Raw genomic sequence first — 144,179 nt, forward strand, 5'->3', positions numbered from 1 at the left:
GGCAGCAGAAACCCAAGAAAGAGGAGGGAGACGAGGAACCATCATGGAAGGACAGGCCCCTGCACGGTATGTACCACCGGCAGATAGAGGAGGTGGCTGATATCCAGAAATCCTACCAGTGGCTGGACAAAGCTGGACTGAAAGACAGCACAGAGGCACTAATCATGGCAGCACAAGCTCTGAGTACAAGATCCATAGAGGCTGGGGTCTATCACACTAGGCAAGACCCCAGGTGCAGGCTGTGTAAAGATGCCCCAGAGACAATCCAGCACATAACAGCAGGGTGCAAGATGCTAGCAGGCAAGGCATACATGGAACGCCATAACCAAGTGGCCGGCATAGTGTACAGGAACATCTGTGCCGAGTATAACCTGGAAGTCCCGAGGTCAAAATGGGAGACGCCCCCAAGGGTGGTGGAGAATGACCGAGCTAAGATCCTGTGGGACTTCCAGATACAGACGGACAAAATGGTGGTGGCTAACCAACCGGACATAGTGGTGGTAGACAAACAGAAGAAGACGGCCGTAGTGATCGATGCAGCGGTTCCGAATGACAGCAATATCAGGAAGAAGGAACACGAGAAGCTGGAGAAATGTTGGGTGGGTGTTTTATATATACATATATATAATATATATAACATATATATATGTTATATATATATATGTTAAATCTTTTTATTTCCCTTTTTATCAGCCTGCCATTCAGATAATTGGAGGACATTCGTATCACACCTTAACTACATCACATTGTAATTGTAACATTGTAACAATTTTTTATCACATCAATGTGTTACAAATTGTTATTTAATGCATTAACATCATTTAACAAAAGGACAGCTGTATAATCTTCAGGACTTGTGTCTATTAAAAAAGACAACAACAAAAATGAGGAACACAGCACCGGTGCACAAAACAAGAGCTGTGACTGGCACATTAGAGGCAAATTACAAACAGTATTACTGTAACAAACAGATACAAGGACACAGAAAAATGCAGAGGTTTTAAAGCAGCGTTAACATTTTCACATTATCAGTGGATTACATGAGTATGCGCTTTGTGAAAATGCTGTACACTTTGTGGAGCCTCGCCATCATTCTTTTTAAAATTGCCCTGATGATTTGAACTATAAAGTAAATACAAGGACTTTTTTAAAAACAGATAAAGAAACTGAATGCTACCGGCTCAGCACCAGACAGCAGCAATGTTAGCACTTAAATGGTGAGCATAGTAATGATAATCATGTCCTCTATCTTACAACAACCTCCCAACATTCCCCTGCTCGGCAAACAAGTGTTTTACAATAGGCACAGCGAGATCCATTAATCAAATGTCACTTGTAAGCCAGCAGTGGCCCTCGCCTATCAAACACTTAGACTTATTGAAAAGCACAAGTTCTGACTCCATTGATAAAGGGACTAGAGGCTTTTCAGTGAGTCACTGAGGCGAACAAACACCAAAAAGATTTTCCGTGTCAGCCCACAGCATGAGCCATAAGATGAGACCTGAGCATGTAAAATAGACCACCCCTCCTTTTCCATCCATAACTTAAGCAGAGATCAGTGGCTAACACTCTTAATCCCAAGGGGGTGCTTTCTGAGCTGTAATTTAAAAATAGCGTTTTAATAACACACCACTGCTACAGTACATTAATCTCAGAATTAATTATCTACCCCACCCCCAGCCTATTTGCTTGAAAGAGGCTCTTTGCTGCATTTCTTGTGTTTTAGTTCTATTTATTCCACGAATGAGTGGATAAAGAGATGCATGTGGAGTGTCTTGTGTGGAGTGCAGTAATTACGCAGTTGCTAGTATATTACCAGCATGTATATGAAAACCAGCAAGCGAATTAGAGGTTGTCATCGGCATAAATGGTCAGCAAGGTGAGTTGCTCTTAAGTGGCTGAGTCTAGTTTGTGCAACATAAACAAAAAAAAAACAGCCCAATTAAAAAGTGCTTTAAATAAAGACGTGGGCGTAATCTAAAGATATTGTAGCAAACAGCTGCAGCGTGGAGACTAACTTCATGTTCGTTTTACATTTTTATGCGAGAAAATGTTTTTAATCACACGTCACTCCGAGCAACAGAAAGTCAATTCCAAAGAGAAATTAAGGAACATAATGTGACTGCAAGGCAGGCCAAAAGGCAGCGCAAATATTCAAAAACAATATTAAACCGCAATAAATAAAATATGAACCTTCTTTGGCAATATAGCGCTCAAGTATCAGGGGACGTGGGCACTTAATGCAAGTTAATGAAACACAAGAATCGCTTTTAAAGGCTCGGCAATCGCTGAGCGTTTGTCGAAAGGTGATGATCGTGCTGCTGAGCCCTCTGGCAGAAGTTGCCAGCTGACAAGAGATCAAGTTGAACACTGACAGTAATTATTAGGATATAAGCTTAAGAAGGTCTCGTGGAGAGAGAGAGAGAGAGAAAAGGACAAATCATTTTTCTCTGTTCCTGATTGACTGGCTGACTGACCTCTATTGTCAGAGCTCCACAGCTGACAGTGATCTGCACACATACATCACTTTGTATGTTCGCCGCCGAAATGTGCGCATACTCTGCATGAGGCAGGTGCCCCCGGGTCTGTGTATCACAGATAACCTTTACAGGAGGTGCAGTTCACGCCTCCCGGCCCCCGCACCTTCCTGCTATCACATCAAAGGATCTGGATGTGGTTAAATTCAGACACTGGAGAGACGGTCGGGGCTTGGCATGCATGATTGATGTCGAGTTTGTAACATTAGCTATCATAAAGTGTAACACAGAAGATAGTGTGAAGTGTAAGATAGCGTAAGAGCATGCTGAAGGAAATGGGAAACTGTTTGACAGCTTTTGCTGTTTTATGGTTTCCTGTTGGTCTCTCTTTGCTCTGGACTAAAGCTATTAAAAAGTAGGACCTGCAGTAATTTGCGTTATGCAATGTGGCAGGTCTCAGTGCCCTTATAGAAACTCCTCACACATGCACAGAATCCCTTTCAGACTCTAATGTTTCAATTAATGCTGAACGAGCTATGAAATATACAAGACTTGGAACCAAACTATGAAAAAAAAAAATGACACACATTTTGGTTGTTTGTGACATGACTCTACTCAGATTTCTGTGTCTCCAACATGACATCCTATTAATTTTGTTTATATTGAGGCAGGTGGTTGTCAGTAAAAGTCATTTCGTCAATCAATTTTTTTTTCGAACTGACTATTTTTCAAATGAAAAAATAAGTTGCTAATTTTGTCAGTGCTCTTTCTAGACACTGCAGGTTTAATTGCTAATTGTTAACTGGGAATGAATGCATTTACATATTAATTAGTTAGCCCATTTGCATTTTTAATTTGCTGCCTTCAAAGGGGGTGAGATAAAAGGTCGCACAATTCTGAATAATTTAAATAATTTATGCTCCATTGGTGAAAAGAAGCTGAACAGAAGTGTTCTGCGGATATTAACCCCTGAGAGCTTTTACCGAATAAAGCACTCCAAAAATTGTTTTAACAAATCTAATTAAACGGAAAAAGGTCTGAACACACAACCACCCAGAGCACCAGGAGCTAGAGTGTGTCCTCGGGAACAAAAAACGCTCAGGAGAGAGTGATGGAGGGTGTATGGCTATGGAGGACGAGACTTCCAACCCTCCATCCGGATATGAAGGCCTCTCGTAGTCTTTTCATCATTCAGATTGATCAAATACCCCTACAGGAATGCTGATGGAGCCAGTGCTTGGTAATAGGAATTCTCTATGAAGTTAAGCTGCTCTTTGCAACATGACATGCTCCATAAGCAATCAAAGAGATGCATGTACTGTGGCGGATCCTTGAAAGTTAGCCGAGTGCGTGTCCAAGTTGTCATTTTAATGAATGGACAGCACCGGCACGAGTACCTTTATCAGATCATCGCAACAAAGTACTAACAAATAGACAGCGCCTATAACTTTAACTTTAACTTCCGTCTCCTCTTCTAACTACTCAAGTGTCCATTATAAAAATAAAAAAAAACTTCTTTTCCATTTTTGGTGCAAGGAGATGATATTTTCACTCCCTCGTCTTCAACCAGGTCCCGACTGCATTGTGAAACTGTCTCCTCGCCTTTGTCCCAGTGATCTTAATTACAGGCCCTGGGCCCTGTGCAGAGAAGCCCATTTAAATCAGAACACATCCAGCTTCCATTATGGGCTTGGCATTTGGTCTTTGTGCCCATGCTTTTAAATTACATGCTGCCAATCCTAGTGGGCACGGGCAAGATGAGGAGCGGAGGATGGGTGAGAGATGAGGTGAAAGGGGGATGAGAGAAAAGAGAGAGGGGGCCACAGGCTGCACTTGTAGACAGAAAGCTCACCCCTCCCTCTCTTCTTCTGCCCTCTTTATCACCAGATAACTTATGTAAAGTAGCAGATGAAACCCATTCCCATTCACGTCGGCCTGATTGTCAGAATAAGCTTGCATTCCTTTGAAAAGTGATTGACCGTCTGAAAGGGTACAAATTAGGGGCCTGTTCGTCTTTTCTTCTCTGGTCGTGGGGTTTATTTGCGGCAGATTCACCCAGGCCCAAAATTAAGTGAACTCAGGCAGGGATGAATGGGAGTGCTCTGATTGAATAATTGATTTCCTTTGTGCGGCCTGTGTTTAAGAGGGATAACTAGACATCCTTTGGAGTGTAATGATTGTAATTACTGCGATGACTGGTCATGTCAAATATGACACAGGAAAGGACTGTTATTAACCTTTATTCTCCACTTAGAAAAAAAAAAACTAACCCAATATCCTCTTGTCTCTTCAGTCTGCATATGGGTTTCACCTCTGGTATAGGCATGGCTGCTGTAGGTTGAATGCATGGATGAACTCATTCCCTGTCTTCCACTCCTGTCCCATGAAAGGTAGATGGGTAATTGACTGTGCAGTCAGAGTCACTGGTGTGTCAATGACTCACACGGCTAGTGAGCCTTGGGGTAACTCTCAAAGTACAATGCATTATGGCTCCAGAATTTAAGTGCAAAAGATAGGAGTTATTGCCATGTTCATGATATCTGTCAGATTCCCATATGCCTTGACCTCTCAAGCAGCGCAGCCTGAAATGGGCTTTAGTGCACTTGACGCATTTGAGGACCTCAGTGAAACAGACATTCATCTCGTAGTCATCAGACACAGTCTGCTGAAGTTACTGGACATGTGGTCAATTCGAGCTACCGTGTAGCCAAAACAGTGAAGCTTAAAGCCCCAGCTTTAAAGCTACACATGCAGGCTTAACTGATGGTTGCAGTCAAGTCTGCACATGCAGCTGTCTCCGTGCAAAGGTCAGACATAAATTCTCTCTGACTTGTCCGATGTACAACTCAATTTTACACACAGAGACTCTCAAAGTTCTTTTTTTTCAAGAAACTATGCTTCATTCATTGAATATTTCAAAAGTCTTTCATTTTTTAAATGTTATTTTGGTTACTTACAAATAAAATGTCAAGTTGTAAAGGCAAAGAATTGGCCCCTCAGAAGTTTTGCCTCCAGGGTTTCCACATCCAGCACACCTAGAGCAGGGTTAGCATTCTTTTGTCTTCATGTTTCCAGCACCTTTTTGCTAATAGCCAGTCAGGATACAGAGTTTTTTTATAAAAACTTTAACCACGCAAACTGCAGTTGTTTTTTTTTTAAAGGTTCATGAGAACTAAACCAAAATATGTTAAATGAGGTGTATGAGGCTCTCTCATGCCTCATGCAATGAAACATTTATAACTGCATTTAATTTCTGGCATTAAAGTATTCACCTTTAAATTGAGTTTAAAATTTTAAATGAAACAGTAGACATACAATATTTTATTAATATTATATCAAATGGTAATTCTGCTTGAATATATAGAGACAACAGTTTAAAAAAGACTACAGTCAAAGTCTTTGAAGTGTCATTAAATCGAAAGTTAAAGAAGCATAAGAAAACCATAGCCTCTATAAAAAGGTGTTCTCAACTTGGCAACTTGGTTTCTTTATTTTATTATTATTATTATTACTTTCCCACCGCCATGTTGGGCTTTTTAGAGACAGAAGTGACCATACATAGGTAAGCACATAAAATAATGAGTCATCAGCTAATGCTAATAAAGCACCAAATTAGACCACACCCTTAGCTCGAGGCTTTAACAAAATCCAAACATGTCAGTTATTAGAAATGAGTTAGTTAACTGTTTTTGTTGGTTTAGTCGATGTTTTTCTAGACAGATGCTCCCCGTGAAGACCAGCTTTTTGTGCTAAACACTCGTGTGGTTAATCCAGAAAGGGCAGTTTCTGTCCCTTCTGAATTGACTTCATTCTCGGCCCCAGAGGACACGGCGTGGGAAAAACCTGAACTAGTAAGGCAGTCTGTTTGATCATGTAAATGGGCAGCAATTAACTTGTTTGCCCCCATGACATTTATCAGTCCAGGGTAATAAAGTTGGTAAACAGTGAATGAAAACACTGAAATTTAAAGCTAAAAGTCATATAAATAAATAAACACCATCAGCTATCTGTGGGATTTGAACATAAAGTCTCTTAAGTGTATGTTAACATGAGCGATGAGCCAGCTCATGCTGTTTTTGTAGCACTGTGAAACAGCAAGGAGCTTACAATACTACTGTTTTGTAGAATTGGATAAGAATTTTCAATATCATGATTTTCTCACTTAATGCTCTCAGGGAATATTTGTGTGTATGTGCTCACACACATCCGCACAATCCAAAAATGGGAGATCTTTGTGTCCATAAACATAGAAAGAACAATAGACTCAATATTGGATGTATTTTGACAAAGTGACATGAGACTGCGTTTGTGTTAACAGATGGAAATCAGCTAAAGTTCAAAGACTCAAGAAATGCAGGGCCAGAGGAAAACCTTATAGTAGCCGTTGGATATTTAAATAGTTTTGTGTAACTGTGTCGCATTTCAACAGCTGGCCCAGAGGCTATAACTGACAAGAGCTAACTTTTACCACTTTTCTGTCACGCACAGCCCATCTATCTCCAGGCAAATCATGAAAGAGGCCCAACCTCCAGGTGAAAATGTCCAGACATAGTAACACCTGTTCAAATTTTCAGTTTATCCAATATTTTGGTTTGTTATTAAATTTCTACAAAACCAAACTACTCTGCAGAGTAGGATGCTTGAATAGCTTTCAAAGAAGATTTTTTTTTGCACTAAAAATCTTGCAGATGGATGACCAAAAAGAAACAGTGTAACATTTTTCAGTTCTGTGTTTCATGTTTCACGGTGACCTTTCAAAAAACAAGGAAAACAAATATTGAATTTAATTGGAACTTTTTTTAAAAAAATCTTTTTTTAGCAATTTGGTAATGATCTGAAAGTGAGATTTAATAAAGAGCCCAAAGCTGATGAGACAGTCTGAATTTCAAATGTAAATATGATCAATAATGAATTGAGAAAAAAGTCTTTTTCCCCCCACGCTCATAAGTCTGCAAATGAAGACACAAATTTAGTCTGGAGTTGGTTGCGACTGTGCCATCCTGCTATTTGTGTTCCTTAATGACTTTCTAATTCCTTATCAGTGGGTAGCTAGCCTCCACAGCAGGCAGACAGCGAGCAATGGCAGGGTGCCATCCAGGAACAGGTGCTCTTCCATGTTGTGCTTATGGTGTCCGTAGGCCTCAATTACATCCTTCAGGTTGCTTTTGAATTGAGAGAATCCCAGTGGGTTCAGCGCCTTGCTCTGAGCTTAACTTTTTCTCCTTACACATTTCAGAGCTTGACATTGACTTCAGTTACCACTTTGTTGCCCTGCTGGAAACTTGGCTATAGGGTTTGTTTTAATTTGGCGGAATCGTTATCCCATTGCAGAACCAAAAGAGGTGCCATTAACTCAACTGAACTCCGGTGGACGTACCTGACAGCTTTACATTTATTTATGATGTTTTTTTATGACCGCCATCACATTTGAGCTTCATTCTACTGGAAATCTTTATAAGCGTGGTTGCTTTGAAAAGGTACAATTATTTTGTTTCAGCTTTGCTTAAACATGGTCATTTGAACCAATTACAGTTACAGGTTTAAACACCAACCAGTGTTTCTAGACTTGTGCTGTGAAAAGGTGTAAACGCAGAATTTTAAACAGGTGGCAACACATTGTCATCCCGGAACGTCCAATGAGACAAAAGTACAAGGTGTCTCTTGGCTTTGGTGTGTAACCAACACCAGGCTGTGGTTCGTGTCACGTTTGCACCTGTGACTCCTGAGCCTTTTTTGAGTGTGGTAGGTATTTTCCCTTTCACTTGCTGGTTAGGTTTAGCCATTGAGAAATATTTGGAAAGGTTACCAAAAACTACTAGTTTAGGTTGAGGGAAAGATGGTAGTTTGTGTTAAAACACGCTGCTTCCCAAGATTAAACACACACATCAGAAAATGGTGTTTAACAAGTGCCTTTAAATGAAGGACTGAGTTGGGAGTGACAGACCCACCTCATTACTCATTTTTTTCTCCTTTATTTTATTCTTTTTAGCGTTTTCAACCTTCATTAGAAAGAGCAGTCATACAGTAGCACTCCTATAACTGCATATCTATATTTGAGACTACTGTTTCTACTGAAATGTGTTTGATGTTCTGTCAATAAGAAAAGTTCATTTACAAAAGGTTTACATCAGGGGTGTCAAACATAAGGCTTGGGGTCCAGAATCAGCCCTGCAAAGACTCCAGTCTGGCCCACTGGACAGCTTTAAAAAATGTGGTGAAGTGCACAGATTTACATTGTGGGCTTTCTGTGGCACACAGTTAAGCTTGAATCAAACAAAGCACCCTCCTGCCCTCTGGGAGGCGCTGTAGGATCTCACTGATCTCGACTGCACTACTGTAAATGCTGTATTCATACTGTACAATACAATAATTATAGTTTTAGAACTGTTTATTAATACTCGCAATTCTATATCTATGATCTGCTGTAGCTTTTTGTATTTATAACCATACATGTAACATGTTCATAGCTTGTACATACTTATAGTATATTCATAACATACCTTCATACTGTGTACATTGTATCTATAATAGATCTATATTCTGTAATATATCTATATCACGGCTAAAGCACTTTCTGGATGAATGCAAACTGCATTTCGTTGCCTTGTACCTGTGATGTGTACAATGACAATGAAGTTGAATTCAATTCTAATTATATTCTATTCCATTGTGTTTAGTGCCAGGGTTCCTCTTTGATACTGGTACAGTAATTGCTGAAATCATTTACATGATATTAAATAATATTAATTAAAGTCATTGGCACGTGTCGATCAAAACTAAGCCACCTTTTAAACCAGGATATTTACATTAAGTCTTACGCTGCACTCATTTACATGTGGCTGAAAAGTGTTTAGAGGAGCATATGAAAGTTGTTTATTGTCAACAGTAATAAGTAGACTTCAGAAAGAGGTCTGAATGGAGCTTTGTATCAGACTTTTTGACTTCACCTGTTGTCAAGAATTTTGCTTGACACAAGTTCACAGGCTGTGACTAATTTAAAAGATCGTTATTCGTCCCGATGTATACGTCAGCCTTTGCTGCAAAGCAGACACTGAGCGTTTTCTTTGCTTTTTAGGACAGTTTTCCAATTCCATAATTTCCAGACGACTGTCAGAATAATTTAGATACATCCTGATATTAGTCTATTATTAACACTCTTGTTTTCATTTGTGGAGCATAAGCAGGTCACACTTTACAAACAGACAATATTTTGACTGTCAGAATCACTAAGCTGATATCTACTCTCATTAATGCAGAAATTACAATCCATAAACACAAACAGCCAAATGCTTTTATTTCTCTTTCACTGTTTTTGAGCTTTAATCTATCCAAGTTTCCTATTTTGTCCTATAATTTCCTTACTTGGGGACATTTAGAGGACAGACATGAATGTTTCTTATAAAAAAGACTCAGACTCATATAAATTAGAGGCACGCTGTGACCAGCACCTGGAAAGCAAAGATTAGCATCAATTTAGAATATATGTTATTGATATCGGTGTGTTTTATGGGCTCATTTTCTTCTTGTAAAGCATATTGAGACTTTGGGGAGTTCACATTTAAATAAAGTATTAATTACTTCATTAATTTACTTTCTTTGGTGCTGAAAATGTGGATTTGGTCCAAACTTTAATGGGCTTCCAAAAGGCATTACATTTACACTTTGTGTATTTTCTGAATCCTTGCTATCATGAAGTCTTCTGAAGGTAACCGTTTAAATGCTGCAACACAGAACAAAACCAAAAAACTACATTGTTTAAAACTAGAAAGCTTTCCATGTGTAAAGATTTTTTGCTTATTTAGGTTTGTTTGCTGAGGTGTCAGGCATTCCAGTATATGTGCACAAATTCAATAGGTGCAGGTGTGGAATTAAGCAGCAACCAGGTGTTCGAGAGTTTGTGGATTTGTATGCTTTTACAGGTAACTGCTGCTAAAGTGGATCTGACAGTTCCTGGTGGTGGGGGTGGGCTGTGACAAGGAGGGATTGACCCTCTTATCAGTGATCACTTTCAAAGAAATAATATGCACACAACCCCACCTCTTGACTGACAGCTTCAGTTAACTGAGCAAACACAAATATAAAGTCATTTTTCTGCCACTTTGTAACTCAGCATAACTCAGTTAACCGGAGCTGTCAGTCAGGAAGGTTGTGTGTGTGCCGTTGCTGTTAGAGTGACCATCAAAAGGCCAGTTCCTCCCTTGGTTTCCGGCCCGTAACTGTCAAAAGTCAGTCAGTCAATTAGCACAAGCAGCACTTCAGTTTCTAAAGCAGAAGCTCTTGCATGCTTGTGGGGCTGATTTATGTGCTTACATGCTTTTTTCTTCTACATGCAGCGATGCATGTGTGTATAGCACTATAGTTTCAGTACAATATAGGCTTAACACACACAAAAATCAGGCAAATAAAGGAGATGGAGTATTTTATTTTTATGTATTTATTTTGCAAGCAGAAAGCAATCCAACCGGTGGCAATTAAGTGGTCTGCCTGTAAGAGAAACAGGCAGAACTAAGTTAGCGGTCAAGCTTGTAACACCTGCAACACCTGCAGAACAATCCTGCACAAGTACAACAGATATCATAAAGATTTAACAAATAACTCGTGGAGTTTGATTTGTCTTGTACACAAAGTAAAGACTAAAATGTGTGTAACAGATTAAAAATCTTCATTATTGGTATCAACTGTGTTATCTTCCCCAGAAATGTCAGTTTCCAGAAATTAAAAGTAATTTATAGCCCGAAAAAGTGATTAACAACAAACTCAAGCCAAGATTTCTTTTTTTTTTAAAGAGAGCAAAAAAGAAAAAGAATCCGATGCCTATTCCGAAGTATTACCCTGGATCCTGTCAGGGAAAAACTGACACAGGCACATTTCACAGTGAATGGCACTTCTCTTCCACCACACTGGTCAGATCACTCAGAGCAACATAACAGTACACATCTACCAGGCCTCCTCTGATCTCTCCCAGGAAGGAGACAACACTTTCATATCAATACCCTGTCATCTCACAATGTGGCATCTTCCCCTTTGAAGGTACAGTAGCGTTGTTACTGTTGCTCAGATGTGAAACTCTTTCTTAGCTTTTATCATCCTGTTTTTTGGGCAAGGAGGAGAGTAGTGGGAGATGAAGGAAACAATTTCTTTTTAACTTGGACCCACCAAAGTGGAAAGAAACAGCGTGTTGACAGGTGTGTGAAAGGAGTGCTGCTGGGTCAACTGGGGAACTTCAGAGACCAGTTTAGAAGGCTTAACAAAAGTCTCTCAAAAGAGTGGGCTAGTCTTTCTGGCAGAAGAGCAACTACACTCATGTACCAATCAGAAGTTAGCACTGAAGGCTAGTTTCTAAGAATAGCTGATTTATTTATTTATTTATTTTTTACCAAAGATTACTATTTGAGAAAAAAAAACATGCTGGTGCCAGAAGAGACAGAAGCCGGAGAGATTTACTCCTTGTCCTGAATTACCAGCCAGCTGTAAACTACAAGTCCCATTCCACAGCAGGAGGATCACTCCTCCCATTAGCCTTGGCAAAGAGCCGACCACAAATGTGGGAGCCGTGGTCGTTGGGAGGCCCGGTTAGGACGAGACCCTCTGTCACTCACTGCGACACTTGTCATAAAATCATTGTATTGCCATCAATCCGGGGACCTAACCACCACCACAGCAGATGGAGGCCCAGCAGGAAGACAGGGGGCCGTGCCCTGAGCCTCAGCCCCACACAGAGTGCACACGGCAGGAGTAAGCAGGGCCACAACTACAGGGGAGCCCCAGACCTTAAATTGGACCTCCCGTGGATACACCTCTGGATTGAGTCCTAATGTTGTCCTTGATTAATTACAGACAAATGCAAGTGAGGGAAAAACAGGCTCGCTTTTAACTTCAGTCAGATCAGACACCTATTTAAAAACATATCAGATCATCAGCGATTAGTCTGGATCACAATTGTAGATATTAGGAAATACATCAAGGTCTAAACAGTGGCCACACAGAGCCCTCACAAATTTTAACACGAAAACAGTGATAAACGCGGTGAGCAAAGAATAAACATGCCTTGCCTCCCCTGAATAAGGATATGTAATGATATTCATAAAGAGACCACCTACTGAGAGTGCAGAAAAAACTGTTCCTTAGCAACAACATACACACTCTTACAAGCCATATCTTGGGAAATTTTGACCGGATTGGGATGCAAACAACAGAAAACCTTTAACTAGGCCATGTTATGAGACAGCTCCCTATGGATGAGTATCTCAGTGTCTCGCCTGGCACAAATCTTCCCCCAAAATGATACATATTGCATATCAACAAAAGACAGTAAAGAGAAAAGAGCCAGCTCGTGGTATTTTTGCAAAATCAAAATCTCGGCCCGTTTTTAGTCCCGTTCAATTTTTACTTGAGCGATTACAAATCATACCATTAACGTTCCAACATCCATTATGACTAAATGTCAAAAAGAACAAAAGTACCTTTTTGAGCTAGCTTTAAAAGAAAAAAAAATCACACATGATAATTTTACAAGTTGTCACACAACGGATACTTTGTGCTCTCAAATGGTCACAAAGTGGTCAGCCACACTTTTTAAGCCCTGTTCTCCCTCAATCACTCGGAATCAGTTTCATATCATCAGCTGAACGCCGCAAATGTCGCATTTGGTGTAGAAATGAGAGAGGAAATCTATTCAATGCAAGTGAAAGTACGAAACTCCAAAGCCTATGAGGAATTGAAAGCTTCTTTTTGTTTTGTTTTTTCCCACTTTTTTCTTTTTCTGGCAATACTAAATTCTTAAGCATAGTTCTATTAGCCTCTTTATCCAAATATATTACAGCCCAATAATAAGTGATGTTTGTTTGTCCCCGTCATTAATTGCAGTTAATCAAAGACAGCAGATGACTTAAAAGCACCACTTAGCAAAGAGCTGGAAGAGGTCAACAGACAAAACACTTTCCTCTGGGAGCAGGGCTTCCAGGAAAAAAGAAAAAAGAAACGATAAATTATTTTTAAATGCACAACATAATAGATCACCACCCCCAATGTATTAATTAGCACCTCACTACTATTATCTGGTCTCCAAATCAACACACTAAAGTGAAAAATGCAAGCATTCGGATTCTTTAATTTCCTTCCTCAAAGTGAAGAATATTCGCAGAGATAACTGAATCCAAAGCTGCTCCCATAACTCTAATCTGCAGCATTTTTTTTCTTTATCAGCCACTGACTGGCGTCTGAAAAGTTGATCTGTGCACACATTGCTTCACTGCAGTTGAGTAGAAAGGCTTCATTGCCCTCTTGTGGTAAAGAGATGAAATTCATCTTGTAAGTGTCGCTTTCAACAGGACTTCCATGAACCTCACAAAAGCTGCTATGTTATGTGATTTTTGGCACATGGAAGACATGAACTGGGGGAAACTAGGGAGAGGTTTCTGTTCATTCGTGTTCTTCTGTACCTGGGGGCTGTAAGGCTGACGGCGGGTTTTGCAAATGCAGAAGGTCCAGCGACGTGGCCACCTGAAGGGACGTTGTGAGGCTGGTCGACGGGCAGACTCTGAGAGACAAGGAACAGACTTATTCACAGCATATTAATATCTCCTGACAGTCTAAGAAAACTGATAACAGTCTGATGTCTTTATGTTAAGGTAGGGGTGTCAAACATAGGGCCCGGGGGCCAGTATCAGCCCTTCAAAGACTCCAATGAGGCCCAGTATTTTGTAACAGTATTTTCATAACCTTTAAAGCTTTTCCTATTGATAAAGATCCTCACCCCCTGCCATCCACGCCACACCAAAGTACAAGAATATTTTCTCTGAATTAATTAAAACTTCATAGTCTCAATTACAGGATACTAACTTACTAAGCAGTGATTTACCAAAACCTTTAAATGTTTTTCATGTAGTTTCACCGGTCAGGCCAACTTGCTTAAGTCAGTTTGACACTCCTGGGTTAAGGTAATGTACAATACTACTACAGATTCTAGTAAGTGACATGGCTGAGTGTCTAATCCACCTTAAAACCAATTTTTTTTTGACTTTTTTACCACTTAAGAAAGCAAAACAAAAAAAGAAAACCAATCTAACATCCAAGACAAGCAATTTGGATGGATGATTGAGCAAACCTTGTCATCTTTGAATTTTTTGGATGGTGTCTCAGATCTATGGAGTAGTTTTCTCTTTGTCGTGCCCTGTTTGTCAGCGCTGACAGGTGAGACGAGACGAGGCGGCTCAGTTTCAGAGGTTTGGAGAGCTTTCTGCTGTGGCTCATAAATGAGGTCTTCCCTCCTTAGGCATGCGACTGATAAGGACATCCCTTCATCATATATGTTAGAGCTCCTGGCCAGGCTGTTGACTGCAACAAAATAAAAACACATTTTATAATTTCAGGAATTACTTTTTTCTAATTTAAAAAAAAGAAAAACTTACTGATATTAGTGAAAGTTTTGAAGCTGCGCTCTAGATTTTTTTTACATCTTTCAGAGTATTTCACATTTAAGACAAGTCCAATGAGCCACATTGTGCTCTGTCCATCTCTAAACCAGACAGAAAAACAGGCACGAGTTAGCAAAGACAACGCTACTCGTAAACACGGTTTAAACGTAACCAGAACATCGCTTGTGTTTACTTTTTATTCGCTGTTCTGAGCCCAGGAAAGGCGTGTGGGTGAACATGGGCCAAGGAGACCGGCTCATTTCTCTCCAAAGCTGACACCAGTAATCTGATTTTCGACTCCACGAGGCCAATCCTGCCAGAGCGAACAACACAGAGTTTTCAGAAAGAGGACAGCGCTACAGCAGTCGGGAATGAAATATTAAACAGTTTTCAGCCTTTAAGAGAAGTGCTGGAACACATAAGAAGGATTCATACCCAAAGTCATGAGATGTTCCAGTTTTGCTTTGCACTATGTACTCACCATTCGAGACGCTTCTCTTCTGTAGTATAAGATGCTTCCAACACAGCGTAGTGCCTTGAAACATGAGACAGAACAATGGCGATAGGCTCCACACATGCTGGAATCGTACATTAATCATGCTTCCTGTTTTTGAAGCTGATTGACTGTCTAATCAATATTTAAAGCAAGTCAGGCAGTGTAACAGGACAGTGGGTAACAACGCTGTACACATAACAGAGAGAATACTGACGCACTGATGATTTCCCCTTTACTGCACTCGGTGTAGGCCTTGCAACAAACAAGCAAAACCACACTTTAAAGCAACAGCTGATGATTACACCATTAACCTTTTATTTGCCATTTTATTAAGTAACCCAGAAGATCAGAACACACGGTGAATTTATTCAGACAGGACGATGTAAGTGCAGCAGAAATGATAGAAGCTACAGATTCCACAAGAGTTTAGAGAAAGCATTAAAGAATCAGAGAATATCAGGAGCTCAAAAATGACTCAAACCGTCCAACAGCTCATATAGTGATGAATAAATGAGAAACTACTACAAATACCCCAACAGGTTTCAGTTTATATTTGAATCATGGACAGAAAACAGCAAAATCTGTTCAACAAACCCACCATTATGCAAATGTATGTCTGAAGCAGCATACCAAGAGTTTAGAAAGCAAACAAATAATTTAAAATCCCCACAAAAACTGACAGACGATCCGCTTCCTACAAATTACTCAAACAGACTTCACTGAACGCGTTTCAATTCATGACAGCAAACAGCCAAACTTGTCCAACCACAGTTCAGTAAAGTCAGGTACAAAAGTAAATTCGTCACAGTATCAGGCAAAAGCTGATCCACTTTTTACATTTAACCAATCAGGTTTCCTGTATATAAATTGAATAACAGCAGTGCATTTTCTGTACAATCATCGTACAGTCGGCATCCCAGACATTTTCAAAAAAGAATAACATAAGACAGCCCGGCTTAACCACCCACTTTAAATTTACACAATACATAGAGTAAGATTACAATGTGTGCACAAAACATTCTTATTTTGCCCTTTATATACAGTAAAGATACTAAAATGTAAATAGCTGTTAATTTCCATCCATTCGCTTATCCTTTTCAGGGTCGTGGGGGGCGCTGGAGCCTATCCCAGCTGTCATAGGGCGAAAGGCGGGGTACACCCAGGACAGGTCGCCAGTCTGTCGCAGGGCTAACACACAGGGACAGACAACCATTCATACTCACATTCACACCTAGTGGCAATTTGGATTATTCAATTAACCTATCTTTGGACGGTGGGAGGAAGCCGGAGTACCCGGAGAGAACATGCAAACTCCACACAGAAAGACCCCGGCCTGATGGTGGAATTGAACTCAGGACCTTCTTGCTGTGCGACAACAGTGCTAACCACCGTGCCACCGTGCTGCCCTTAGCTGTTAATTTCATTTAATTTATTAATATTACAATTTAAAAAGTCAAACATCATCAAATACAACGCTCTTTTCTTTGTCAAAGTACAAATGAACAATCAGAAGACACGAGTGCAAAACATCGATGTGTGGTAAAATATAAGGAAATTGGGGAAGACAGTTGTGTTCTGTGTGTGGCAATGTCGATTTTCATCTTTACATGTCTTAATACATACTGGTACTTTTTGAAAAAGTCAGTTGGTTCAAAGAGTTCAGACCACTTTGCTTTTTTCTGCTCTATTTCCAGGCAGATGGCGTGACCTGTGGATGAGGAAGGAAATAGAAGTGGTTAGAGTCCAGGTATAATTAAACCCCCTCGCTTTGCTTACAGAAGAACATCCCCGATGTTGTGAGTGAAACAGTCTGAACAGTTCAACTCAACTCAGTGAACAGTTTCTTCACATTGGAGCAAACAGAAAGGTTCAAAGACTGTTAAATTACGCTTGTATTTATGGCGCTTATAATCTCTAACCTCGATGAATCTCCTCATTCAAGATGGCAAACGTGGACCGAGAAACACTGACTGAGGTGTTCTGCTGCGGGTACGCTGGGGTGATGATGGGCATTAGGTGATAGCGGTCACATCGATTGACCTGGAAATGCAGAAGCATGTTTTACTTGTGCTTTTTGAAAATGTTCATTTATTAAACGTCTGGTGGTGGTGACTCCACCAGATTTTTTTTTTAGCTGGGCATACCTTGGTATCCCAAAAAGGAAGGTTGTAGGTGCATTTTTCTACTTCTATCAAGCGGATTGGGATCGGCCACACCCTGAGACAAAACATATGAGAGTTTCACGGCAGCTGATCCTTGTTTGCATTGGGTGTTGACACTTTTTTTTTTCATCAATGAAATGAGGAAAAAGTGAGACAACTCACCACATGGAGAAGATCTTGAAGAATTTTATCACCAGGGTAGAAGCGGTAGCATTTGGGTACACCTGACAAATCCTGGCTACCATTATGGCCCACGATACACCGCCCAAGAAGCCCAGCTTGTTGGAGTAAATGTTACGCTCTGAAGGGAAACAACAGAGAACATTAGACTTCAGCATCTATATTATTATCTCAAAGCACCTTTTAGGTATTTGATAAGACTTTTATAGTTTGCATTGCTGCTGCTTCCTAATTCTCCTGCTAATTCCTAATACTCAAATTGGTACTTGGACAGGTACTAGTCACTGTGTCACTAAACAATAAATCATGACTTATTTTTCGGCCTGTGGACAGAAGACTATGTCAAAATACTAACAGATGTGTCAGGAGGTAAACTACTCAAGGTCTACATTTTTTATTTCAGAATGTAAGGCGCGTGCTCGAATGAAATGCCAACATGGCTTAACAATATGAATATAAATGTGTAATTATCTTGCAAGTTGAAAGTTCGACTCACGTTTGGCCCATAGTTTGATGGCTCTCAAAGCAACCCTAAAGTTGAGAACATTGGGTACCAGCCTGAGAATCTCTTCTGTAACTCTGTAGCCTACAGACAAGAAATAAAAGTAGAATTTTGTTTTATTTATTTATTTTTTAAGGGGGGAGGCCAAGAAGATCTGTCAGGTGCTAATTAGCAATTTAATTACCAAATTTTAATCTGACACTTACCGTTGAAACTTCTGACACAGCGTGCATCTACGACATTCTTCACTATGCTGTTATTGAGGAGGTCAAGGTTATCAGGAACGCTCCTCTGAGGCAGCAGAGCAAAGACTAAGTCAATCTTTTAAGTAAGACAAACACAAAAACATGATTAAGACAGATACAAAAACACTGAATCATCCTGCATTATTAAAAAATTTGCTCTCTAAACAAATTACCTGTATCCCTTCCCAGGACAGTGTGATGACCGGGACGTAAGCCTCTTCGATGGCCTGAGGACAATGATACCGTCAGCTTGCACAAAATAGCAAAATGTCATTCAACTTTTGTACAGTGACTCAGTGATGTGACTGACCTGTATGTCTTTGACCTCCTTCTGAGCTTTCAGCTTTGCAAAGAAGGAGGTGAAGAAGGCTTTTCTCTCAAGGAATCCAGGTCCAACACACAGAGCATCAATATCAGCACCTGTCAAAATGCCACTATTTCAGATAAAAGCAAAGCCAGGGAAAGAGCTAACTACTGTCCTTTCACCATGTTCTTACAGAAAGTTAGCACTGAAAGATGCCGTATAATCACAAAGACGTGCAATGTTTAATTGCACAACAACATTAAATAATGTCTGGGTAATTACCCTTTGAGTGAACTCCCAGATGATACGAGCCAAATGGGAAGATCTTGCCTCCAACTTTTTCTGTAACCACTTTAGGTACATTCTAAAAATCAAATGACATTACCTATCAAAATCAACCCTGTGCAACTCTCTTTGTTTTTCAGATTTGGAGATTCTTTTTAAAAAAAATGCTAGATAAATTCTTACCATTTCTATGCACATTTCTTTGAGCCAATCCCTAAAGAGGGACTCCAGTCTTTTAACAACCCTTTCTCTGCAGATGAAACAGAGCATTTTTAAATTTCTCCGAAGTGAGGGGTGCTATGCAGTCAACTGCTTGCACTGACTCTTTCTCAAGGTGATGCAACATTAAACAGGGCTGGAAAAACTATGTATAATACCTGTTCTCCAACTCTAAGTTGTTTTCATATACATTGTAGGACTTCATAGTGTCTAACAGTTTTCTGGTCTGGATCAAGTTTTCCTCTTCAGGTAGATCCTCGCTGATTGGACCAGTGAGCCCATAGGTCCTTGGCATGTCTGACCACGTGGGAGCTTGGCCCCTGTTTGGAGTAAAAGGAAAAAGCTAGTGTACTAATGGGAAACCTTAAAAATAAATAACATTATGAAAAAACTAACAATATGCATAAAATGTACTTGCGCCAACTATTTTGTTTCGAAATTTTAAATATGATTCCTTTTAATCCCATAACAAATCCGTAACCATAACAAAGACCGGATAGCAGTGATATATGTGTTTTAGCTAGCTAAATTGCTGAAAAAGCAGCAAAAAAAAGGGGGACGCAAGTACTTACAGAAACATTGTTGCACTTGTTTCTTTAGTTGAGTCAGGTATATCTTGCTTGCTTGCTTTCTCAAATCAAAACAGCGCTAATAATAACACGCTCCTTGAACATTCCATGTTCAGCAATGAAGGTGAGCCGCAGAAGAACAGTGACACGTGACGTGAGCCCCAGGTATGTATGCTTTTAAAGCTGCATTAAAGTGCACACGAAACACGACAAGTATCAAGGGTAATTTACACAAAAAACACTGTAATAGATAAACAGTAATAATTTAACTCTGTCCGTGAAGCTGGATTTAAGAAATAAGCGTACAAACCTAAAGTTTTTTGAACAGGTTTAGCGCCCTCTTGTGTCAGTACAGAAAGTGACCTCACTGGGTTGGTTGCTGCTTATGGAGTAACATTAGTTATTAGCTAAGCTAACTAATAACAGAACCGTTACTGAGTGGAAAAGAAGGCTGTTATAAATAAAAACAGCCTAAGAGAATCCATTTTATTACCCCTGGCTGCAACAATTTTTTTTGTTAAAAAATAAATAAATAAATAAACAAATAAACAATTAAAGGATCAATATAAAATGTTTGAATTTGATATTTAAATATAAGCAAAATATTTGTCTATTACCTGTGGTATTACATAAAAATATTACTTTATTTCAAACGAAGCTCGTTGCTTTGAATACCATTAAGTGTTTAACTATGCATATAACTTATGCAATAAGTCTGAATTAATGAATTAATTGTTAGTTAGTGTGCTTCATTATTATAAGGTTGCTCTAAAAAGCCCCAAAAGCCTCCCGGTAGTACAAAACACTACAGCGAGAGCTCTGACAGGGACAAGAAAGACATATTTCTCCTATACTGACTTCTCTCCATTTGCTCCCTGTTAAATCCAAAATTAAATTTAAAATTTCTTCTCCTTACCTACAAAATCCTAATTAGACCCCATCATATATTAATAAGCACTATTCAGACTTTTTGTAGCTCCCCCCCCCCACACACACACACACACACATATGAGGTAAGGAGGTGGTGACCATTAACCCCAGGTCTGCTTTGTAGAACAGGCCTTTCAGGTTTGAGATATTCTGGGTGCATAATGTCACTGCAATGCTACAGCCAAATAATGCGTGAGACCTTTAAATAAAGTAAGCCTACACTAAGATTACGTTTCTTTATTGCGCTGTTTCATAAGGAAAAGAACAACAAGGTTGGTAACTTTAATTGCTGTTTTTTTTTTAAGATAAATCTACTTATATTTTGATTATATTTTTGCATGTCCACTGTAATAAGCAGACCAAATGCACAGAATGACTTTAAAACGTTTCGCCTGCAATTTGTTAGGCTAAGACACAAGGAAATTTCCAGGCAGTGTCAGTTCTCCAGAGAACCCTGAACGCAGCATACAGAGCTATGAATTGAGGGTTGAGAAGGACGGTGAAACAAAAATGGACATCGATCGAAAATAGGCTGGTAAAATTGACATTTTATATTTTCACATAAAGACGCTGATGCAGATTAGGTGTCGAGGTAGTGTGTGGACCAAAAACGTAGAATAATTAAAAAAAAAACAGATTCCTTCAGAGCAATGACTGCTAGTTCCGTTGCTAAGTTAGCCTCCGTAGCTTAGAAAGGTATGCTAGCTGTGTGGAACATTAAAGGAAGGACACTGGCTATTAGCTGTGTAATCGATTTTAGCTAGCGGTTGCTAATTTGCCTTAAATCATGTGAAATCTTTTTATGAACCGACTGTAATGCTTGCAGCCGTTAGTTCACTCCCCCTTTTTACGCTGCCCTCGATTTCTCGGTCAGCTGTTGTTGTTATTGCTTGTTGTTGATACACTGAAACGTTATTTCATCTTGTTGGAGAGACTTTCACTCGCGTTTTTGTTAATGATAAGGAAACAGTAAGCAACCAATGTACAGCAATGGCTACACGTATAAAGCTTGTAATTGTAGAAAATGTTTTGTGTTGTTGGTTGTGGCCATCGTTGTAGTTTCTGTAATGGCCTCGAGATGTCGCTGTTTAGTCTTACAATCAAAAACTAGTATTATGGTATATTACATCTGTATAAAATTCTTTGTTTATTATGTTTTTGAGAAATACGTTACATATACATAAAACCCCTGTTGTAGCCGGTTATACCTCCTTTCCCTTTTATGTTTTTGCCCAGTGTTAACATATTTTTGTAATCCTAATTTCATGACAGGTGATCTGTGTCAGAACTCTGACGGGCACTTCACAGAAAAGAAAAGTGAAAGAGTCCAGAGTTCAGAGCCATGGAGGCTCGCTTTGGGAATATTGTGTTTAGCTCCAAGTTTGACTCAGGGAACCTGGCACGTGTGGAGAAGGTGGAGAAGGGCAACTCCAGCCTTTCTTCTGACACACCTTCTAGTGGAAGCTCCTCCTCTGGGTCAAGCCTCACCCCTGATTATGAGTTCAATGTGTGGACGCAGCCAGACTGTGCCGGCACAGAGCACGAGAACGGAAACAGGTAACCAAAATTTAATTTTTCGTGCCACACCAACTTTACCACATTAGATGACTTAAAGTATCCCGTATCATGTTGTGGTTTTTCAGATCATGGTTTTACTTCAGTGTGAAGGGGGCAGCACCTGGGAAGTTACTGAAGATCAATGTGATGAACATGAACAATCAGAGGAAACTCTACAGCCAAGGCATGGCTCCTCTCGTACGCACTTTACCAGGCAAAATCCGCTGGGAAAGGATACGAGACAGACCAACATCTGAGGTAGATATTCACTCTCTGAGCCTGTCAGAGAGGATGTGGGCAACAGGACTCTGTGAGGCAGAGTACTGCCTGTCAGGCTATTATTATCCATCTATAAATATCATTCTTCTTCTTTTCTTCTGCTGCTTTTCAGATTGTAGATAACCAGTTCATCCTTTCATTCACTCACCGGCTATTGGAGGTGAGAGGGGCTACCACCTATTTCTCCTTCTGCTACCCATTCTCTTACACAGAGTGCCAGGAGATGCTGCAGCAGTTGGATCAGAGCTACCCCAGGGCTGCTCAGCTCAGTCCGACCAGGTAAAGCGCACAAAAGACACAACTATGTACACACAAATTTGGAATCTTTTCTTTGTCAAAGTACCTTAAATGTGTACAGTTCTCTAACATTTTTTTTCCTTAAACTCTTTCCTGCACTGCTCCCACTGCTTAGTACTCCAGGCACTGTGTATTATCATAGGGAGTTGCTATGCCACTCTCTAGATGGCAATAGGGTGGACCTTCTCACTGTGACCAACTGCAGCGGGATGCAGGATGAACGGGAAGCCCGTCTGCCCAAGCTGTTTCCTGACACCAACACTCCAAGACCACACCGCTTCCCTGGCAAAAGGGTATCATTTAATCATACACAAAAACAAAACAATCACTATTCTGTAAAGGTCCCCTATTATGAAAGTTAGTTTTAGACCATTATGAGATTTTTTTTAAATACATTCCCGTGTGTAAAGTATGATCTGTGAAGCAAAGTCACAATGCACATTCTTCCGAAACCGGGCACCTAGACCACCTCCAAGCAGTTAGCCTCCCCCCATGAAGAAAAGAGTAAACTAGTACATTCGCACATAATCAACCCATAGCTGCTTGTTTCTTCCTCGGTGAGTCTGATGTAGCGAGTTATAGCATGCTGCTAATATAGATGCTAAATGTAATAATGTGGATTGTCAGCAGCAATTTTCCCACCTTAGAAAGGACTGTTTTACCACAAGTAAAGAAATGATCATTTTAATTTAAACTTAACTGGCTTTTTGTTAAGCTGCATCCACACTGGAAGTGAGTTGCTCATTGTGCATTAATTTTAAGCTGAAGACTGTTCACTTGCAGAAATTCCAGGTTTTGGCTGCCTAGGTAAACCCCTAATGTATTTACTACCAGTACAAATGTCAATTATTGGTATTCTTAAAGTCGCTGAATATCCTTGACTTTCTGTGATCTCCAGTTGCCACATGGCTGTGAATCACTTCCAGTGTTTTGTAGATTGGGACCTTTAATGATAATTTATAAGACTCTGACCTTAAACAGGAACGTTCACTCTTGGTATTTGCGTGTCTGTGTGTGTTCCCAGGTGTTTTTTCTCAGCAGTCGGGTGCACCCTGGGGAGACTCCCTCATCATTTGTGTTTAACGGTTTCCTCAACTTCATCCTGAGAAGAGATGACCCACGTGCACATGCGCTGCGCAACATGTTTGTGTTCAAGCTCATTCCCATGCTGAACCCAGACGGGGTTGTCCGTGGACACTACAGGTAAGAGTTTCACATTCATCCACATCCTTAAATGAGACATGAGAGCGTTTCCTCTCAATAATAATGTGAGTAGTGTGTACCACAATTATAGTCTGGAAATGTGCTACAATGTATTGTTGTGCTACAATGTTCTTTCATTATTGTCACAAAGCAAGTTGGTTTGATGTTGAGCCTGTTAAAAGGCTACACAGCAGTTAACAGTTGCTAGTATAAGATGATTAGCTCTGTGTTTCTGCATAGGAAGTCTTACAACTGTAGACCCATATGTACTGCAAATACAATGGATATATCCTATTAAAAATAAGCATTCTGTGTGTTCAAAATCTTTGTTTTTTGGCTTCCTAATGAAATTTTGATTTGAATGGAAAGTTTGTCTGAAGACCAGGCAACCAATGGGGATATGGCACCTGATGCTACAGTGCAAATGTGTCTGAATTTTTACAATGACCATTAGTTTTTGTATTACTATGTGCATATCTTCCTCTTACTTTGCCTTCACAATAGGGCTGCACGATTAATCGTTAGAAAATCGCGATCTCGATTCATACTTATGTGCGATCTCATTTCCAAATGACAACGATTAAAACGACAACCACGATTGTACCGCATTTTGATCCGGGACGTAATCTGCATGAAAACAAGCGCTCACTCTTCCTGCTCAACAAATGACAAGGGCGGAGCCTTATACCACGTGATATAGAAGCTGTGCCGTGTGATGCTAAAATTATCAGGGGGAAAAACAACGGAGAGCACGTCAGGGATGACGAGAAAGTGACAGGAGAAAATCCGTCCCGGTCAACCACCCAAACACCAATAACGGGAACCTTATACAGCACTTTCCTATACCTGTCGAACTTCCGCAGGCACAAAGAAATTACGGAGGCTATCACTTATCACCTGACCAAAGATATGGCTCCCATCAACACTGTGCAAAACGAGGGATTTAGGAAAATGATCAACACCCTAGACAAACGCTACACAGTGCTGTCCCGCAACTATTTTTCTATTGTTGCACTACCTGCTCTATACACGCAGCGTCGAGCAACGATGGAGACGGAATTTCAAGCAGTACAACATTTTGCGGCAACAACAAAACGTGAGACATTTGTTGTTTTTATGTTTATTTATTGTTTTTATGTTCAGTCTCAACTGTTACGAAGTTGATGTGCAGTTAATAAGTGCAATAAATATTTATACTGGAAAAGAAAATCGTGAGAGAATCGTGATCTCAATTCTAAGCCAAAAAATCGTGATTCTCATTTTATGCAAAATCGTGCAGCCCTACTTCACAACATTCATTGTCAATATCAACTGAATGTCTCTGCTAACATGTGCATACATTTAAAACTTATATAAGAACTAATTTATGCATGTGTGTGGCCAATGAACCTGCTCGTTTTAGGAGAAATCAAGAAATCCAGCTGGAAAAATTAGGTTTCTTCAAGCCCTATGCAGTTATCACTCAGGGGGAAAAAAGCCCAGTGACTACGACCTACTCAGAAATTACGTGCAATTTAATGCAGGCGCATTTGCACTCAGTTAATGGAAAGCTGCCCACCTGCTATCTGCTGTAACACTGTGAAGATATGTATATGCTGACACAGGGGTGAGAGAATAAGAGACACTGGAGAGTTTTTTTCACATTCCCAGCAATAATTTAGACTACACCAATGAGAGAGCACCAAATCATGGTAGACCTAGTGGACACAAGAAGACAGAGTAAAATATCATTAAGTCATAATCTGGTTTTAGCCTGGTTCTTCTTTAATATTTTAACTTTTTTCAGTTTTGAGGTTTTATGTTTAATTATTGTGTACAGACGATAAATTGCTTGCGTTAAATAAATAAAAAAGCAATATCTTTCAAGATGTGACAACTTAAAATACAGTGATGGAAACCCTGGCTCTATTCTGGTTATGGAAACTGCATTTGGTACAAATGATAAGATTCTGGAAATCAAACTGGAAGGGAAAGTCGACCACAGCTGAGTTTAGTTTAGGCTCATCACTGCTACTAGTCATAAGGAGGTTAGAAGAGCCAGCAGAGGTGAGATGTGGTGACCTTTTTACCAGATGTCCCTGTGTCTCAGAGAATGATGCACTGAGGTGTCAGTAAATGGTGACGCTGCTTTCTTGGCATGTTAGTGGTATGCTGCCTCTTCTTTTGATTCCCAGACCTGTGTTCCTCTGTACAATCTAAACATCACCGTGTAATAATGTATAAAATAGCTCACATGTTAAATATAGCAGAGGTGAAGTGTACAAAATACTCTCTGCTGGGTTTAGACTTGTCGACAATAAAAGATTCTTTACTTTCTCTTTTTTTTTTAAAGGACGGATTCCAGGGGTGTGAACCTGAATAGACAATACTTGAACCCCAGCCCCGAGTTACACCCGTCCATCTATGCAGCCAAAACACTGTTGCTCTACCACCACACACACAACCGCTTGCACAAAACACAGCCAAGCACTCGTTCTAACGGCCCCACCCATACAGAGCCCCCAGCTGCTAAAACAAAACCTGCAAATCAGCATGAAGCACCTCCCCTCACTGCCCTCGAAGTCACCTTAAACCAACGGAACGCTGAGAAAGATGCAAATCCTGCGCAGCCAGAGGTCCCCATGATGATGGAGGAAAACACCTGGGCTACCTCAGAGGCGGAGAAGGGAGATCAGAACAGCTCATCGAGCTCCACAGAGACTGTAGTTCCAGGTGCTGGAGATTTAGCAGTACCACAGGTGGAGGAACAGGAGTCGGTGCCACCACAGGAGGGGGGTGTGGCATATTATGTCGACTTGCATGGGCACGCGTCTAAACGTGGGTGTTTCATGTATGGAAATAGCCTTCCTGATGAGAGCCAGCAGGTAATAATGAATGCATTTTATCCATTACTTTGCAGTACTTTTGCAAAATTGTCAAATAACATTCAAATTTGTTTTTTACTTTTCTTTCATTGAAATTTTTTTTTTTTTAGAAAAACATTTTCTACATTACATTTGTAATACTTTCTGTCACGTGTGTCTGAATTGCTGTGATTTTCTTGCCGCAGGTCGAGAACATGCTGTATCCAAGGCTGATCGCTGTGAATTCTGCCCACTTTGATTTTCTGGGCTGTAACTTCTCTGAGAAAAACATGTACGCACGAGACAAGAGAGATGGCCAATCTAAAGAAGGCAGCGGTCGGGTTGCCATTCACAAGGCAATAGGGCTGCTTCACAGGTCAGACATTAGATTTATGACATTGCTGCAATCTGTGTTCGGTGTAGGAAGTTTATGTAGTCATTTTTCAGGTGTTTAAAGTGTGATTTCCAGAATTTTTACTCAGTTTCGAATTAGCCATAATGACCAAGTGCAGATTTTGTGGGCCCAGTACAAATTAAGTTGCAAAAAGCCTTGGAAACACAGTAATGCTTTTGTGTTGTAATTTTATATTTTATCTTGCTTCTGCAACTGGGTACCGACCAGTTACACTCTGGAGTGCAACTATAACACAGGAAAAACCATGAATACAATCCCACCTGCCTGCCATGACAACGGAAGAGCTACCCCCCCTCCACCTCCATCCTTCCCTCCAAAATACACTCCAGAAATATTTGAGCAGGTAGGAAGCGCATATATAACACACACATGCATATCATATCATATCATATCATATTATGCTCCACTTTTCTTTGAATTATTTCCCACCCATAGACTTTACTTGGGAGGTATGTCCAAGTGTATTACCATCCCCTTCAAGCATACTTGTCACCTCACATTAGAATTTTCTATTTTCATTTTTTTTATTGATTAGTGAGAGCAACATCTCAAAGACAAGGCCTACTTGCTCTTATTTTGAAAGCACACTAACCACAGCCTGCAGCATACTGTATGTGGAACCGGTTAAGACACATGTGATGAGCTCACTGAAGCTATAGAGCAAAACGAGGGTTACCTTGACATCAAGACAATGGAGTTAGAGTTATTCGGCAGGATGAAAGACTCACTAGAGAGCAGATTATATTACTTAGATGTTGTTACAAAGTATTTGGCAAATCAAATATTTAGAAAGAGAAACTATGTTGCTAATGACCGATAAAGCACTTGTATGCACCGACCCTCCTCCTCCAACAAATAGAACCTAAATCTATGACCTAAATCAATACCATCTGGAAAGTGTAGGAAAAACATATCTGGACAGAAAAACACAGTGGAACACTGTCAGTCATTGACTGGCCTCCCCAGAACCCGGATCTATATTTGCACATTTTAATAAATCATTGCACCTGTTTCCCATTTTTCTACAAAATATAAAGAAATGAGATGTGTCTCAAGACAGTACTGTACACCTACCCTGACATGTTAAAGAAATTTGGCAATTTATGTAAACAAAGTGTGCCCATCTATATCAGTTCTGAAATAAATTTGGGTGATGCCATCAGGTGGGGCGTGCTGTGGCGATCTCTGCCCTGGACATGGCAGAGTGTAACCCTTGGCCGCGACTGGTGCTTTCTGAGCACACCTGTCTGACAAATCTGCGAGCCTGGATCCTCAAGCACGTCCGCAACACCAAAGGACTGAACACTCACATCCATGCCAACCCTCCCCCACGAATACACCACAATGGCAGCAAGGTGTCACCACCAAAGAGCTTTAACAAGTGAGTTCCCACACATTTTTTTAACTTGGATGCCTTTAGTTTGTCCAAAGATAACAGCTGGGTCATGGATTTCTGTGATTTCTTCATTTTCCTACTAGCTGTCTGTCTGGATCTGCATCGGAGAACACCTTCAGCCGCGTCCGCTGCAACAGCCAAAGTAGCAGCAGCCAAACACCCTCGCCGAAGATGCACAATTCCCCAAGTTTTACTTTCGGGTGCCCCCCACCCCGAACTCATACACAGCACAACAGCAGCGGACGTGGAGGCAACAAAACACTCGGGCCAGTCAGAGGTAAGTTGAATTCCCAACTATCTGCCTGTGCTGTGGCTGCCTTTTTTTTTTTTTTTTTTTCTTAAGTCACATCTCCTTTAGTGGTCCTCTGCTCCACTCTCTCTCTCTCTGTATCACAAATCCTCTCTTGTGGTCTCTCTCTTTCTCATTTTCTTCTCTTTCCCTTTCTTCAACCTCTTGTTCGTTGCTGTTGGAGCTGTTCAGAAAGGCTGGCTGATGTGTTATTGTCTGCGTGAATGTTAGTTTCTGGTTTGCTGCGCGTGACGTGAAACTGGCAGCAAGGTTTGGGATGAGCTTGGTGTCCTGGATGTTAACGACCTGTAACATCCCCCACATTACCCCCGCATGACCTTTGCATGACCCCTTTTCCTGCTGCTGTGTCCTTACCCTAAAGAAATTTTTCTCACAGTATGGATAATACAGTATTCTAACATGATGTTTAGAGTTAGTTAGAGTTATCAAGTTTCTTTTCTCCTTTTAAAGAAATATGATGAGTGCAGAATAGACACGCGTCCCTGTCTCAATAACACATGTACCAGGGTTTCCACCAGTGTATAAAGGGTTTGCACGTGACATCATGGGCATGTCGAGCTGTCCGCTATATTGGACGTGATAAGCATCACTACTTTTTTGGCTCCTCACAATGCCTGTATTCTGCTACATCAGGGGTGGGCAACTCCAGGCCCCGAGGGCTGGTGTCCTGCAGGTTTTAGATCTCACCCTGGGTCAGCACACCTGAATCAAATGATTAGTTCATTACCAGGCCTCTGGAGAACCTAAAGACATGTTGAGGAGGTCATTTAGCCATTTAAATCAGCTGTGTTGGATCAAGGACACATCTAAAACCTGCAGGACACCGGCCCTCGAGGCCTGGAGTTGCCCACCCCTGTGCTACATGGTTGGGTGCAGCAATCATCAGAGACAGAAAAAAAATCTTTTTAACCGCTTTCCTGTTGTTTCAGATAGAAGAATATGAAAATAAAGTTGGCAGATAAAGGCATCAGATAAACAATTTAACAATTATAAGTTAATTACATTTTTAACCTCCTAAGACCCCAACTCTTTCGTGGCATGTATTTTTAATTTCTCCTTGCTATTTGGGCTGATTGGGACCTGATGAATGTAAAAACAAAGAATTACATTTTTTTGTTTTTTACCTGATTTTTGTCTCTGAGAAAAAGGAGATCCACAATTATTAAAGGGCATTAAAGAACCTGGCAAATGTTATGACTTTATTCTGTTTTACTTACTCTGCTCATATTCATCCATTTCGGTCCATTAATCACTGTAAGATATATCCTTCATCACTTTATTTCAATAGAGTTGAATATGTTTTGGTGTTCTCCAGCTTGTATATGCATGCATGCTTTTAGGTCTGTTCAATATAATGATATATGTCGGATGACGATATAAAAACATCTATCGTTTCATTTTACGCTATCGTTTGTTTCGTGGTGTCACAAAATAAACTGTTTACGGCAATGTTTTTTCATCGTTTTGATGGTCACTGTAGTGGCTATATTAATTTCTTTACGTTCCCTCTTTCTCTTACATTTAAAATAACCACACTACAGATGGATAAGCAACTTTTTTTATGCGTTGTCGTTAGCGGCAATGACGGTAAACCCAGCTTGTGGCTCCGCTGTCTGCTTGTTTATTTTTCCACATTAACCTTTCACAATAAAGCTGAAGATCTGTTGAGATTTTTCAAAATAAACTGAAATGATGACAAACAGAAGGACCAGTCAAAACAAATCGAGGACCTTATTCCTAAACGAGGGGCTACCTCTGTAGCATGGACATGGTTTGGTTATGAAAAGTCTGACACGGACCAGAAAACTGTACTACAGAATTTACAGAAAATGTAAAATATTTGTGACATATATCGTTGTCGGGACGATAAAGGTCTTATATCGGGATATGAGATTTTGGTTATATCGCACCTACATGCTTTTTACTTTCTCTTCATGCTGGAAGTGTGAAAAAAGATATAGCGATTGTCTTCCTTTTCTCTTTCCTGGCAGAAACCCTGTGTACCAAAAGAATTTCAGTTTGCTTTCATGAGTTTTTTTGCATTTACTTTGCGTTACCTGTAATGACTTTGTTCTCAGTGCATGCAGGGTAGTTTCAGCCACTTTGTGTATCCCTACGGTCCCTGCACGTCTCTGAGCAGGTGTATGTGTCTCCCTCTCTGTAGACACTAAGCCCCAGGAGAAGAGACGCCCCCCCCATCACCACCGCTTCATCCTCCGGTCTCCCAGCAACAGCCACACACCCGCTCGTCCCCCACTCTCACCCCCTTCCTCCTCGTCCTCCTCATCTTCCTCAGTGTGTGCAGCAGGCTCCTGTCCCCTCCCGGCCTCCGTCAGTATGACAGGTCTGTACTCCCTCCAGCCCCCCAGCCTCTCCACCTTGCTCCCATCCCTGCAGGCCCTGCCCCGCCCTGGGCTGCTCTCCAAACTGAGTCCCCTGCTCCTTCAGAGCTTACCGCCGGCCGCCAGCAGTCCAACTGGGCCCACCCCGGACTGAATCTGACTTAAACCATGAAACACTGGGCACATGTCCTTGTGCGAGATGATTGAGTGAGATTGTCTTTTCAGAAACCAGCCTGGTAGTCCATGTAGGTCAAAGCGTGCGTGCAAAACATCACTGGTGCTAGTAAATAATTTTTTTTCTTTCTGCACAGTAATTACATGTCTACAGTTTTAGCACCTTAAGGTAAATAACACTTTCACTTGAGAGCGAATGTGTTCCTCAGATCTCAGCTATGACTGAAATGCTTTTTCTCACCGACCTTGAATCAAGTGCTGGTTGCCGCACTGTCCTCTGGCTCTTTGATAAACATAGCAGACTGGTTAGTAAATGGGGATATTTGCTTGGGTACCTAATATCTGCTGTCCTATAAGACGTTCAGAGCACACAGTAGATGTTATCCGTAGACCTCATAATATTATAATATGGATCCAGACGAAGCTTTTTCTGTATACAATAATAAGCTAAAGCTAATTACCACGTTACTCTGCTCACCATTTGAAAGTAGCCGGGAGATTTTCTTCTTTATTCGCACAGTTGCTTTTGTGATGCGTTTAATGTTTGAATTATTTATTGGTTTTATTTGACTTTTGAGACATATTTTTATAGACTGAACACAGTCAGACTTTATTTTCTTTAAAAGCCTTCCAAAGCACCCTCTGATCTGTTCTGTTGTCTTTGGGTTTCACTTTAATGTTGATTTGTAAAACGATGTCACAAGTCGATCACATTATACTGTCATTTGAGGCTAAACATTTAAATAGCTTTTTTTAATTTCTTATGATTCAAAGTGACATTCAAAGGTTTGCTTTTAGATTTTTGTACACAAGTCAGTTTTTCATTATCTAAATACCATTAAAAATAAATAAAAACAAAAACCTGCATCATTCCAATGTCGGACCAACATTGGTCATGACGTTATAATCACAGCATAGCCTACTGCCAGAAACTGTGTACCCTCATTAGCTTAAGTCCTTAAGGGGCACCCACACAGGAAACGTTGTGCGGCTCATTCGTTGGCATTTACCATCCTCATACATCAGTAAACAGCATCCTTCCCTCTCATTGGTGATAGCTACAATTTCTCTGATTATCGTTGACTTTGGTCACCATGTCACTCACTTCCTGTGTGGAGACCTCATTATGGATTTTGCAATCTTGTAGCTGCTTTGGGATAACTACGGTTGATTTGTGGGGCTATTTGCCAGCAAGTAGTATTATATGAAAAGAATGAGTTTAGCTTATAACCAGTTTGACTGGCAGGTGTTTATTGTTTTTTTAATATGACACTAACACTGGTCTGGTGTAAATATGGTGAAGACTTTTTGTTTGTTTATGTATTATATGTTTCCTTAAACCGATGAAGATAATATTTATCCTAATTTGTTCAAGCAGATAGACATGTTCCTTGTGTAAATCGATCGTGGCAGGTGTGTAGTAGGCTGTCGACGGCTAGAGTTAATATATCTTGTGGTAAGCAGTCATGAGAAGCTGCCATGTTGTCTAAGATTTTACTCATCTATTGTGGAATTATAGTAACTTGTCTGTAATTCGTTTTTTGCGTGCTGTTATCCAAGTACTTGATGATGGTCTGTGTTTTAGGACCGGCCGTTTATGTTGCACTGAACATGCAGAAGTGAATTATTATTTATTTATTTTTTCTTCTTTTTTAGAAGGAGCAAACAAACCAGACCATTAAGGGATCAAAATAGCTTTCAGAATATCTGGCCTTTGCTCACTGTAGCTACTGTCTGATCCAGTGCTGTTACACATTGTAGTTAAGCTGTGCCTTGCTTTGTTGTAAGCAGTAGGTTTTGAAGGTCCTGCTCCTATTGTGATCTTATAGGGTATATATCCTTCTTCTTCATCTGTCTTTCATATTCAGTGTGACTTGCCTAAGTTGCAGTGATCTCACAACATAAATTTCTTGCGAATTCAAGCGTTGTTAAGCCAAATAAAAAGCTCTTGTAGAAACAGTCCTTAATACTCACGCTGGGCTCAGACTACATGATACTTCAGTCTGTCGCAGTGGTCGATGTGTCAGGTGGTTAAGAGTTATAAAATCTTGTTCATCTCTTCTTTCACAATCAGTGTGATATCATTGGAGGTACAGTTGATTTTAAATAAGAGTGTCAACAGAACAGCAAACAAAGGAGTGTCTATGACGCTGGCTATCTTGTGTTACTGCTTCTCACACTTCTTCCTAACTATACTGGAACATCATTCTCTCTTTTGTAATGTATGCAATAGTACACCTACCTTATATGCTAGCCCTTTTGTTGGCACATAGCTTTTTTTTTGTCTATCATGACACCCTATTGGCATGCGTTACTCTCATTTTTGTTCCCAACCTCCAATCGATGCTTTACGTGACTCAGATCTGACCAGCCTGGTATCGTATAGTCTGAACACGGCATTAGCTTCAAATGTCAGCTCTCTTAAGTTAGAGAAGCTCAGAAAACCCTGCAAATCTGATGGTTGTCTTGTGCTTACTGGACAGTAGTCTCATCTAATATTACTGTACTAAAGGTTTTAGTGTAGCCTCAGCTCAGTGGAGTTACGATCTATCAGTTTAGATCAGTGCCCTGCTAAATGGTGAAGGAGTGTTCTGTAGTTGTTGTTTTTTTCCTGCTTTCTCACTGTGAGCTATGATGTTCTGTGTCCCAGTTGTTTCAGCCTTAAAGCGTCTACGTCTTCATTGAAAATGACGAACTCAGCTTTAGGTGAAAACACTGTATGCATAGTCACATTCTCAGTAGGTCTTTCGGCTTTATACTCCTTATGAGAATTGTGCCGTTTCCTTCAATGTGGTGCTAACCTTCTATACCAGACTACAGTTATGTGTTTGTCCTTGTAACGTCTCTACAATTGTCACCTTTCTTGAATGTGCCGCTGTCTTTTAGCGCCTCTCTGTTTAACCTCTGGAATAAAAACTATCCGTTTGTCAAGCAGCTACAGAGTGTGGGTCCTTTTGCTCTCTTTTGACTCTGATTGTGATCTTTATTTTTCAACTTTCACGTCAAGGAAAAGATCAACACCAAAACTCTCACCACTTAAACTTAGTTAGGAGTATATGTAGATTATGAGATATTACAGGACATTCAGTTATTTCAACATATTTGGTTTTTGCCAGCATAATTGTGATACTTTAAACATACACACACTAAATGGCTTAAATCTTAAGTTTTATAAATCAGATACTTAGTGTTTCATCTTCCACTCTTTGTTTCTCCTTTCTTCTCTTTGTTCTGTTTATTTATGTGTCTTCATGTGGTTGACAGGCATTAGCTGCCCGGACCTTGAGACTGGTGGACCCAGTTCTGCGGTCTGGTCCAGAATGCCTCTACCTGTACATCCTGGGCACATAGGGAGAGGGTGCCGAACTCTTACAATCACTCATCCTCCCACAGAAGCTGGTAGAGAGGTTAGGTTACCTTGCTGGCTCACTCACTGAGCAAATTCACATTTCCATTATTAACACTTTGTCCCGTATTAATATACACTTAGACTATGATGTGTTGTTGTAATGTCTCCATGTGTCACAGACTGCTAAAGACCAGGGGCCTGAACACATCCTTTCCTCCATCAAATTTAGCAAGTAAGCCCTATCTTTTTTCTTTTTTTTTTTGCATTGTAATAATTTGAATCCAAAACAGTCAACAAAGGCTGGGATCTGAAAAATGAAATGAAAACCACACTGGAAACCCCTTCTTCATGCTGATATTTTCTTTCTTGAATAGCGAAAATGTTAACCTCTCTGTCGCCTGCCCAGGTGTGAGCTGCAGCCCCACGTCAGCCGCATTCCCATCCGAAGGATGGGGTCGACTGACGCACCTCCCAAACACAACAATAAAGCATCTCCATCTAGCAATAACCCACCAGGAGGTAAAGAGGTGTCTGCTACCATGAAGGTGTGGAAGCTGCTCAGACCTGGCCTCCACAGACACCTGTCATTGTCAGGCATGTACACCTGCTTGTTGCTCTGGGCTGTTTATGACATAGATTACAGAGATGAGCTGACCAATGATCAGTTAAAAATGGGGATAAGTGACATGAAGGCATCTCATAAAAGTATGTTTTACTTGATATTAAAGGAGAATCGTTTCTAAAACAACAACATAGAACTCATGATTGTGCTTATTTGTGCATCTGACCACAGTGTGCATGAAATGTAATGAGATAACTTTGAATGACATCCAGAGAATTTTCAGATACCACTTTTGAAGCTCAGATCTGTACATCCATATAAAGGACACACATTCAGGATCCCCAAGTGGTAGAATGACTTCAGTCACCCCCTGATTTTGACACTGGCTAATATGAGGTGGACATTTCTGATTTTAAGTGAAATATTTCAACAGCTGTTTTTGGTGCAGTCATACATTTCCCCCTTCTAATTACTATGGTGTTTGCCACCTGGCTTTGATCCGCAGATGTAGAAGTTACTTTAGTGGTAATTAGCATATGTTAGCATAGTGATGCTTCAGAGTGGACCTATTAGGCACATTAGCTTAATGTTTTTATTCTTGAGCTCTGCTACAAGTTTTGAATGATACACATGCTTATTTTAGTGACACCTTGACACAGTCCCTCAGGTTATCCACCATCTTAAACAACATGTTTTACCGCTACAGTGCCGAATGCTTGTAATAAATATAAGTAAAACTTTCTCTGAGGCCCATGTATGTAAGAGTGATATATATATGAGAATGGAAAAATATATAATTTATGATGGTCAACCCAGGCACATAGCTCTGGCTCTGAGCAAGAAAGCCCTACCCACTTGCTGCTCAGATCTTTTGTTTGCAATCAGCAGCCAGTCAGAAGAAAGTCAGCTTAAGGAAGGGGCGTGAGCTGATTTCTGTGATGTAGTGAACTGAAGAGCTGCGCCAAGGCCCAGCATGACATAAATAAAGATTAATTTCAGCTTCAAAACTTTGGAATATGGAGCTGAACTGAGTGTAACTGGTCTTGTTTAATCCAGGGAACACGCTATCTGTGACCATACACTGCAATCCCCTCTCATTCACATCAACCAGACACAAGAGTCTTCCTGTTAAAGGGGAGTTTTTCCTTCCCACTGTCGCCTAAGTGCTTGCTCATAGGGGGTCATATGATTGTTGGGTTTTTCTCTGTATCTATTATTGTACAATCTACTGTACAATATAAAGCGTCTTGAGGCGACTGTTGTTGTGATTTGGCGCTGTATAAATAAAATTGAATTGAAAAGAGTAAAAATAAACAGATGGAACCCAGCAGTCTTTAGACTCAGAAATGGACTTTAATAAACTGCCTCCTGCTGGAGCATTTTATTACTGCACTACATAATTTTGTGTCCACTAAAATGTAACAATTTCTGAAGTACTGGTCCTTAAATCCACAATGTCACCATCAAGTTTTACTTAATACTCCCATTTCCCTTATTACAGTGGACATCTCACATATTCTTTGCTTCCCTCTGTTATTCCATTCTGCAGGTGTATCTGAGAAAGAAGCTGCCATACAGCTGGCCTCTAAAGCTTTAATGAAGAAAAGCACAGACAGAAGTATCACGTGCAAAGAAAGTGCTATCATAGAAAGTGCAGCAGAGGACATGGGAACACAACAACAGGTGAAAACCGATGTGCACACTTCTTGTTGTTAATGTACATTTAGATTGAAGCTATAATTTAATATGAATAACTAAAAGATGACTAGGCTGTGTGATGTTGTCTTTAAAGGCGGAGGAAACTCCAGTGACTGTGCCTGACACTGTGAACATGTGTGAGACAGTAACCCTGTGTGGAGAAGCCTAGGAAACCGACAGCCTAAAAATATCATATTGAGCAATTGAATACTTCAAAATGTGAGAGGGGCTTGTCACCAGTGGAGGATTGGTTGGGGCATGATGATGTGCAATATAAATAAATTTTTTTATGTTTAATCGTATTGTTTTTAGCCTTTTTGGGCAACATTTAGAACCTAGAATTACCTGTTACAACTACTGAGCAGCTTTTGTTTTTACTGGAATAGCTGAAGGTTAAGTGCCTTGCTCTATGACATTACATTAGCAGCTGTATTGGGGGAGTGGTTCAATCTTTTCAAATTTTTCCAGCTGCTCAAGAATGCAGACTTGAAACATCCTTGAACATTTCAGCTACCATAATTGTACCTCACATTTCCTGTTTTTGTGATTTAAGTTGCATTTTTCTGGTCCTTCCTGCTCCCCTCAGATACCGACCAATACTGTTATGCACTGCTAAATATTTTATTAGGCAGCCACTTGTACAATTACAGGGAAGGGCTGATTTTTATTTAGACTCATAAGCACAATAGCAACTTTATAATCTCATTATCTCTATTGTGGATGTTTAACAAATGTGAGATGAGTGTATTTATTCCACTTTTGTGATTTGCACATACTGTTTATAAAATGGTTTTCACCTACTTGGCCTTTTTTTTTTTTTTTTTTTAGTTTTTGTGATTCTACTCACCATAAAAGTAAATGTCACATTATAAAATCCTCCTGCGTGCAGGTTTAAAATAATGTATTATGTGTATAAGAAACCAAAATTGCTGAAGCTAAAACAAGCTTTGTGTGAGGCTTATGGAAGTCGAGGGTTAAGTTAATGCTGCAAAATGCACTCAGTGAGGTTAATGAAGGAAACGTGATGCATCCAAATGGAGTGAACACCTAAATAGTAACCCGTTTGTACTGAATTAACTTTTAACTTTTCTTCCTTTTATATGTACATGTGTATATTTATTCATATAGCGTTCGTGTTTTGGGTTTTTTTGCAAAGATTGTGATGAACAAAACTGTGTTTAAATTTGGAAGTATAAATAACCTGCAATAAACTCCATGTATTTTAAAGTTGCATAACAAATGTTTACATGTGTACAGAGCAGGTGAAAAAATTCAAAGACTGTAGAAATTCAAATTCAAACATGTTTATTAGAAAAAGAAAAAAGATCCTTGTGCAAACAGAAATTACACCTCTTAGAAAGAGGAGATGACGAGGGGGATGATGTAATCAAGGTGGTGGTTTTGACATCCATCTCGTCTGTGGGGAGGAAAAGAAAGCCTCAGTCGTTTCACAGTTGTTAAACCTTAAAATCCTGTTTGTTTGTAATTATTCCTCCAGATTTTTAGTAGTGCTCAGTGATCAGCCATGAACTAGGATGGAACAAATTAACTCTATATATGTAGCCCAATAACCTTTATTTCTGTGCATTTTCCTTTATTAATGACACTTACTGAAAACTGTAGAAGAGACTTTTCTTCAATAATAGAATAATGTAGCACTGGCAGCACCAAAATTATACTAACTAAATGTAAAAGCTGCCATACTATAAAACAGTTATAGATGGATTTGAGTCATGTTTTTTAATACATGGGGGTATACATAATAGAAACACAATAAAAAGAAAAACTGAAAGAACCTGCTTTTGTCCAATTTGTTATTTTATGATGATCAACATCAGAAATGACAATGTTAAAAGAAAAAAACGCAAACAGTGTCTGACCTCACTGACCTCTGCAGTCATACTGTACAACTCTACTCCTGCTTCTTGGGGTTATTCACAGCAACGTAGTGGTATAACACCACTAGCAGGAACAAGGAGACGCCAAGCATGTTGGCAAATATGGCCAGCTGCACGTCTGTCACCATTCTGCAAAAGGACACAGAGGCAAGATTAGGCAGGTGCTGGGGTGAAGAAAAAGTGTGTTACATCAGTGGGTAGTAGGAGAAGAGGCATTTTCAAAAGGTTAAAATAAAGTCATGTTTATTTTGTATATTCTGTGCTTATTTTTACAGCTTTGGCAGATATCTGAATGCATTTCAGGACCTTTCACCAGTTTCAAATAAATGTCATTCTCTTTCACTAGCGACTTGAAGGTAAGGCATGACAATTATGTCACAAATTAACACAAAGTTGGGAAAAAATGAAATAGTAGCGAGATCATGCACAACTTCATGTAATGTTACAATTAAGTGCCGACATTTTGCACGTTGCCGCAGTTTGCATATTAGGATTTTTATGTGAATCAACAGAGTGATAATAACAGATAGGAGTGATCGGATAGTTTCAAAATAATCCGCCAAATTATCATATTTTAGTAAAATTTCTAAGTGGACAATCAACGTAGCTTTAGCGATGCTAAGCATGCTAACTACTAACACCCCCACGAACTGAACTAAGTAAAATAAGTAACGTTTCATATTATATTTCAGCAAAATTACAAATTTTATCCAAGTGCAATCACGTTTACCAAATGTTATCACTCACATTTTCTGTTAAATTGCTTTTTAACTCCCGGTTCGAGCAATACTCCAGCTCTCCAACAGCAGGTAAGCGCAGTGACGTTTCTTCCGGTCAAAGAGGAAAGCCACGTCACATCTAGGAGCGCCATAGAAGCTGTTTGATTGATGGAGTTGGTGAGCAATTAACAGGAGTCAAAACTGTTTCCGGCACTTTAAAAGTTATTTTAGCATTCTTTTTTATCAGGTGAGACCACAATCACCATACCATAGTGGAAGAGGGACCCAGTCAACAGAATTTCATGGAATTTTGTGTGGTTTATTTTTTCAGGGTCCTCCAGGCCTGCGTGGCGGTAGTGAGCTACTGTTACCTTTAACCGGGAAGGGGGTTGCACTCCGTAGGAGTGGCCCCTATGGTTCGACATCGCCTCACCCGGCGTAAACGAAGGCGGCCAAGCTAAATGGTACTTGAACACGGCAGCTAACATTGGAGATTTGCATTTCCAAAGGAAGAGATATTTAGTTATCTCGTCTTTGAGCCAGACCCTACCGCCATGGCTCTTTACGAATATGTCACTCAGGAGCAGCTTGCGGGCTTCGACAAATATAAGGTATGATTTATAGGTTACAATGGCATGCTAGCCGCTGAGCGGACAGGCTCTGTACGTTTAGCAGCTAGTTGTCACGATCTGCAGGGTGCTTCCCCTGAAAAATGTGTAAAGGTACTCAGAGTTTACGGAACGATACCGGATGTTTGCCATTTTTCCTGTTGAAAATAAAAGCCGCAAAGTAGCTCATCTCATATTCACCAATGGTACGTTTTTTGTTTGAAATTTCTGCTCGGAAGTGTCCTTATTTTCTGTATTTTACTTTACATTTGGTGCATATGCGCTAACAGCTAGCGACTCCTCTCTGCTTATGTTGTATTTGAATGGAGGCTTCTTTGCTTTGACAGCACAATTCAGAGACTTTATCTATTTCCTTTTTATTGGACTCCAGCTGTTAATATTTTTTTTATTTCAGCCACTGTAAGGAATAAAACTGCTAACGAACACCTGTAATGGTAGCGTGGAGAGGAAACCATTGAACTGGATCCAGTAGGATATGAGAAACAAAGAAGCACATTAAAAACGTCTAAATTAATTGTAAAAAATCCTGGGGTGTGCAACATTGTCTTTTGATGGGTTTTGAACGGAATCACACTTTGTGTTTGCCAACTAATAGCATTTTAGTTGTTAGTTAATTCCCATAAGGATGCGCTTCACTGGGCTATTACCAGTGCGCTCATCTGTAAGGGCATGGAAGTCATGGAGTATTTTAAGTAGTAAGTTGATCTTTGAATATCTTCATTTTGTTAACATGTGCTATAACATTACAACTTTTTCTATATGTTTTGCATTATTTCAGTCAAGTTTCTTCTTCCTTTGAAACCCTAGTGTGGGTACTCAGGCTCCTTCCTAATACCTCATGCTTTTAATGCTTCAGACTGAAGCAAAAGCAAGAGTCGTCATATATCTCTGATTGTCACAAGAAACCATTTTTTCCCAGTTTTTTCCTTGTAAGTGGCTTCCCCTGTCTAATAGCAGCCGTAACCCAAGCACTGGTTTCTAGCAGGCAGCAGAGAAGGACAAATGAGAGCAAATGAGGGGATTGTGGCTCTCCTTGAAAACAGAGGTTGCTTTCTCAAAAGGGGAATAAAGATGCATATAGATGAGCTTTAAGTGGGAAGAACACAAGAGCGTGGAGATTGCTCAGCTGATCAGTTCACTTTTTTTTCTGTCACTCCACTTCTCACATTCATTTGTAACAGGTCACAGACTGCAGGGCTACCTTAGTTGGTAAATGGTAAATGGCCTGTATTTATATAGCGCTTTACTAGTCCCTAAGAACCCCAAAGCGCTTTACATATCCAGTCATCCACCCATTCACACACACATTCACACACTGGTGATGGCAAGCTACATTGTAGCCACAGCCACCCTGGGGCGCACTGACAGAGGCGAGGCTGCCGGACACTGGCGCCACCGGGCCCTCTGACCACCACCAGTAGGCAAGGGGTAAAGTGTCTTGCCCATAGACACAACGACCGAGACTGTTCAAGCCGGGGCTCGAACCGGCAACCTTCCGATTACAAGGCGAACGCCCAACTCTTGAGCCACGATCGCCCCTAGTTGGTGTGAAAGTGACATACTTGTGTATCTGTTAATGCACACAGACTATGATTATAGTGCCTGTTTTTCCATGTATGGTTATAATTAATCACACAGGTGATTACACAAACAACCTATTATGTCATCACATATTATAATCATCATTATCTGCAGTGAACACGCTGTCAGTATTGCAGCAATAGATAAACATTTTCATATTAGGTTAGATAAATCATTGTGTAGGCTTGAGTGAGAGCACTGTGTAGTAAAATTAGCCTGTGTCCTTAGTTGGCTGTTGCAGTATTAAGTGCTGCACTGTATTCACAGTGAACTTGGAAAGTGAAGACTGGGGAGCCCAGCTTTTGTAAGAACAGTGTATTTAACAAAAACAAAGCAAAACAAAAAAACAATAGTTTTGTGTAGTCCCCTAAAAATGAAGATCCCACCCTTCTTCCAAGTATCTAAGAGTGACAGTGTGATCAAAGTCTATCGCAGGAGATGGGTGTGCCAAAGGATAGATATCAAAGATTCAATATCTACTCCTAATAGGAAAGCCTACTAAAATAAAACACACAGTCCAATGCAATATAGCTTTTACATTGGGTCCTACAATGGAAAAAGGTGCACACTGCAATCAGTTTTATTCTTATTTAGTATCAAGACGGTCCAGTTAACAAGGCAGTTGCTTTGCTTTATCTGCAATGAAATGCAGAATTAAAGACCTGTTTGTGATCACACCTCTGTGCCTCTTTGCAGTACAGCGCAGTGGACTCGAATCCCCTGTCCATCTACGTCATGCATCCTTTCTGGAACCTTGTTGTGAAGGTGAGGAAGACCCGTCCAGCTTAATGTGTCAGTTGCAGGCTACATCATTAATGAGATTTCCAGCCGTGTGCTGTGATACAGTAGCGAGGCGACCTGATGCATTACCAGCGCGCATTTTTCTGCCAGTGTCAGAACACATCAGTCACTGATTGTAATGGTTTGTTTTAGATTTGGGAGGATTTTTTGTTGTTGTTGTTGTTTTTAATGCTGTCATTTAACCAGACAGTCATTTGAAAAGGTTCATATTAATATACATAAATCTTCTATTCAGCACTACTAATTAAATTCCAGTTATTCAATATGCCATTACTATGATGAGAAAACTGTGTGTGAGAGCTGAGTGCCATGATCATGAATTGTTGTTCTCACAGCCTCTGTTTTTTTTTTTTTTTTCTCTCTCACTCTTTTCTCAACAGTTTCTACCCACATGGTTGGCACCAAACCTCATTACATTTACAGGCTTTATGTTCCTTGTGTTGAACTTCCTCATGTTGGCCTTCTACGACTTTGACTTCAATGCATCTTGTAGGTCATTCACTTTTTCCTTTTTCTTAAACTGGGGAGGGTTGCTCAGTTTGTTTTCCCTCAAACAGACTAGACGTGGGTTGAATCCATCGCTGTTGTCTAGAGTAGGAAGAGAGATTCAGGCATGTGCAAGTTTGTTTATGGAAGGCAAAGTCCAGCGATCGACTGCCTATGGTGGCTCATGGTAATCACTAACCCGTTACGTCATTAACACAGGCAACAACACCGAGGGAGCTGTTCCTGTTTACATGCCCAGACTACATCTCTGTATTGCAAATAAGATACTTTGCTCTGGCGTGTCTGCTGTCCAATCTAAGTGGTTACCTTATACACACATAAATGAAACACTCATGGACAAAAGGCTGACCTCTACAGTCAATAAGAGGGCCGGTCAGGATTTTATCTGTCAGTACTGAGCTCTTAGAGGAATAGCTAATCCAAACAGTGCACACATATTAACAGTTGTCCTAAAATATTGACTTTTTTAGATTGGATAACATTGGTCTAGTGAGTGGAATCAGTAATGTGGAAAATTACTCTAGTCTAAGTTTTTCATGATCTCCGTGTGTCGTGCTATATACTCACAATGTTTGTTTCTCAGCTGCAGGATACCAACACGTGCCTAGTTGGGTCTGGGTTGCAGCGGGGATCTTCAACTTCTTAGCCTATACACTTGGTGAGTTCTGACCTCTGCAACTCTATGTGGCTTGTTTTTATTTTTATTGTACATTTTTTTCCCCCTTCTTACTCATGGGAAGTAGAGAAACTCACAGGGAAGTGCAGTGCCCCTCGAAAGCTTAAAGGCCCCTATTCTGTTTTTGTTTCGGATGCTTACTTTATAGAATGAGGCACGCAGACACCTGTTTTTCTGGATTGTTTATATGCACTCATGTTACATCTCATAGCATTACATTTTCATTTTTTAGAAGTATCTCTAACTGAAATCATAAAAGTTATCAGACTATTTGTAACTTGAATCAGATAAAGCTGCACTTGTCTGTCTAAAGCTATGCATGACATCCTGGAGGTATGTGTATGAAATATAAGGGACCAACCACCATTGCAACAACATTATAAGAGTAAATATATTGCACTCCCAATTCTGATATCTATATATTTTATTTAAAAAAACAAAACTTGAAGGAAAGCATATTTGAAATAAAATTGTTGTCTGATATTCAGTATGATGTGTGGTTGTCAAGGCTGAAAAAAAGAGACGTATCTTCTGACAAGTAGCAAGGTGGGGGAAATCCAGGCTGGAAAATGTCATTGGGGAAATAGGTTTCAGTACATATGGCTGCCCACTTAATAGCTATAACATAAGTACAGTGGTCCCTCGCTATAATGCGGTTCACCTTTCACGGTCTTGCTGTTTCGCTGATTTTTTGTGTGTGCAATTTTGCATGCTTTTAAAAAAACAACCAACAACACATTTTTAAACAGCGCATTGTGTAATGTGTTCTGATTGGCTGTAGACCACTGTCAATCAATCTCGTGCCGTGTCTCTTGTACAGTACAGAACACGTTCAGCTTGTAAAATTTATCTAAATCTTTGATCGCTAGCGGTGTGACTCTGAAGTGCTGTATTGTATGTTTGTAAGTTTTCTCCAACAAACAAAAAAATGTCGATGAAACGTTTCGCACCGTCAAAGGCAATCACGGGTGCCTTTGGTGTTATTCTGTAACACTGGACTTATTTTTACTTTTAGAGTGTTTAAACCATAAAGAAAAGTGGGAAAATGTTCATGCCTGTCGGAGTAAAGTGTAGAAAATGTGTAGTGAGGGGTTTTACAGGCATAAAACATCTATAATAATTGTAAAAAAAAAAAGTTAGCTACTTAGTGGATTTCACCTACCGTGGGTTATTTTTAGAACGTAAGTACCGCGATAAACGAGGGACCACTGTAATTGCCTTTTGTTAAATTCTCCCAATTCTGTTTGGTCTTTGGGCTGAAGGAAGGACAATACTCGGTGTATAAATGCTCAATCAACAATCGTTTATTCCGTACAATTCAACACTTTATGAGCCGAGACCATCCGGAGGAGAGATGAGCGCGGGAAGGTGTCCGCCTGATCTTGAAGTGTCTGAGCGTTCCACACATTTATGTTATGACCTTGGCTTCCTGTGCAGTATGTTCTGTTCTTTTCTAATCAGACAAATAAGGTGATGACTCTCTGAAAACAGTATTTCTTATAACTCAGCAGAATAATGCATCATAAAACAATATCATTCATTCACAATAAATGAGCAGTCTAATGTAATACAAATCAGTTTAATAACTGTGATAGTTATCACCTCTTCAGGAGAATAATGCAAACTAAAACTACATAATGATTTCACAATCTTTAATTAGGGGTCTAACGTGGCATAAGATAATATAATAATCTCACACTTTGAAGCAGCTTCATTCCCTGACTGTAGAGAAGGGTCACACTGCAGCATCCTGAAACGTAAGCCATTCCTGCTAGACTGCAGAGTTAGGTTAGAGTTGAATCCTCTCTCCGTTTCTTCTGTTTGTCCTGAACACCATTAGTGAATGACTGATAGGGCTGTTCGATATAACGATATGTATCGGATGACGATATAAAAACGTCTATCGTTTCATTTTACGCTATTGTTTGTTTCGTGGTGTCGCAAAATAAACTTTACGGCAATATTTTTCATCATTTTGATGGTCACTGTAGTGGCTATATTAATTTCTTAAAGTTCTCTCTTTCTCTTATATTTAATATAACCACACTACGGACGGACAAGCGCTTGTTTTTATGCGTTGTTGTTAGCAACAAGGACCGTAAAATCACCGCGTGTCCACTTGTTTATTTTCCACATAAACGTTTCACAATAAAGCTCAAGATCCTGTTGAGACTTTTCAAAATAAACTGAATCACGTGAAAGATGCAGAGTATTTACGGATGAGAAGCAAAAAAGAGCCGCCAGGTGCTAAAAAATAAACCTTAGACTCAAACGTTAGAGCAGGCTTTTCCCCGCAGCACGCCGTGTAATAAATACTCACAAAGAAAACGGCGGCTGTTACAACTTATGTCTAAAAATGTATCGTTTCATGCATCGGTTAAAACATTCGACTCCAGGTACACGACGCCCAGCTGGAAACACTTCATGCAAGTCGAGCTGCCCGAGATTCACAGAATTTACAGGAAATGTTACATTTTTGTGATTTATATCGTTATCGGACGATAAAATTCTTATATCGGGATATGAGATTTTGGTCATATCACACAGCCCTAATGACTGATGACCTCAGTAATCACTGCGTGTAACATTAAATGTGAACGTTTAGACATGAACAAAGCCTCTTATCTCTGGGCATACTTTCAGTTTTGACTTTCTCATTGCAGTTTATTTCATTTCATTTCATTTTTATTTATTTCACACTTGGTACTACAATCAAACAAAACAACCACATCTTCTATCAACAAAACACAACAACCATGTGTGAAAAGGAGCAGGAAGAAGAAAATATTCTTATTAAACCCTGCCCCCTATGATAAATATCTTTTTATAATTCTCTGTTGCTCTCCCACTGACATGATCTGTGTTAGTTATACTGATCCCTTCTTATCTATCCTTCCGTCATACTCTGTGAACCATTAAAGTGAAGCAACCGTGATGTTTCATGTGAGGCTGTGCTCCTGAGTGAACTGAATGAAGCCCAGCTGTGTTGGTGTAACAGTGAAGTGGGAAGTAGGAATGTTGCTCCCTTTGACCAGTTATGCTCAGCCTTAGCTGAGCAGAGATGTCATCATATATAAATATTAGGGGTGCAACGATATTCGTATCGATATTGAACCGTTCGATACAGTGCTTTCGGTTCGGTACGCATATGTATCGAACAATACAAAATTTTTAATTTATTTTACCAACTTTCCTTCTGACGATGCTGTCTGTGTTGAGCGCTCAGTGAATCTGCGTTCGACTACTCCGCCTAGGCTCGACAGTGCAGCCTAGGCGGAGTAGTCGAACGCAGATTCACTGAGCGCTCAACACAGACAGCATCGTCAGAAGGAAGAGCGCAGGGCAAGCTAACAAGACAGAAGTTAAGCTCTCTTTGCAACATGGACCTCCCGCACCCTCATTCAGATCTGGCGTTTGGAATTATTTTGGTTTTCATGTGACGTATGACCCTGAAGGTAAGCGAGTCATGCACTAAAGTAAAACAGTATGTTGGATGTGCCATGCAATGCTCAATTACATGGGTGGGAACTAGTGTGTTAGCGCAGTTAGCTCGTTAACGTGTTGGCCGTCTAGCCCCATGCACGGGGCGATCGGCGGTAGCTCGTTAACGGAGATTTGCCGTGTTGTGGCGTTAAGGTCATTTCAACGAGATTAACCTGAAAGCACTAGTGGGAACACAACGAATATGACTGCACATTTACGCCGACATCATCCTAGTGCAAAGACAAAAACAACAAGCATGCTACTAACTTTAGCCGAGTCATTTAGACAGCTGTTAGCACATGATTCTCCTTATATGTTTAATATGCTGCTGAGAATATAGCCCAGAAGAAGCGGATAGTATAGCTTTTATTTTGGAAAGAGCCATTTCTCTGTAATAAACTCTCTTTTCCAAAGATGAGTGATTCCTCAATCAGATACAGGGCTCGCAATATCGCTAGCCCGACGTCCCGGGGCTAGCGATCTTTTCAGTCGGGCTACCAAAATCTATCTCTTCCCTGCCCGTCGGGCTATTGTAGGAAGGAAAAATATATGTCAATGCTTTTGCATTCTTTCAGAAATGTAGCTGGGTAATTATGTCATTGGCATCGGTGAGACACTGTCAATATGTGACATATTGAAGTCGCGTTTGAATTTGTGCTTGTTTTTTTGCTTTCACTTTGCAATGACAGCACTGATCTGTGAGTGATGATAATTTGTGCACCAATTCCTCTGACATCGTCTTATTAATCGTTAGCTTACTATGCAAACATGACAAGTGAAATCTCCCGCAGCTTAAACATGTGAGAGGTTGATCGCGCAGAGAATTGCTGAGCTTATGTGAGTGCGTGTGTAAAAGCAGCAGGATATATATTTGACTACGATGACCTTCACAGACAGATATATATTTTAGTTCTGCTGAGCCAAATAAGACAGGTCAGGGTGAAGAAGTGACAGCCAAAGAAAAGCTTACCACAAAACGGAGAAGTTATGACAAATCAGACTATAAGGCAAAAAGAAAGTGCAGCTTTATGGTTTCATGGACAAAAGAATTTCTGTGGCTGCAATATGACGAGCTAAATAACCAGGGCTGCACATAAGTGGTCCGCAGGTGCGCATTCGCTGTCAAAATAAAAAACACGCACAAGGGTTAGGGTTAAATTTAAAAACTGTACTTTTGAGTTAAAATATATATTTATAATTTTAATAAATGACAAATTAAAAAGGCATGAACATTTTTTTGTATCGAAAAAATATCGAACCGTGACACCAAAGTATCGAACCGAACCGTGAATTTTGTGTATCGTTGCACCCCTAATACATATCCCCATAAACTTGTACTGTATGTGCTGATCTGTGTCTGTCTGTGCTTTTTATAGATGGTGTTGATGGCAAACAGGCACGTCGCACCAACTCTTCCACACCGCTAGGGGAGCTTTTTGACCACGGTCTGGACAGCTGGGCCTGTGTCTTCTTTGTGGCCACTGTATACTCTATATTTGGGCGTGCGGAGAGTGGTGTTGGTGTGGTCACACTTTTTTACATACTGTGGGTGGTGCTGTTCTCCTTCATACTGTCCCACTGGGAGAAATATAACACTGGCATCTTGTTTCTGCCTTGGGGATATGATATCAGCCAAGTGGTAAGTTTTTGGGCATTTGGTTGATTGACAGTGTGAGACACTACTCTAGACTTCTAAACATCTGTCTTGTGTCCTGTCTCCTTGCAGACAATCTCCCTTGTTTACTTGGTTACTGCTGCAGTGGGTGTGGAAACCTGGTACCAGCCAGTTATTTTTCACCTTCTCTACAGAGACCTCTTCACCTTTATGATCATTGGTGAGCTGTGTTTAATTACTCAGTTACTGAATATGTTCATTCATTAGCCAAAGCAGTGAAACTGAAACTAATTTCTGCTGATTTCCAGCTTGTTCCTTCACTGTGACCTTACCTATGAGCCTCTACAACGTCCTCAAGTAAGCACAACTTATATCAGTTTAGATCATATTTTCTTTTTTCTCTTGCCTTTGCTAATTCTGTTCTTAACTGTTTTCCCACGGTGCTTTTGCAGGGGTTACAGGAATAACACACTGAAGCACAGCAGCCTGTATGAAGGTTTACTGCCTTTCCTCTCGCCGTTTCTTCTGTTTGTCCTGTCCACCATTTGGGTGATCTACTCTCCATCCAACATCCTGGTGCTGCAGCCCAGGATCTTCTACCTCATGGTGGGGACAGCTTTTGCCAACGTCACGGTAAGTGTGTGATTTTTCTTTTTCTTTTTTTTTCTTTTTTTTTTTTTGTGTTGTTTTTTTCCTTCATCTCTGCAATGTAGTTTCCTCAGTCAGAATTTCTCACTAGAATTTCAAACTCTGTACTGATACCCAGGAAAATACTTGATACCATTTTCTATACCAAAGATTTCATTTGTGTTTTTTCAACTTGTCAAAGATAGATTACAATAGTCCTGGTCCATGCACATGTATTCAGCTACAGTCCTGTTTATTTCATATGCTTCTGGTGACTTGGCTGGGTGATGTGAGGAAAATGTAATATCGTGATATTTTTCGGCTATATCGCGATACACAATATACATCGCAATATGTCTTGAAACCCAGTGCCCCCGAACCAGTGCCCCCGAATCAGATTGCAGAGTTTAAAACGGTCTTAATTTTGCAGTGGATGACTTTTGAGCTGGTGGAAAGTTTTCTTGGTACTGCTACCTTTTGCGGCAGTAGTTTTACGGCATGTTTTGCAAATTACAGCATTATGTTCAACATCCTCCCACTATCACCATATTTTTCCTTATCTGCTGGTATATAGACACGCATGCTCAGCACAGTGCGCGGGTAGAACATTTTCTGGTTGGGGGGGGGTTAATGATGCATTCGCAGCATGTGGGAGAAAAGAAAATTTAGAGTGAGTTACATTCAGACAGCTTAATAATTCCATGGCGACTTATACTGGATGGTTACAATAAAGCCATTTTAACCATCGTACGTGGAAAAACTTGAGATACATCGAGTTTATTCGATGTATCGCCCACCCCTACTTGGCACCGTATTTTTCTTTCTAAAATGAGTTGTTAAGGTGGCCTGCCACTGTTTCTGTTTAGCTGCTGGTGAACTTCAACTCAGGACTTTTCAACTTCAGTGTGAGACTTTAGGAGCAACACAACACTTTTTAGACCCTTATTGTGTTTTTCTGTTAAGTAATGCTGTCTGTTAACCTCACAGAGGGGCAAGACTAATAGCATTTGCTGCCTAACTCCCACAATAATGTTATCCTTTTATCAAGTAGCCACAGTTACTAGCTGTTGCCTTAGCCATCTGTTAAGTTATGGTTTAATGTGACTGTTAAAACAGTATATAGGCTAACAGTAATGTGTATGTCAGCCTGGTTAACATTTATGTTTAATACTTGAGTGTTGGTGAAACAGTAGCTTTACTGACCTCATGGAATTCCTCAGAAATAGAAGGGCGTCGGTCTGTAAGATGCTGAGTATCTATTTTAGAAAATCAAAAAACAAACGGGTACTATCGTGTTTTTGGAAATCAAAACATGCCATACATATTACTTTTGATGAAGTACATAGTTAATGCCTTTTCACGTGTTTTTTGTGAATGTGTTTGTCTTTCAGTGTAAGTTGATTGTGTGTCAAATGAGTAACACACGCTGCCAGCCACTGAGCATACTGTTACTGCCCATGACAGCGGTGGTGGTGTTAGCCATCACCAGGGTCTTCACCAACGAGACGCTTCTGCTTTATTTGTGGACAGCTGCTGTCGTATTAGCGCACATACACTACGGCGTGTCTGTGGTAAGAGCACATATGCAAAGAACATGTTTGATTCCCTGCTGTGCAAAGAGGCTGCAGCTGTTCCAAAGACAAAGATGTGTTTGTTGCTGTAGCTCTGCCTTTATCCTGATTACCAGCACTGCAGCAGTGCCAGTAACACGCAGCCAACTGAGGCTAAGAAGACACTTAAAAAGCCCCCCAAAACAGTGATTGTGTTCATTTAGATCAAAACTTATAGACGTTAAACCACCAAATTCCAAAAGGTCTTCATTTATGTAGCCATTTTATACATAATACATCTTACTGCATGGCCTGTATAGCTGTAATGAATAATGCTTCTGTCCTATATGATTTAACTTGGAGAGAAAATGTGCATGTTAAAGAGCAATGGCCCAAAACCTGAACCCTGAGGAGACCAGTAATTTTCCTGTTCCTAAACTTTGCATTCAATGCAAAACTGAACTGAAACAGAATATATGAAGGCCTTTGAATTTGAATTAACTGCTGTTTTTACCTTTTTCGTTGCTAGGTAAAACAGCTCAGTAACCACTTCAACATCTTTGCCTTCTCCCTCAAGAAGCCCAACAGCGACTGACAGGAGGAGGAACGAATCGGCTTGAAAGGAGCAGAGGTTTAAGCTTCTCTCCTCCTCTGCTTACCGACACTTCACTTTCATCACCGCGGAAACTGCATCCCCTCCATCCATGACAACACTGCAAGTGGAAAGGACTAGGGTTTTCTTTTTCCAGTGTCTTCAAAAACACACAGTCACTCTGAGCACGCACGCTCACACTTCCCCTAACCTATCCACCAACCAAACTCTGGTGTCAGCGGTGTGGTGGGCCCAGGGGCTCTGGCTTCCGTCACTGATGATTGGCCAACTTGGTTGAGCCAATGAGGTGCAATTGTTTCCTACGGAAATGTGCTTCAGTCGCGAGGACAGGAGCCCAGACGAGCCATGCAAAGATAAACACTCGCATCGTTTGTTCTGCTATCTTTCGTGAGGGCCCTCATTGTCCCAGCGCAGTGCCCAGACCGCCCCCCTCTTATATTGTCCATAACAAGTCAATGCCTAACCCTTAACCGCACACGTTTCTACTCCAGGCCTCCACCTCACACAGCCTGTCTTCTAAGTTCCGACTCAAAGTGAGGAAAGGCAGAAATTCCCCTCACTTATAAGATAGATGTACAAGCTAATTGACACAGGAAGATGCATTATTCTGTTTTAATGCAGATGAATAAATACTTTGTGGCAGATATTTGATTATAGACACAGCCACAAACACACACACGTGTACTGTTAAAAGTATTATGAATGTATCGTATGCCTTGGGGAAATGCCATTTCAGTTTTATTATATTAACAGGAATGCCTCAAGTAGTGTTGTTCTTGAACGTGACCAAACCATCAAACTCTGGCCACATGTGGCTCCACAGCTGGGTCCAGTGTTTAAGGTTCTGTCACCTTTTTTTTTTTTAATGAGATGACTTATATATATATATAAATGGTATGTGTCAGGGGGATTTGGGGCATCCTTTTTTTCTAACTTAAATGAAACTGTAAAACATTGTACAAATTTCCCTCTGAAGTTCACTGTCTGCGCTGTCGTCTTAGAACAGAGTTGACTATAGAGCAAACCCAGGTGACTTTTACTAACTTTCCACTTTGACCTCTGAGCACTGGCTTCCCAACTCTACCTACTATCTGAGGTGTCGTGTCTTCATGCTGATTCGTTCTTTTCTTCTTCTTTTTTTTAAACACTTTTTTTTAAAACTGTGTTTTGGTTGTAGTTTTTAACATTTTTTAACATACATCACGTCTTTTGGGGGGGGGTTTGATTCAACTGTTGCTATGGCAATGGTGTGTGGTAAAGTTGCGCAGCACTTGAATGAAGAGTGGGTCCAAAAACCGCTAACGGAGCGGGCTCACTCTGAGGGAACAAGTCGTCGCACGGGACACCGCGAACTCCACAGCACCGCCTGGCTCCGTGGTCCCTCCTCGCACTGATACTGTCAGCGCCTCTATTTTTGTTTTTTCTCAGCAGTGTGTCTGATAACTTCTCGTTGCTTTTTCCGGTCCTGTAAAACACTGTTCCTCTCTTGTGATTGTAACTATGGATCCAGTGTGATAGCCATTCAGTCATGGCCTCGGTACTTGGATTTTCATCAAACTGGTTTTTAAAGCATGCCGAGAGAAGAGGGGCAGGCTTGTTGTAGTTCAGCTCAGGTTGTTAGTTTCACCAGTTTGAGCTTCACCGTTTTTGAAAACCAGCCAAACCAGAAGAAAACCAGTATGTATGTAAAGTTCTTGTTTACTTGGGGTACCTCAGTCTTTATTGAAAGGTGGGACAGGAAGAACCAATAAGCTGAAAATAAAAGGACAAAACTCAACACTGAATAAGAATTATAGGAAAACCTTGGACTGGGCTCAGGAACAGTCAGGCCGGTCAGGAGTTAATGTTTGTTTGTTATCTGACTGAATACGATTTACAGTCATAGTAAGCAACATCTCTTTATACAGTCTTCTTTATTTTAAGGATACATAGGTAACATGCACTGGGGATATATAAACAACGCTGGTATCATCTCTGCAGTTTTACCACTTGTGCAGAAGTTTTGTACGTAAACTGTTACTGAGCATCACTGAACACTGAGACCACAACACAACCTAGTTACTGTCCCTGTATGGCTGGGAGGAACATGGACAGCTAAGTAGGTGATTGTGATTCGCAGTACCTGTTTTTCAGTCATTATCGCATTATAACAGTTGACACTGATAGGACAGTTTTTGTTTTAATAAATGATGTTTATGGAGCCCCGCTTCATGAAGTAGATTGTAGTAATATGGCAACAACTGTGACTGATTTAAGCCCGGCACAGTGAGCTAACTGTGTCTCTGGTGGGTTTGTGCACTGTCTGGGTATGTACAGCTCCATGAGTACATGTCTGTTTAAGTATGGGTGTATACGCTGTATGTGTGAATATCTCTGTAAATACATATTATTATTTCTTCTTCCTTTTTTTTTTTTTTTTTTTTTAAACTAAGTGGGATTGTTGACTGTCTGACAGTTCGTGATGGGGTGTGATGCCAGTCAGCAGCACAAAACACAAAATGGTCTATGGAACAGTGTTTAAATGTGTCAATGTTAAGGTTTTTTGGTTTTGTTTGTTTGTTTTTAACAATTGTAGGATTTTATTTTTTTTTATGTGTGCTGCTTTACCAGCTGATGAGATCACCTCCAGGTCTTTGGGATCCTGTGGAAAGGAGCAGTAGGATTTCCTCTCCAGGTTGCAGACACTACAAACTCAATCCAAACAGGGAATTCATATCAGAGAAAATGTTATCTGGGATTTTTTAAAATTATTATTTAAAGAAGGAAACAAAAAATTGTCATGCTGCTTCCTTAGCAAGTCTTAACCACCCACCCTCAGATGAACCAAGCTGTTGTATAATGCTGCTCTGGCAAACGCTCCAGAGCCTCAGTGTGGCTTCTTGTGATGTTGTACTTAACCAGTAGAAGAAGGACTGTACGGAAACAAATAAAAATAGATTTCTTTAACATTTTGCTGTTGACTGAGGTTTGAACTTCAGGGCTTGGAAGCCTGTCATTTCTTAAGTGTCCTCCTGAGGGTAGCAGAGAGCAGCATTCACTCACCTCGTGTAGTAAGAGTGCTGCACTGTGATTACATACAGCACTATGTTATTAGCTGCATGCAGAATATTCAGAGAAACTTTCCACAGTATCCCGACTGTTGTCTTTGAAGCTTTTGGGTGTCAGCGCAAGTTTGATTGGTTAAAAGCAGTGAATATTACAGCTGACCCATCTAACAGATTTGAGCAGCACCTCATACACTGTTGTTTTAATATATGTGCCAATCCTCTTTGCACACAGTAGTGTGCAAGAGTCTCAGACCACCGGTCATTTCTTTATATTTTGTTAGGAAAATGGAAATAGTTGCTATGATTTATTGAAGCAAAAAAAGACTTTGTACAATTTTAATGAGCTTGGAACTCAATATTTGGTGTGAGTGCTTTTTTTCTTCACCAGTCGAGCCTTCTTGTCTTTTGTTTAAGTATTCAGGAATAGTTCTCCAGGCTTCTTGAAGGACATTCAAAGCTCTTCTTTGGACGTTTCTGCCTTTTGGTCTGTTCTCTGTCAAAATGCTCCCACACTGCTTCAGCAATGCTGAGGTCCGGGCTCTGGTGGAGGCCAATCCATGTCTCACAATGTTCCACTGTGTGTTTTTCTATCAAGATGCTTTTAGTGCATTGGCAGCGTGTTTGGGATCATTGTCATGCTGAAAAATGAAGGAACTGGCAATCAGTCTTTGCAGAACGTATTGTATGGTGGAACAAAGTGACATGTTTTCTTAAAGACATGACTTTCAGATGCTGTAGATATCTTTTTAGGCGTAGCAGTCATTTAGTGCTCCAGTTGTCCAGTTCCCTGAACTTTTTAAGGGCAAACTGCACACTCCAATTTTCACAACTTAGGGTAGTATATATTGTAACTTTAGAAAAATATATCTACATTTCATAGTATATATTATCAGAAATGGGAAGCACTTGACCTTTGCAACAGATCTAATCTGACAAAAAAAAAAATACACTACTAAAATTGATAATTACTGATATTCAAGTGTCTTATGCTAAAATAAGAAAATATAAATAAAAATCTAACAAGACCTCAGCTGTAGAAAAATGCTTCCATTATTGCGCCACATTAAAATGAGCATTTTACCACATCATTTATTTCAGTTTCACTCATTTAAATAATGAAATTGCTTTAAAATGGAATATACTGTTGAACCTATTTACACGAACGGAAGAAGCTACTTTTAGTCGCTCCCTTTGTCGCAAGGGGTCACCACAGCACATGCGTGGCAGATTTTTATACCACATGCTTTTTTTTGACACAACGCCCAAGAAATCTGCATCTCCTCCTTGGATTAAACCAGCGATCGGTCGCTTGACAGGCAGATGTGTAAATCGCTACACTGCTGAGTCACATGTGGAAAGAAAAATAGTGAAACTAAAAGTTAAGAAGTGGAATGAACTAATATGTGGATTAAATCATCCACAGTTTTGCCCATGCAATGAATTCAACATGTCTGCAGCTGTTCTCCAGTCAAACTGTGGTCGAATGAACTCCGACAATCTGCAACACAATTACATTTGAGTGGAATAAGGAAAACAATTAAACATACCCTGGTTAATACCTGGGAGCTATGCTGTTCAAGTGAGTTCAATTCATTGCACATTTCTAGCGCTGTGTGTGCCTCAGAGATGAAATATCAAAGGTAGGAACTGGCCCATCCTTGTGCATTATGCAGCTCATCCAGCAGATGGCGCTGTAGCTCAGCAGATGTTGCAGTTTTACTTGCGTAGAGTGGACCAGACAGTTGAGAACTATAAAAGAATTGTTTCAGCACACAGTTCTCCACAAAATGAGCTTCACACGTTGGCATTTTAAAGTCTTCTTCGTAGTATGAACAAAATGTGCCGAACTCAACACCCCTGACTTATGTGGCTCTGCTCTCTCTAACAGACTTCATTAGTAATTGATGTGTCCTTGCATGCAAGTTTGTCTGATAGCAAAAAGTTTGTGTGTTTTTGGTTTTTATCAGCTTTGCGCTCACAGAAAGACTGTAAAAATAAATCTCACGGGGAAGTTTAAGAGGCAGAGTACTGATTGAAAATGAATGAAAACTTTCAAACAAAGAGAAATCTGAAATGCTTAAAGTCATTAGGGCAGCTGCCAGAGAACATCAAAGAGGCAGAGTCTGTGGCAAGTTTGCCTTTAATAAATGCTTGTAGCTCACAGAGCTGTATGTTTGAATGTGGAGGCGCGTCGGGCCGGCCTCTCCATTGTGCATAGGTGCTGAGTCCTGCCTGTCAAAACAGCTGGCAGCTCCCCAAGATCTTTTTCACGAAGCAATGATTCATTCAAACAAAGAGCAAGCCGGGAGACTGTTGGCACATTAAACACGAGATCAACTTGATTGTCTGGGAACAGCGGCCTGGTTGCAGAAGTGTTACAGAAGAGTGGGGGGGAATAAATTACAGATGATCACTCATTTTCAGTCGATCATTTATACCTATTAACATCTGTGCACCAAACGAGTTCCACACTTTATGGAGAAATATATTAATCCTTTAAAATCTCACAGTCTTTTTGCTTGAAATGCTAAAAAAGTTTAAAGCTGGCCTCTTTGATAGCTGTGGTTGATTCACAGCATTAGCAAACTGAAAAAAGACCAAGAAGTCACAAAGAAAGAAGCTTTAGTTTCCTGAACCTAATCCTAAAGCAGGGGACTTCTGCTGGGTCGATCCATGTGCTCAGTCTTCCAGTCACATTATTAATATTGTCAAAACGTGAGTCCTTGGGGCCACTTTCTGAAGCCATGAATTTTAAAATCATTTTCAGTGAAGAATTCTTTTAGACTGAGCTGAGCTCTAATCCATTAAACAGCACAGCTTCTGTGGGACCAGGTGGAAAAAACTTTGTCTTTAATTATATTTGCTAATGAATGAGTAACAATTACAACTGCACACTTGATTGTTCTCAAATCCACCCAGGAACATGTAAAACAGATAACTGACTAATTTTAACTGTCTGCTTATTAGAAACAAATGTATGGACTTTTACTAGGTTGACATAAACTGTGCACCTGTAGCGGCATCTCTTACTGTTTATGAGTGCCAATAATATTTTATAATGAACAGTTCACTTAAAATATTGTTTTTATTGGCTTAGATGTGATAAAATGTTAGTAAGTTTGAATGTTTAGTGAATATAAATGTAAATGACGACCTCTAGAGAGGAAGCTTTTTTCATGTCATGTTTTGTTATGTAGATGATGAGACACTTTAGTAAAAAGATTTCATTAGCCTTTATTTTCATTGCAGGAAAGATAAGAGAAGCTTTACATGGCAGAGAGAAGTTAAAAGACTGAAGTGATTCTCACTGAACCCAATTCAGATATTAAAGGTGTCTGTCCATCCATCCCTGACCTTAAACTTTTACAGTGCTGTACTGTAGGATTTTGATGTGCTTCATGGACAAACAGGATTTTCTCCCCATTCTCCGATGATCTACCGCGCTTTGAAAGTCGACGTGTGTTTAAGCTGAGGGCGGCTCCCACGCGCCGAGGTTAAAACGTCTCTGGTCAGGACGTCCTTTAGTGAATTAGCTGGTGTTGATGCCCAACTGACAGTTAATCAGAGGTGGCATCAATTAAACTGCCCTGGGCTCAGGTTGCTGCCCTGCGGTGCTGGGCGTTTTGTGCACCGCTGACCCCCCGTGACTCATATACGGACGCTCACGGTGAGCAGCTGGAGCCCAGTTAACCACCGCGCCACCCTGGACTGTTCCCGGCCCTCCACTGCGAGGTGACTCTCAATTATGGATGACCATCATTAGAAACTAGACACGCCGGAACACAGGGTTACCCAGACTGGCACACACAGGCGCGCACGCAAACACCGTGATGGACACAGCGATTATGCTCAGAGACACCCAAGACTATTGAAGTGCTAATGGAGTAACACCATCCATTTCATTCCATAAGCACTGCACCTGTAACCCCTGTGGCCTCCAGCTCACCACCAGTTAGTATTTTCCATATCAGTGTCATCGTTACTAGCAATTTAAAAATCTGTGTCATATCATGATATTCGAGGGGGGGTAGCTGAGTGGATGAGTTCTTCTCTTTCATGCATGATAGCGATACAATATTCTTGTCTATTGTACATATTTGTGGTTTTGTATCAGCTCTTAATCCTGCATTTGTTCTGGGATCATCTGGGGACATCTCTCATCAGTCATTAACAGATGAACTGAGCTGTAGACTGTAGACGGTGGTATTATGCGTTCACAGTGTACGCGCACGCAGGCACACACACATACGCAGACATGAAGGCTTCAGCTTACAAGTACAATCAGGGTACGTTAGGTTTTTTTGTGGGCTCTTTTCTGCAGCTTTTAAATACACGATTCTCCCTCAGGATTAGTCTGCACGGAGACAACTTTTTGTGCACAGACAATCAAAAGCAATCTAACGAGACCACATTGTTGCATAGCAATTTAGTAAAGACAAAGACACTGATCCACAGAGGGTGGTGTGAACAAATGCTAGTTAAGACAAGAAATTTACAATGACTTTATAAATGGGTACAAAGACAAATGAGGAAAGAAGGGAGACTGGAGGGAAATAATGAGTGAAAAAAAGATTTAAGACACATCTGCTGGGTTCAGAAAGCTCACGGCTGCTGTTTCTAATGCTTCTCTAATATTTAACTAACTTAACAAAAAACAGCAAACATCAAAAGAAGTTGCAGGGAGACAAGTCCAGGCATGTTTGATGTCTGAACAATTTTAACTAAATGAGCACACATGACTAACTGCCCTTGACCACAAGCAACCATCCCTATAGCATCTTACCAAATGGGCCATAACCTTCAGGTGTGTGTTATCTCAGATATTCCCAGGATTGGACGTCCCAGCAAACTCACTTCAAGGTCAGATTATGCAATGCTTTTTAAAAACTCAGGAGCTGCATCTCAGCAATCGCTGCTAAAGGTGGTTCTACAAGTTATTGAATCATGGATTTTACTTTTCTTGGGAGTGCACAGAGTCCTGAGAAAACGTTCTTGTTCTCACGACTGTGCTTGCAGATGTGTTTACAGACAGCTTTAAATGTCACTGAACAGCAGCTGAATAGCATCTTTTTGTGGGTACTCACCCTCTTCATCAGCAGTATGTAAGCATCTGCTTGGGTCCGGTGGCCCTGAGAGGCCAAACGGACTGCAACTTAAGACACCAGCAATAAGAAAAACGCTGCAAAAGCACACAAAACACAACGGAAATTGGAAAAACGAAAACAGAAATAGGAAAAAACACTAGGGAAGTGTTTCTGGGGAGACAATAACCCGACGGACCAATTGCAGGAACCCAAAACATGGTAGGTGTGTTTTATCATGATTCATAAAATACTGATGATGGATTTTTAGGCTAATAGTTAGGCTAACACACTTACCTCTCATCTTTTCTTTCCTCACAAGAGTGATAGATCCTCCACTTCTTTTAAGTGTCTCCCAGCGCAATTCTTAGCATATTTTGGTTCCTGCAACTGGTCCGTCGGGTTATTGTTTCCCCATAAACACTTCCCTTGTGCTATTGGCAATCTGTTTTTCCCTATTTCCGTTGTGTTTTGTGTGCTTTTGCAGCGTTTTTCTTATTGCTGGTGTTTTATTAAGTTGCAGTCTGTTTGGCCTCTCCGGGCCACCGTATCCAACAGATGTAAATGTCTCAGAGACCTTATATTACAGCTGTCCATAAAGCATGTATAATCCTGATCTTTTACTATTTCCCATTCCACTTTCAGAAAGTGTGTGTAGTTAGTGCAAAAGACCTCACAGAGCTTCACGTTGACCCTCGGATGTCATTCTGACCTAAATGGACCCTTTTATACCACTGGTTGTGGAAAGTCTAACTTTTCCTGCATGAAGCCAGTAGAGCTTGAACTCTATGTTCTCTAACACCTTTGAAAGCCTTTGTTAATGGCATGATGCTCATCACATGACATTTCCTGTGGCATGCATGCAAATGCAACGTTCCAGTAGCTATGGATACATCTGTAGGTGCAGCATGCATTTTTAATTGAATTTCCATACCACGTTCATCCAAATTGTTGTGCGCATGGTTTATTCAGAATCAGTGTGACTGAAGTCATTTCTAAACGGGTGAGGGTTACTAATGCTTGTTTACTCACACCAACATTTCCAGCATCCAAAACAAGCATTATGGATCTTTTTATGTTAATTTAATCCAAAGAGCTAATATAGTTTCATTATAGAGTTATACTGAAATAACATATTTTGTTTTCAATGTTATGCACCTTTATTTACATAGGCTTACTTTACTTGGCAGCTTTACTGTTACTCTACTATTGTACAGCTTGAATGTGTGCTCATGTCTGATAACAGTATCAGAGCTTACTGGTTCATATCACTGTTAAGTAGCCAGAGAGGTAACTGGAGTTCGAAATGTATCCAGCTCAGTGGGTTCAATCTGTCCATAGTGGGCACACACAGAACATCCACCTCACCAATACACACACTCGCAAACAAAAGTATCAGATGACGGTCCCTGAATTATTGAGAGCCACCAAGCAGCAACCAGATTCTTCTACATCTTTGTCCTGAATATTAATGATCCGCAGATCCTAGACTTGGGGTGGCACAAGCCAGAGATTTGGGGAGAAAACATTGCTGACTTTTTAAATATACATTTATTTTGCCCGAAACACGAGAATCTCAGGTTAAACCTCACTAAATTTCGACAACCACTAAACAGCTAAATCGGGTGTCAGACGTAATCAGACGTAAACACAAAGCGCGGACCCGACGCTTTCTCACCCGACGGCAGGTACACGGACACGCCGTCGGGGCCGACAGCTCACTGATTCTGATGCGTCGGCGGGTTCGCGCTTTGTGTTTACGACTTTTTTGTGCTCGAGTCTGAAGCTGCAGGTTTTATCACTCTCCAACCAAAACTGATTGAACCAGCAGCCAAAGACGATCCAAACTGCGCTTCAGATTTCGCTTCACATAAACATCGTCACGAAGTCCCTCTGACTTTTGGTGTTTTGCTTCCACCATGATAAAATCACACTTCCTGCACCCTTCAGTGTACTTCAAGAACAGTTTCCCATCTAAAAATCTGTTTTCTGCATTATTGCTTGCTTAAATTTAACTGACTTCCCTGAAGAAAGTCTCATGTCTGCTGTTCAATACTAAAGAAATTTTAACTTTTTAAAATGATGCAAAATTGAAAAATGCTTAGCTGTGTTTCTAATCAAACCTTTGTAACGTTGCTCTGCTTCACTTCAGCAGCATCAGGTAATGTTTATATGTTGGTTCATGGTTTTCTTCCGTTTTTGTTCTACTGCAGAATATTTTGAAGGTTATCTGCTATAAAAAGCCAGGCCGGGAAAATCTCCTTCATCTCCTTCACAGGCATCTGCTGTGATGCTCACACCTCTGATAAAGTCTCGCAAGTGTCAGCTTTCTTTTTATAGATATAAAAATATGGATATGTACTGATAAATGATCAGAATTATAATGCTTCTGACTGTCTGAGGCAAAATTTCTCTGATTCAAATTGAATCGACTCGTGGATCAAATCAGAACCTTGTGAATCAGAGTCTAATTGATTCTAGAAATCAGTGACGATACAGCCCTAATGATAGCTCTGTATATGAAGGTGCATTCAGAACAACAACTTTGTGTCATGTAAGAGCTTAAATTTTATGATTTTAAAGCACAGTAACCTTTAGCATCTGTCAGCCCGATACTAGTCAGGGCGTAAATCATATGGGTGCTTAGTGCCTATAATTTTACCATAATACAGAAACTTTCTGTTTGTCTGTGAACTCCTACTATACAGGAGTTGAACAACCGAAAATGGCGCACAGGTGCACTTCCAAGTCTTCTCATCTTTGCGTCAGTAGGCCCCTGAAGGTTCTTATCTAGATCAGATATTATGATGTCATTATGTTGCAACATGATAATATCACAATACACTAAATTGTGTAGTCATTATGCACTTACAGCACCTTATAATAGCATTTAATTTCATGGCAATAACGTCTAATTTATGACCGCAAAACTTGCATGATGTGTTATGATGTTATAATGTTGCCTAAGAACCAACTAGCAATTTATTAAAATAATAGACATATACTTGCATATACAATGTATTACCCCTGTGCTTTTTTCTACTACCCTTGTCAAGCTTGACTATTTGATTGGCAAGATATTCGTCAATCAAATAGTCACAAACTGATATTTGTTTGTGCTCACAAACATTTTTTATTCCTCTCACCAAGTGAGACATTGGTCCAAAAAAAGCACGACCTGGGGCCGGATAATCGGAAGAAGATGGAGTAAGAAGAGTTAAAGATGAATCTGAGGGATAGATTATTTCCTAAATTAGATTTATAATATATTTCTTGTTATGATCATCATGTTTTCATATTATCACTTCTTTTAACCATGATAATGGTTTAGTGTACATCTGACACAGACCACAAAATAAATAAATAAAAATATTTGTATTCTTTGTGTGACTGTTTTTTTCTTTTCTTATGGCAACAATAACTTTGAAAAAGAAAGCACATAAAAACATTAACCAGTATCAAGGATTGCTTTTACTTTCACTGTCAGTACAAAAATCTATTTCATAAGAGTGAATACAAACAAAGCAAAAAAATCATCATTTTAAATTCTGCCTTTGACTTTGTGTCAGTGGAGATCAGCACGTCGAAATTCAAGAACAACATGCTTGATAGGTGCTCAGCCAAAGTCTTGTTGATGGACACTGGAGTTCTATGACTAGCTTATTGTTAAGAGTTGAAAGCTTTGGCACTGCAGCACTGACCCTGCTGGTGAGAAAAGGCATGAAGAGAACAGCAGAGTGAGAAAGTAATATCGTTAGGATTGTACTTTTCTGTAGCTGCCATTTAAATCTGTTCCAAATAACTGTTGCTCGCTATTATTTCTGTTGACACCAGTATTTACTGAATACTTCTTTAGTTACTGTCCCTGAAATACTATCAGATCCTGTCATCTTTGTGTCAGTAGTCCATGCTGTGTAGCTGACTCTTCCTGTCAGGTTTCCCCTGCAGGCCTGCAGAAAGCAGTGGAAGGTTCAGGTCTGCCACGCGACGCTGGAGAGACGAGCGCAACTGAATTGAGTTCCTCTTGGCTCCATTTATCCCTCCTGCTACTCTCTCTCCTCGTGCTGCAGACAGCTCTTTCCTCCTTCCCCTCTCCTGCCTGAGGTTCTTGAAGACCAGAGTATGTTGTCTTTGTGAGGGGAGAGCAGGAGGTTTAGACCCATTCACAAGGAGTCTCGGGGGCCCGGGTCGGGTCAGCCCTGCCCATGTCATCTTCCTTCCCCGCCCGTCTTTAAGCGCCACGTTGTTGAGGAGTGGGAGGGGGGAAGAGGGCGATGTCTGTGACGCCTCAACAGAACCCAAGTGGCCTCTGTCTGAGGAGTGTGTGGTGCGCGTGTCAGTGTCCAGGAGCGTCCTGGGAGACGTGCCGTTCTTCTCGGATGAATAAAACGTCTGCAGCTTCTCCAGTCGCTCATTGATGCTCAGGTGATTAGAATCTTCCTGGCGTCGGGTGCCTTTGAAGCAGTCTGACACGGGGTCTGCAGCACCATCTGACTGAGTAGTCCTGAGCAGGTGCGTATTTCGGACTGGTCTTGACGTGCTAGTATCTCTGATTGGCTCTGCAGGTAAGGGAACTTGGCAAGGGGCGGAGTCACAGAGTTGAGATGTGGAGTTTTTAGGAGGAGAAAGGTGGACGAGTTCCCTGTCTCCAAAAACAGTTACTAAAATACAACGAGATAAAAGTATAGTATAGTTGACATTGTATTATACTGTCACTGCATGCAGCATTTGTATTTAATGCCCTCCTCACCTTCTGCAAACAGTGTCTCTCTGGCATCTAAGGTCTCCTCATCAGTAGCCCTCTCCTCTGCAGACAGAGGTGCAGGGGAAGGAGAGGGGAGATGAGGGGGTAAGGACGGAGAGGCAGAGTGAGGAAGCTGGGGTAGAGAAGGAGAAGGTGACCGATTCTCGTCACCCTCTCTGTGCAGGTTCTCAGTCCTCTTTCTGCTGCTCTTAAATTCACTTGCCTGTTGGTTCCTCAGAGGCTTGCTCAGCTGCTTCAAGCTTTTTTCATTGGTTGGTTCATTCTGAAGGTTGATCAGTGATTGGTTGTCAGGATGATGAAAGAGGAATATAAAACCAACAATACATGTATGATACTGAAACACACTACCTGACACTAGTTTGTACCACAATGTTGCCTTAAAAACTAAAAAAAATTAAAGCCAATGCAAAAAGCATTGCATTATTTAGGACATGGCTACTTTGATTGACAGGTGGTTGCTGCCTCTATCTTTCTGCCCGGTTTCAACTCTGCAGTTTTTGATTTTGATTGTACGCGTGTGTGGTTTCTGGAGTTTTTAGTGCAATTATGTAACAGATATATAATTCGACTTGATGTGTTCATGTAGAGCCAATCGTTGAAGAAGTCTGTACAAAAGAGATGGTGAGAGAAAGGCTGCATTTTGTGTTTTAAGCAGCAATAATTAGCAGCTGTTTGTGTCTGTGGGGTTTACAGAAGCAGCTTGTTAAATAAGCTTGTTGGTGTTAGCAGATATGTTAGCATGTGATCCTCTAATGATAATCACTTTAAGCATATTTGCACTGCACAAGACACTAAATAATGTGGATTGCACAACACTGGTCATTATATTCTTCATTTCCAGTTAATACTTGTACAGCTGCTGTTATTGTGTATATATATATTTATATTTCTTCATACATTCTTATATATTTCTATACTGTGTATTGTGTATTTTGTTGTACAGTTATTTTATTTTCAACTTTAATTCATATATTTGATCTTATTCTTTCCCAGTTAAATTTACCCTTCATTCTAATTTGTGTTGTGCAGTTATTTCATTTTTAACTTTAATTTTTATATTTTATTTTATTCCTTCCTAGTTAAATTTACCCTTTTTAATTTTCATATTTATTTCCTATCTTATTGATAGCCTTTCTTTTTTTCTTTAGGCCACGAGCAGTTGTGTAAGCATTTCACTGCATATCGTACTGTGTATGACTGTGTATGTGACAAATAAAATTTGTATTTGAATTAGAATTTTGAATTTTAATTCTAGACTTTAGTACGGGTCCAAAAACCAGCTGGTAATGTCCGTGTTATATACAGTCTATGTGAATCAAATGAATGAGATGCATGGTCAGTTTTTCTGTGTGGGCTGTTTTTGACTTATATGTTCCTTTATTATGTACTGTAAGCACACATGAGTGGCCCAAATTCAGTTTATACTTAAAATGGATCAAAACTTTATCTGACTGTTGATTGAACCAATATGTCAGGGAGAGTAATAATAGTAGTGAGATGGGCGACCTCAGCATTACCTGTTGTGGAGTCTGGGATTCACTGTTATTCCTCTCTTTCCATGTATTCTTGCTGGGAAGACTCCAGTCGTTATTCTCTAGCTTCTGACAAATTAATCATTGTTGATGCCAAACCATGAATATATCACTCGTACTGATGGTTTTTTGTGTTTCATGTTTTCAGGCCTTTGTGTGTATATCTGTGTGTTATAACGGGAATACCTTGCTGGCTTTGGCTCCTCTCTGACTCCTGTTGAGTCGGCTGAGCAGCAGGTGATAGGAGGCCGTGAGGGCCGAGGGTCGGTTGGTTGTGACCACGTGTATGATTTCAGAGAGGGAATATCCCAGTGTCTCTGTCATGTATTCTAGCACGGTCGAGTTGAGATCCTCTGAAGACAACCTGGAAAACAAGAGAAAGCTTTGGAAAAGGCTCACAAATGAGAAATAGAAGGAAGAAGAAGAAGTGGCTCTAACAGGCCTGTGTGGCAAAGAAAGACTTGGAGCTGAAGGATTTTTGGAGCAGGGCTGCAACGGCTCTCGCTCACAGACTGTGGCATCATTCCTGCGGATTTCGGAAAACGCATTATTTCCAGCAGGAGCCATACATGATTGCATTTCCATTCTGCGTAAAGTGATAAAAGCTTTTTAGTTGTGCTATAATACACAAAGCTGTTACACTGCAGACCACAAAAATGTTCATTTTGTTCTCAGACACGCAGTGATTTCCCTCTTGGTTCTTTTACCCACACTGTAATGTTTGCTGCAGAACTTTCCCTGAGGAGAGGCTTTGTGTCCTCCTTTTCTCTCATGGAACAGATGCACATTCTTATGTTACAGTATAATAACGGTATAAATCATTTCAATCGTTACAAGAAGGGTTCCACTTTTTGCAAACACATTACCATTGTCTTTTGTGTATATTGATGAATTGGATGTGCACCACATGCGTTAAGGTGTGTTTGTACCTGTTTTTATGAGAGAGAGTGTGCAGAGCTTTTTTGGAATAGCCCTCATTTATCCATCTCTCCTCCATGGCAGCTCTAACGCTGGGTCTCTTTGCTGGGTCGGGCTCCAGGAGAGACAACACAAATGACACAGCACCTGCAAAGATGAATCTTTTTAAAACAGGCGATTTCTATATTTGGTTGAGTTTAAATTTTTATTGCCCATTTTCAGAAAGCCGAAGAAATTTACAAGCATTTTCTAACTTCCCATTAATGCATCAGACAGACAGATAGAGAGATAGATAGATTTGTCCAGTATATCCACTCTCCTTACTCTGAAAATGTCCAGTAGATCAATAGTGGATCAATGAACTGAACTAAAAGAGCTGTTAAAGGAAGGTCATGGGTAGATTCTCATGAAGGAGGTGATAACTGTTAAAATGTCCTTTTTTCTGCTTTGTGGTCAAGAGAAAAGAGCAGCATTAGACATAGAAATGAGAGGACCTGTGTAGCCAGTGTGCATCAGCTGGTCGTTAATCACAGGCAGGATTGTGGTTACTGTTTGATAAACATCTCATCACAGATGAGCCCAGGGCCGAGAACCATCTTTTCCACTGCTGTTGCAACCTTATAAGTGATACATACTTAGAGTACTGACGACTTAATTTGCTCGCTCTTTGTGACTTGTGAAACTGTATCAGACAGCGAGGAGAGAGGCAGGGTTTCCCTTCAGGAGAACCAATTCAGCCTGTCAGCCTGTGACAGAGAGCTGTTCTGTGGCAGCCAAGCATGGATGATAGTTTGAGTCCAGATGGGGATTCCAGATACGTTTCACAGTGTAAAAGAGCAGATGGGTTCAAGCGGGATGGCTGCCACATTCAACGACACATCAGCCAAGACTGCTCTGTTCACTTTACTGCTATCAGTTCGCTTTTGGTTCAGAGCCAGACGCCTGTCTCAGCCAGGGACAACTCAATTTGTTTGTAACAGATCAAAGGAAGACACACGATTGATGAATTTTAATCAGTGAACCTGTGGAATCGTCATTCCTCCAGACAACAAACACATAAACTGGCAAACTGGTACAGATGAAAGAAAAAAATATACTTAAGATGAAAGTAGAGAAGCCTAGAAAGAAAATCCTAGAAAGCAAAGATATATAATTTAAAGGATATCACAGAAACAAGCCAGACAAGCACGTAAGCTAAGAAACGGGCCAGTCTTCACCAAATCATGAAGTTCATGAATTACCATGGCTGAAGAGAAAAAGAATCGGTTTCATGCATAATTTAAAAACTCTAGAAGCACACAGCCCCATTAGGAGGCAGAATAAAGTCTAAAAGTTAATGTGAATGTCTCAGACGCCCGGCCATGGCAGCAGTACAGCCACTAATCTGATCTCGTCACAGTTTCAGAGCCTCGGAGCTGTGCTGGTTTTCCCCACAGTAACAGGAGCTATGTTTGTTTGCGGTGACATGGCGCCATGACTGAGCGTAATGATGGGACTATGTGTAAGAGAGAGACCAAAATAAAGTAGAGAGAAACAGGACACTGAGGCTGCTGTGGACTTGGCAGAAGACAAGTGGTAGAGGTAAGCAGTTTGTAAAACGTTTCTTTCCTCCGATTTATTATGCTACGACACGTCTAAAGGCAAAAACACGACTTCCATAAAGGTTTAATAAGTATCATCATGTAGACTTGTTTTTATATTGGTTTCAGAATGAATAAACACTTTCAGCTACATCAGCTCATAATATAATCTGGCATTTCTTTGGTATGTCTAAGTCTACTCACTTATTCTCATTCGCTTCATTCTCCAAGACTCAACTTCAGAACTACACTTAACCCAGTGGCTTTTTAATAGTATAAGCCCAATAATCATGGCAGAGGTTCACCAATCTGCAAAAAACTGTGTCTGCAAATTGGGAAACAGTTTCAAAACAATTTCACTAGAAACTGAAGATTTTGAATTCCTCATCATTCGCAGTAAATGTCATCATCAAAAGATTCAGCAAATCTGGAGGAATCTCTGTGTGCAAGGGACAAGTCTGATCTTTGGGCTTCTCAGGTGGCGCTGCATTAAAGATGGGCACAATTCTATCTTGGACATCAATGCACGGGCTCATCAACGCTTCCGGAAATCAAGTGTGTTAACACAGTTCACCATGTCATCCACAAATGCAGGTAAAATCTCTATCATGCAAAGATTTAGAATGGACAAAGACAAAGTGGAAACCTGTTGAAATTTGAAATAATTTTTTGGAAATCATGGACAGCGCACACCTTAGCGCAATGAGTAAAGGAGTCATCTAGCTTGTAATCAGCACTCAGTTGAAATCCTGGATCTCTGATAATATGGATGTCAATCAATGCCTGTGGGATGAAGCGCCTTGAGGCGACTTTTGTTGTGATTTGGCGCTATATAAATAAAATTGAATTGAATTGAATTGAATTGGGCATGATCAATGCTGAAAGATGGATACGCAGGTTTAAGAGCATCCAGATGACATCGTTTTCACGAAAAAAAACCTTGCATATTTCAGCCAGACAACACTAAACTACATACTGCATCTATGCCAACAACATGGCTTCGTAGTAAGAGCCCGGGCGCTGAACTGACCTGTCTGCAATCCAGGTGAAAATATTTAGCACATTATGAAATCTAAAATATGGCAAAGAAGACCCAGGACTGCTCAGAGCCTACAATCCTATTTCAGTCATGAATGAGGCAACTTTCTTCTCCTGAAAGTTCAACAGCAGCTCTCCTCAGTTCCCAGACATTTATGTAGTTAAAAGACGAGGGGGTGCTAACCAGCGGTAAACATAACCCCGTCCCATTTTTTTTGTCCTACTGTGAATAAAGTTTTGGTTTATGAGATTTTCAAATGATTGCATTCTGTTTAAATACGGTAATGATAGAAGCTTTGTTTCGGTCACTCTGATAGGTACCTTTGCTGATGTCACCGGGGATGCTGCTGATCTCCCCGTTGACCATCTTCTGGTGCAGCTGTTTGATGTTGAACGGCTCAACAGTGAAGGGCAGAGTTCCTGTCAGCATTGCAAACATGCTCACGCCTCTGTAGATACACACAACGGGAAAATGTGAGGAGGCGGTCGACACATTTACATGAAAAATACTGAGAAAATCATTACATAATCGGTTACAACACTATAGAAAAATGTGTTCAATATCCAAGCAGAGAGTTTCTCTGATAGACACACTGAGACTTTCTCACTTACACAGACCACACATCCACTTTGGGTCCATACTTCCTGTGAGCGAGGAGCTCCGGGGCGGCGTAGGCTGGACTTCCGCACTGGGTGCTGAGGAGCTCCAGAGATAAAGAGTCAGTCTTCAGGGTGTTACTCAGGCCAAAGTCTGTGGGAGAAATCATCATCTTACAGCAAAGTTCTTTTCAGAAATTTTAGATAGCTAAAACAGTTTAGCGTAAATAATTGAAATCAGTATGTTAGTGACGAAACTTCAACATACCCACAATCTTTATATTGTTGTGTTCATCCAGAAGGAAGTTTTCGATCTTTAAATCTCTGAAAATAGGGGAGAAGGAAAATAAGAGACAAATCGGTTAGGTCTCAAAGGAAGAATGTGGTTCATAGTAGCATTTTTATAAGGCTCTGTCCTTAATCCTACAGGAATTTCTAGTTATTTTTCTCCACACAGTGCTGATGAGTGTTCTGGGGCAATTTACTTGACAGACATCATGGTGGTTGCTCAGAACTCCAACACTAAGCTTTTTCTGTGTATTTATAGATGACCAGATGAGATGGGATCAGACTGGACCCACAGAAGCAAAAGGAATAACCCAAACGCTAAATTTGGGTTTGGGTAGAGCTCAAGCTTTTGGAAAAAATCCTCAAAAAGAGAGTTTTTGTCAGAATAATCTCCTCTGGTGATTATGTTTTAGAAAAGAAGCTAATCGCCCAAACTTAAAAGCCTGCACTCGATTTTCAAATCAATTCACGTCACCTTTTTCTGACTTATCTCTTATTCTTTACCAAAATACCATATCTCTGTTCACCTGAAAAAGTTGCTTCATTCCCCTGAAAGTACCCCAGCCTCACCACCAACCACACTGAATGCACTAAAACTACCAAGCTAAATGAAAATCTGCGGTCAGGAGCGAGAGAGCCCCTATAAACTACAGCCTGGGAATCCGCCATGCTCCTTTCATCTGCCTTCATCTAACCAAAAATCCAGAAAACCCTGCTCACACAACCCGAGACAAGTTCAAAGAGAGGCGGAGGAAGAAAGAGAGAAAAAAGAGCAAGAGAGAGCGAGAGCAGACATTGTCATAAAGGAGAAAATGTATGCGGTGAACCTATTGAACGTGGGTGGCAGGAGGTGCGTTTAAGTGCAAAATTTCCATTTATTTCCAGTTTAATCATCTCTGTGTGGCATTGTGGTGCAGTGTGTGTGCGCGCGCGCGCGTGAGCGAGTGCGTGCGTGTAGGTGAGCGCGTGGGTGTGTGTGACAGAAAGAGGTGCCATTGAAGGGTTGAGAGCGACGTCGTTGAGGGACTTCATTAGAGAGGAAGTCCATGATGTTGTGATGATGTGTGAATCATGGCGCCGGCGCAGGATGATGAGGTCATTGCCTGGTAATCACATTCCCACCTTCAGAGGAGCCAAGGTCTTAAACCAAAGCGCAGAGCTGTGCATAATGTGTGCGGCTGTTTTGCAAGTGTGTGTGTGAGAGACTATTGAGTCTCTAACACCTACACGTACTTAAATACCACTAAAATAAAACTCTCATCTCCCACACCGCGCTGTGCCCAGCACTTCCTCCTCTGTAGGCTGTTAATGTCCTGCAAACTTCTTTCTGCGTGTATATGCATGCTTTTTCAAGATGTGTGTATGAATCATAAAGCTTTGAACCATATAAACAACTTTTTGTTTTGATCCGTTTTTTAATTCTCTCTCTTTTTTTCCACCTTTTTAAAAATAAATATCTTTGACCAATCGGCTCAACAAGAATATTTTCTTAGTAATTTTCGATTGGTAGGATTTTCTACTCGCCTATCAAACATGCTTTAGGAGATCACATGTCAAAGGCCATATGAGATTCAAATTTGGCACTAAATTCTAAATGTACTCAAAAGTGATCAGGTTTGGGGGTCACTGTGGCCTCACAGCTGGTTGCCCAAAAGCTTTCTTTTCTTTTCTTTCTATGATTCTGAGCTTTAGTTGGAGTCGGGCACAAAACCAGGTATGAGTTAAAATGTTAAAGTGGACTTACTACAGTAATTTCCGCCCCCTTTATTTTATTGGCGGGCTCTACTAGAGCAGCTTTGCATGATTCACAGTTTAAAATAATCCATATTTATTCTATAATGGGTCTTTATACAGCCCCATCAGTTCACTGTCCACCTGACACAGGCCATTTTATCTCCTTTAAAACCAACTTTCCTCTGACTGGCTCTCCCTCATCAACAAATATTTAACACCACTTGCAGGCAGCTGCCATCCTTAAAGTGGCTTCGGTGTGACAAGACACTGATTAAACGGTCATAAGATAGCATCAGTCTGCTATCAGGTGACTGAGTGATTACATCCAATCTGTGATAAATCTGTGAACATTGCAAACCTGTTGCCATCTACACAGAAATTCAAATTCCAGCCAGAAACTCAGTAATCTGAAAGGGAAGTTCAGAATTTCCTCCACAAGTAGATACACAGTTGCTGCAGGACTGTGATTTAAATGCTAAATGAGGTACATGTACAGCAACCTTGCTTTTATTGGGAGTAGAGCACAGAGTAGAATACAGCTGGCAACCAGATGATCTGAGTTCCCTAATGTAAAGAGCAGACAGGCAAGTTATTGGGAACATATTGGGAATTGTCTGCATTAATAAATTAGGCAACAGTTATTTGCAAACCTGTGCCAACCTATCTGAGAGTGACTGCAGTCACTCCAAGTTAGACAATTCTTTAGAGACAGGTTGCCTCCCAGCAGGTGACCTGTGCAGTCGCTGTGCGATCAACACTGGTTGCAACCAGTTTGTTGTTGCAACTGCTTGTAACTGGTTGTAGAATGTGAAAACATTTTGTGCAATCATTTTCCTAATCACAGGGAGGTTCCTGTTCCATGTTTTGCATATATATTTATATAGCAGGTGACCTGGACCTACTGTGTTCACAGTCAGAGAGATAGAAGGAGATTTTTCATTATTTGATCACCAGCTAAGCTGTTGATTGTTCATCATCATCATCATTTTCATTAGTATCATCATCATTACATCATCGGTTGCATTTTAGTATAAAGAGATACCATTTGCAGCATGTTTAGAAGCTCTAAATAACATCTGTTGTATTGCTTTGACATCAGTTTTACTCGATGAGAGACTTAAAGCCGATTGTAGTAATATAACAATTTGACAACTGTTCAAAAAGCATTTGATCTTTTCTCTATGCAAATGAGTGAACTGTGAACGATGCAATGGAGTAAATCCACCTATTTACTATGAAGACTAGATAAAGACATGGAGCAGAGTCAGAAGCCTTCTAAAATTGTAGATGAGATCTGCCTCGAAGGCATACATGCTCCTCCTGTGTGTGTGTGTGTGTGCGCGTGTGCGTGCGTGCGTGCGCGCGTGCGTGCGTGTAGCGACCTGTGCACGATGCCGTGTTTGTGCAGGTGTTCCACAGCAGAGAGGATCTGTCGGGTGTAGCGCCGCACCTCCCGCTCCTCCAGCCTCTTCCTCTCACAGATCCTGTCCATCAGGTCTCCTCCAGCACAGAGCTCCATAACCATGTAGTAACTGTTCTCAGTCTCCAGAGTCTGACGCACAGGATTATTCATATGTGGTTCACAGCAGATATAAAATAACCTTTCAATTACTGTCTGCAATCAACATCTACCACTGAGATAGAAATATGTCTCTGGATTCATGTATGTGTATTTCTGATGATGTTAATGGTTGATGGGTGAATATGTACTTGTTGTTGTTGTGATTTTTTATTTTCATGTCTTTACCTCCAGCAGAACTACAATATGAGGGTGTCGCACCATCTGATGAATGCGAGGCTCCCTCTTCATGTTCTTCTGTACATAGGAGTCCTGTCGTGCTTTTTTTTTGTCTATCACCTTAATGGCTACCTGAGAACAAACATGCACACATGCACATTCTTTTGTTTTGTTGTTTTTGCCAGAAATCAACAGAAATTTACACAAAGACACTTTGCTTTATATAGAAAATAGATTAAAATGTTCACAGGTGACTGTAAGAAAACCTGATATTTATTATGACCAACATGTAACACACTTAGGTTGAAATTTCAGAGGCTTATTTTAAGGAAGTAGGGTGCGTAGGTCTGTCACTTTTTGTGTCTGCATTTTCTCCACTCATCCAGAGGTTTGAGCCAACGGCCTATAGTCATGAACCCTTCAAAAGCTCAGGATACGGACTGCTCTGAACGCTCGAGTTTAGATTTTTGCCACTTAGTATGATGCCAGAGAGAGAATATCCTTAATATGGTGATCTCAGGAACTGGCTGTGAGCACTGCAGCTCCACCCACCTGCTGTTCAGTATAAGAAGCAGCCAAACAGAAAAGAATTGGCCTAAAGGGAGAATGAAGGGAAAGCTACACGTAGACTCATTGTAAGATTAATAAGGATTATTGTAAACTGTGACTCATATAAAACTACTTTAATAGGGTGAAACAACAACACTAAGTTGGAAATGAGAAAAAATATTTAAATATTTGGTAACAACAGCATTTGTGCTCGGTACAACTATTTTTCCTCAGAATAACGATCGTGGCAAACAAGCACATTTAAAATGGACTAAAACTGAATATCAAAATTAAAATGAAATAAAATAATACCCTCCTCCCCCAAAAATAAAAAACACAACTAAGTGAAACAATATCCTGCACTCTTTCTTTTTATAAAAAAGAAAAACTTTTGAAAGTGAACTAAAAAGAAAATTTGAAAACGAAACAACCAAAATAGTCTGCAAAGACAAACAAAGTAAATGTTTTATTTATTAAAAAATGATGCATCTTGGCATCTTGGACACGTAGCACCGTTGGTTTAAATAGCAGTTAAGATCAAAAGGGCTCATTTTATTACCAAATCTGTGTCTTACTGCATGCGTGAGTTTCTGTGTCATAAACATGTAACATTTCTGGCTTAGGTCAACAAAACATTTCCAGAGAAATCCAAAGGCCCCCAGCAGTGGATGCTTGCAGGTTTACAGTTTTCACCTTAACACAGTATCTACCTGCAGAGGGTAAACTGGGTTAAGAGGAACAACAACCCCCCAGATGAGTTTGGCCATCGCTAAGGCAACCAGGTCAGGTACATTGCCAGGGTCAGCGACTCGGTGACCGGTGAAAGTTACACTTATGGATACACACAAACACATTAATGAAACACATGCACAGTCTCGCCTGCACAGTGAGTGCAGATGGATTGCCATATCACCAAAAATAGATGTGGAAGACACAGAGTACTTACAAAGATGCAAATTCATGTTTTTTGTTAATCTGAAAGAGCGCCGATTCTAACATCAGTCTGCACTTTTTAAAGGAACCAACGACAGACATATTGCACAGAAACAGATGCATTTCAGACCTCTTAAATCTGCTGAGCAAATGTTGTCTTGTAAAACCCCTCATAGTCATGAAATAAGCAGTTATGGATGAATCTGACTGAGTTCTGTGCACATAACAAGAATAATAACAGACTACTACGTTCTTTAAACCCAAGAGTGTATAATTATCAGTTACAAGGCACTAGTTGTAAGCATGTAATCATAATCTTGTATGTGTGTGATCTTTTTCTTTGCCAGTGTGCCACCCCACCAGTCAGTGACATGTCACTTCATGTCTGCTCTCTAATTGTCAAATTGGAGAGAAAGCACTGACCTTTTCCCCTGTGCTGATATGCAGCCCCTCCATCACTTTGGCAAATGAGCCCTTGTTGATCATTTTCCCCACCAGGTAGGATCCAACCCGTTTGGAGTGGGGGAAGCTGCGCAGCAGCTCTCTGGGGACCTTCAGGGAGGGCAGAGGCAGCCTCTGCCGGCCCAGCCCAGAGGCTTCCCACTGGGACACCCCGCGCTCCCCTACGCCCCCTCCCTCGGCAACCATGTCCAGAGCAGGCTTCACCGCAGCAGCTGGCATCCCGGACAAGGCCCAGGCCCCATGTGGCCTCCCCTTGCGCTCACAATCGAATCCAAAAACAGGACAGTCCTTACAGAACGGACATGCTAACACACAAATGCACACAAACAGACACACAATGCTGGAGTTTAACCACAGCAGGCAAAACTGAAGTAAAACTCAAATCCTTAATCAGCAAGAGGCGTCTTCAAATGCAGATTTCTGTTGTCCACTCTCGGGTGAGCATATCCTTTTGTTCCAACTGTCTGATGTACGACTCCTCTTTTCTTCTTTCTTTCTTTTGCCTTTTAACAAGTGCAAATGCCTCAAAGTGTCATTCAGCTGTTCACCCGGCTCCTCTCTTGTTCTCTCACTCTGCCTGTCCCTGCCCGATAGTGGATGATTAACCGTTGTGTTCTTAGGTCAGCTCCAGTGATGAGGAAGACATTCTACACCTAAATTACCCCCCCTCCTGCACCAAGGTACACACGGATACTCGCAGTTACACAGTGACCGTTTAAAATGATCTTAGTTAGCGTTCTTGATCGGCTCTTTTTCTACTTCAGTCCATTTCGGTTTCACTTCAGACACATAGAAAAATTTGTGTTAACTGTACAAAAAGGTCAGGGGATTGATTGTAAGTGTTTAAATTAGTAATAAGTGTTGGAAGCCTAAAGCTTCATTATTAGCTGAAAATTCAGCTGATGATCCAGAATTTGTTTTAATTTGTTTCCACAAGTTCTTTCATGGATTGTAAAGATCTGGAGAAACTGTTCTGATGCTAAAAGTTAAATGAGAAGACACTCTTTGTGTGTAAACATACTAAATACAAAGCTAGAGCCCGAATTTAGAAAGCCTTAGAAGTGCTACAAGGTAGATTAGCTAGAGCTATGCTAGCTTTCTCTCTTGGTCTCGCTCTTTAGGCTCCGGCTCTGCTAAGCTTATCAAAGCTATGTTAATATCAAATAATATAAGACATGAAAAATCAGTCATCTTATTAAGGCGACTGCCCCTCCCTGAGCCTGGTTCTGCTGGAGTTTTCTTCCGATTAAAAGGAAGTTTTTCCTTCCCACTGTCGTGTTTGCTCATAGGGGGTCAAATGATTGTTGGGGTTTTCTCTGTTTTCTCTGTATTGTTGTAGGGCTTACAATTATATCTTACAATATAAAGCACCTTGAGGCAACTGCTGTTGTGATTTGGTGCAATATAAATAAAACTGAATTGAATTGGATTGAATTAAAGCCAAGAATCAAACTAACCTAGTTCCCCAAAATATCCAGCAACATGTGTCAACATACTTGTCACATACAGTAGTTGATACATTAGTGAATTCAATTCAGTTCAATTTTATTTATACAGCACCAAGTCACAACAGCAGTCACCTGAAGGAGCTGTATGTTGTAAGGTAGAACCTACAATAAGACATACAGAGAAAAACCTAACAATCATCTGACCCCCTATGAGCAAGCACTTTGGCAACAGTGGGAAGGGAAAGCTCCTTTTTAACAGGAAGAAACCTCCGACAGAACCAGGCTCAGGGAGGGGCGGGGCCATCTGCTGCGACAGGTTGGGGTGAGAGAAGGAAGACAGGATAAAGACATGCTGTGGAAGAGAGACAGAGGTTAATAACAAGTATGATTCAATGCAGAGAGGTCTGTTAATACATAGTGAGTGAGAAAGGTGACTGAAAAAGAAATACTCAATGCATCATGGGAATCCCCCAATTCATTTTGGCTAATTAGAGAGAGCAAGTTAACAATGCGAAAACATCCCCTGTCAATCATAACTGTTAATATCAGTACTGACTTCTTACAGGAAATCTGTGCTAAAGCTACACTGTAGACATGCTCTATCTGCAAACCTCTCTGACACCCTGCGCCATAACCCGACGTGCACCCACCTGGAAATGCAACCACTCATCACTGAAAGCATAGCCAGCAACTGCTGTGATTGGCCTGTTTTTGAATTTATCAGTGAGAAATAACAATCATTGCCTCAATGTAAGGACTCACAGATACAGTTGGAGGGGTCTGCTGAAGTCAAATCAGAATGCATGTGAGGGAATGTAAAACGTGACAAAACGTGAGAAACGAGAGAAACAAAGTGAGCACAACAAAGAGTCGGGGGGAATACCAGAGTTTTATTTGTTTCTATTGTGCACATAAAACACTGGGACACGACCACAGGGTAATTAACACATAACACACCACACAAAAGTATGAATGCTGGTAACGTCATCGGCCACTTAGGTAGGTTACCTCGAGAAAGGATTCCCTACAAAAGTGTTATTTAGATGTTCGAGGTCTTTTGTTTGGCACAGAGAGGTGAGAGGTCAACAACAAATCCCCCCCCCCCCCCCCCCCCCCCCCCGCCCCCTCTCCTCCAGTCTTTCGCCAAATGGCTTGCTTGAAATCTCTAAATCAAAGAAGATATTTATAGGCCAAATCCCACGAATTGAATCAAAGCCTGTGTAAGAAACCAAATCATAAATGAGAACAATGATTTCCAGTGAAAACAGCAGTTAGAAGGGCTTCAAGTCTTGTACTGACTCAGTGATACAATACTTGCTAAAGAAAAAGGTCATCATTAAAGTGTGTGTCTGCTTTTCTGCTACTCTGTGCATTAAGGCGCACGTCTGTTTGCACGTAGGGGTCAGATTGCACTGTATTGGCACTGGATACTTCCTCACTCAGCTGATGAAAACAGGGATATAGCCTTAGATCGGCCATGTAACCCAATACACTTGCGCGCACACACACACACACACAACCTTACGCAACCTTTAATTGAGCACCTGCAGTAACCAAGTGAAGCCTCTATGGTTACTTTGCCTTAAAAGTGGTTACACTGTATAATTTGATTTGGCATTTTGACCAAACGACATGACAGCCTGTCGTTAAACTCGCTGTGATCACAATCAGCACACCTCGTCTCCCATTAGGTTACCATGCCAACATTTTTTTAAAAAGAGCCAACTGGGGGCGCATAGTTATTACACTGGAATGAAGGTTTTGTTTTTTTCTAGAATATTTTGAAAACAAGACAAAAATATGAAATCAAAGCCCATCAGTGCATAAATATGTCTGTGCATACTTACACGCCAGGAGCACTACACTTCATAAACGGGTCTTTAGGCCCTGGCATGTGTGCGGGACGAGGTGTTAACACACCCTCCCTAACGCTGGGAAAGGGTGTCAAGCTGGATATGGCTCTGTGCTGGATGAACACAGGGAAAGAAAGAGAAGGGAAGAAAGTGTGGCAACGGGAGGAAGCTGCATACATCCCTGAGAAAGTGAAGGACGACGGACCGGAAATGAGTGAAAACCGACAACTAGACACAGAGACGGGATGAGTGAGAAGGAGAGAAACCAAGCTTCACAACTGCAAAACAAATGTGAATTAATAAGCCCTCGAGAGACTTTTTATATAACCTCAGCCCCTGCCATGCCTAAATGTTTTGCAGAGGCTTTTCTGTGTGTATAAGTGTGTGTGTGTGTTAATGTGTGTGTTTCCATGGTTCAGAAAAGGTCATTCTCACTGCCAGCGAGTACAGTCTATTTGTGTGTGTGCATTTTATGAGATCGCACATATTTGCCAGTTTTCTAGAAGTACCGCGATGCGTGTATGTTTTTAAAATGATGCATCGACACACATGCATGCATGTAAACTTCGTTTACATGCACGGCAGTATAATTAGGTGTATAACATAGTCCAGTGTGTGTGTGTGCAGCGTTGGTGCACAGGAATGCTGGCTTGCCTGTAGGACTTGGCGAGCTTCTCGGCGGTCACATTAAATGAGAAGAGAAACCCCCTTCTGCTTCCTGCCTGTAATAAATGGATCCCCAGCAACCATTAAGGCATATTTTAACACCAAATAACTCCCCCAAACCACACTAGAACAGACACGACCCCCACCCTCTCACCATCTCCTCACTCCTCACTCTGTTTCCTATTCTTTCACTTCTACTACCGCTGCCACTTCTGTACAAAAAAAGGCGCTTGTTGTAAAAATAAGCTCCTGCGTGATGAACTTCACAGTCACACAGTTTGAGTGTTTCATGAAAGTCGCGACGGTGGCCGTTCTTGCACTGACTGCCCCTTGTTTAAATGTTTTAATTCGACCGTTTTGAGCCTAAACAAGAAGATGAAATCCACATATTATCTCTGAAAGTTTAAGTCTGTATTGCACAATACAAAAATTTGCATGCAAAAAACAGTGAATGTAACAAAATGTGGAGGAAAACGGCGGAAAGCAACACATCTAAATTGTGAGAGAAGAATACAAGAAACATGTGATGCTAATGCATTTATGTAATTACAGAGTATGTTGAAAGGACGACTGCAAAGTGTGTAAATGATTAAAGTAAAAACAAATCACATGGATTCTGCAAATGATTGAACTAGAACTGTAGATTTGTGCAGTTCAGAATATGCCCGTGAAAAAACAAACTCATGATTTATTATTTTAACACTACATAAATTAATCCACTTCAAGGTGTTTTACTGCATGCGTCCAAACATGCAGTAAAATATAAAACACGACAGCTCTCACGTGTAACTATAGACTTTGCGGCTTCTAGACTGTTTGTGATATTTAATGATTTAATGTTATGAGTCACAAGTTAACCCCCTTGAGATTTGTTGACTGGTCTTATGAAGCCGTAAGGACTGAAATATAGAATTTGGTCTCACATAGTTATCCGCTGTCCTATGCAGGAAGAAGCACTGAGCTACAGATTGCTGCAGAGATTGCAAACTGAGTTTTTGCTTGTTCATGTGACTCTCAGATTGCATATACAGTGGGGCAAAAAAGTATTTAGTCAGCTACCGATTGTGCAAGTTCCCCCACTTAAAATGATGACAGAGGTCAGTAATTTGCACCAGAGGTACACTTCAACTGTGAGAGACAGAATGTTAAAAAAAAAATCCATGAATCCACATGGTAGGATTTGTAAAGAATTTATTCGTAAATCAGGGTGGAAAATAAGTATTTGGTCAATAACAAAAATACAACTCAATACTTTGTAACATAACCTTTGTTGGCAATAACAGAGGTCAAATGTTTACTATAGGTCTTTACCAGGTTTGCACACACAGTAGCTGGTATTTTGGCCCATTCCTCCATGCAGATCTTCTCGAGAGCAGTGATGTTTTGGGGCTGTCGCCGAGCAACATGGACTTTCAACTCCCGCCACAGATTTTCTATGGGGTTGAGGTCTGGAGACTGGCTAGGCCACTCCAGGACTTTCAAATGCTTCTTACGGAGCCACTCCTTTGTTGCCCGGGCGGTGTGTTTTGGATCATTGTCATGTTGGAAGACCCAGCCTCGTTTCATCTTCAAAGTTCTCACTGATGGAAGGAGGTTTTGGCTCAAAATCTCACGATACATGGCCCCATTCATTCTGTCCTTAACACGGATCAGTCGTCCTGTCCCCTTGGCAGAAAAACAGCCCCATAGCATGATGTTTCCACCCCCATGCTTCACAGTAGGTATGGTGTTCTTGGGATGCAACTCAGTATTCTTCTTCCTCCAAACACGACGAGTTGAGTTTATACCAAAAAGTTCTACTTTGGTTTCATCTGACCACATGACATTCTCCCAATCCTCTGCTGTATCATCCATGTGCTCTCTGGCAAACTTCAGACGGGCCTGGACATGCACTGGCTTCAGCAGCGGAACACGTCTGGCACTGCGGGATTTGATTCCCTGCCGTTGTAGTGTGTTACTGATGGTGACCTTTGTTACTTTGGTCCCAGCTCTCTGCAGGTCATTCACCAGGTCCCCCCGTGTGGTTCTGGGATCTTTGCTCACCGTTCTCATGATCATTTTGACCCCACGGGATGAGATCTTGCGTGGAGCCCCAGATCGAGGGAGATTATCAGTGGTCTTGTATGTCTTCCATTTTCTGATGATTGCTCCCACAGTTGATTTTTTCACACCAAGCTGCTTGCCTATTGTAGATTCACTCTTCCCAGTCTGGTGCAGGTCTACAATACTTTTCCTGGTGTCCTTCGAAAGCTCTTTGGTCTTGGCCATGGCGGAGTTTGGAGTCTGACTGTTTGAGGCTGTGGACAGGTGTCTTTTGTACAGATGATGAGTTCAAACAGGTGCCATTCATACAGGTAACGAGTGGGGGACAGAAAAGCTTCTTACAGAAGACGTTACAGGTCTGTGAGAGCCAGAGATTTTCCTTGTTTGAGGTGACCAAATACTTATTTTCCACCCTAATTTACGAATAAATTCTTTACAAATCCTACCATGTGAATTCATGGATTTTTTTTCACATTCTGTCTCTCACAGTTGAAGTGTACCTCTGGTGCACATTACTGACCTCTGTCATCATTTTAAGTGGGGGAACTTGCACAATCGGTGGCTGACTAAATACTTTTTTGCCCCACTGTATAATAAAATAACATGACATTGCACAGTTAAGACATTCCAACAGGTCCTCTGTCTCACCTCTGTGAGTGTTGCCAGAGCTGCTGTCGATGTCTGCCCCCAAGTGGATGTAGGAAACTCGTGCAACAGCCCCACCTGCAAATCCATCCACGCAATTTCATTGCAGATAATAGAAGCAAGACTAGTGTTCCTCTTTTTCTCCAATCTGTCTGCTTTCTTTCTTTGTCTCTGTCTTTCGATAACAGACTTTTCCTCCTCCTGAGCCAGAAAATCCTGGGTCATTAGCTACATTTGTAGTGATGGAGTCTAAATGTGTTTAAGATTACGCTGAGAAAATGAACTGCTAGTGTCTGTTTCAATCTTTACAAGCTTTCACACTCACCACCTGCATACCCACAGCGGACTGAACAGTGTTTCACATGATGACACTCATCATGTGAGGAAGTACAGGAGGGTAGTCCTGCTTGTGAGGAGTAAACATCACTTACTCATACTGTTTAATGGCACGCAATGATCAGATTGCAAGGGAGTGATGAAATGTCAAAACCAGGAGACCAAGAAGGTCTTATTCATACACTTTCAATCCACTGCTGTTAAAGAAACAGCATGTGACGATGTCACTGTCTAATCCTGAATTATCACTTCAGTTTGTCACTACGTAGGAGCTAGGAAACAGCCGGCTGTTAATCCCAGATGACTTCATCAGTGGAAGCAGCCTCCTTGACGTGTCATCATCAGTCAGTGCAGCGAAGCAGGCTTAGCGTGTCATCAGTCAGCGCCTGCATGCTGCTGTGGGTTCAACCTCACATGTTTTGCGGTCTTTGCCTCTGTGACGATGATTAGAAATGGTTTTGCACGGTTTCTAAACAGACAACGACGAGCCGGACTCTAAGACTTTAAGCCGTGTGTCTCCCACATCATACGTATTGTGACAGCAGACCAGAGACCAAACCATTGCTGCCCACAGAAACATTTCAATGAGATCAGGTTGCTTCAGCAGTGAATTCAACCAGAAATTGTAGTAAATTACGTCTCCGAACAGTGGGGGGAAACGTGTTTGGTGAGCACATACTGCGCCAAGAAAAACTGAAACAAAGAAAGGACGGATAAAACAAATAACTCTGGATTTAAGGCTGTCTTGGACTCTTAACTAAAGTCTACACAAAGACAGAGATGCTGAAGTATTTCAGTGTCAGGCAGTCTTGTCTGTGGTATCACAAATGAGTTGCAGTCTAAAAAAAACAAAAAAAAGACGTCACGAGTACCGCCCAACCTAAATCATTTTATCAAATTTCATTTTTTATCCCCAAACTGTTAAAATTAAAGACTTTAAATAATATAAGTCAGACTCGAAAATGTGTAAAATCTCTCTGAAAATGAAGACGCTACGCTGTGTTAAATTCTTGATGAAAAGTAGGCTTTTGTTTTTAGATTTTACTGACAGTAAAGTCCTTTTGTACACACACACAGACACACAAACACAATACATTTCCATAAAAAAATCCTTTCCCAGAGCCTCAGTATATCGCACTCTGTTAATCCCACACAATCCTGACCAAGCCTGAAATGGGAGTTTGTGTCACGGGTGGTTTAAAGGTTTTCTACTGTCAACAAAACACCGACGGGAGACAGAGAGAGAAAGTGGGAGAGAGGGGGACAGCTCTAATAAAAATACATAAAGAAAAGGATGAAAAAGGAGCCCACCCCTTTGAGCTGAAAGGCTGAAAATGGTGCGTTGTAACAGCTAAAAGTACACTCCCACCCTTGCTAATATGGACCGTGTGTGTCAGTGCCTGAGCGCTTATGCCCAGATGTGTGTCCATGTGTGGCTGCGCGTGGATGTGTGTGTGTGTTTATGTGCAGATTCGTGCTTGTGTGCGCTGTAGCTGCCTGCTGTGCCGCTCCTAAATTGAAACGTGAAAGAAATGTGTTGGAAGGTGATGACAAGAGTGAAGTGAACCAGTCGTTTCCTGAAGGCTCGGGCCAGATGTGCTGCACACAGAGCCTCAGAATTCTGCAGCACATTTCTGCTTAATAACCAGGATATTTAACCAGGGGAGGCGGGAAGACGGAGGGTGGCAGGGACCGCGGGGGTTTTTGCGCATGTGTGCTTACCTGCATGCATAAATATATGTGTGCACATTGTTTGTTTTTGCTTAGGAAATGAGTTTGTGTGGGTGGGTGTGCTTCTTAGGGGTGCATCACACACACACACATACACACAAAGTGTGGTTTATTGCTTTTATTGGAGTTTTTGAGGCTGCAGCACTGCAGAAAGTGAAGGAAGGAGAGAGAGGAGGAGCTAGATGGACTGATGGACACACCTCCAATCGCCACTCAGGACACACAGACACACACATACACACAAACACTGGGTCTATTCCATACTGTAGTCAGCTACTGACCACAATGCCCGCCACTTCCTCTGGGAGCAAGCCCTGGCGCCTAGAATAACAAAGAAAATATTCAGCTCCATACTGTCTGATGTCTTAATATTTCCAACCCTTCTGTTCTCATATACGCATGATTCATGGATTATAACTTAGAAATACAATCAGATCCTTTTCCAGTGATCCTTCTGCCAGTTCAATAAAGCTTTTTCAGAAGTAACTGCAGGAGGAAATAAAGCAGGCGTGTTGCAGATTTCCTAAGGCCAGTATACTATGTGTTTTAACTGGGGAGACAGTAAATACACAGTGGGACGTATTTATTGTGGGATAAAGCTGTACTGACCTGCATGGCTGTGCATAAATTATACAGCATTAGGGCCAGGAAGCTATTAGTGTAGCATAGCATTATGCTAAGCATTATACAGCTGGAGAGGTTGTTTAATATAAACAAACAGAAATGTATGAAGGAAATAAAAATACACTTTCAGAACATGTTATGGACTCTGTGGACAGCTGGGACCAACCCGTTCTCACTCCCAAAGCGTAACATTTTACGCTAGGTGACAAATCGTCACCATATTACGTTTTCGGCTACCCACCACGTTCCTAAATGACGACCTCGGAAAAAGAGGAAATATGAGAACCGTCTGGACTGAACCTACACATGTTCGCTCTTTTTCTTCAAATCGCTTAGAAACACGCTATTTAACATCATTAAAGTCCTGGTTAAGGTCAGGAATAAGGTTATGGTCAGGGCTAGGGATAAGGTTAGGTTTAGGGCTGGAATACAGGGCTGGAACGTCTACTACCGCGGGAGCGTCATTGCACTGGATTCCAGCCATAACCCGCCGCGTACCATAAGAACGCCGAAGGTCTCCTTTCGCGTTCCTCAGGAACGCCGCGGGACGTGACAAAACGTCGACATGTTACGCCTCGGGAGTGAGAACGCTCTGGCTGGGAGGGTGTTGGGTCTCCTCACCTTCGGGATGTCACACAACACAGTTAAACACTAGTGGTGTCAAACATAAGGCCCAGGGCCAGAATTGGTTCGTCAAAGACTTTAGAAAATGGAGAGGAGGACACAATTTTTAGCCTTTAAACTATATTTTTTATAAGTTTTACAGCTTCTCCTACTGATAAAGACCTCCTTCATAGCCATGCATGCTACACTAAAGTAAATAAGTAATAGATACACATGCCAATAACAGAAAGTTCCTGCTTTTCACTATCTGCTAAAGAATTTTATGATTTTTACAGTGGATTCACAGTAAAATAAAAATGTAATAATAAAATTATATTTTGTCAATAAATAATATAATTACATTTATAATTGGTGGACAGCCTGCACAATGAGCTGATGAGCTTTATTCCTTACACAATTTAAGCCCAAAGCAGAATTTCTTTATTTTGTGGAAAAACCTGAGATGCACTTTTTCTTATATTAAAATATCTCAAGGATTAAATGTGTAGTTAAACTTCTTTACACTGACAGAAAGAGTTGTTTCACTGGTCCAGCCTCCTTAAGATCAAGTGGGCTGTACAAGGCCCACATGGTAAAATGAGTTTGACATCCCTGCACTGGACGGAGAACCGAGTCTGTACTAGAGCCACCATATGAATGAAAGAATCATAGACGTATGATAGACTGATTCTTGTTTTTCTATGTTTAATGCCAACCTAGCTGTTTGCTGCAGTCTGCTTAAGCCAAACAGGGTTTATAGGCTAAATGTTAAAAAGGAAAAAATCTCCATATAGCCATCCATCTATGCAACTGACTCCTGGACAGAGAGCCAAACCACACTGTACTTTGCAAAATGTAGAAATCTTCTGTTATGTCAAAAATGGCTACTGCTACATGAGTCCAAGTTAACACTGCAGAAAGTGATACTGGTGAAACTGGTTCACATCTGTGAGCTAACAACGAACCATGCAGGCCGTACTGTTGCTAACGACTAATTTTGACACCAGCTGACAGCCAACTAACCCCAAACAGAGCCAAATCTGGCAGCCATGCACAGGCCTCACATTTGGCCACACGTGGCAATGTGCATCGGTATTTTTAACAGGACGAACGAAACCGGGGTTACCCCGTGTCAGCAACTGTTGTCTTTAAATTTTCTAACCCACACTCCAGCGTGAATTGCTGCATTGTGCGCTCTGGAGAAGAGGTGCAGTTTGTTTGGGCAGGAGGAAGCAGCTATTTACACAAAAGGTGTTGCACCAGCACACGTTTAAGGGCTTTGGCTTGTGTGTGTGTGTGTCTAATGAGGGAGTGTTTAGCTGCGTAAGCCTGTGTATGTGAACATAATCACCCATGATATACAACATTATGGACGGTTCTTAATAGCTGCGTTTTAAGAACAACCATTAATGCAGCTTGTAAAATATTCCCAACACCAGGCCAAACACTCACTTCAGTTTCACCTCCCTCTCGCTCACACACACACACACACACACACACACACACACACACACACACACACACACACACACACACACACACACACACACCCTAGCTCTCTCTCTCCGCCTTGCTCTGCCCCTCTTGCTTTCCCTCACCTCATTTGTGGGAAAATTTATTTAACTCGTTAAAAACAATTCTCTGAATATTCCCAGCTGAGTGATCAAGCTTCCGTTTTTGTTCTTTTTTTTTCCATCCCTCAAACTTTTTTTTCACCCTCTGTTTTCTCTGGCTTTGTTTTTTTCCTCTCTTCTCTTAAACTAACCTGTATAATGTTGTCAGGACTGCTCGAGAATGAAGTGCTAAGTGTTGCTTTTTATGGGGAGGAAACAGACTGGAACAGCGGGTGCGTGCTTTCTGATGCCTACTAGATGCACACACACACACACACATACACACACATATACATATATATATATGTATATGTACACAGTATATATATGTACTTTAAGATATACACATTTAACCCCTTCCCAACTGATTATGTAAAAGACCTGGTCACTGATAAGATTTTGATCCTTTAAGCTTTAAGCAGGTAGATCATTAGCGTTAGCATGTGCTGCATTTTTGTGTTTATGTGTGTTTGCAGGGTGAGTGGCTGACAGTGTCATTAAGGCACCTTTGGTGAAAATCTGTTCTCAATTGTTGTGGTGATTTCTGCTGTTTTAATTTGGACAGTAAAGGCGCTGCCAGGTCTACCCGCCATGATTCCGTGACCACTAAATATTAACTCCGTTCCCAGGCTCCCCGAACTGCTACATGTGCAAACTTTCTTTTATGCCCCGTGTCCATAAAAAAAGCCCAGCTCACAATTTCTTTTCCAAAATCACGGTGTGTCACGAGTGACGAGTCTTTGTTTAAAGGGTGTGAATAATGTGCCGAAAATTACTCTGTGTTTTTCGAAGCATCATAAACTAAAGCTCGGTACCTTAGTCATTCTCTGTGTCTGTGCTATGGCTTTTAAAAGTGCAAGTACACTGTAACAAAGAAATTAAAAGGAAAGAAAAAAACACAATAGGGTCAAAAAAAATATTACCAAAATTCAGATTAAAAAAACTTAAAACACAACCACAACTTATCTACTTTTTTTAAGCTTTTACTGACAGTACAAAGGACAAAGCTAAAGATGTAAATTTGAAGACAAATTTAAGCAATAAGCCTGTTGCAGAGACTGTGGGCCTCAAAAGCAACTGTACAACCTCAGCTCTAAGTTTAGACTGAGGAACTGCTAGTAAAGATTTGCCACAGGATCTGTGTTTGTATGTGTGGAGCAAAAGCTGGGAAAAGCTAAAGCCAGACCCTGGAGAGCTTTAAGGATGATAAATATAACATTTATAACTTTACTATATTTTAAAATCAGCTGGAAGCTTGGACAAAAGATTTTGTTCTGTCTCTGTTTTAGTTTTAGAAAAATCGTCAAAATTCTTTTTATTATATTACATCTGATTATTTCTAAGCATTGAATTAATCAAAGCAGTCACACTTTTCGATTAGTGCATTCTCTGTTGTTTTTTCTGTGTCAGCTGCATCCTGGTATTTTGTTAATTTGAGTCTTATGTTGGAACGGGCTCCATTCTGTATTCAATAAGCAAATTTCTCACTCCCTCTCAGTCCCTCCGGGCCCTCTGCTGTCCCAGCTGACAGCTGGCTACAAGCACCTCTGACTCTGGTTTAGAGGATGAGATAAGCTACAACATGATTGGATGGAACTAAAACAGTTTCCGAAGTAAAAAACCGTGCGGTTGCATCAGGAAAAGGGCTGCAAAATAGTAAAGCAAATAGCAGAATGCAATTAGAGGAAATAGAGATTAGTTAAATCCATTTATGATTAAATTTACTAAAATTGCAGCAAGCTTATTGTCCTGCAATAAAATTGCACATAAATGTTTGCCAGTTCGGGATTAGGAGTGCATGATGTTTCGTTACTTTTGCATAGCTTTTAATTTGATTTCCATTGTCTAAAGAGACCAAAAATACATCATGTTGGAATATCAAGGGGTGTAATATTGGTAATAGTGGTGGTGCTGGGACCAGTTTAAACATGGCGTCGACATAGAGTGGAGACTTTGGATTGCCCCGTGGTTCTTTGACCTCAACCAGCAGGATATGCTAATCGCTCATCCATATTCCAGCTAAAATCTCAGTTTGCATGTCTCTGATATCTTTGTTTTGACTCATGTAGGAAAATGCACACGTGTTTGAGTCTGGGCGAACATGATTAGGTGGGGTGCTGGCTGTTAAAAAGAGCTAATAAAGTCTGTTCCCTTTCATTAGCATGTGGTAAAATGGCCTGGCGAAATTAGTTTGTGCGTGCGTGTTTAGGTGTAGGTCAGTTTAATAGTGTTTTTGTTAACTAGGTAATATTTCAGGTGCTGAGACAACATGCGCTGGAGTGTATGCCTGTGAGCGTGCGTTCATTAAACACGTGTTATGTTGTTAACAGCACACCTCATTGGCCAAACAAAATGAGGTCATTAAACTGGTGTACAACTGCGCTGCTTGTGTACTTACACTTAACAAAGGCGGGCTTATATTTGTCAATGTAAGGATTGTATATGCATATGTTTGTGTGCGTGTGTAAATAAATACTGTTTTACGTTCATGCAGCTGTGTTAGCATGTAAGATGTTGTCCTGGTAAGTCAGCAAAAGTAACCGTGATTGCAAAGTTAGCATGGAAAACACAAACACACTGCTGTGGTCCAATTGAAGGGGCAGTACCAGTTATAGTTCTTTTGTCCTGCTGTTGGCATTTGGCTCAATCTTTTTTTTAAAATATAAACATTTAATTGTAATTTTACACCACAATGCAAGCTGACAAAAAGAGAAAATTCTATATTTTTATTTATTTATTCAAAGATATAAAGTGCAATGTGAATGAAAACTGCAACTAATGCACAAATAAAAAACTCATAGCTGACAAAAAACTATTTGCTATGTCAGAGGAAACAGTCAAAACTAACGTTTTCATGGGTCACAGGTCGTATCGGACTTTGCCCGGGCCATTGCAACATCTTAATTCTTTTCTTTTAAAGCCATTTTGTTGTAGATTTGTTGATGTACTTGTGATAACTGTCTTGTTGCAGGACCAAACGTCCACGAAGCTTTAACTGTCTGAAAAGATGGCCGCATGATTGACTCTGGAGTACTTTGGTATACAGAGAAGGTCATTGGCAGGTCCTGTGGCTGCAAAAAAGGCCCAAATGATCACCTCTCCAGTTGGCACTGGCTGATGTCCTGTGTTTGGTTTTATCAAATGTGTGGCTGTGCGTTATAGCAAAAGATGTCTTCTTTGGTCTCATTTGTTCCAGAGGTTATGTGGGTTTTTTACAGATGCAACTCTGCAAACTTAAACTGTACTGCCATGTTTTATTTTTAACAAACGTGTTCAGTCTTTTTCTAACTGTATTGTCATGAACTCAAACATTTAACATGCTAACTGAGACCTGTGGAGATGCAGGTCTTGGGTTTTTTGTAGTTTCTCTCAGCATTGCAGCGTCTGAACTTGGGTTGAATTTACTGGACTGTCCACTCCTGGGAAGACTAAGACTTATGTCCTCGCTGGCAAGACCGGACAACGTCGGGACCTTGGCGGAGTTCCCGCTTCAAGCCATGCACACTGGCAGCTAATCACACTCACCTGAGCTGTCGATCTCATCTTTGGGACACTACTTGTCTGCACTACAAGCCTGGCTCCCACTAAAGGTAACCTCTTGTGTTTTGTCTCAAGAAAGAACTAATTACTGTCTCTTCTGTGTGCTCAGGAACTCGTGGACAGGACTGAAAAAAATCTCTCAAACTTTTGTAAATATTCCTGTGTGGACTTTGGAGATTGTTTATTGGGTCCTATTATTGCACTGTTTGGTAAACCTGGCATGTAGTCTTGCACTTTGTTTGTTTTTTCTTACAGTGCAAATGTCAAGCAAATGTGATGTGGTTCTATTATACTCACGAAGATGAAGATGTTTCTCCAGTAAATCTCTCCAAAACCCAAACTAATTATATCTGGATGGATATGAAATACTACAAGCCTGAGGGGAGAAATATGGGAGGGAATCATCTAGTTCACAGCTCCCTCTTGTCTTAAATCATCCCTGCTCTTTATTAGCTTTGTCTGTCTTATACCTTGGAGCCTGCTTGAAGAATTCTTTGGTGGACAGGACTTTACTTTCTTCAGTCCGAGCTATCTCCAGTAGTGCAGGTGAAATTTCTTTCAAACACTGGTTTGCATGTGCAAAACTGCACCCCTTCCAGTCATACCTGTAGTTTCTCACAGCTCAGTTCTGTAATAATTAAAACTGAGACTAGAAGAAAAATAAATCAAACACAGTTACCTGTTGAATGTTTTGACCACTCTCCACCCTTTAAAGTGACAGGAAGGTTAAAAGTATATGTTGCATCAACTCTTCTTTAACAAGTAACTTCAGTTCAATCAACTAGTACACAGACCAACACAAGCATCTTCAGTGACTTAACATTATAAGAGGATACATTGCATTCTACCTACCAGTGTTTTCTCCAGCCAAGTTACCCTAAGAATGACGCTCACGTTGAACAAAGCTACATCTCGGCTCCAGTGCAAACAAATGCGGCCTGAGCCGGGCCAGACCAGAGTTTGCATCCCATCACAATAACTTCCAATGTTTGCTTTTTGCTTTGCTTTGTTTTAACTGTGACCACAATCTTTGCCTAACCTCTGTACACAGTAACACTGCAGCTCCTTTGCACAAATTTCACACAAAAAAAAGAATTTAAAAAAGTTCCAGCATTTTGCTGAATTGTCCAACATCCACATTCTTGACTGGTAGTAGTTTTTCTAAAGGAGACAAATGAGTGTTTTGGAGGCATTCCTCAGAGTTAAGTTGTTGTTTTTTGTTTTTGCAGCTTACCCTCTCCTATTGTCACGTCTCTTTTATCTTAATACTTTTTTGTAATATTAGATATAGGTTTGGGAAAAGATAGAAAACCTAAATAAGGAGAGAAAAGAAATGACATTCAGTGCTTACCAGATGCCAAGCGCTCACCTGCTAAGGCCATTTTAGCCCATGTGGTATGTCTCTTGATGCCTCAGACTTTGGCTGTGCCAGAACTCTGACACTAAACTACTAAAAAAACTCAGACACTTGGATTGAAGGTTGTGAAGGTCTCAGAGGAGGATACCTCAACATGTTCCCAGGTCAAATTAGAATATGTGCTTCATTTTTTTCTAATGCAGCTGGCACATGAAAATGTATATAAAGGTTGTTGTGTATCTAATCCTCGCCCATCTTCCACTGTAGCTTCTAGATGATTGAAAACTGTGATTTGCAGGAGGGATTTTTAAAAGCACTGTAGGTTAGCTCCTCCTACCGTGCTGAAACAAAATCACTCTTTTCAGATGTGTGCAGCACCTTGTGTACAAAGTATAAAATCTACAATCACGAGGGAAACTTTTACCATCTGTTAATGAAGGCGGATGGAGCTCGCCTTTAAATTAGTGCAACTTTTATGTCTGCCTTTAATGAGTCATACGCCATGTGTGCCAATGTCATATGTAAGCTTGGGTCTTTCCCGTGGTGCATGCCTTCCCTTCTTCCAGTGCTAATGTGCTAATCTGCTGTTTAGTCCAACCAGATGGATTTCTCCCCCCTACGTTGGGGGGAGATGGTGGAGACAGAGGGGAGGAAGGAGGGTGCAGAGGAAGTTACCTGCAGAGATCTCCACTCATTAAAAATCCCTCCGCCTAAATTACACACCCCACATTTAAGCCCCTACCTTGCCTGTCTCCCTGTCTTCCAGTCCTTTTCCCAGGATCACCAAGAAAAGAAAACAGTTACTAGGCAATGACAGCTGTAGGCAACCAAACTCTGCATCTCTATCTGCCCTCCACATTCTTTTCCTTCACAGCTCAACTTCCTCACAATTATTCGTTCACATCCATCTAGAGCTAATGTCTGACAGCTAGCTCGAATAGAGTCGTCATACTTTGGCATCCACATCACAGGCCTGTTGGCATATGCACTGACTTCACATAAAACTAACACATTCCTTGCTGTTGATGAAAATAAAATAAGAGCTGGAGATGAAAGTTAGCAAGATCTGAGCGTTCGATTGATTTACGTTTAGAAACATAGTATGTAAAGAAATGGAAAACACGCATGGAGGCCAATCAGAGAGACCACACATGCTCTATTTATTTACCACATGCATGCATGCACATGCTAACAGCTCTATTTCCTATGCCCTCTGAATGTCTATCAAGTTCAGACCATCATGCATGAGTGCATTCAACAAGAACGGGGAGGTGTAGGGGCACGGGCATGATGAGAGATGATGGAGGGATAGGTGGAGGAGGGGTTAAAATCTTCCTGGTGGCGACAAATAAATGAAGTCTGTTTAAAACCCGATTAAAATCCTTGTGCTTTATTGTTCTCCTTTTAAGTGGTCTGTTGACAAAAGTCAAGTAAAAAAAAGAGAAGAGGCATAAGACGAGAGCAGCCCAACTCTGTGAGTCAGCGCTGATACCGACGAGACAGTTTAACAACGGAAAAAGGGAAGTCCGCAACGCTTGCTGAGAATTCCTGCATATTATGAGAGAAAGGGACAGTGAGAGATGTGAAGTCGCTGAAAGCCTTCATATCAAATGTTGAACTCGTTGAACATGTGACCAGAGTCAGACACACACACACACACACACACAGGGGCTTCATCTTTCATCGCAAGACAATGATCTCTTTTCCTGGACTGTCTACACACTCACACACTCAAAACCAAAACCGCAGGACTAAAAATGGGTCCTTGTCATAGTCCATTAGGAGTAAATTTGCTGTGTCCACAGAGTTGTTTCTCTCTTTCCCATTTCAGCCCCTTTCTCTGTGTTTTGATTGCTCGCTGGATTTGGTCCTCTCACCACCTCGTCGTATTTAGAAGGATTTAGCTGCCACCATCAGCCACAGATAACATCAGCCGATGGTTTCCAAATGAGCAAGTGAGCGCACCCCGATCCATTTTCCTCCTGTTTGTCTTGATACGTAGAGAGGTGCATTTATTGGTTTTCATTCCAACGTGTCGTCTTCTCTTTCCTTGGCTTTCTGCTGCTCTCTTTAAGGCTCGAAACCTACACTGGAAGCTAAAATTGAGCAAAAAGGTCCAGTCACAATAACACCAGCTACAGAGCAGAGTCCTGAGTAAGTTTTCAAAAGAAAAAGAGAAATAAAGCTATACTCAATCACTTGTACAGTGTTCTGAGTTTTCTTTGGATCCTTCAGATAACAGTTGCATGTGTACTAAATGTTATTTCACCAATTTAGTTTTCAATATTTTCCAGTTTTAGTGATGGGTATAAGTCGAGCTCCAACCAAGGCTGAAAAATAAAGCCAGCACAACATTTTCTCTGTCTACTACTAGACTATGTTGAAAATGCCCAAATTTACTTAAGCCGGGCAGAAATAATGGATTTGATCTCTGCAGAGAATTCCCACTTTCATTATGGGCTGTTTGGGGGAATCTTTTTTAAACTCACCTGATTAAGTGTTATCAATTAAGGCATTTTCAGGGGTGTGGGCTGCTCTGATTCTGACAGCTGGATCCCAAAACAGGCGGTTTACCTGCTAGATTTCTGTTAAGGCTTCATCTCTCGCCTCTCTCTGGTTGTGGACTTTTTAATGCAATAATCTAGGATTTGTTGCACTAGCAGCGTGCTCCTGTTTTAGTCATTGAAGCTCTGCTGTTTCTCTGCTTGCTAAAGTTAGCTGATAACTTAGCATTTGGCTATCTTGTCCAAAACAAGATGGCGACAGGCCATAATAGCAAATCCACAGCTTCAGCAGGGATTCACAAAGAAAACTTCATCATGCTATATTTACTGGCATAAGACATTTACCCACAAGATGTCTTTTGGTGTCTGGGGGATGATATTAGTGATGTGTCACTCCTGACTCCTGACAGTGTTACTGTTTGAAGTGCCATATTTGAACCCAAACCACAATCTCTTCCTGAACTTAACCAAGTAGTTTTTAGTGTCTAAACCTAAACAGCCAGTGAAAAAAGCAAATTAAAGAGTGCATGAAAAAGTGCAAAACACAAAGGTCTCAACAGGACACAAACCACAGTTTCCTGGCTGACAAACCTGCGACTTATGCCACCACCGCCACCCCCTGTAACATCATAATGCTGGCCGTAGATTACGGGACCATTATGTCTTGGCACTCAGCATAGCCAAGCATCGAGGCAACAATGCCAAATGAGAACTTGTGTGTAACAAGGCGACGCACTTGACAAAACAGCACTGTGTAACAATCTGAAGGAATTGGTCACAAGCAAATCTGCAGATTTAATATTGTTATTGGATCTTTTTGGTTTACTCTGGATTGCAGCATTTTTTATGTCATATCCGGCTATTTCTAAGTAACCGTTTCACATCTGGAGAAATCTGCTTCTTTGTTTTCTTGCTGAATCACATGAGAATATCATGCCTCTATCAATATGAAACTACTGGAGTAGAAAGCAGCAGCCCTGGCCCTCACTTCAAAGGTTAAAGTAATCTTGTACTAATGAGTGTTTACTCCTAAGTGTCATGTAAAGCTAAGCTAACATCGCTTACAGGTAAAAGAAACTTTGCTGACATGTGACAAACGTATTGTGGGTTTTTCTCTGAAGCAGTGTGTGAGGAGAGCTTAGGCCATGCACACTCCTGCACCAAGGTCAGAGATAGTTGCTCTTAACATTTCACTTAACAATACACTTATTTGTTTTATCGTTGCAGTGGTGCATATTATTTTTCTCTCATTGTTAACTGTTACCAAACAACATCTCCACTCTTCCAGTATATTTAGCACAAAGTGCAGCTATTCAGACAAAGCTGAAAACACTGTTATTCTCACTCATCACCATCTCATACAACAGTGGAGTTGCCGAGCAACTCACAGGGGAAAACATCACGACTGGTCTCCGTTGCTAAGTTTTAAGTCGACTGCTTCATAGAGTTAAGGTTTCCAAACATTTTCAAATCAGGCCCACATTTTAAAAATGTGTTTCTTGCCTGCTTGGCCAAGGCTGATGAAATCACATTAAAACTCAGCACTAAAAAGGCATTTAAGGCTGTAAACTACAGTTAAGAGTCCAAGCTGTAAGTCACAGGTCAGACCATGGCCCCAGCTTCAAAAGAGAAGTCAATGTGATGCGCTACGTTGACAGAAAAAAAGCCCAGACCAGCCTTCAGTCTGTCTATTTGTGCGTTGGTCTCTTCAAATTATCTTTGGGTGCAAAGGATTGTGGGTAGCTGCTGACAGCATGGCCACTAGTGTCCTACAGAATATTCATTTTCAGTTCAGTTAAATTCATTTTTATTTATATGGTGCCAAATCACAATAACAGTCGCCTCAAGGCGCCTTACATTGTAAGGACCCCGCTCTGAGCAAGCAGTTGGTGACGGTGGGAAAGAAAAACTCCCTTTTAACAGGATGAAACCTCCAGCAGAACCAGGCTGCCACGACCAGTTGGGGGTGAGAGGAGGAAGAAAGGATAAAAAAATGTTTATATTGAAAAACAATAAAATTGCAGAGAAGAGCACAAAGATAAATAGGTGAAACTGAACACTGGCGAAAAAGATGGGAAAATTTAGTGTATTACAGACATGGGGGTAGAAGGGGATATAAATGAAAAGGCAGGGGGAAGACAGTATAAAGAGCAGGGATAAAATATCATTATGTTGTTAAAGGCTGCGCTTGCCAGTAATAAGATGCCCAGATACTCCGAGGCTCCAACATTTGTGTTGTACTTTGTCCCAGGACTGTAAACACTCATTCATCAATGTGCAGCCCAAGAGGCCGCCTGTCATAATTACCTGCCCCACTCGGAGCCCATTATGAAAGGGAAACAAACTGTCACATACACCAGTAACTGTTCCTGTGACCTCTAGTAATACAGGGTGTTGTTAATAAACCTATAAATGCTGTTTACATAGCCAAGTTAGAAGACATGGACAGTGATACTCTCTGACAGTAATGCCTGCTGTTCGTCTGTCTAACCAAAACACTTTTTCTTGGCTCACTGATGGAAGGAACTTTCTGAATCTGAGCCTTCATAGTACCACACGGTCAGGACACATTTAGGCTACGAATCTGTGATGTAGATTCTTTTTGAGCTGCAGCTTTGGGATTCTTTGGTAGAAGATGTGCGTATGCATGTGTGTTTGTACTTGTCACACAGGCGCTGCTGGCCTTTCCATCAAATATACAAGCAAAATAGATTCGGTCTCTTTATAGGTCTTAAGATCTCTCCATCATGAATACAGTGTTCCCTCATTTATCGAGGGAGTTGCGTTCTAAAAATAACCAGCGATAGGTGAAATCCGCAAAGTAACCAACTTTATTTTTTACAATTTTATAGATGTTTTAAGGCTGTAAAACCCCCCACTACACACTGTAAACACTTTTGTCAGACAGGCACGAACATTTTCACACTTTTCTCTCTTGTTTAAAAGCTCTCAAATGTCAAACCTTCGTAGAAAAATAAGTCCAGTATTATAGAATGAAACCAAAGACACCCGCAGGAGCCGGTGCAAAACGTTTCGTCGAAAGTGTTGAGCTTGTTGGGGAGAAAACTTACAAACATACAGTACAGCACTTCAGAGTCACACTGCTAATGATTGAAGATTTATGTAAATATGACAAGCTGAACGCATTCTGTACTGTACAGGAGACACGGCACAAGATTGATTGACAATGGTCTACAACCAATCAGGACACAGAACACAATGCGCTAAAAAAAACATGCAAAATTGCACAAAAAAAATCGGTGAAACAGCGCGGCTGCGAAAGGTGAACCGCGTTATAGCGAGGGACCACTGCATAGCATTATATATTTCATAGACACTTGAAGTTTACTTACAAATTTAAATGTCAGTGCTTACTCTTTTGTTGTTTTTATGTTTTGAAACAGAAAATTCTGAGAGTGGAGATTTCCAGTATTAGAAATGTGGCACCTTGTATTTAGAGTATGAAGTATACACTCACCTTTACTGGGCAGTAACTGCCCAGTTTGCTATTATCAAACAGCAGAAACAAAATATATTTTGGCATGCAGACATGGTTAAAATGACCTGCTGAAGTTCAAAATAAGCATCAGAATGGAGAAGAATGGTTGTTGGTGCCAGATGGACACCAACTGCTCAACTACTGATATTTTCTTGAGTTTATTTCTAGAGTTTATTTTCAGTGAGCGGCAGTTGTCGCCTTGCTAATGCCAGAGTACAGAGTAGAATAACCAGGCTACTTCAAACTGTTAGGAAGGCAGCAGTAACTCAATCAATCATGACAATCAACATATACAGAAGAGCATCTCAAAATGTACAAGAAGATGAACACCGGTGCTGCTCCTGTCGGCTAAGAACAGGAAACCGAGGCTACAATTCACACGGGCTCACCAAAAACGGACAACAAAAGATTGAAAAGATGTTGCATGGTCTGATGAGTCTCAATAGTGGAGTCAGAATTTGGTGCTGACCACATTAAAGCATGGATTCATCCTGTCTTCTGCCAATGATTCAAGCTGCTAGTGGTGTGACTGTGTGGGGAATATTTTCTTGGCAATTTGGAGCCGTTAGTTTCAGTTGAGCACAGTTTAAACACCACAGCTTGACTGAGTATCGTTGCTGGCCATGCCTGTTCCTTTATGATCACAGTGTACTCAAACTTTTACGGCTCCTTCTACCAGGATAATGCATCATGTCAAAAACCTCAAATCATCTTGAACCTGACAACCAACTGCCCTCAAATGGCCTCCACAGTCACTGAATCTCAATCCAACAGACCACCTTTGGCATTTAGTGGAAACGGGAAATGTGCATTGCAGACATGCAGCTGACAAATCTCAACTTTGTTGTTATTTATCACTGCAAAAAAAAAAAAGTTCAGATTTTATTCACCCCACATGGAGGTTAAAGGCCAATATCGAGTACAGGGTACAGGTAAGTGAACACTCTCACTTAACTACCCAGGTTTGCCAGATCACATAAAAATAACCCGTCCAATGATCCATTATCTCATCTCTGTCAAATTAAACAACACACAAACAAACATCATGGTAGCGTGATGTCAGCAGGTGTGGTCAGTGCCATCCAGCTGCATCCTACTTGGCGGGTCATGAGCAACATCCTCACTGCCTCATTAACAAATCATAAAATCCTCACGTGGGCATGTGTGGCTTATGTGTTTGTGTTTGTTGTGTAAGTGTGTGGGTGCGAGACAATGTTCAGAGGGTTAGTTCATGTGAAAGATGAAAGACGAAGCTCAAACTGAGTCAAAATGTCGAGCTTTCTGGGGTAATTAAAGGGCTTCGGGCTGTTGGAGTCTCAGATGGTGTGTGAGAAGAATTATATCCACCACTCACAACCTTCTGTGCTGTATAAATGATAAATGGGTCACAGATTCACAGATGGGCTACTAAACAGCTGACTGATAAAGCAGAACATTGAGTAATGACGAAGGGCCGAATGGATGAACGCCAAAACAAAGCTCAGTCCTGGGGCCCGTTCTTCGTACCTCGCTAAGTAGGTTAGCCGGATTAGATTGTTGACGATTTCGCGTGATCCTGGATCAGTCGGTTCCCCGAAGCTCATCCGGGACTTGCTGTCATAGCAACAGAGCCGTAAGCGTAAACCTGCTCGGGAGCAGGTTTACTTTATGTAAACAGGATTAGATCGCGGCCACGCAGGTATGTCCGCGTCATCATACGAAAGCAACAGCGACATTCCGCCACCGTTTCACCACAAATAAATAACATCAATGTAACTAAAGATAATGCAGCACTTGATCCTTTTATTGATTCCACACAGATACATACAGGTCAGTCCCTAAAAAAAGGGAAATGTACGAGTAATCACGCTATGGCATGTAGGTGATCACGCCAGATGCAACACACATTCCACAGTAGAGGAATAGCAAATTACGTCGTGTAATCAAGATGACAGACCACGGCTATAAAAGCGAAGGTGGAAGTGGGAAGTTTGTCGCAGCCATGTCCTGTCCGTTTCTACGCGAGCCACCCATTGCGGAAGGTGCAAGAGTGATAAGGAGAGTGTTCAGAATCCAACGTATATTGCGGGATAGACAGGATCCTTTAGCACAGCGCGACAGTGTGCTCATAGAGAGATACCGATTTTCCCGTGAGGGTATCATCTACCTAACCAACTTGCTGGATCCCCATGTTAAGAGTACCACCCACCGTAGTCGGGCATTAACAACTGCACAAACTGTGTGCATTGCCTTGCGCTACTTTGCGAGTGGCACGTTCCTGTACACTTGTGGAGACGCAGAGAACGTTGGGAAAAGTGCCGTCTGCCGGGCCATTCGCAAAGTGTACCTGGCACTCAAGCATTTCCTGGGTGTGTTTGTGGTTTTTCCAAGCCACTTAAGACCACAGGTCGTCAAACAGGGCTTTTTCGCCATTGCAGGTACAGTAAATTGGATAGTGAATGTGATGCAATCATGACCTATGTCGGTAACTGTAGCTCCAACGTCCGCAGGCTTCCCGAATGTGATTGGCACCATAGACTGCACACACATTGCGATCAAGGCCCCCCCAGGCCCCACTGAAGGGGACTTTGTCAACCGAAAGGGGGGCCACAGTATAAATGTGCAGGTGAGCAATACTAACACTCCAGATGGCAATATACGATGGGAGGAGTGTGGTCACACATAATGGAATCCCACAGATGGTGTGTGACTCGATGTGCCATATCACAAATGTGGAAGCAAAATGGCCCGGATCAGTGCATGACTCACGGATCTTCAGAGAGTCAGGGTTATGCACATCATTTGAGCGTGGTAAGTAAAAGAGGCTTATGTTGATGCTACATACTCATGTCGGGCCTAACATAACAGCATTTCTTCATTACACAGGGGCCTACGATGGGATCCTCCTCGGAGATAGAGGTTATGCATGCAGGCAGTACTTCATGACACCGTTCCCTGACCCCAACCCTGGGCCACAAACCCGCTACAATGCAGCCCTAGCCAGGACAAGGGCACGCATTGAAATGACCTTTGGGCAACTGAAGGAACGATTCCAGTGTCTAAAACGCCTGAGGGTTGCACCTGACAGGGCATGTGACATTATTGTTGCATGTGCCGTACTGCACAACATTGCCACCATCAGAAGAGAGAGGACCCCCGTGGTGGAGGTGCAGCCTGATGATGACCTCCAGCCAGTGCACCTGGACCAACCTAGTGGCAGAGCTGCACGGGACAGGATTGTGCAACACAATTTCGCATAATAAAAACATGACATGACACATTTTCTATTGACGTTTATTTGAGCATCGTTGTCTGTCCCACCACACACAGGCCAGTCATCAGTTGCCTGGGAAAACAGAGCATGTATACTGCGTCACGCAGGGTCAGCAATAGTGCTCCGTATGAACATGTATTCCTACTTACTCTGGAGTTCCTTTTGAAGCACCTCGATTTCCAATTGTAGTTTATGCCTCATTAGGGCTTGTAGTTCGATCTCACCTAGGAGCTTTTGTTTCTTCAGCTCAGTATACTCCATTTTTTGCTGGAGACTTCTCTTGTAGAGCAGACGTATGTCACCCTGTGTCAATTGTGGTGACAACATTTAACGGGGAATACATGTCATATAGGCAGTATAATTGATCACAACACTGCCCACCTCTGCATCAGCAGGCCTCTCTGCCGGCCTCTTGGCCTGCAAATCATACTGCAGTCAGACACACATGGCAGTACACAAGTAGATGGTATTTCAGGCCAATTCATGCATGTACTCACAGGGTCTTCCGCCACACCACAGCCATCTGACAGGGTTGCGTCACTGTCCTGTGCAATGGTAACACAATGGTGTTACTAAGGGGTGTGGTACAGCCTATAGGTCTGTACAATTGGGTGGGGACAGATATATGTATATCTCCCAACTTACTGTGCATGTTCCAGTCACCCCTTCCATGGGAACAGGTAAAAGTGATGGTGTGTCATGTAACACTACACACAGAGAAAACCCACAGTGCCAATGAATGAATGTCACAGTTCGAATAGCATTTTCATTTAGGCAACAACCACATATTTGACATTGTGCACATGGAATCATGAGCCCATTCACCAGTTATGTAGGTGCTGCTGCTACTGCACCCCGGCTTCTGGTCTCCGGAAGAGCTGCCCCCAGGGATGCCCTCAACAATGGGTCTGGTGGCATTCAACCTTAGGGCCAGCTCCTCTGCTGGGGTGTGACGAGGGGGTGCAGGACCACCACCTGTCTTTTGTTGCTCTGCCCTTTTCTTGGTTGCTGTTATACACAAACACAGGGATTGTTTCAGGGGTGTCTTTTCAAGTGACTGACAGCAATATGAGTGTTGGATATTACCATTCTGTAGTATGTTCTTGTATTTCACTCACATTACACACATTACTCACATTACACATTACACACATTACACATTACACATTACACATTACACTCACATCACACAACATTAAACATAAATATATAAAATATAAGAATTTACAGAGAGACAGGAATAAAAAGGACCAGCTGCTCTCCAGAGCAGGAACAAGGCTGAGGAGGAAATGCTCCATTGGAGACTGGTGTGGCCTCTTCAGGGACTCCAGGATGGCCAGCTCCACCGCCGATGGACCGTCCTGGGACCCGTCCCTCATCTGCCTCGGAGCCGTCCTCCTCTGTGGGCCTGTAAAACAGCACAAAACACAAAGAAATGAGAAGGCTGCTACTAGATTTTAATTTCAACATTGAAAAAAAAAAAAACAATAACAGGATATAATCAGATTGGTTGTAGATATTTAGTAAAGGTGATCACAAGGGAATCCCACCGACTAAAAAGGTATCAGTGCTTGCTGTACATATCTGTGGGTGCAGCAGCAGGAGCTCAGGGACTGGGGATGCTCTGCTGCAGAATCAGTTGGTTCTATCAATACAGTATTAAATGTTAACAGGTTGGATATAATAATCGTAGAGTAGACAGTGGTCCCTCATTTATTGCAGGGGTTCTCAGAATAACTAGCCCCTGGTCACAGTTCTCACAATTGATTCTCAAAGTGCAAACCTTTGTAGATTGCAAAACGTAAAAGTATTATTATGCCGCGGTTTGTCTTCATCTGCCCGCCACTTTCGTGCGCCTTTTTCCCTCACGGTGCAGGTGTCTATTTCCGAATGAGGCTCATAGTTATGGGTGTTTTTGTGCTGTTTTTTCTATTGGACGCGATGGTTATCAAAACCAAACGTGATAAATTTGGCAAGCGCAGGAGATTTGTCAATCAGGCTGCAGAATGCAATGCTGTACTGTGCAATAAAAAATCAGCGAAAAAGCAAAGCAGTGACGGATGAACAGCGGGACCACTGTGTGCTGTTTATTAATAAACAATAAAATATATTCCTAAATGATAACATGCATAAAAGCAGAACGGTATTTGTACGTCAGTGGGAAAATAGCGGTGGCTTGCTAGCTTTTGTGCGGCTTCCCCGGGTCAGTGAAAACTTTCAAAAGAGAAATGAATGAACTTACCAGGTTGCCCGATCTCTTCACATATCTTCCTCCAAGCTCGGTCCTTTTTATTCCTGTCTCGGTACTGAAAGCAGCTGGTGTTGTACAGCTCCGAGTTGTTTGCTACCGCATTGATTAGCCTTCCCCTCCATTGAAGTATGAAAGGCTTTGGCTGGATCTGCCCCTTTGACCTAGGTAACAGCCACGTCACCAGGCTCCTGATTGGTTGTCGCGGCGCGATTTGACGCTGGAGTTCAGATTTTTCCAACTCGAGCGGTAGACGCGAAACGCGCGTATGCACAAAGTGCAACACAAAAACTCACGCGCGTGGTTTTATTCGCGCGTCAAACGCGCCAGACGCGCTACACTGACGCGCGTTTCACGCGTTTTGGCGTTTTCGCGACGCAAATCTGCTTCCGAATTTTCGCGGGACCCGCAATCGCGCGTCATCGCGCCTTTCCATTGACTTTACATGTAAACCTGACGCTCTATTCGCGTCCATCGCGTTCGGTGTGAACACACCGTTACTTGTTCCCATGTTCTGGTGGGTCCGGTTGTGGCTCTAATGTGTAAGAGGATATCATGTGGTATGATTTGATATGATAAAATATGATATGGTATGGTGCCATGTAATATGTTGCATTACTTACGCGTTTAATTTGTCAGCAACTTTCTGCCAGCCCTCTCTCCTTGCTTTTGCAGCCTTCGCACTGTTACCTTGCGTTTTAATTTCACTCTGGTACTCCTGAAATCCCTCAATCAGGAGTTCTTGCTCCGCTGCGGTGAAGTACTGTGCGCGCTCCTTCGACATTTTCGCCGACCAATCAGAGGCTTGCCGATCACTGTTTCTGCTATCGATGCGTAGCCCCTTTTACGGCACCCAGTGATCGCGCATTACTTCATCCAGCTGTAGTAATCGTCAACAGCAGGTGTGTTCGGGGAACCGGATTAGCGAGCTCACGGTTAGCGCGATGATTTGATCTTGGATGTTTCATTTGATCTTGGATGTAGTAAGCGACGTACGAAGAACGGGCCCCTGTTCTCTGCTCTGTTTCATAAAACTACACAAGTAGGAATGTAATAATAATATTCCAGTCTATAAACATCAGTCTAAACCATATTCCTTGTAAATTCTTCAGCTTTAATATCATTTTTCTGTCGGTATATGTGAGCCATTTATTTGCCGCCTTCCCCATCCACAGTCTGTTAGCAGCAGTCAACATCTTTGGAGTTTATTTGGAGCCACAACGACACGTGGCAGTTTTGTAGGGATGAAAAATATCCCCCAGCACTTAATATACGTTGCAACCCTATAGATGTGAATTCAGAAACTTTATGTGACACACACTCTTACGTGTGTGTGTTTGCACGACTAGGCTATAATATGTTTGGTGGGAGCAGGATGCCAGGCAGTGCCCTTTAAAGGCTCTAATGTGGCGGTGGTTTCATGGTGGTTGGCACAGATCAGCAGGAAGAGGGCAAAGAGAGGGGTATTTAAAAAAAGAGGTAGAGAGGGGAGAAGAGGGATCTGGTTTAAAGAAAAAGAGCTATAGTTACACAGGCACACCGCAGGCATCAAACTGTTGTGAAGATATGAATTCCCACTCTTTCTCCGCGTACTCGCTGCATCCCTCTATTTTCTCCATCCATCCCTCACTCTGGGTCAGCGGCCCATTCACAGTGCGGTCCTGGGGTGATCAGAGTGGACCCTGCCCTCTCTCACTCTGCTTTCATTCTCTCTCCATCTTTCATCCCATCTTTTCTTTTTGCAGCGGGGTGGGTGGGGGGGGGTGCAAACAAAACAGTCATACTTCCCCTAAACTCATCTTTTATTAATCAGACCTCAGCAGTGTGTCAGGGGGAAGAGTGACGCACATGGGTTTGTGAGTTTAAAACGTGCTCCATGAACACACACTCAAACACACACACACATACACACAAGAACATGCAACTGACCACTGACAAATGCCTCGGGGTGTTTCATATTTCCTCTGCTGCAAAACAGACCATCACAAAAAAACACCAGAGCTCTTTTTGTGTCTGAGTATGTGTCAAAGAGAGAGACGGAGAGAGAAGGAAAAAGAAATTAGTGAGACAGATGACTTGAAAGCACCGCACGACCACCTCCCTTCTGTCATTCATAAAGCCTCCTTCACTCTCTTCCCTTTTTTCGATCTCCCTTAAACACACAAGCGTGCACACACAAGCACACACACACAAGCTCACGGGCAGAGCGGATATTCTGGGTGGTGTTATTCCAGGTGTGGAGTCGTTGAGGTCTCCATGCTGTGACCCTGTTATCCTGGGAAGAGGGAGCGTATTAGACGCATGCAGGGAGAGGAAGAGACTCTATATCAAAAACACATTTCTCCCCGAGGCTGTGTCACTGCAGACACACGGCTACGAACCCAGCACATACTGTATATAAAAGCATACGTTTCTATGTACTCATGCGTGAAGGTGAATGCTTTGCATGGCCAAAATCTACTGTCGGATATTATTGGTCACTATCAGTAAAAGGTCCTGCGGTACATGAAGTGACAGGTACAGTCACAAACTAAAGCCCTCTGTCAACAAGCCAAATAAACAAACAAACAAAGGGCTTTAACTTGTGACATTTGATAAAGTTTGCATATTTTAAAAATGCTCTTCAGTTCAGTTTGTAGTGGAGATGTACATCTTCTGAGAAGTGTTCAAAAGGAAAAAATTAACAATAAAATATCTGCCCCTCTTTTTTAGAATTCAATCCAGTTTTTACTGTTTTTCTTTTATCGTGCATTTACTGGGATGCAAACAAGGATAAAGCTGATACCATTTTTGTTTGCATCACTTTTCACTCTATGCATTATGGGTAGCGTATACACACAGCCTCAACTGACTGAGACTCACTCTGCGCCTGGAAAAAACAGAAAACAGATTTTTCTTACACCAAACAAAAGTAAGCAGCGAAATGTATTAACCTGCAGCTGACAACCAAGAAATTGCTTCTGTTGTTTCATATTGAGCAAAAATGGATGTTAGAGACATTTATGTGTGTGTGTGTGTGTGTGTGTGTGTGGGGGGGGGGGGGGGGTGTTATTAAACTGATGTGGATAAAAGTTCCTTAGACCTTTTGATGTCTTGAATTTCCTTTAGAAATTGTTCTTTCTCTCTCCAGCTAAAATTGTGTAATTCAAAGCCTCAGAAATGCTTAAAAATAGTAAGCACCAGGCACCAGGCGAAAAACACCGAAAACACTGAAACGCTTATTCATAACAAGGTAATAAAATCCCGTATATACATATATATGCTTTCTGTGCGCTATAATGGAGACATTCCTTAAATACAGTAATAAAACAGCGTTCCTTACATTTGCGCTAAATGCTAGTTAGTGCTGGCCTGAGCGCCGAGCACAGGCGGGGAGGAGAGGCAGGCTTAACGGACGCCTTCGCCGCCAATCCTCAATTTTAACAACTTTGCTCTTTGATTAAAAAAAATGCTTAAATGGTTCCAGTTGAGCCAGAGAAAGAGAAAAGAAATAAAACTCCAACATCTAAGAGATGAAAATAACCGTTGTTCTCCAGTTTTAAGAGGCACGTGTGCTGGGTTTGGCCTGAGACGCTAGTTACGAGCTGCAGATGTTTGTATGGTTTTTTATGATTGTTGTTATTTTCAAATTGCGGTGTTTCTATGATGAGCTTTGCATTCGTTAGCAGAGTGTGTGTGTTGATGTGTGTGAGTGCGTGAGTGAGAAAGGAGCTTCCAAAAAAGAAAACCCGAGTATTTTGAGTTTAATTAACCATAGTTCTAATCTGTGTGCTTTTTAGCAGCTTATTATGCAATCTGATCGCAGGAAGCTGTAGTGGTGATTGCACACGATGATAGACTATCTATATATGCACACACACACACATAAAGTTATATATTTCAAAATTATGTAACAGGAAACAAGTAGGGTAATCAAACCACTACATACAATCCTTCCTTCTTATGATCTCATGCACACCCATACAAACACACACACACGCACACACACACCGCTCAGATGTTCACGTGGTTTTGCGGGTTACAAGAGGAGAAAAGTTTTCACCTCTTCTTCGCTGGATGAAGAAAAACCATAAAAACAGCACCTGCTCGCTTGTTCTCTCTCCATCCCAACTGCGCCTCCCACCCTCCCCCTCCTCCGTCTGTCTGTCTTTGAAGGGAGCAAAAAAAAGAAGCCAGTGAGGTAATGAGACGAGCTGTTTGGCCGCTTTCTAACGGCATTAAAAACATTACATTTGCATCTTAAAATTGATTGGACAGGTAAGGGTTTGGCGTCTTCCTCGAGGCCGCAAGATGGGGTCAACAAAACCTGCCAAGTTCAAATATCTTCAAGCGGTAGGGCATTAATCACTGCACATGAAGGCTATGAGGTGATGAAACGCAGATCACTGGTGCATCGCTGTGGAATCGGACCAGGTTGTCTTTTGGATACGAGAGATGCTTGTTTAACAGTGTGTTCAGTGCCAGAAAATGAACTGTTTACTTCCACAAATTATGACTCTGCTTTGTAATTAACAGACCTTAGATCAGCCCGAGAAACATGTATAACTGCGTCTCCTGCTGACTTGGATAAATACGACTGGAGCCAATCCTGTGGAGCTGTTGACCTCTGTTGACCTCCCTTGAGCTCAGAGACAATTACTTACAGCACCGCTACATAAAGCGCTCAACAGACAATCAGGAAGGACCGTTTTCATTGTTAAACTCCTTCGTTTAGCTTCCACAGTTTAAAGTATAAACCCAAGATGCAAAAGGCTAACATCCCTAAAGTAAAAAACAAAACAAAAACAAAACCCTGTCCCTAATCTTGAGAAGTAATGACACATCAAGTGTGCTCTCATTGGATAAATCACTCACTGACGCTCTTTTATAAAGCGGTGATCCCTGGTATGACATTCCTCAAACAAACTTAGCTGATAATAAGATCAAAATATCCCTCTTATCTGTCTCTCTGAAATGCATGTTCACAACGTGGTTTAAACGCCACAACACCATCAGTTTGTCTAACGGCATCATAATGGCACCAACAGAATAGTTTTAAGGCTTTGTCCTCTGCCCGTTCCAGCCTATCATGAGGCTGCAGTCTTCTGTTCTCAATCCATCGAGACAGTATTTACCATCATCAGCTAGAAATGATGACAAAAGCTAGCAATGAGTCGTAATTCATCTAAAGAAGGGCAAACCAGGTCAGCAAACCACCTGTGAGTGTCAGCTTGTGTCTAAAAAATACGCATGAAGAGGTTTAAACGGGTAGATGTCCTTCAGGATTTGATGTAAATTACTTTAAATTTGTTCATCATGGACAGACTTCAGACTAGTTGCAAGTTTAGTTACAATTTTTTATCGTTGTTCCAGTTTTGCTTCCTCTCACCTCCCTACTCTAAACACTCCTTTTTTTCTTAATTACAATAGTAAATTCTTATGTTGAACCCTCTTCTTTTGTTTTATCTGTAGACAGTGAGATAATTATACCAAATAAGTTTCAGTTTGATAGCATGAAAACAATAATGTGATGTGTGTAGCAGCAGCCTAGTAAGCTGAGCAAAGCATTTTTTATCTCTGAATAAGAGGATGACTCCCGCTGCTTCGGGCTGTAACTCAGAGGTGCACAGAGCCATCTGTCTCTCTCTCTTTCTGTCTTTGTGTGTCTGTTGCGCTTGTGCAAATGAGACAAGCTATTGCAGCCAGAGCAGGAGTTCAACTATAATAGCATCCGAGGCGCACAGAGGCCTGAATAAACGGCGTCGAGACCAGAACCGGCTCGTAAAAAGAAAATCAATAAATGTCATAGATCCGTCAACTTCTATCAAGTGTGTCAGTAAATACCACATTTTGAATGGAAGGTTAACTTTATGAAAGAACGCGGGGGTCACTTCACTTGGATGACGAGTGATTCTGGGCCAGCATAAGCAGGATACGCTCGGAGGGGCCCCGGTCGTTTACTTTGCAGTGTTGCTTCAACTGCAGATAGGCACGGAGTTCAAGTCATGGCTGTTCTTAGTGGAGCCATGCAGAGGATCCAGCAGTTCTCGGACTAGGGTCTGCCTCCCCAGGACATGCCGGATGTGTAGCAGGGACCCTCGATTCTGGAGGGAAACAGATGGCTGAAGATGAATGTTGCACTTCTCCCCGTATAACTACATCCATCTTTGTGTACACCACTGCATCTGTGTGATGTCTGTCGTTTTGCTCAGATCAGCTGTAGCACTAAAACCCATGTCCTCTGGAAAGATCAGTGTGACACATTACAAAACTGTGGAAAGCTATCACTCCCGAAGCTTATAAAACGCACTGCGTTACCGCTGCCTTGTACGGAGGTCTCTCCCCACACGCACACAGAAAGAAACTCACACACCTTCCCTGCTCTCATGCCACTTCCGCCATAAAATGCCTGGCAGTGTTCCACGTGCCCATTAGCAGGCGCTAAATAACTGTTAACAATGTATTACCCAGACTCCCCTGTTCAGGCACTTCTACCCTTCCACGGGTCCCTTCAAAGCTCACAGGTAATTATGTCAAAGGTTTTTAATAAACAGCTGAGGCTACTTGGTGCAGCGGGTTACGCCCACCTTCAAAGTGGCAAAATCTGTCCTTTAGATAAAGTTACAAATGCGCAGGGCTCTGATTGGCTGAAGTCTTCTCAAAGTCGTTAAAAGCCATCAGGTAACCCCGCACCTGCATGTGACCGGGATTACCCGGTCACATGCATTAAGCATTATCCTTAATTATAAGGATAATGCTTTAAACTTGACTAAAGGATATAGTCAATCACAAGTGGACTGAATATTAAGTCCATTAAACCGAAATGCTGTTAAGTATTAGTATTTTTGTTTATTTCCCAAATTAATTACCTTCGTCCAATATCTCACAAACTGGAGACTAAAGGGAAGGATAATAAATCAAAGCAACAGCTTGAGCCTATTATAGCGGCACCGACAGCGTTTCACGTATGGAGGCGAAGCCTGCCGCTATAACCTGTGATTTATATTTAAAAAAATATATATATATATATATTTTTTTTTTTTAAAGCTACATTAGAAAATGGCCACACGTTAATATGTGCTGATGCTTAAAGCTTACACCCTGTTTAAAAAATGTTTTTATTTTATTCGTTTTATTTTATTTCATTTTGAACAGTTTATCCTATCAGCCTCGGGAAATGAAAAACTGAAACACTTAACAAAACTAGCAGGGCAACCTGCCAAACTTAGTTAAAACAGCGTAAATAATACATTGTTTATTTATTTAATCTTGTAGTCTGACTTATATGCAAAACGCAGTAATGTTAAATGAAGTGTGGAGCTGCCGGATAGAAAGGGGAAAATAAAAATGAATAAATACATTAAAAAAAATGTTTTTAAAAAAACCGTCGAATAAAAACAAAAAGGTCACTAAAATGTGCAGAAAAATTTCTGTGGGAAGATATTATTATGAAGAATATCACACAAGCATCAGATAATATAAAAAAAATAATTTCATAAATAAATATCGCATGACTTACCAATGTTTTTGTATTACAGTGTAAATACACTGTTGCGACGAAACACAGTATGATAACAAAGTTACGATAATGTGATAATAATAGTTACAGTGCTCTGGAAGCAACGACATCAGTTTCACGAAACAGCTGTTTCAAAAATCAACAATACCAATCGAAATATTCTTATTATTCTTATTCTTATTATTGTTGTTATTGTTATTATTATTAAATAGTATGTATTTCATGAAAACGATGGGAAAATAATGTGCACTCTGTTAACGATCAGCCAGCCAATTAGAATGTTAGTTTCTTCTAAAAAAACAAAAAAAACATTTAACTTACAAATAAAATCTCAAATACATAAATAAGGCAGTCTTTATGAAAAAAAATCCAATTCATACAGAACCTTTGTTCACGAGTGAAGATTTTCAAAACAAACTTAAACCGGTTTAAATTACTACTTAAACAATGTTGAGATTACGATTGTGAACACATTCCTGTTAAACTGGAAAAAAGAGGGAAATCCGTTTGGTGCTGTTACTAAATTCTGCCCCTTTTTTCTTCTTTTTTTCCTGTCTTTTTTTTGTTTTGTTTTTGTTTTAAGTACATCTGTTTACATGCGTTTTTATTGGTTCCGAGGCTGGTAAGGGAGCAAAAATATTCGCTTTAAAGTTTTTTTTTGACAGTGTCAGGTTAAGTCGGGAGGCCTGGCATCGACTACAATCTAAATTTTGTTTTAAACAAATGTTAGCCTCTGTAAATGTGACGGAATTATAAATAACCTACCACATTTAAATAAATAAAAAACTCCAAGAGGAAGAGAAAGAGGCAGATTTTGATCTGATATAGCAAAAGTATATAGACAAGGAATTTCTCCTAATGTCCAGATATTTACATTAAATTTGCGCCAACAAACGGCGGATACGTGACCAACAAGCCAGCAGAGGCCCGATGTTCACGCTGATTTTGGCGAAGGAGCCGAGGAGGTAAGCTGGAGGCTTAAATACTGTTGTGAATAATGGCATTTTGTACTTTCTAACTCCGACAACAGCTCAATAAATACACCAACAAATGAACAGGTTCATTAGTTTGGCACATTTTATGCAAACGGCAGCACGCGCGGTGCATATTACTCTTGGAATAAATGGCGTGTTTAGGTCTGAAAAAGAACATCAAGAACTAAAGAAACCTGTACACACACACACACACACACACACACACACACACACACACACACACACACGTAGGCTCAGTGCTTTGTTTATTTATAGCCAGCTTCTCCCCTCCATATCTCACCGCCACACCAACGCGCATTCCCGGCGTGACCGCGCTCGTTAACACGGCCTTGAAAATGCGCACGATTATTTCCACGCCTGCAGTAAGAGCGAGTCAAACTCATCCATGTATTTTATCCAGCTGGTTGCATTCACTCATTTCCCCCTGTATTTCAAACATATTCCCAAATATTTCATTTAGCTACTGTTAGACTCGGGTTCAGTTTGAGACGGAAATATTACCTCGTGATTTACGTTTTTCATAAGAAAACAGCAAAAGCGCCGATTAGATCATGATCGTTATAATGACATTATCATATCTGTTATTACGTTATCGACTAAGAGACTAATACTTATTGTATTAGCCTTTAAATAGTCTATAGATTCAGGGTTAAGTGTGCAGCTATCATACGGTTGTTTTTAGTGCAGCAATTGCCTAGTTTCTCTTTTTACAGTTGCATATTTGAGTAGAAAAGAAAAAATCGAAATGTAACTAAAGTTAATGGCACTGTTGCCATGACATTTATGCCAAAATACACGTGAAATGGTACACAACAAAGCTCTTGTGTTCAGTAGACATAGTTGGGATTTTTTAAAAGACTTGTTAAATACATAAAAATAGTATTTTACACAACAAAATTTAATTCCATACTCGTATTATGATCATGGATATTTTGAGGTAAATAATCAGTATAAGATTCAGTCTGTATGATAGTTCTGTCAGGACTTTTTTATTTGGGGGAGGGGGGTCCAGTCGTGCAGGAGCTACTAATGGCCAGATATGCAAAGCATGTTGGGCCGGTGTGTCAAAATGCGCGCAATGCCCCGGAGAGACGCTCCTAGCTCTCCTTGGCCTGAAGACATGATTCATTCACCAGCTCTACTTTTACCACATAAGGCGGCACGAGCGGCCCCCACAGCGGGCGGGACCAAAGGAAAATTTCCGGGGGGTTGTGATTACTCATGATTGGTTGCTCTGCTCTGTGACTGACAGGTCCCTCTCCCCGACTCTCCTCTAAGCTCGGTTGTTGACACTCTCCAAAACTCCGCAAGGCACCTACGGATAACGGAGACACCATTACAGCTCGCCCCAGGCCCTTCTGTCTCGTCAGCTGCTCCGTGCAAGCACGGAGAAACTACCCTGCCCTTGGCGCGGGATTGCCAGCGTGGATCACCTTTTTTTTGCGACTTCCTCGGTTTTGAACTTTTCTTGCTCCCGGCCTGCAAGCTCGTGAGCGATCTCCTTCGTCTTCTTCCTCTGTCCCGAGACGCGGAGAAATGGCAGAGAAGCGCAGGTCCCCGTGCGCGCTGAGCGTCAAGGCGCATGCATTCTCAGTAGAAGCGTTGATCGGCGCGGAAAAACGCCGCAGGACGAGCGGGGAGGAGGTCGTGTCCCCCGGCTTCGAGGACGAAACAGATGTGTCTGATGTAACCGGGAGTCCGGGACTACGGGCGGACAGAGGGTGTACCGGCGACCGGGGCAGTGAAGTTGAATGTGGAAGTGGCGGATCCCGTAAGTTATAATAATAATAATAATAATAATAATAATAATAATAATAATAATAATAATAATAGGTGTCTGACATGTCAGCATTATAAAATTATGACTTGACGCTCATACTCCATCATTATAGGATGCATTTGTTTAAGCTGGATAATTACTGTGCAGCTGCTGCCCGCGCACATTTGTTATTCTGTTATTATATCAGAAGACCAAAATCCTGATCCTTGTTTATGTATTCATGAGCATTTTCCCCTTGCCTGCATAATAATTCATGTTCTCTTCTTCTCGTCACCGACTAGAATTCGGTCATAAGCATAAAAAAGATGACGTTTATAAAGTAAAACAATAATAGGCTTCCTTCGGGGCCGCACGGTGAGACTGTGATACATCACTGCTCTGGTCTAGTAAATATGAGCGGTGTGAGTGTGACTAATGTGAGAGGCTTTATGAGTTGTGTTGCAATCATAAACACGCCAATTAGCAGCGTATAAAGGCCGGGAAACTGCCACGGAAAGGATACTAAGAGGTCTGCAGACGAAATAAACCGACTGGCCCGGACAAATTAGGATTTAAACCCGCTGTAAGTTCACAATGCATTTGGCTGAGGAGTCTCTGTGTTAGTTTGCCTCGTTAGGCCCATGTCTAATGTCCATAAATTTCTACCACTTGGGGAGGCCTGTGCTGAATAGCACAAATAACAACAGCGGCGAGACGCATAAACACCGCTGTTAGTGCTTCCTCTGAACATATCCTCAGTATTAAAACAGGTTTCAACTCAAGCACTGGCGTGAAAATCGTTGAACATTTTTAAGGTCAGTACTGAGTGCGAGACGGTGTCTAAGCATGCAGATATTTCTACTTTCTCATAGTTTTCATTTTTTAAAGGCTATCTATCAATAGCGTGACATTAAATCGTAGAGACAGAAATAACTGCCAGAGGTTTAAAAATATTTACTTCGCTCTTGCTCTTCTGAAATAATTGTGTTGTAAATTAAAGTAAGGCTTTCAACGTATTTCCTTTGTTCTGCTGAGACGTTACCGTGTGACGTTACCGCGCTTTAACCCCGTTCAGATTTATTTTTCTTTTGTTTTAATGAGTCACACAACAAGAGTGAAATGCAACACCTCGTGAACAACGCTTGGCTTGTGATGGAATGTTACAATTAACACGTGCCAATCTCAATTCATCTCGGTGTAGCAGAGAGCGACGACGCGCTGCTGGAGAGCCCGCACCCAGCAGCTCTGTGCACGGCGCCGGTAACCGGGACCGGAGAGGAGACCCGCGTGGACCTGCAGGGATCAGACCTGTGGAAAAGGTTCCACGAGATTGGCACGGAGATGATCATCACCAAGGCCGGACGGTGAGACAGGGATTCGCGTGAATGCGTAATTTTATGGGTGACTGAAGAAAAGAAGAAATGAGAAACTCGAGGAGAGAAAAAAAAATGTTAAAGATGAAAACAATATCAAACATATAAGAAGAAATACGACGCACGATTCGTAGAAATTAGATGAGCAAGGCAGTGAACCAGATGATAATTTGAAAAGTGAGCAAAATTGCTATTAAAATAATTATTTAGAGAGTTAATTTGTCTAACCAAGCCAAACAAAACTCTATTGCATTGATTCTTTAATTAAGCTATTATTAATGCATTTTTTGTGATGGTGAATAATATATTATTCACCAGTTAAAAAATGACAGAGTGTTGCAAAAGAATGATTTTGGTTTTCCTGGCAGCCGGATGTTCCCCGCTATGCGTGTGAAGATTACGGGTTTGGATCCACATCAGCAGTATTACATCGCCATGGATATAATCCCCGTGGACAATAAACGATATAGGTAAGACCCACAAAAAGCTCCACCACAGGCCCGTGCACACTTACTCCAAAGCTCGTAAATCGTAAAGATGCTGCTTCTTAAACTTTGAGATCCTGCTGTCAGAATTTTTAAAAGCTATTTTTCAAATCTCGTAATGAAGGAAAAAGTAAAAACAGAATAGAGTGCCAGCGAATCTGAGTACACTGGGATATTTGAAACACCATTTTATTTTTGACTTGTCAAAGCAATCCCTGTCGAAATATAAAACAAAGTCACATGACACAAGTCCTGCGACATCACGTGAGGGACTGTGGTCGGCGCCAAAAAAACAAATTAAATGTGAACTAAAAGAACATATTCAGCTTTATTTTAACAAAAATGTGGACTTTTTGAGTTAATAATATGTAATAATGTCAATTATGGCATGTACACCATCTCATTAAATTTATAATTCTGTACAAAATATTTTAAAAAGTAATTTTTAAATAATGTTTACTTTTTGAAAAAATGAGGGCATAATCTTGGTGTTCATTTGCTGACTGAACTTTTCAGATAAAGAATGCGCTAAAAGGTAGATTAAGTGTGGCAGTGATGTAATTCGCTAATCCCACGTAAGTTTTAACCACAGACTTTTTATTGATTTGTGATGGGATGTCGAATTGAATTGTTTTAATCCTTAAAACGTTATATTCAAGTGTTTTGATGAATCACTGGGCACGATAATGAACTGGTTGGATATATTCAGTGCCAAAAGTTAAAGGATGAATTTATGCACTGATAAAAAACAAAACTCTAGAAAATACTTGTAAAAAATACATATTGTTTAAACATGTTGGATCAACGTAACACCTTTATCAATAGCAAGACTATGGAGCCCAAGGCAATTTGTTGACGTAATAATCTGTTAAACTATAATAACACATCAAAATAGGCTAATGCATAATGTTAAGCAAACATGCTGGATGTTAACAAAAACAATTGTTAACATGATTATTTTAAATGTGCTGTTAGGATTTAAAGGTCTCGCTAATACTAAGCAATAAAACACGTCATTCGTAAAATAGTTCAATAGTTTTGTGTCATCCAGCCCTGAAAAAACAAATTCATTTCCATTTTGTCCGGAAAAAAGCACAATATAAGGAATTTGGGCAAATCACACGACGCATTCCCAATGACAGAAAAGCGATTTCGAGGCGAAAAAAACGAATCGCGAAAAATGTCCCCAAAAGAATGAAAGCTGTACCCCACAGCGCTGTAGCTTAAAGATACACTCTCACACGCGTGTACTGTATAAATGGCAACAGCACAGCAATTTTCTTTAGCATGTAGTCCTGATTTAGACTCCATACACTGTGTTCTTGGTACAACCCAGGATTTTTCAATTGTGCAACCTCAGCTTTGCCTCCACAAATGGTGCTTGGCACCGGTGTTTTGTCACGGCGGTTTTGTCGTCCCTTTTGGAGAGGACCGTTTGGATACCTAACCTCTCCACCCTGGAAGGTCAAACCAGCAAAAGTCGTTACAAAGCAGAAGAAAACGGCGTGTTATTGCAGCGGTATCCGTGCAGCCAAGTCTTTGCGTGATATAAACCGCGTGGGTGTCATTTCAAAGGTTCAAAATTCAGTTTATAGGATACCACGTTTTAAAGTGAATGACATGCCGGATAGCACGTTACTGGTCCATCTGCCTATAGAACATATAACAAATGCATTATGTAAACTTTGGTGCGCATTGGCGCACTTCAGAACGTCCGGTGTCAAAGCGCCGTGGATCAAACAGAAGGAAAATACTGTTTGTTTAAAAAGAGCATTAATCCTGTAGTGGAGTCTAACCTGTGGCCTGGAGGGGAGAGTCCAGTCCGGCCCTAAAGTCATAAAGAGTAAAATATGAACTTAGATTTTAGTGTTAAAGTTTTATGCTTTTATAAATTCACTCCCTTGTAAGAAAACATTTTATTCTTTATTACTGTATATTTATTCATCAGTTACTGAAGTATCGAGTCTACCTTTTGATTTGTAAATGATACGTTCATTCAGACAGAAACCGTGCTCACTCACTGTCTTGTGTGTGAATTGTGTAGGTACGTGTATCACAGCTCCAAGTGGATGGTAGCGGGGAATGCCGACTCCCCTGTGCCTCCCAGAGTATACATCCATCCGGACTCCCCGGCCTCAGGAGAGACGTGGATGCGTCAGGTGATCAGCTTCGACAAACTCAAACTGACCAACAACGAGCTGGATGACCAAGGACATGTATGTAGCAGCACATCACACTTGTGTGACACATTTGTAATGTGGCTCTGTTGTATGAAACGATTTACTACTATTGTAGCAAATAATATGACTGCATATTATTTACAATCAAAACATTCAATTTCACAATGAGCTATTATATAAAATGTAAATTTCTAATCTAATATTAAAAAGTCTCATCTCATATGAAATAGTAAAACTCTCATAGTTTCCTAGTCTGAGTTGAACATGACTTAATGTTCTGTGCATTTTCATGTTTTATTTAATTTTCTTTCTTTATTTTTACAGTGTAGGTCTGTAGAGCTTGTGCACCCACAAGCGTACATGTACATTTTCCCCAGCCATGCTTTATGAAACACATAAAATAGCAGTTACATAATCCAAGCCTCAATCAATGTGTTTCCCTCCCCCGGTTCAGATCATTCTGCACTCCATGCACAAATACCAGCCGCGGGTCCATGTAATCCGTAAGGAGTGTGGAGAAGAGTTATCCCCAGTGAGGACCATCCCCGCAGGGGAAGGCACGCGCACCTTTTCGTTCCCGGAGACCGTGTTTACCACTGTCACGGCGTATCAGAACCAACAGGTAGCTCAGCTGAACTCCTAGAGACCCATAAACTAAATATAACAAAATACTCACAGTCACCAAGAAAGTCACATTTCCAATGTGTGCTGCTACAATGTGCTGTGAATTTGAAAACACATGATGTAATTTTGGATGTTGTGGTTGTGAAGTAGATGTTAGAAGTTTAATATACGTTCGTGCAGCTCATCATGCAGTGTAAAGATAAGCTATTTTAATTCCTAGTAAGTAAGTAAGTAAAATGTATTTATATGGCACTTTTTAAGCCGATAGTCTATTTAAAGTGCTTTACAGAGATATTAAAAAAACATCACACATGTTCTATGTTTTGCATTTAAAGGCAGATTCATCTCTGTCAGCAGGCGTGTATGTCTATGCATGTACATGCTCTACAAAATAAACAGAATAAAGTCCTCTGGAAACTCCTCTGCAGGCTGTTAAAGCAGTTTACCAAATAAAGGCTTATGTGACGGGCTGTTAAGAAATAATAGTGATATTCGCTTACGTTGTCACACATAGCTTAAGATTGTTATATTTTCTGTTTTCAGTGAGGAAAGCTGCAGCTTTTCTGTGTTTTTGCACATGTTTGCTCCATGTGAGCTTTGAAGTAGGACGTTAGCTGAGGTTTGCTGGCCTGCAGTGCATGATGGCTGAAGTCAGAACATGGTGGTGATGTCTATAAAAGTCCTTTTGGATGAGGGTCACAGAGCTGGGCCTTAAACACCACCCACAGTCTGAACAGGCTCAGACATTAACTCCATGCATGTATGCATGCATGAACCCACACAAAGTCACATAAATGTGCAAAGAAACATACAAGTACGCATGCTCACAAATGAATTTATTTATAGACCTGATTGAAAGATTTCCGAGAAAGAAAACATTTTGGCTGGAACTGGTATTATATAGCGTAGTGCGTTATCTTTGATTTCATAATAACAACGTTTCAGGAAATAATTAGAGTCTCATTTTGCTTTTTCAGATTACAAGGCTGAAAATTGACAGAAACCCATTTGCCAAAGGCTTCAGAGACTCTGGCAGAAACCGGTGAGTTCATTTTAACCGCAGATTTGCACATTATCTGGTGCATTAGGGGTAGTGAGCGATGCATGACTGCTTCATATTTTGGCTTGCATGTGGTTTTTGTCACTGCTATTTTAGTCTGATTTTATGGGGAGTAAAGCTATGTATTTATTTATTTTTTTTTTTCCTAATGGAAAATGTGCTACAGCCTCCCATTAAATTTTGTCCTGAAGGGCAAAAAAAAAGGAAAAAGAAATGGACTAAGCTGAAAAAAGACGTGGCACGTAGCTATGGTTAGAGTGGTGATTCGTTTTCGTTCAAATGTGCTAACTTTAAAGGCAAATTAATTCCTGCAATTGCACTGTTACAGGCACATGCTGTAACTTTGTCTGCGAGCCTAAATGGAGCGTCAGATTCCAGCCAGCCTCGGGAACATAAACATCAACAGCAAAATAATAAAAGTCAAGAGTGTCCCGAAGAAAATCTGTATAAACACATTTCTAAACATATATAAACACAGCATTAAAACAACACAGCAGTAAAACTCTAGCAGTCTCCAAACAGCCACTCCCCTGAGGCCTCGTAGAAATCATTAGAGAGGAGAGCCGGAGGAAGGGAAGCAGAGGGAATGTGCGAGAGGGAGGAAGGTAGAGAACGGCAAACTGGATAACCCAGGCACCTTGACAGCTGACCCTATAAAAGTTAAACTCAGGAAGGCTGAAAAAAAACCCTCCTCTTAAATATTACAGGAAGAGTTAAGCAGTTTGCTAAATAAACTTCTGCTCTGATAGGCTGCTTTGGAGCACACAGAACCGCTCCGGGCAGCTTGTCTAAATTATCACCGTGGCTACAACCCCGCGGGGGGGAAGACTTTTATCCTCACGCTAACGAGGGGTAACAGAGCACTCGCATTACCCACCCGCCACAGCAACCCTCCGCCGCACCTAGAGGAGCATGGAGGCTCAGATTTGGGGTGGGGGCGGAGGAGGAAGAAGGAGAGTCCCACCTCATAAATCGTTGCTGCGGCTTCCTGCTCCTTCGTCCTGATTCGCCCGTAAAAGCCGTGTGAAAGCAATTACACACAAGCACCCAACCAGCAGCAGCCAATCGAAGCCTGGCGTTTATGCCCCTCATTACCTGCGGTCTCCATGGAGATGGCAAGGAGGGCCCCACAGGCGACTAAGATGGCCGCCAGGTGGTTGGGCGAAATGCACGATTTAGTGAGGCGTGCTGAGTTAGAGCGAGAAAGAGAGGTTCCCACTGCATCAGACATTAGAAGGTTGGGAGAGCTCACGGTGAAGTGTTAATGTGTGCATTTGTGTGTGTTTGCAGGATGGGTTTGGAGGCTTTGGTTGAGTCTTATGCATTCTGGCGTCCATCCCTGCGAACACTCACATTTGAGGACATCCCTGGCATGACCAAGCAAGGTAAAGTTCAACAACAGGAAGCTTCTGGATGGTGAACATAAGATATCCAACCTAAAGACAAAATCTTTGTTTGTGATGGGCGTCCTTATTCACACCATGAAAGTGTTTATCAGTCACTCACAGAGTACTGGTTGGTCATAACTACAGGTTGCCATGGCTGTAAACATTTATCCTGCTCTTATTTTGTAGGAGTCCCAGGAACTCATGCAGCGGTTGGAGCATCGCCTCACCTGCTCTCCACATCCCCGTGCTCATCTCCTTTCCAAGTTTGCCCTCTCAGCCCACCGGACTACACCTGTAGCCGGCCGGCACACCCCCTCCACCGTTACAGTAACGCCCCAGAGCCATTCCCCCCACCCAGAGGTCCATCTGCGTATGAAGCCGAAGGATTCTGCTCCCTGCCTCTCCCTGCCTCTCAGCTCGGCTATCTCTCCAACCCCACCTCACAGGGCTATGCCGGCCTTCGCCTCCACACGCCGCCCTACAGCCTGTATGGTTACACATTTCCCTCTTCGCCGCGCCTCGCTGCCAGTCCTGATAAAATGGCCGCCACAGCCAATCATCAGAGTGCCTTCCTTGGCTCGTCGCCCAGTGGGACTTTAACGGACAGTCTGGGTGTGCTCGGCGGAGGACAGCAAGGCTTCTTGTTCGATTCTCGGACTTTGGGACTGGCAGGGAGCCAGTCGGGAGGCGGGGCCTCGCAGGTCACTGCTCACATGGGCTGACTTTGACTCTGGGTTGTCACAAACACACAGTGACACCCTGGATTGGGTGTGTGCTGCTTTTGTTCCCGAACACTCTCTGAGTTAACGATCAAGCATCACGCTGAAGACAGAAAGAAGTGACAGAGCAGGCTTTTTTTGCCTCTGTGAATATATGAGCTTGTTAAAGCTTTACCTGAAGGAAATAATTTTTACTTTTGTTTTCACGCACGATTTCTATGACATGTCTGTGGACCTGCAGTGGTCACTAAAGAAGCAGCAGTGGTGGTTAAGGAGTCCAGACGAATGAACACACTGACTGAATTTGGACTGGGCTCAGACCGTTGTGGCCCAGAGAATCAAAGCAAGCACTTCATCCTCTGCCCTGAAACAGTAACTATGATACTCATACAGTGCTGCCTTTGTCTCTATCATTGCCTACAGTGGGTGGGACTACTAAACACCATCAAAGTTTTTCTCATTACATGCACGATTGTTCCTTCGATCACTATGCACTAATGGCAGGGCCTGTTCACCACTCAAAAACACTTTTTACACACAACACTCGGGGTCGGACGTATAATTACTTAATGACGTCATAGCCACAACAGACCATAGGAGTTCTCCTGGTGGCAGTCGTGGTCTAATGGTAAAACTGTAGAGAGGAGTGGATAATGAAAAGATTTAAGGCTTAAATGTATTTTTTCATGTCTGACAGAAAAGCAACAGTACATGACTCTGTATATATAAGGGGGGAGGTGGGCGGGAGGAGATTTCTGTATATAAAGGGCCGTGCAACCCTTCGCACTTAAAAACCCCGATGCACCTGCTTCTGCTCTTAAGACTGGGTCAGGTATGGGACACCCTACCCTGAACTTGACTGAAAAGCTTTTCTTTGCAAATGCGCTATAACAACAAGCCCTTTGGCCTGAGGACATTAACATGTTCTGTGACCTTTTTGAGCCAAATAAAATATATGTATACGTGTCACGATGTTTGAATGTAATCAATAACTTACTAATTTAACTGATTTCACGTGGTTTTGTAATGAAATTCAATGCATGTTCGTGTGGGCACGACAATTTCTTTACACTTTTTTTTAAATCAAAGCAATCACAATACAATATTTCCTCAAGAAAATACGCCTAGTTGTATTTGAGTATAACTGCAGGTGTGTGTGTGTGTGTGTGTGTGTGTGTGTGTGTGTGTGTGTGTGTGTGTGTGTGTGTGTGTGAGACAAAGTAGCCGTTTTTTTCACAGAAAAATGAAAAACATCCCAGAACAAAAGAGAGAAAGCGCAACTCTCAAACACCATCGTCACGATCACCACTCATTTCAACTCCAAGTCTGCAGAAGTGATGAGTCTTACGACAGAGGGTGTGCTATGAATGTGGATGTGGGTGTAAGGATGTGGATATGTGTGTCCCTGTGCACACTTGCGTGTGCGTGCATGTGCGTGTGGTGGTGGTGGTGGGGGGGGGGGGGGGGGGGGGGGGGGCAACAGGTGGTTGAGTTGTCAGCGAGTGTGTGACCTCACAGTCTCAAAGTTCATGTGGATCCCAGAGAATTGACGCCCCCATCCTCTCCCCCCCACACACACACACACATATATGCACACACAAAGTTATGTGTGTATGAAAGCACAAGCCAAAATTTTGAGTCTTTATGTACTCTAACACCCGGAAAAGTAGAGTTCCCAAGAAAGCCAGATAAAGCAGGGTTTCTTGTGAGAAGACAACTACATCTACAGCTATCTTAAGCTCATCTTAATACTGAGAGGCTCTGTCCACACTAAAGCTACACAAACATCAGAAACTGTAGCAGCTGCCCCAAAATGGGAAACTTGCATCGTGAGCCGTGTGTCTTTAAGACATAACTACACAATGAAATTATTTGCACTGGCTCCTAGAATAGAGAGCAAACACACAGACAGGAAACACTGATCAATGGAGGAGGGAGAAACATTCAGAATGCAGTCAAGGTACAATATAAATTTGGTGGTATTTGTAACTACAGTATTACATACTGTCTGAGCTCGCAGCAAATCACAGTAACAATCATGTGGCCAACAACTACAACAGCCTCTTTAGTAGCTAGCTGTGATAGATAGAAGGTAATCTGCCCATTTAAAACTGATTTACTCGGCCCCATTTCTCCCCTTTCAAAGTTTGCTGACTCCCTCTTGATGTTGCCCATTTCCTCCTCAGCTCCTCATCAGTTGTCTCCTGTCACTCTGAAGGTGAGAGGTGCTGACGAGAGGAGCACATGTGAAGGGAGAGCAAGAGGATGGCGGGGGGGGGAGCTTATTTTAGAACTCAGGAATGATTGGCTTGTTGTGTCCGAGCGGCAGGAGCTGGAACTCTGCCTGTTATATTCGCACCGCACACAGATATTTAAACACAATGCTGCCTAAACCTCCTTCTTTCTGAAAACAGCTTTAGTAGACTTCTGATCTCAGGTGCAATGGTAAAATACATTTAAAGCTAAAATACACCGAATCACAGAGGCACACTTCAGCCTGGCGTCAGTGCTCCGGTGATTCTCAGCTGAGGTGGGGACATTAACACTTGTGTAAGACCAGGTGCCGACGTGACAGATCTTTGATGCTATCTGCCTGAGGGAAGAGAACAGGAGGGGAGGACAGAGGAGGATGAAGGGAACAGTGTGTTTGTGTGTTTAAGACCTGTATGTGTCTCTTTAGCATGAGACTTTCAGGGAATCCTGATATAAATCTATTCAAAGTCTAATCAGAAATTAAACATGCACAAAAAAACAAATATGCTCCATGAGATTCACTGTTATTACAAAGTAGCATTTCCCAAATGGTAGTCAGGTGCTCTGAGTAACATGTCAGTGGATCTCATGGCAATGGTAGAAAGGCCAGTAGGTCACATCTGGTGACGAAGAACACTGTCAGCACAGTGTAGGAGTATCCACACATCAAACAGACTGATGCTGAGACAAGAGGACCAAGACAGGATCTAAAGAAGATTACATCTGTAACACCATCACAGGAGGAAATATTTTACTCCGATCTCATCGTCCCAGATCCTGCATTCTTAGCATATTTCATGCTATGACCATGACTTACAATGTCCTGAACACAGAGGTGCCAATATAAAAAAAACAAAAACAAACAAACACAACGAAATAGGCCAAAGGAAAAATGCAGGATTGGTCCCTTGACGACCATGAATACCTGTACACCTTGTCAGCTAAAACCAAAAGTTTGTTTAAACTAAAGCGCAATGAAATCTATAACCACAGCTTATCTTTCCTCACATGTTTATTCGGCACACGTCGTAACCAAATGTGCTGGAAATCACTCCAAAACTTCTCACAGTCAGTGTCACCAATCAAAATTCAGAAAAATCTAAAAAACTAAAAATATAATATTTGCCACATTTTTATTATTTAAATGTTTTTAAAAGGGTAAATGTAACAAAAATTTGTAAAGAATTACAACTTGATAAGTGGATTTCAATTTCAATTACTGACTTAAAAAAAAAATTAAGAGTTACACAAACGGTGTTCATGAGAAAAACAAAAATTTGCCTCATTTGTAATTTACAAATAGATCAGATAACTTCCAGCTGAGTCTCAAATGCATGATTATATCTACAATATGAGGTAGATGAGGACTGAGTCACATTTAACTCTATGTACATGAGACTTATTGGGCTGGGATTTTGATGCATTTTACAATTAAAATGCATCAGTTTACAATGAACAATTATGACCTTTAATTTGTAACCATTTTTTACTACATCCATCATTTTCATTCAGTTTTTGCTTAAAATGATATTGTGCTGACAATGTAGCGTTCTCAAAGTATCACAAAAAGTATCAAGTAAGTATCAAGTAAGTATTCAACTATCAAGTGTGACACACTTGGCATCGCAGGGTTAATAAAAATCACTATTTATCTTCTTTACTTGCAATATCTGTTATTATTTGAGTACACTACTTTGTCTTCCTGTTAACATTAACTACACATAAATATACACTAGCACTGCTGCCAAAGCAGCTCACCATGACAATGAGTAATGAGAGACATCAGGCTTCTTTCTAAAGGCTGTGCGTTCATGCCAGCTCAGGCAAATGCAACTTGGATGAGAGAGTAGAAAAAGAGCTGATGCTGGATGGAAAGATTAGTGCTGTATGTTGTTGTGATGATACTAAACAGGTAAACTGGCTGTCAACCATTTCATTTGATGCACTACTGCAAATCAAAATATATTTACATACACTTTCTGTGACTGCACTAAAGCAACTATTTGCTGTGATGAACCCAACACAGATTTAATACTCCCTTCAAATAGTCTCTTTGCAACCCACTGCACTGAGGTACAATTGGATCACTCCTTACATGACTCATTCTGACCCCACTGGAAATCCTGACTTGTGATTGAAGCTTGACACAACTTTCATGTGAAGCATTGTTACTGGTTATAAGAGCTGGGTCCCACACAGTCCAGAGACCAAACAAAAAGTGTTTATGGTCATCGACATATTTGACTTTGTCCTCTGTATGATTAATAATGAGTTCTGACACCTCAGTATATATCAATGGCTTGATGACCATTAGAACAGGTTTTTGTAAGGGTAGCTGCAGAGGCAGAGACCACCCTCACTAACTTCTGATGCAAACACAGATATTTTTTTCTATAAGCAGACCTGAAATATGTTGGAAACCACTCAGGTCAGAAAAAAGCATCACAGGTTACTCCTAGTAGGCTTTCAAGGAGAAAGGGTTAAAGTTCCAGTAACATTCTACATTTGGGGCATCTGAGGGAAGATTTCCAGAAACTCTGGAAGCTAATATAACACTAACATTATTGTCATCTGCGACCTGCTTTAACAGATTTAGCTCCCAGTGCTTTTGTTCTGCTCCCTAAACGCCCTTAGGTTGTTGTTTCTATCATGTAGAAGAACAAAACCTACAGACGTCTGCATTTGAAGGGTCGAGTCCTGCATGGGACCACGTTTTTGCACTCTCCTTTTACTATTATTTTTGTCCTCACCTCCTCTGTTAGTGTTAGATACATGCAAAAGTATTTGCTTAGGTTTAAGGGGGAAAGAAAAACTCATGGTTTGGGTTCAAACAGACTATTTCACGATGTTAAACACAAGTTTAAAGGCAAACTTCTTCCATCTGCAGCAAGTTTCTCCTGTGTTACCCAGTTATGTGTCCTTAGTTACCATGGATACACGTCCCACAGTAGTGATGACAGTTCACTTCTGTCTGCAGTGCAATTAAAATGCATTTTACATGTCACAGATCACCAGTACCCTTCAAAATCAAACACGTACTTTGGTGCAAGGACAAGTTCACTTGGGATCTTGAACCAGCTGAGAAAGAGTAAAAGGTGTTTTTATTTTATGTATCTTTTAACATGTTGGATAAAGTAAGTGGCTTCTATTATATGAACAATAGCATTTAAGAAAACGAGAATAATTCTATTAAGTAGGGAAAACTGCAATGCCTTAAAAATGTTTTCCATGTACGGTTTAATGTTTGTGGTATCAGTGAGCAAACCCGTTTACCATATTTCTCCTCTATACTCGTTTCATTGCTTCCCTCAGGGAATTGGCTGCCCGGTGCATTCAACACAGAAGTCAGTATTTGCATAGAGGGCAGTTATGTGGTTTTAGCATTCTGTGTGATTGAAGTGCGCATTAGCATATGGGCCGACAACGTGACCACGTGGTCGAGCGTGCTCAGAGGGGAGTTGCGGCCTGCTGTACGTGACCAAGCATATAAACCGTGGAGTCCACAGGTGAGGTCATTTTAGGCAGTGACAGCAAAGTTCCCCTTGAGCACAGAACAAGGTTTGGCAAATATGCTTGCAACGGTCCGAGGCAAAAAGGAGGTCTGTTTGTATCTGATGAACAGCATATTAGAATTACAAATGGCGGTTTGTGTAGGAAAAAAGAAAAAGCCTTGAGTGTCTTGAATGCAAAAGGAACCTTATAGGTTTCCCAGTAGGAAATGTTCTAATGAGATTAAAACATCTGTCAACACTTGAGAGCTGGATTTTAGCTAAAGATGCCAGCTGACAATTCACGATCTCACATCTTATATGCATCGTGTGCTACGGTGTCTCAAATTAAAGCGCCAAAGATTCACCAGGATGAAGGAAGAGGACAAATACTTGGACAAAGAGGTTCTTCCACCGCTGCCGCTGTTCCAGGAAGTGCACCTGTGCTCTGGGCGCTTCAGGGGAGGGGGGGTAACTGTGCCGATGATGTTGCAGGCTCAGCTTAGCTACGCCTGTGTGACCTGTTAATGGCCCCGTGGGTATTTGATGACAGTTGACTTTTAGACGTTTGGGCTCAGGGTGTCCTTTACAGCTATTAATTCTTTGTCATCAAATCTGCTCAAGCTAAGCTGATTTATAGCAAGCTCCACCGGGAAGTTTCTCAGTGCACCCCTATTAGACACCCCATGAACTCTGATCTATGAGAGAGGTGTTGAGAAATAATTATGACACCATATTTTCCTGTAATCTTTCCATGTTAATAAAGAAGGCACAAACAACTCTCACTCCCCCCTCTAGTTCTACAGTGATAGAAACATGCAAAACACATTCATGGGAATACACATGTAGACTTCATAGTGCGTAACGCTTCGTGCTTGTGTGAGACATTGAGAAGGTCTGACAGACTGAGTGTCCAGCCAAAAGGAAAGGAGAGTCACTGCAATGCCTTGTAAATGTCTATCAGTTATTTAAGCATGTGATCTGTAGCTCGGTCCCTCCTGAGTCCTCTAGCCAACACATAACCGAACGCAGGACAGTTATTCACAGCTGCCTTAGCGGACAGTTTTAAAGGCTAAGGACTTTTTGGGAACTTAAATTAGCACTGGATGTAAGCACTTGTTAAACAGAGTATCACAGAAACATATCTATCTATCCATCCATCCACTGTGACAAAATCCAAAACCAACAATTAAACAGGAACTGTAACTTCTGAACCTTAAAATAGATCACAATGGCATTTCTAATCTAATAGCTAAGATGCAAATCCCAGAACATAACCTTCCCTTTAATCATGCTATGAAGTTTCTTGTGGATGTGTGATCTGCGGTGTAAGAAACAAAGGTATTGTATTGATAAAAATCATAACCAACATACGCAGAAGAGCATCTCTGAATGCAAAACACATCCAACCTTGCAGAATTTGGGCTACAGCCGCAGAACACCACACCAAGTGCCACTCATGTCAATTCACAACATAAAACGGAGGCTACGATTTACAGACTCACCAAAAATGGACAACACAAAAATTGAAAATGTTGCCGGGTCAGATGAGTTTCAGTTTCTGCTGTACAATTCAGATGGGAGGGTCAGAATTCGGTGTAAACAACATCACAGCATAGATCTATCCTGCCTTAAATCAACAGCTCAGGGTGCTGGTGGAGCTGTAAATCACGTGGGGGATATTTTCTTGGCACGCTTTAGTTCCCTTAATACCAAGTAAGCATAATTTAAACCCACAGCTTACCAGAATATTGTTGCTGGTAATTTCCATCCCTTTATGAAAACAGTGTACCCATCTTCTGGAGTAGAACACACCATCTCAAACTTGTTTCTTGAACCTGACAAGGAGTTCACTGTACTCAAGTGGCCTCCACAGTCACCAGATCTCAATCCAACAGAGCACCTCTGGGATGTGGTGGAATGTGAGATTGGTATCATGGATGTGCAGCCAACAAATCTGGTCCAACTGTGTGACACCATGATGTAAATGTGGACCAAAATCTCGGAGGAAAGTTTCCATCACCTTGTTGAATCTGTGCCATAAAGAATTAAATCATTTCTGAAAGCAAAGGAGGAATGTCTGTCTGAAAATACTTTTGACTCGTGCACTTGTGCAGCATCGTCAGTTTGAGAAAATCAGTTGGCTACAGCTTGTCGAGATACGGCTTTAACGGTGACAAAGCAGGGCGAGCAATGAAACAAAGCATTTCTGCACACCACAGATAACAAATGATGATAATGATAAGAAAAAAAAGCCTTTCATGCCTAATCTTCCCCTTTTGGCATTCTAGACATTATACTGAAATACTGTTTTTAATTTGATTATAAAGTATTGGACTTCAGGACCACCAGTTTACAGCAGATATCTTTGGAGGTGATAGACATATATATGTGTGTGTGTGTGTGTGTGTGTGTGTGTGTGTGTGTGTGTGTGTGTGTGTGTGTGTGTGCGCGTGTGTGTGTGTGTGTGTGTGTGTGTGTGTGTGTGTGTGTGTGTGTGTGTGTGTGTGTGTGTTTGCATACTGTCACGTCCTTCCTGGGCCCCAGCTCAGACATTCTGCTGCTAATAAAGAGGGTGCATGTGAGAGTCTGAGTGTGGGTGTGTGTGCGGGTTTGTAGATGTAGCCCTTGCCTGACCGTGGCCCTGTCCAAGTCTTAGCATGCTCATTTATAGCCAAGCAGTCCATCAATCTTAATAGAGGAGAGAAGTGCAAAGAGCCGATGAAACGCCAGACATGATCACTATTCTCTCAATGGGGGCAAGGAGAGAAGGAGGAACACGGGGAGGGAGCCATGCGAAGAGATGACAGGGGAGATGGAGGTGGCAGGGCGAAAGAGCACTGAGGGAGTGAAACTGAGGAGGGAGGGAGTAAGTAAGAGGGATGGGGTGAGAAATAGAGAGGTCACAACTTGTTTATTCCTGTTGGTGATAATAATGATCTGATCTGGTGTCTTCCATCCGTGTCTCTCGTGCTCCTGCCACTGCAGACACACACAAAGTGCTGAAGAGTCAAGGTTTCAGTTGCATTACAACACACTGATACTTTCTGTTTATATTTCTTGTTCATATTTCTTATTTTGGTAATCAATTTTCATGTAAAGGTGGACTAACACATGCTGCTTTGCCAGCATAGTTGGAGAGGTCACATGCTGGGCATCAGATCACACTGTGCTCTGAGTCCTGGTCCTGGAATGGGGCGGTGTGTGTGTGTGTGTGTGTGTGTGTGTGTGTGTGTGTGTGTGTGTGTGTGTGTGTGTGTGTGTGTGTGTGTGTGTGTCAGTGGGGGCAGGAGCACTGCTGAGGGGTGGGGAATGGCAAGAGGATATTTGGCAATGTGCTGCGAGCCTGTGCTGACACAGTACACTGCATCTTCATGCAACAACGGAGCGATCACTGCTAGTTTCAAGACAGATTCAGAAAGGCATAATTTACAGTTCATAACGTGCCCCTAGTTGAAGAGAATTTTGCTTTTCCTTTAATAATCACCTGAAAACAGATATGGGTACGTCACAGCAAAATGGTGAGTTTTTAAATGGACTGACAATGAGGTGGAGTTGTTGCTGCAATTAACACAAAAGTACAGACTGATATTAATCTTTAATAGGGCTGTCAAATTAAGAGCAAACAAAACAACTGCTGTATAATGCCCTAATTAATTGGTCACATGACTAAAATGTGTCATTGCTTCCGAAAGTCTACACTGTGACGCAAAAACGACGTTTTCAAATGTATCCGCTTTGGAGAACGTTTTCAAAAAGCTCTGTTTTCCTTGACCATAAACGCCGTCTCAGTGTGGACGGAGAGAAAAAGATCAGTGTGGACATGGCCTAAATGTCGCAATTAGCCATAAAATGGGTGTCAAAAACATTAATAAATCAGCCTTCATGCCCGATTTAAATATTCTCCTCCCTATAGTTTGCACCTTCAGAAAAGAACTAGAAAAATCTTGGCGTCTCACCTCCTACATGCAAAACTGTCACTGTCTCACTGTAATTATTACCAGCACTTTTATTACCCCAAACCCAGTTACCGTTAGTAAATCTGGCCCTATATGTAACAGAATGCCTTAAACCTGATTCACAAATGTGATTCTAAAAAGAAATTTGATCATATAAAAGTTTATAAGAAAATGACTTCACTGCTCCTCTGATTTATGACATTTTCCTGATGAGTTTTTAGTCTGAGTTGCTAGGTTTAGACCGTCTTTACAGTCCAGTGTCTCAGTTTGATAAATGTTAAACTCCAGGGTGTAAAACAGTAGTCCACATACCAATGGGCGACATCATGGTGTCTCTAGTTTCCTCTTTTATACAGTTTATGTAGTTACTGAGCTTTAGATGAGCCAGTAAATACATTTTATTACTTTTGGACACATTTTAAGTTTAGCTTAACAGTTTTATATTTAACTAGTTTACACATATTTTTGCAATCCACAAACCCAATAGACCCAAATAAAGCCATTGTTTGGCACAAGTTTAAAAAATAGTGCCTGATTTGTCTTATTGTTGGATGAGATGTGTTAACTCTCTGGACTACTTGGCAAGATAAGTCAAGCTCACATCAAAGCAGTTCAAATATTTAAAACCCTATTCATGTCTTGTATATTTTGCCTTCAGGTCTGAAAGCCAGGACCACAGAGGGCAGTGCAGTGAGGTAAACCTGGGAACGCCTGTAACAGCTGTGAGAAACCATCAGATCTGCCATTCCTCACACTTCAACAGCCAACAAGAGAGCGATTTATGGCGGCTTGAGAGTGAGAAAAAGAGCCAGGGAGGGAAAAATAGGACAGACAGGAGAGAAGGAGACATAAACAGAGAGAAAAACTGAGAAAGAAAGAAATAAACACAGAAGGAATATGAGGGGTTGAAAGGAAATGTGATAAAGCAAAACAAAATGACAGAGAAATAGATAAATAGGCGGAAAACAAGGAGCAGGAGGGACAGAACGAGACAGAGAGAGCAAGACGGTTGACGAGGAAAGCAAAAAAGAGACATGGTCTCCCCTAGATCCACTAAAGACACAAAAATGTCAGGTTGTTACATAGACGAAGTGTGCACACAGACATCGAATCTCTGAAACACACACCGGCCTTTTACAGTAAGTAATCAGACAAGCAGGACAGCTGAGCAGATAGCCGCACAGTTCTGCAGCTGACAGACACGACAGCCCCCCTAATGACAGGCTTAGATGCTCCGGTACATCTGTTTCTTCAGTGTGCTTTGAGGACACTGATTAAAAGTGACTTACTGTCTTTTACAGCAAGGCCAAAGTTCAGGTAAACTACAGAATCATGTTGAAATGGCACTAAACAGTGCACGTGTAGATGACTTTGCACCGTCCAGGTGAGAAACACCCCCAAAGCGATCCAAACTGCTGCCCCAAGACATGAAAGATCTCCCTCAGCTGCTCCCCTCCAACATCTAACATCCACCTATTTCCTGCTGTCACTTTCTCGAGTTCTTTGTGCTCGTCTGCGGTGGGTTGGCGGCGCGAACACTTCGTTTATTTGGTCTTTTAATACAAGCTGACCCCTGTCCCCTGATGTGTGTGCATGTGTACGGGAGCGCATGTGGGTCCAGAGAGCACTCTCCCATGACAGCTACGTCAACGACCCAGAGACGGTGTCGAAAGAAGACCACACCACACGGGGAGAAAGAACACATCAACTCAACTTTAGCACATATACGCTCATATATCCGACGCAGCAGCGCGGCACATAGAAGAATATGTGTGTGTTTATGTGTGTTTTAGTCTTGAGGAAATCTTCGGCATGTGTTAGACGAATCCCCGGGGTTCACGGTCGACTCTGATTGGCCGGTAGGTTTGCTGTGTTTGTTTCCACAGCGACAGAGCTGTCACTGCCTCCTGCCACCCAGGTAGAGCTGTCGATCAGCCTGGCTCTCAGCCAACCACAGGCAGGCCTCACCGCAACCAATAAAAACTCCCAACCTTTATTTAACAATTATTATGAAGCAATTTTGTTAGTACTGAGTTAAATAAGAATACAAACCTGTATACTTTTATTCTAAATTATTGAAATGTCAACAGAACTTCTGCTTTATGGGTAAACAACAGGAACCTTACAGGTAAGTACAAAAAAAAGAAATGCTTAACATTATGGGGAATGAAAAGAATTGTATAATGTGACATTTATGTGCCACAGGAAGCTTTTTTATATACTGGGACAACATTTTGGGTTATTTTGCTTCAGTCACGTCTTCTTTCAGACCCAAGGAAAGAAAATGTCCAAAATAAACATTTAAGTGTTAATTTTCTTTCTTATTTTGTCTATTAGAAAAATGTTACATTATTTAAATATAGAAAATATTTAAAATAGTACAAGGCATGTTCAAAAAAAGTCCCACTTTAAGTCGTTAATGGTGAAGTTTCATGATGGTATCAAAAATTAACATTTAATTTTTTTTTAATTAAAAAAATGACTGAATTTTTGTATAAATTAGCTTTCTAGTTTTAGTCCATCAGTATGCTGAAGGTTTGCTTACACATCCTTTGGAGTTATAGAACATTTTCTTTGTTAATAAAACTGCATTTTGGGGGTTGTCATTACACACATTTAATGTTAGCCATACATCCTAAAATAAATCACCCTAATCCAACCATAACACAACAACCCCCAATGACAACAATATTCTTCAAATATTAAAAGCGATCTGTAAAAATCTTCACTCATGAGGCAATAAATGAAACGTGGCTTCACGATGTAGTTTGGGGCCTATTTTTACATTAACATCATTTGCAAATTTAACGCCAACACAATGTCTTTCTTTAAAATATTGTGTGATGACTGGATATGGAATATAAAAACTATGATGCTACTGTGTGCGGCCCAACAGCCGATCAATCCTCTTTTCAATTTTTCAAGTTTTATCAGACAGTTATGTTTTAAGAAAACCATTCATGGCTTCATCTAAACAATTTCCAGTTTTATATATTCACAAAACTAGATGATGAAAGCTGTTTTTCATTAAATTCAAATCAATTTTATTTATACATCGTCAAATCCCTGCAGCATCTGCACTTTTTGTATTATTGTAAGGTAAAGACCCTACAATGATACATGTGCGGGTGAGCAGCGTGGCATTACTTTAAAAATCTCATATCATTTAATTTAATATGAAGCTTGATTTCTGTTAAGTTTTAAGTCCAAACCATCTAAAAGATCTCATCCTCCCACACACGGCTGACAGCTACATGCAACGTGTTGGCCTGATGCAGACAACTGTAAGCCTGTCAACATAGGATAAAGTCTCTGTAAATGAATGAAACTGAACTAGTGACCTAAGGATGTCGTCTATGATGGCGCTACAGTCCTTCGCTCTACCAGCTGCGCAATCAAAGGGTCTGAAATGCTACATTTGTAAAACAAAATGATCTAATCATGACTTCAGCTGTATAAAAGTGCATCGCTAATCACAAGCAGCAGCGAGGTTTAACCAGATGGGCGGACTGTTCGACATATGAAGGGATCTGACTGTCTGTCTTGGGCCTGCAGGAAAGTCAATAAAAAACAATTAGGTATTTTCTCACTCTTAAGCGTTTTATGTACTTCTACAAAGCAACATTGTGCAACACACAACAGCTGAAAATTAAATGTGACTGTATAACATGTTCTGTCTGGGTTTTATCTGTAATTCTTTGTGTTTCACTGGGAATGTTTGTGCTGGTGTGTGTGTGTGTGTGTGTGTGTGTGTGTGTGTGTGTGTGTGTGTGTGTGTGTGTGTGTGTGTGTGTGTGTGTGTGTTTCATGTTAATCTCTGTCCTTGCTCCGCAGTCACACACTCTGGTGTAAGCACGTAGAGCAGTTTGTCCCAAGCGGGCTACAGTATCTCCTTCAGTGTGTTTGTGTGCATGCTGGACTGAATACAGTAAAGCCTTTTCACTGTAACCACTGATCAATAATACTGATCAGAGGGCAAGTCATCAATACGCTTCCATCTGCTGCCGTTTGACCCGAGCAAATAAACGCCACACACTGAGGCCTGACTCCACACACCTACAGCTGCTTTGTGCACTACAGTGTGAACACTTGACCTGTGACCACACTCACCTTTACTTCACACCAGATACAGGGCTTCATACGAGGAGTTACAAGTTAAAGACAACGTGGGACGTGGATGCAAGTCGGGGGCTCATTGTTCCTTTACCAGCCTTTACTCAAAACCCTACCCTTTGCTCATGGGCAGGACTACTCCAGGCTTCAAACTCATATGCCTGCAAAGTTCCATGACTGCATGATTGAGTGGAAACCAAACCAGTCATGGTGCCAAGGCTGGTAATTAAAGAGAACCATTGAAAAACACTGAAAAGATACCCACACCCACTGGTCTACAGTATAAACCCCTCATTAATGCATTGAGCCGGATGTTGCTGTGACCTCTCCCTTTTTAGGCATGACCCCAGCAGACGACCCTAGAGAGGGATTAGTCTCTGATGATCCCTGGAAGTGTACACTACTCTCCATTCGACAACACCCTGCCGCTGCTAAATGCATCCTTTCCTTCTTCTTTTTTCCATCTGGTTTAGGTTCTGTGAGGGACAATTTTCATTCATCTTCTTGAATATTTTCTGCGCTAAACAGTCCCAAACCTGCAAAATAAATCCCCACAGCCAAAACAACCTCACTTTCAACCTAAGATCTGCCTTGCTTACCGCTTACACAAAGTTTTCCAGACGCCCCAGCCTCCTCGAGCCATCTACTAACACTCTATAGCCTTAGCTAGCCCCTGTGTAATCCCTCTGAAACCTAAACAAGTATATTTTGACTGTGGGGTTTGCAGAAAGGAAGCAGAGGTTGGATTTCCAGTTTAAAACCGACAAAAACATTCATGGGCGAAATCTGCGGAAATGAGCCTGTTAACATAACACACGTGCACATGCACACTTACACAGGTTAAGAAAAAAAGATTACTGATCACTTTTTATTATATATCTACAAATATGTAGGATATTTATTATTTTTTCGCACAAATAGGTGGATTCATCTAGATTAGAAGCTGGAACATTTGTTTAATATTTTTGTTTAATAATTCTGTGAATAAATAGAGACTATGCATTTAAAAAAGCATAGATGCTCTGGCATAGCGGATATATTAGATGCAGGATATTGAATGCGGAGCTGCCAGTAAGAAGGAAAAGAGGATGGCCTCAGAGAAGCATGAATCTATACATTTGTGGAGAAAAAAAACACACAGTAGTTATTCTCATTTAAAACAATGAGACATCACAGAATGAGGCCGCTCAAACAACCAGCTTTTGAAGCCATAACATTTGGCAGTCGGTGTTTACTGGCACACAATTTAAATGTTGTCTTTCAACTGAAAGAACCTGCTAACACCTTTCCGATGTCCTCATTATTTGGTAAATGTCCTTGTTAGTTGTTCTCACTTCACACACACACACACATAAAGTACAGTATGTAAAGTATCTTGGGTTAGGCTTACATGATGCAATTTGACACCAAGCTACAAAACAGTTGCACAGCCAGGGGTGCACTATTTAGGTTACCACAGCATATCTCCAAGCTTGTCATTGTTAGAAGCTGATAGGCTGGCATTTTGTTAGATGGTATTAGATATTTTTTAGCTCGTGCAAATTCATTTGGCATGCACGCTGTTCTGTTTGCACCTCCTTAGCATTTAAATATCAGCAAATGCACGTGTACGTATTTAAGATTTATTCAGCCTCTAAAGTACTTCTGGGTTTTTGGTGTGAAGCATTTTCAGAACAGGCACAGACACTCGTGTGAGAAAGCATCTTTTCCACTAACTTTAACAGATTATAACCGTAATCAACTGTATTCAACAAAAGACGGTGGTAGCCTTAAAAGTGTCGATGACCAACAAAACTGAGACAGCATTGCATTTGTTGAGGTTTTTGAACACGACAAAAAAATTTCTGTATTTCAGATGGAAGCTGACAGATTCATCCCTCTTCTTCCACTTTTCTTATTAGCATATTGATAAGCTAACAGGTTAGCAGAACAAAAATCTTTTACCTTTCATCAAAAGTCTCTCACATAGATCATTCCTTTAATTCCTTCATACATTTATGTAGCTCTACAATTTGGCTACATTAGTTACAGATAGTTCTATAAATTATGAAATATGCAACTAACTCCTCCTGCCTCACTCCTCACCAGCTTGCTAACAGCCTCATTGGACTATTGTGTTTATATGGTGCAAGTTCTACATTGTGCCCACAGATATTATTACAATAGTACCATTTCTGGGAAGATGCATGATGTAGACATGGAGCATAGAGCTGAGCTGTAGCTACTGTGTAGACTGAACACAATATTATAAATCAAGCTTTACAAAAATGGGTTGTTTTCAAATTGAGAAATGCTATCGTCGCCTAGCCTGTCTACTCTCTGTGTGTCAGTTCCACTGTGATGGGAGAGAAGGAAACACAAAGTAAGGTGAAATATGAGTCCATGTAAACAGTGTAAGCCTTTAACATGGGTACTTTATCAAAGAGGAAATATTGTGTTGCTAGCTTCCCTTCGCGTTGCAGTACTAAGGCAGAAAAAAGAAGCCACAGCTTTGAGTTCCTACTTTCTCTTCCAGCACACACACACACACACATACACACACACACACACACACACACACATATATATATCTATATATATATAGATATATAGATGTAGATACACATTTGAAAGATATTGTGCTTGATTGGAAACTGCTTTTACAAGGGCAGATACAATACACAGGAACTACCTTTGTCCATTGTATGTCAGCTTCACTGTACGTGTGTGTGTGTGTGTGTGTGTGTGTGTGTGTGTGTGTGTGTGTGCCCTTTTATCTTTTCACAGAGACTTATGGGTACCTCCCCACAGCCGCAACTTTTCCCAGCTGTATCATTTTGATAACTGAGTGGTTGTGAATGCATTCCTTTGTTTCTATTTCCCTATAGAAAGCACATGTGTGTCAATTGTATGCGTGTTAGCATAACCCATCTATTGAGGCCAATATCAGCCACGCAGGTGTGAAGGTGTGAAGGAAATGAAATAAACCACCTGTGAATGCTTCACTTTGCGCACCTGTGAATGAGAAACTGTGCATATTAAATGTGTGAGCAAGTGTCTGGTATCAAACTGCCACTTCTATGACGTCTGTGACGCCTGTGCTAAAACGCCATAGCGTTTCACACTTTATCAAAAGAGAAAATCACATTAAAACATATTAAAATTGTTGCTTTTCATTGACTTTCTTTGAGGTGGGGTGGGGATGGAGTGTGATGACAGGAGAGTGTCCCAGATTGGGGGGAGGGCAGCAAGGACAGAGAGGGGTAACTGGTTATTACAGGCATCCAGAGAGCAGGACAGATGGTTAGACAGTGGTCAGGGTTACACAGCAAAATGCTGTAAAACAGATATGTGAAAACCATGTGTGCGTCACCTAGGAATGCACACACACACGCACTCTCGAGCAGACACAAATATATGTACACCCCTCACACTTGTGAATTCCTGTTCACATTTGCACACAGGCATGACGAGGCGAGAGGCTTGGAAGTAAGAAGATAGACTTGTAGTTTTGTTTTTTTCCCCAATCAGAAAGAAAGACTAATATTTTCAATCATTTTTAACTCTATAAGCAGCGTCCGCCACCCACATCCAAAGTTTGAAATCCTACTTAAATACGTGAAGACTAGAGTGCTTTTGTTTCCTTCCTGAATCCACTCGCATGAGGACAAAACATAGACAATCAGCCCAGATCTTAAAAAGAGCAAAATGACTCCAAGTAGCATCAACAACCTTTTTTTCCCGGCTCTGCTGTCAACACCCTCAGGATCCGGGTGACACATCAGTTCACTAGAACCACAGACAGGCGCCAAGGACGAGCCTAATCTGCTCGCTCATCTGTCTCTCTTTCTCTGCCTTCATCTCTTTAACTCTCCGCGTCTCTGGATTCTCTTCACTCACACCCAAGCTTACACTTACACCTGCAGCGAGGCGAGACTATCCGAGGTGGCATCTTTACGGAGGCAGGAGAGTAGATGAAACTGGCTGAGAGAAGAAGCTCCATCTGTTTCATCTGTAACCTGTTGCTGTATGGTGGTCACTGTTGGTTTCTGGCTGTTTTGTTTAGACACGTACGCTGCCTGTGTTTGTGCATATTGTTTGTTTACAGTTGTGGTTCTGTGTGTCATGAGTATGTGTGCGGGTAATATCTGGGAAGCAGAGGTTACTCTCAGGTCAGGTTAACACCTTTTTTTTTAAATTACATTGTGACACTAAAAAATTGCCAGAATTAAAATATTTGCTATCATCATAAACACTATATAAAGTTTAGTCGACGCACAGGTGCCCCAAACCTGCTTTCATTCCATTCAAATCAACCCAGATCACAACAACAGTTGCCTCAAAGTGTTTTAGATTGTAAGGCAAACCCTACAATAGTACATACAGAGAATCATATGACCCCCTGTGAGCAAGCACTTTGGAGACAGTGGGAAGGAAGAACTCCCTTTTAACAGGAAGAAGCCTCCTGATACAATGCTAATGGAAGGCTAATCCTCTGGTTCAACAGTTTATTTATATAGCACTATTTAAACAACACTCACCTCCAGGTGTTTTTATATTGAAAGGTTGTCAGATACAGAAAAAACCTCCATGTAGCAACAGTGGGAAGGAAAAACTGCCTTTTAACAAGAAGAAGCCTTCAGCAGAACCAGGCTCAGGGAGGTGAAGCCATCTGCTGTGACCGACTGCAAGTGAGGCGAGAAACAGTCAGACTGGGATCTTTGTGTATAAGAATCATGGCAGTGGCTTGGGAAATTTATATTTACAGCTTGGCCGAAATAAGGAAATGTAGGTTTGGATTTAATGTTAACTAAAAGTTCAGAGCTTTAACCCGTATAAAACACAGTTTTTGGTTTGGTAATACAGTATTTTACAGCTGTTTTCTGAAGTTATGTACACAAATCTGTGAAATGTACATAACTTTTCAAATTATAATGTACTTTATGTGTGCAATGAATCCATTTATGTTTTTTTTCTACTGGCCAATAAAAGCCAATAAGAGAGGGCAAAAAAATAAAGCAAAGGAAATGAAGAATCAGGTCAATAAAAAGCTCCCATCAGGAATGACTTACTGAGTCTCCTGTCACCGCCTCATGTTAGTGCTCTTCATTCCCACGACCAAGACGCTGCAGGACATGCTGCTGGGAAGGATACGGCGTTCGGATACCAATGTAGCATGAGCCCTTCTTGCAATAAGAACCATACAGACAATCAGACAAGCGTATACGTACGCAGTGAGTGTGTATGCGCGTGCATATTCATGATATCATCTCCCACTGCTGCTGTTTCCCACACCTCTCCATCCGGTTTAGACCCACGACCAAATAAACAGCATTCACACTCCATCCGAGTCCACACACACACACACACACACACACACACACACACACACACACACACACACACACACACACACACACACACACACACACACACACACCTATATGCACAAATACAAAACCTTGTGTGAGTAATTGAAATAAAACAGAGTGTGGGCAGAGGTTATGATGGTTCCGGCAATATGCCATAAAATCTGTTCACCCAAAGAAATATGGTCTCTCTCACTCTCCCTCCATCTTTTCATACATGGATTCACTTGTCATCAATATATGTTTAACATCTAACAAAAATACCTCTGTGTGTGGATTCTTGTTGGACTTTTAATGAACCCTAACAGTTCACCTTTTCTTACTTTTCAGCGTTTGTGTGTTGAATTGTGATGGTCTAGTATGACAACATCATTGGGGCTTTAAAATAATAAATATGCCAAGAGAAGGGCTGCTGAACTGAGTTAATGTCATGTAAGGTTTATAGCTGACTGTACAATGTAAACACATGCCATGCCAGTCCTCTGAGATATGGACATGTGGCTACACAGTGATATGGCTGAGAGCTAATATCTACGTTTTGGAAGAAGATAAAGATTTCCAGATTTTTTCCTTTAGTTTTATTTTTAGTGACCCGGTGCAATTAAACCCTGCGGCTTACATGTAAAGAATAAATGCAAAAGTCATGGAAAAGCATAATTGAGATGTAAACCTAATATAAAGGGAGCTAACTTAACTGTAGTTAAAACTTTAGATGAGCTGATCTGCTTCAGAAAAAGGGTAACCCCCCAACACCACCAACACCACCCAGCAGTCTCCCTCTTCCTCTCATTTGCTTTCTCTCAGTGCTAATCTAAATTCCTCATGAACACCTTCCATCAGGCGGCTGATGATCCGTGCAGAGCGCCCTCCCTGACGAGTTTCATCACGGCTCCAATACACATAGACACTTACATGCAACACACACTGCATTGAGCCGCGAGCCTTGACCTTTGACTTCATCACCCATAATTCCACCGTGTTTGGATCCCACACACACTGGCCTCTGAGCGCTAACAGATAAATCCAGAGGACTTTCACCAACATAAATAGGAGAGGCACACACAGACACCACAAGGCAATGGTGTGTGCGCATGTGGCCAGGACGGTTCTCCCCTTTGAGACTCAGATTTAATTTAGGAGCACAGCTATGACTCTCTTGACTGCTATAGGCGCCATGCCCTGTAACGACACGGGGGCCAACGGAAGAGAGCACGGGAGAGCGTGCAGACATTTGTGAAAGTTTGAGGCTAACAAGTCTAAGGTAACTTTTTTCAGCCGGTAAAAACAACGGCGCAGGCACCAGGCCTCTCATTTTTTCAGACTAATATGCCGCAAGCTTGTATTTGTGCTCAAAGATTCCTACATGCATAAGTAGAACAGTCTGCTCATTTAGCTCAGTAATATTGAACTTTTATAAAACATAAAAAAAATTACAGAGTTAAAAAAAAGATCAAAACTAAAAATATCTCTTCTAAAAATTGGATTTGTGATTAATATAAATGTTACCAATGAGCAAGTTCAGATTGCTGCTATAAAACCCTAGATTTCTGTTTCTTCACTTATTTTTGAACCTTTATTTATTTTTTTACTGTTTCTTAGAATGAAAAGTGTGGAGAGGAACAAATCCAGTTATGCTCTTTTGATTGCATCGGCGCACGTTATCCAGATCTGCAGAGAGTGATGGTTTTTGAGTTACACGGTCAAAAATATAAAATTAGTAGCTGGACGCAAAATGTCTGCATCAACCTCCTCACATTGTCGTCTCTGTACATGTACCGTCTCACCTCAAATCCAATTAGAACAACAGAGTGTGTGTTGGCTGCGGGCTGCATGGATGGATACATATAGCATGCCTCCAAAAAAGCATGTACATCCGCGTGTGTGTATGTGCGCTTGCATCTGTTGTTTCTCTGCCTATATGAGTCTAAATGGGGCCGTGTTTAAGCCTTGTAAACACTAAACATAGTGGGGCTGTGACCAGCACTCTGCCACGCTGCTTTTGATTAGCAGGTTACAACAGAGTGATCAGAGACAGCCAGGCGAACGGAAACCAGAGAATGTGTTTTATGTGGACCTTATTTTAGCATATATTTCCCAGAATTAGCTCCAAACGTGGCGGGGGTAATTTCAGACACGGGGATGTAAATGCTAAATATAACACGGCAAACATCTAACAGATGCAAAGACAGAAACTAATAAAATGCGAAGGTTTCCTTGCCAAGTCTGTACATAAATGTGCATTGATGTGGAGCGCATCCGCACCCACCCAGAAAAGGCGCACACATGTAGCAGATGATGTGGGGGCAGCATAGATGTTGCTATAAGCGTTTCCTGTAAAACAATTTTCCCTGAAAACAAATTTCTAAAAGATGATCATAGACATAAACAAGATGCCTGAAATACAAGCATGTGTGCCCATTTCTATTTGTGTCTGTGCAACAGCTCCGGCTAAAAAACCCACTCTGACCGAAGCTCTGAGGTGTCTCATTATCAAGTTCAGAGAGTTCCTACCATACAGAGGTGCTAACCAAGATGCCGTGGAAGGATCAAAAGGGGTCTAGACTGAGCAGCCTATTACCACTATAAACAACCACGCACACACACACACACTCAAATCTTCAAGTACCTCTTACCCCCCGGATCAGCCCTCTTTGTGCTTCTGTTGCCCTGTTGTTTATGTCTGTCAGCAACTTCCCCTACACACACACTCCAGCACCACTGGCACAAGAGCATATAAGGAGTCAAAATAAAGTTATCTGAACGTAAACATGGACATATCGCAAAGACTGGGAACGAAGGGAGG

The 144,179-nt window shown here is 41.2% G+C and overlaps 7 protein-coding genes across 13 annotated transcripts; 3 read left to right on the forward strand and 4 right to left on the reverse strand.

Moving 5' to 3' along the window:
• Positions 1–12,109: 12,109 nt before the first annotated feature.
• On the reverse strand, positions 12,110–20,073 carry LOC146651807 (poly(A) polymerase type 3-like). Its single transcript, XM_085382638.1, has 18 exons — positions 19,859–20,073; positions 19,445–19,606; positions 19,251–19,317; positions 19,065–19,146; positions 18,789–18,898; positions 18,652–18,705; positions 18,440–18,554; positions 18,228–18,317; positions 17,714–17,852; positions 17,534–17,606; positions 17,309–17,429; positions 17,013–17,097; positions 15,375–15,428; positions 15,087–15,206; positions 14,888–14,994; positions 14,584–14,813; positions 13,919–14,016; positions 12,110–12,299 (listed from the first exon to the last, which is right to left on the reverse strand). Exons 1-18 carry the CDS (start codon positions 19,864–19,866, stop codon positions 12,110–12,112), a joined length of 1,905 nt encoding a protein of 634 aa, XP_085238764.1. The 5' UTR covers positions 19,867–20,073.
• A 1,132-nt stretch (positions 20,074–21,205) lies between these two features.
• On the forward strand, positions 21,206–39,848 carry agbl5 (AGBL carboxypeptidase 5). Of its 3 annotated transcripts, none has more exons than XM_085381140.1 (17): positions 21,206–21,320; positions 22,058–22,342; positions 22,429–22,600; positions 22,734–22,900; positions 23,034–23,211; positions 23,943–24,121; positions 26,454–26,985; positions 27,171–27,340; positions 27,587–27,722; positions 28,543–28,760; positions 28,859–29,052; positions 31,250–31,429; positions 34,866–35,008; positions 35,130–35,182; positions 35,357–35,544; positions 37,062–37,195; positions 39,384–39,848. In XM_085381140.1, exons 2-17 carry the CDS (start codon positions 22,128–22,130, stop codon positions 39,432–39,434), a joined length of 2,910 nt encoding a protein of 969 aa, XP_085237266.1. In that variant the 5' UTR covers positions 21,206–21,320; positions 22,058–22,127; the 3' UTR covers positions 39,435–39,848. The 3 variants fall into 3 exon arrangements, with proteins under 3 accessions (XP_085237266.1, XP_085237265.1, XP_085237267.1); XM_085381139.1 differs by lacking the exon at positions 39,384–39,848 and adding an exon at positions 37,305–38,010; XM_085381141.1 differs by lacking the exons at positions 31,250–31,429; positions 39,384–39,848 and adding an exon at positions 37,305–38,010.
• Positions 38,499–39,861, reverse strand: ost4 (oligosaccharyltransferase complex subunit 4 (non-catalytic)). 2 transcript variants are annotated; one of them, XM_085381144.1, is made up of 3 exons: positions 39,856–39,861; positions 39,100–39,237; positions 38,499–38,627 (listed from the first exon to the last, which is right to left on the reverse strand). In XM_085381144.1, the coding sequence occupies exon 2, from the start codon at positions 39,234–39,236 to the stop codon at positions 39,123–39,125; it is 114 nt and encodes a 37-aa protein (XP_085237270.1). In that variant the 5' UTR covers position 39,237; positions 39,856–39,861; the 3' UTR covers positions 38,499–38,627; positions 39,100–39,122. The 2 variants fall into 2 exon arrangements, with proteins under 2 accessions (XP_085237270.1, XP_085237271.1); XM_085381145.1 differs by having other exon boundaries at positions 39,091–39,237.
• A 61-nt stretch (positions 39,862–39,922) lies between these two features.
• On the forward strand, positions 39,923–54,855 carry selenoi (selenoprotein I). Of its 2 annotated transcripts, none has more exons than XM_085381142.1 (11): positions 39,923–40,074; positions 40,159–40,438; positions 42,734–42,802; positions 43,219–43,327; positions 43,929–44,003; positions 48,881–49,143; positions 49,231–49,339; positions 49,428–49,476; positions 49,572–49,752; positions 51,138–51,317; positions 51,826–54,855. In XM_085381142.1, the coding sequence occupies exons 2-11, from the start codon at positions 40,382–40,384 to the stop codon at positions 51,931–51,933; spliced, it is 1,200 nt and encodes a 399-aa protein (XP_085237268.1). In that variant the 5' UTR covers positions 39,923–40,074; positions 40,159–40,381; the 3' UTR covers positions 51,934–54,855. The 2 variants fall into 2 exon arrangements, with proteins under 2 accessions (XP_085237268.1, XP_085237269.1); XM_085381143.1 differs by having other exon boundaries at positions 39,987–40,004.
• An 8,641-nt stretch (positions 54,856–63,496) lies between these two features.
• On the reverse strand, positions 63,497–76,727 carry LOC146651811 (hormonally up-regulated neu tumor-associated kinase). The gene is made up of 11 exons (XM_085383152.1): positions 76,133–76,727; positions 74,237–74,359; positions 73,872–74,041; positions 70,736–70,791; positions 70,483–70,621; positions 70,192–70,319; positions 67,264–67,399; positions 66,521–66,698; positions 66,320–66,403; positions 64,788–65,064; positions 63,497–64,698 (listed from the first exon to the last, which is right to left on the reverse strand). The coding sequence occupies exons 1-11, from the start codon at positions 76,388–76,390 to the stop codon at positions 63,935–63,937; spliced, it is 2,313 nt and encodes a 770-aa protein (XP_085239278.1). The 5' UTR covers positions 76,391–76,727; the 3' UTR covers positions 63,497–63,934.
• Positions 76,728–101,660: 24,933 nt separating this feature from the next.
• On the reverse strand, positions 101,661–105,147 carry LOC146651812 (uncharacterized). Of its 2 annotated transcripts, none has more exons than XM_085383032.1 (9): positions 104,758–105,147; positions 104,636–104,669; positions 102,973–102,994; positions 102,712–102,894; positions 102,532–102,593; positions 102,384–102,431; positions 102,268–102,303; positions 102,111–102,189; positions 101,661–101,958 (listed from the first exon to the last, which is right to left on the reverse strand). In XM_085383032.1, the coding sequence occupies exons 1-9, from the start codon at positions 104,916–104,918 to the stop codon at positions 101,951–101,953; spliced, it is 633 nt and encodes a 210-aa protein (XP_085239158.1). In that variant the 5' UTR covers positions 104,919–105,147; the 3' UTR covers positions 101,661–101,950. The 2 variants fall into 2 exon arrangements, with proteins under 2 accessions (XP_085239158.1, XP_085239157.1); XM_085383031.1 differs by having other exon boundaries at positions 101,662–101,958; positions 102,036–102,189.
• An 8,701-nt stretch (positions 105,148–113,848) lies between these two features.
• Positions 113,849–123,323, forward strand: tbx18 (T-box transcription factor 18). Of its 2 annotated transcripts, none has more exons than XM_085382762.1 (8): positions 113,849–114,398; positions 115,591–115,750; positions 116,128–116,229; positions 118,289–118,460; positions 118,879–119,046; positions 120,026–120,090; positions 121,399–121,493; positions 121,683–123,323. In XM_085382762.1, exons 1-8 carry the CDS (start codon positions 114,164–114,166, stop codon positions 122,216–122,218), a joined length of 1,533 nt encoding a protein of 510 aa, XP_085238888.1. In that variant the 5' UTR covers positions 113,849–114,163; the 3' UTR covers positions 122,219–123,323. The 2 variants fall into 2 exon arrangements, with proteins under 2 accessions (XP_085238888.1, XP_085238887.1); XM_085382761.1 differs by having other exon boundaries at positions 113,850–114,398; positions 115,588–115,750.
• Positions 123,324–144,179: the final 20,856 nt, after the last annotated feature.

Source organism: Rhamphochromis longiceps, linkage group LG15 (assembly GCF_057381845.1).
Source record: "Rhamphochromis longiceps isolate RC_006_pf linkage group LG15, R_longiceps_female_GT1.1, whole genome shotgun sequence".
Taxonomy (NCBI): Eukaryota; Metazoa; Chordata; class Actinopteri; order Cichliformes; family Cichlidae; genus Rhamphochromis; species Rhamphochromis longiceps.

Excerpts from the sequence above, each read along its gene's own strand:
- LOC146651811 (XM_085383152.1), bottom strand. The coding sequence starts at position 76,390 with ATGCCAGCTGCTGCGGTGAAGCCTGCTCTGGACATGGTTGCCGAGGGA. Across the intron at positions 74,042-74,236 it reads ATATTGTAGTTCTGCTGGAG|ACTCTGGAGACTGAGAACAG; the intron begins GTAAAGACATGA and ends CCTGTGCGTCAG. Across the intron at positions 66,404-66,520 it reads GAGGAGCCAAAGCCAGCAAG|AAGCTAGAGAATAACGACTG; the intron begins GTATTCCCGTTA and ends TTAATTTGTCAG.
- tbx18 (XM_085382761.1), top strand. The coding sequence starts at position 114,164 with ATGGCAGAGAAGCGCAGGTCCCCGTGCGCGCTGAGCGTCAAGGCGCAT. Across the intron at positions 116,230-118,288 it reads GTGGACAATAAACGATATAG|GTACGTGTATCACAGCTCCA; the intron begins GTAAGACCCACA and ends TGAATTGTGTAG. Across the intron at positions 121,494-121,682 it reads CCCTGGCATGACCAAGCAAG|GAGTCCCAGGAACTCATGCA; the intron begins GTAAAGTTCAAC and ends CTTATTTTGTAG.
- ost4 (XM_085381144.1), bottom strand. The coding sequence starts at position 39,236 with ATGGTGACAGACGTGCAGCTGGCCATATTTGCCAACATGCTTGGCGTC.
- LOC146651812 (XM_085383031.1), bottom strand. The coding sequence starts at position 104,918 with ATGTCGAAGGAGCGCGCACAGTACTTCACCGCAGCGGAGCAAGAACTC. Across the intron at positions 102,895-102,972 it reads CAAGAACATACTACAGAATG|CAACCAAGAAAAGGGCAGAG; the intron begins GTAATATCCAAC and ends TGTGTATAACAG. Across the intron at positions 102,190-102,267 it reads AGAGGCCTGCTGATGCAGAG|GGTGACATACGTCTGCTCTA; the intron begins GTGGGCAGTGTT and ends CAATTGACACAG.
- agbl5 (XM_085381139.1), top strand. The coding sequence starts at position 22,128 with ATGGAGGCTCGCTTTGGGAATATTGTGTTTAGCTCCAAGTTTGACTCA. Across the intron at positions 27,341-27,586 it reads GCAATAGGGCTGCTTCACAG|TTACACTCTGGAGTGCAACT; the intron begins GTCAGACATTAG and ends GGTACCGACCAG. Across the intron at positions 35,545-37,061 it reads CAGACACCTGTCATTGTCAG|GTGTATCTGAGAAAGAAGCT; the intron begins GCATGTACACCT and ends TCCATTCTGCAG.
- LOC146651807 (XM_085382638.1), bottom strand. Across the intron at positions 15,429-17,012 it reads GACTTTTTCAAAAAGTACCA|GCACTACGCTGTGTTGGAAG; the intron begins GTATGTATTAAG and ends TCATGTTTCAAG. Across the intron at positions 14,995-15,086 it reads CTCAGAACAGCGAATAAAAA|AGATGGACAGAGCACAATGT; the intron begins GTAAACACAAGC and ends TGTCTGGTTTAG.